A 114,371-nucleotide genomic window follows, 5' to 3' on the forward strand; every position below is an offset into this window, starting at 1 on the left:
GTGACCAGACGTGACCGCACCTGGAGACACCTCCGGACTGACTGCGGGCGAGTGACCAGATGTGACTGTACCTGGAGACACCTCCAGACTGACTGCGGGCGAGTGACCGGACGTGACCGCACCTGGAGACACCTCCGGACTGACTGCGGGCGAGTGACCAGATGTGACTGTACCTGGAGACACCTCCAGACTGACTGCGGGCGAGTGACCGGACGTGACCGCACCTGGAGACACCTCCGGACTGACTGCGGGCGAGTGACCAGATGTGACTGTACCTGGAGACACCTCCAGACTGACTGCGGGCGAGTGACCGGACGTGACCGCACCTGGAGACACCTCCGGACTGACTGCGGGCGAGTGACCGGACGTGACCACACCTGGAGACACCTCCAGACTGACTGCGGGCGAGTGACCGGACGTGACCGCACCTGGAGACACCTCCGGACTGACTGCGGGCGAGTGACCGGACGTGACCGGACTGACTGCGGGCGAGTGACCGGACGTGACCGCACCTGGAGACACCTCCGGACCAACTGCGGGCGAGTGACCGGACGTGACCGGACTGACTGCAGGCGAGTGACCGGACGTGACCGCACCTGGAGACACCTCCGGACTGACTGCGGGCGAGTGACCAGATGTGACTGTACCTGGAGACACCTCCAGACTGACTGCGGGCGAGTGACCGGACGTGACCGCACCTGGAGACACCTCCGGACTGACTGCGGGCGAGTGACCGGACGTGACCGCACCTGGAGACACCTCCGGACCAACTGCGGGCGAGTGACCGGACGTGACCGGACTGACTGCAGGCGAGTGACCGGACGTGACCGCACCTGGAGACACCTCCGGACCGCTCACACAGACACAGCTACCGCCACGCTCACCCTCTGACCTTAACAGCCTCGTTCAGGCGGAGATATCTGATGAGACACAGGGAGAGTTTCATCTGGAAAGCAAGTCCCTCTGTTTTCCGAATCACCGTGACGTTCTCGAAATGTCTGGCCCGAGCGAGGGTGCTTCAGGAGAAGACGGCGGCTGCGATCCGTGGCTAATGGATGCGCTGACATCGCAGGACGACACTCCAGCCACGCTGTCCTGAGCCACGGCGCAATTGCTTCTCTCTTTGATCCTGATGGCTCATGACTGCCGAGCCATTCCTAGGATCACGGAAGAGGAGCAGACTCATTCCTGTGCTCATTAACCACAGTTTTGTTCCTCAAGGCCTCTCCATCTTCTCTCTGAAATGCACTTTACTAGACCCCGCCTGCTGCCTCAGAGGCACGACAAGGCTATTTTTAGCTACTAGTTTGCCCTCGGTTTTGTGAGCAGGGATGCAGAACATTCCCAGTGTCTTATCTTCCTAGCGTTTACCCACAGTAATCAGAAGAGCTGCTTTCTCCGTGAAGTGGGGACATGAAGTGGGGACGGGCTGAAAGAGGCGCGGAGTGGAGAGGCCTGCGGCTGTGTCACGTGGTCGTGTTTGACATGCCCAGCGGCGCCTCAGTGTCCCACGAAGGAGAATCGCAAACTGTGCTCTTGGATGATGTGTATTCAGCGAAAGTGCAGACAGACATGCAGTGGGTCTGCAGGTGACTCAGTCGAGTTTTTGCAGGCTCTGTGTGTATTTGTATGCATGTGTGTGCAGTGTTGCCCTTCTCTGCTGCTGCCTCTGATGGGTTTGCATTGGCAGGGCACTGTTGCTGGTCAGGTAGTGCGTTGGCGCTGAGGAGAGTCAAGAAAAGTGCTGTCGCTCGTCAGGACTGTTGACTTTCTGCTCGGTCACAGGACGGAGGTGACCCTGGGGAAGAGGGGGCGGCACTGCCAGGCTTCGGGGGGGCTGGCTGAAGAGCTGCTTGACTCTGGAGCTGGCACGAGTGGCAGATTCGGGGCGCTGGTCTTGTTAACGGGGAATTCCTTTCCAGGGTGCTGACAGTCTGGGCCTCTAATCTCTCGCTGGCGCCCGCGGATGAGCAGCCGCGAATTCCTGGAACACAGAGAGAGGAGGAGGGGCAGAGGATACCCGCTCTCGGTGTCTTTCCACACATGGCGCCTGGGTGCCCGGCTGCAGCACTATTCTTCCTCCTTTCTTCTAGGCCCTGGGGACCGTGCCAGTGGCTGCACTGTCCCCACATGGTCCCTACATGCTCCCCATGCTCAGGCCCCATATGGCTGTAGGTCCTTATGGGTTTTACTACAACTCAGGCTGCTCAAGTAACTTGAGTAATCTAACTATCTTGTAACGGACGGATGTATAATTCCAAGGTCATGTGACTTTTCAAAGATCACACTTGATTCGAGGTACGGTAGCTATAAATCATCTCATCAGGCGGAGGTAGGAATGCCAACCCATTGAGTGGGGGCATAATATAAACCGGGAGACCCTGCTGCTCCACGATCCCATCATGCATGTGAGGCGTCTGCAGGGCTGCTGTGTGTCTGAGATTGTTGCTCACTTCCAGCTCAGCATTGGGTTACACAAACAGACAGGTGGCAGGATAGGAGGGCTGGGCGTGGGGGCCAGACAGGGTTCTGTCTGCAGTGGAGTCACGGAGAGGTATGTGGCAAGGTGTGGGGGGGTGCTTTTGTGATCTAAATTGCAGAGTAGGAGTGATGTGAACTGTGGAGAAGTGTGTGTTCTTCTGTTTCCTGCTTAAACAGCCTGCGTATTCTGCACTACTGTACTTCCTGATTAGAGGCCACGGTGAATGGGGATCAAATGGCCTGGACTGACATGAACACAGACTAAAGCCTTGTTAACCACATACACCCTCCCCTTTCTTTAGCCTTGTTCTGGCTGAATGGCCCAGTGTTTAGAGCTGTGAACACGTACAGCACTTTGCGTGTTTTGTTTTTTCGATAGTGGCCCTAATGAAAGCTGGAGTCTTCCTGTGGTTTTTCCTCCAGTGCACACGACACAAAGAGGGCGATTGTTGATTGTGACGTAAGACTTAAACCTCTGTTGTGACTGAAGTCTGTCAATGGCAAGCAGTGGGGTTTGATTGATGGCGTTTCTTTGTTGCGTTTTATTTATTCCACCAAGTGGGGTGAGCAAACAGATGTTCCTGATGGAAAACCAACACACAGCACCAAGAGCCCAGCGCAGCGGAGGAGGATGTGGGGATTTTGGCGGTCCTGCACAGCCAAGGGAGAAGCTTGTCCGTGGCTGTGTTAGAATAGGCTTTGCTGTCTTTGAAAGAACAAGGGAGAGGTAGAGGAGGAATGGGCTCTGATCGTCGAGTCCCCCTCGCTCGTCCGGCTGTTGGAAGCTCAGTGGCTCCTGAGCGCCTTCCCTGGTGACTCAGCATTCTCGGCATGACTCAGTGTAACTCAGAGGGACATAACAGTAATCAGGTTTCAAAGAGAAAGAGGAGAGAAGGGAAGAAACGAGAGAAGAATGTGATCTCGTAGCAGAACAAAGATGGGCTCTGTGGCTGCATTCCAGCATGTCTCTCTTCTGCACCACTGATAGCACAGTTTTTAAAACAGGGATAAACTTAGGAATTTCAGTTAACTTATTTCTCCATTGGAATGTCATTTCCAGGATTTTCACAGATTCATCTGATAGTTCCCAGTACCTACACTCCTATTTTTGGTTCTTACATCTGGCCAGGTTATAATGAAACATTATGAACTGCTGTGCTCCTGTCTTGATCTGTGTCTTGGGCTGCGAGCAGGGCTCTTGTGTGCTCTGTGTGTACTGATCTCTTCCTCTTCCTCCGTGAGCAGTGCTCCTGTAGCTCTGTCTGTGTGTACTGACCTCTTCTTCTTCCTCTCCCTCTGTGTGCAGACGGGGTCCACAGTGTGACGGCCCAGTGCTCCCTGCAGGTCACCATCATCACTGACGAGATGCTGTCCAACAGCATCACGCTGCGCCTGGCCAACATGTCGCAGGAGCGCTTCCTGTCGCCGCTGCTGGGGCTCTTCCTGGAAGGCGTGGCCACAGTGCTGTCGGCCGCCAAGGAGGACATCGTCATCTTCAACATCCAGAACGACACGGACGTCAGCGCCAGCATCCTGAACGTCAGCCTGTCGGTGCTGGAGCCCGGGCGCGGCCAGTACGTCAGCTCGGAGGAGCTGCAGGAGCGGCTGTACCTCAACCGCAGCCTGCTGGCCCAGATCTCCTCCCAGCGCGTGCTGCCCTTCGACGACAACATCTGCCTGCGCGAGCCCTGCGAGAACTACATGAAGTGCGTCTCCGTGCTGAAGTTCGACAGCCTGGCGCCCTTCGTCTCCTCCGACACCATCCTCTTCCGGCCCATCCACCCCATCAACGGGCTGCGCTGCCGCTGCCCCGCGGGCTTCACCGGCGACTACTGCGAGACGGAGATCGACCTCTGCTACACCAAGCCCTGTGGCAACCACGGGGTGTGCCGCAGCCGAGAGGGGGGCTACACCTGTGAGTGCTTCGAGGACTTCACCGGTGAGTCGCCACCCCGCCCGGCCCCGGGTTCAATGGCTGGGAGGAAGCTCCCACAATGCCTGTGCCGTACGGTCAATATGTGTGCAATATCATCGCCTTCCATCCTCCCCAGACCCCAGCCTTTCCCCCAGACAAGCCTCTCTTGAGTGGATTATTGCACATCTGCTATCTGGGCCCTCAAACAGATTCGGTTTTTGTTCTTGCTCTTCTTTATTGGAAGAGCCTTCTCCAGGTTCAGAGGGCATTTGCCCACGCTGCTCTGCTAGGGTTCAGGGTTCAGTGTCACGGGGGGCCCAGCCGCAGACGGACACGGACGGCTGGAATGTCGGGCTGGTGACAGTGTGCCATGCTGGGATGGGATTGGATGTCAGAGAGCGTGTCTCTGCGCGCGGGGCAGCAGCAGGGTGACGGGACCTGTAGGGTCACGTGTGCTCGTTACTGACACAGGCGCCTCTTTCTCCTCTGATGCCATGAGGCAGTCCCCACTTGCAGACGGAGACAAGGAGGTGCACTGTGCTCGTTGCCTAACTGCATTCTAATCTAATTTGGGTCTGATGTCCAGCATTTGAAGCCTTTTTTAGTCGTCGGCATAATGGGAGGGATTCGAATATTGTGTTACAGACTGAACAGAAGGAAGGGACAGCTGCGGTGTTAGAGCTGCAATGCGTCGTGGGTAGCAGGTAGACGCAGGGCGGCACCGACGCAGAGCGACAGTTCTAGCAGTTTTATACTCGGGTGGCACACCCTTCCAGTCAGGAGTTAGCTGTGGTGTGTTGTGGTGTGTTTTTATAAAGGAGCGACAGCAGTGACTCTGCAAAGCCACACAGGATGAAGCTACTGGAACTTGGGCTGGGTTTTCCTGTGCGGCCTAGGCTGCATAAGCATCAGTGTTTCCCCTTCTCCCCTGACGAGTCGCAGCTCGTTTCACCACTGCCTCTGAGCTTGTGCGCTGACATGCAGTCCCTGTGATTCACTGAGCCCGGCTGTGGGCACTGCTACCCCCTGAGTGCAACAAGACCAAACTCAAGTCAATCCTTTCTACTCCATTTGACTTCAAAACCAGCGATAGTTTGTTTTGGCTGTTACCTAGCAGCAAAAACAAAATAGACATCTGTGAAGGTTGTCTTAAGAGCAGAGAGTGTCAAGCTCACGCTCTGCTCTAAAGCGCTTTCTGACTAAGACATCTTTGATCATGCAAAGCCCTGGACTGCTGGGAGATGAACGGCCTGCAGAGCTGAGGCTAATGTCACCCACAACACAGGTGTCGCTGTCTGAGCCCGGCTGGGTGGCCACGGTGTCACCCGAGCGGGCAGAGTTTCCTCTTGGCGGTCCCCTGGGTCCTGCACTGTCCTGAGAGCAGACTGTGTGGGTGCATAGCACCCTCTGCACTGCGAGGGGGGTTGTGTTGTGAGTTGAGATTAGAGAGCATCTGTTCCAGGAATCAGCACATAAAAAAATAAGTCTGCAAAATAAAGGGGCGCCAGCTGTTTTAGTGCTGAACCGGCGGGGTATCTGACTGACTTGAGGTGTGGCTGAGAAGATGCAGTTACACCGGTGGGCTCTGAGCCAGCTCTCAGGCAAAAAGTAATCTGGCAAAGACAGAATGTTTGAAGTATTGATGTTTCGCTCGACAGCTTCAGTAGCCGAAACATGTGCAGGTCCTGCAGGAATTAGAGGAAACTGTCATGGCACCCAGTACTCTCCCGTCGGTTCATCTCACTTTCCCTCCTTAGGAAAGAAACATCACTGAAAACGTCACTGTTTGCCTCATGCCTGTCTTTTCTTAATTTGACTGTGGCCTTTCTTTGTTTTTAATGATGTTGAAATTGGACTGAATTTTAGCCCCAGATATATCTAGTTTTCCTAACACACAGGTTGTAAACAGATGAATTCGATGAGAGTCATGTGAGCGGTAAGGCCTGGACTGGCCTGGACTGGGACCCTGGGTTTCTCCTGTGGCTGGTGGACGGGCTTGAGTCTCTCTGAGTTACGCTGATACTTGAGGCCTTTACAGAACTTTTCAGAACATGTAGAAAAGACCCCAAAATGCTTCACACAAATGAGACTGATCACAAGGGCAGCGTCAGTGGTGCCTCCTGGCCCACAATTTATTGCAAACACATGGCTCCCTCGACCTTTATTAAGGGCTCTTTTGAAGCAGGGGTTCCTGGCAGGTGATTAGTGCCCGCAAACGCAAAACACTGGAGTGGCACCCTCGCCAGGCCGCACCCCGAAAGAGCACCACAAGTCTCGACTCGCTTTCCTGATCGATCTCTGCTGAAACCTTCGCCTCTGCCTTCTCACGAATCGGCAACAAAGCAGCCGCCTGGGAATGGGGGTATCATTCTGACAGCCCCAGTGATTCATGCCGATAGCGAACAAAGGCAGAGGAGGGTTTGTGGAGGCTGCAGACAAAGCAGAGGAAGTTGGGATCGTGTGGTGTGTGTGGGCGCCTGCATGAGAGCCTTCCAGACACACCCACTCGCTGCAGCTCTGCTCCCTCCCGCCCCCGTACCTGGGGCCCCTCCCTTAGGAGACAAGCGCAGAGAGCCGTACATGGTGCCGGCTTTTCACTGCGTGACTGGTGTTGCTGCGTGTCCTTCCTGTAGCCGAGCTAGTTCGGACACGGTGACGTCATCGCATAGCAGGGACCTCAGCCGCCATGGCTGAGGGAGGTCTCCTTTAGCTCACTCGGCTGGTTCCCTGTTGCGTTACGCCGGAGACCCGGGTCCGCGCCCAGGTGTTGCAGGACGAACCAGTGGGGTGGAGCAGCGAGGGCATGAGCCCGCGCGGAACCGCAACAGTCACACAGGCATGAGGCTGGCACCTCTCGGCTCACATTCCTAGACTCTGCGGCCAGCGACGCCTTCTCCCCACACGCAGGGCAGGGTGCAGAGTGACACCAGCCAGAAAACTCCTGCAAGTTTCCTGCAGAGTTTCACTGGGACGACAGAGCGTGACGCGGGAAATCAGTTGGAAATGCAGAACCCACCTCAGTGCACAGAGGTGCAAAGTCAGGTGGGAGTGTGATTGGGGGTGCTGTCCCAGGGCGGGCCGAGTCACAGGGTTGGGTGGCTTGTGCTGGTGTCAGGGCCCCTGCGTCTTTGAGGGAGTGTCCGGGGAGATGAGGCAAATGAAATGCCTGGTTCCCTGACGAGGTTAATTAGGCGGGACGAGCTGCTGGGCAGACAGTACGGGTTGCCTGGTCTGAGTGTGTTCGCAGGGCTCGTCCAGCCCTCTAGTTCTCATCTCGGCGTCCCCCCTGAGCCAGCGCCTCCTGCTCTGCAGACACACGCTACGCTGGAGACGAGACCACTCAGTCTGGGCCACACAGACAGCAGCTGGAAACACGTTCAGGCATTTTTCCTTTTTTTTTGGTAACAAGTGATCTTCTGGCTTCGGAGCCAGTTCTGCGAGTAATTACCCAACCCGAGCGTGTGCTCCTGGCTGGCCTGCAAGCCACACGCTCCCTAGGATCACAGGAGGAGGGAGGAGGGAGCCAGGGGGCACGTTTTATCACACTCTTTGATTGTTTTGCTTTTGTGGTTTTTGGAAAGTGAGCTAAACAATTCAGCTCTAAGGAGAAGCTGATTCTTGTTGGAGCAGGGCTCGTTGGGAGAGGGGGATGCTGGGATTGTTTTGTAGCGTCTCATGTAGTGGACAGCACCGGGTAATCGGTACTGGAGCCTCAGCTGGCTGTCTGAATGACCCCAGAGGCCGGCGAACTCCCCAGGTCAGTGCTGTGCTTGCAGAGCACAGTGTTTTATCACACACACACTCACACACTGCTGTCATGTAAACATGACCCCCCAGACTTCACCTGTCTGACTTGAGGGATCACTATCTCTCAGTTCAGACCTCCCACAGCCTCTCTGCTCAGAAGGAGAAAGACGCCACAAATTCTGAGCCATTCCAGTGGATTCTCCTTTATATCACATTACCAGGCTCTGTATTTGTATATCTGGCACTTGTGCTGTGATGAAGGGTCTTTGAGGATGAGGAGGAGGAAGTGGGCAGAGCTCCTGCTCTGCGAGAGGTGGCGTGGAAAGCCAAGCTCTTAACTCTCGGAGGAAGGAGGAGGCGCTGTGGAAATCTGGATTTGATTTTTCATTCTGTGCAAGTTTCTGTTTGCTTTTCTTTTGTTCTTTGTGCAGTGTGAAGGTTATTTGTGCTCTGGGCATTTGCAGACTGCGGTCCACTGAGTGAAATTCAGGGGTTGTATGACATTGATGGCCACTGTCTGCCTGTGTCTGGGGGCTCTGGGGTGTTCCTATGACTCAGGGATATCCCTGTTTCTCGAGTTCCAAATGTTTACTGCAGTAAATTTGCACTTTGTTGTCTACAGTCACACTGTGTACACTTATCTCATGCACCTTGCTCTGTTGTCGACTCCCACAGTGTGTTCTGGGCTGTGCCGGTGCCCTGTTTGCCCCGTTATACTGTTAATTCTGTAGCCAGTATACCACTGCCAGATCTCGTCATCAAAGAAAATCAAACTGGAACCTGAAGGGCCCATCTGCAGACTGTGGGTCAGAACACAGGGCAGGACAGGTCTCTGCTCCTCCTGGCTGGGCCCATGAGTGGGGCTCCTCAGCTGGGCTGTGGGTGATCTGAGAGCAGGCTGATTGCTCTGATCCCCACCTCAGGGCTGTCTCTGCTCCTGGCCATCCTCTTTAACGTAACCATTAACATTAACATTATTAGCCATCGTAAACCACTGCTAACTCCTTCATGAATGCCTTGATCCAAGCTCATGTCCTCAAGCTTACCCCCCAGGGGGCTTACAAGGCCCAGCGTTTGTCTCCTTTCGCTACAGTATCAGATAAAATCCCAGGACTGAGATGCATCAGCCCCCCACTGTAATTAGAGGTTAAGTCTCTTGTTAGCTGAGACTTTGCTGTGCACTTCTCAGTTTAAAGCCTACCCTGTCGACAGAGAACATCACTGTTAAATCAGGCTGTTTCCTCATGTTGTTCTTGATTTAAGAGAAGATTACTCAGCTTTGTTTTTTAAACACATGTATGGCCGAATATCAGCATTACTTTCTTTATATCTTCATCCAGTTGGACCAGCAAAATAGATCTCACTCTATCCCGGGCTGAAAAAAACACTCAACAAGGCTTTTGCCTTCTAGAATTCCTCTGGTTGCACAAGAGGCTTTACAGGGTGTCTGTAATTATAGGGCTGAGTGTTTTTGTCCTAATCCCATGGAGGCTGGGTCTTGTTTCTGGGACTCCGGCTCTTCCCTTTGCCAACCAGCTGAACTCCAAAGTCCCTGGTTCTGCCCATCTGCAGCTGTGTGTGTGCTGCAGAACTGCACCTACGGGTGAGAAGCAAAACTCAGGTGACGTAGTATCTGCATGCAATAACAATTAATTAACTATTAAAAATATACAGTAGACAGTAACCAGATTTAAAACCATCATTATAAGTTTCTGTAAATCACAATTAACAAGGTCACAAGAGAAATATTTGCTGCCATTCCTAAGGAACAGTGCTTATCTGGAGGTTTGCATCCCACACATTCTCCGTGTTACTACACCAGCATGGCGTGTCTCCGTGGCAACCGCATCCGGTCACTAGGTGACGGGAGCAGGGAGCAAGCAAGGATAGTAATCCCCAAGCCTGGGCTCTCCCGGGAAGCATTCTCTCAGCCCTGGGCTCCGTTACCACGGTGAGCGAGATCGATGCTGAAAGACGCTTGCTTGCACTTTGCTGAATAAAACATGCTTTCTAAAAGAGGGTCAATGGAGACTAATAATCGAGCTGGTATGACTACTGCTGCTGCCAGACATGTTATTTAGACATGGATCTGTGCACATTGAGATTACACAGGATAACAGACATTAGCATCTTTTTTTCTTACATGATCATTAAGTGTCACAGGCGCTGATGCCTAATTAAAGATCACTGGAAGGGGACAGCTGTACCCCTCCTGCTGCACCACCGCTGGTGTTTGAGGAGTCTGATGTGGTCATGCTGTCAGCTGGGTTCTGTTTTTGGGGTCTTATGCATGTGGGGGTGGAAAGACGGGCAGCAGGTTACTTGTTGTTCACACACTGTTTGGTTTCGGTGTTCATTTGTGGAAAGTGTAATAAAACGTGAGCCCCCGACTCAGCACCCCGGGGTGCTGACGATGTTCTGGGGGTCCAGCCCAGGCCCCAGGCTGTCGTCTCACTCTCTCTCTCTCTTCTGCCCAGGGGAGCAGTGCCAGATGTCGTCCCGCTCGGGCCGCTGCGCCCCGGGGGTGTGCAAGAACGGGGGCACCTGCGTCAACCTCCTGGTGGGGGGCTTCAAGTGTGACTGCCCCCCTGGGGGCTACGAGAAGCCCTTCTGCGAGATGACGACGCGCGGGTTCCCCCCCCAGTCCTTCGTCACCTTCAAGGGCCTGCGGCAGCGTTTCCACTTCACCCTCTCCCTCACGTGAGTGTCGCCCCTGTCAGCGCGGGTGGCCAAATCGGGGGGTCCTGTGGCTCGGAGAGGGGACCCCTCTATTCCTGTGCTGTTCCTGTCTGTGGCAGCGTCTAGCGTGCAGAAGCTCGGCGTTCTTGACATGTTGTCCTGCCCTGTCCCTCCTACAGCGCCCTGGATTTAGGGGGCACAGAAGGCAAGGGGCTGGACCTTGGGGGTCTTGCAGAGGTCAGTTTGGCAGGACTCCCTTGCACAGTGTCAGGGAACACGGGTGTCATGGGAACAGGAATTCTGCTGACCAGCCCCAGTGCTGACCCTACAGCAATGATTAACTAGGCAGGGGGCCTCTCGGACTGTGAGGCCAGTCAGTTCACACACACCACCACTGATCTCTCCTCTCTTCCAGGGACACTAGATAATGATCAACCCTCTTTTCGTGCTGAAGCTGTAAAATTGTGCGCAGAAAAGTTGGACCTGTTTTTATACCTGTGTTTTTTAAATCTCCACTCCCAGAACCAGCAGCCCCTAAAGACAGCAGCCAGTTAATTTTTGTGAACTTTAAGAATACAGGCGCTCCTGGGGTTAAGATATTTGCAAGCACAATTAAAATGTAACGTTAGTTAAATTCACCGGGACCAGCCGGTCGGATCAGATGTCCGCGAACAAGAGGCAGTAAGGGGGGATATCGGCAACTGGGCCCTGACAGGGCGCTGGCCTGTGCTCCCAGTGAGCCCTCTGGTGCCCCCAGGCCTGTGTGTGTCTCCCAAGTCCTCTGGCCATGCTGCTGGCGAGCACTGGGTGTCCCCTGTGCGCTCTTGCCTTGATCCCGCGGAGCAGCTCTCCGCACGTGAAGCTGCAGGTGTTGAGTTTCTGTAACGTGAGAGCAGTGGAATCCTGGAGCCGCTGTGAGCGGCTGCTCTGTTGTTCCCTCAGCGCAGGATTACTGGGCAGCGCTGTCCCGGGAACACCCCTGTCTACAGGCCCGGGACAGGAGCCAGCTCAGTGTTGGCTGCTCTGTGTGTCTGCTTGCAGTGCGTCTGCGTCTGCCCGCTCAGCGCAGCCGGTTCACTGAAGGGCCAGGGCTGCAGACGGGTTGGGGTTCAAGCAGTGTGCCTCACAGGTCGTCTGTGTCTGTATCCGGGCCCAGGGTGAGAGGTGCCACCATTGCTCAGTCTTAATCAGGCAGGAAAATAGCTGTCCTGTGTAGTGTATAGAACAAACATCAAAATACCTTTTAGAAAGCCCAAGTTCCTGAAACTTGAGCTCGGTGGGGTGATCAGGTTTCTCTTTTGTTTTGCTCCTGAGCTTTTTAATGCCTGGGAAACGCGAGACCTTCCAACCCCCCCAGATTCAGTCACCCCTCCAATCTGCAGCTGCTGTGATATCGGGCCGCTCCCCTAAATATCCCACAGCCACCGGCAAGTCTCGGCAAAATAGACGAGCAAAAGCGCTTGTAGGAGCCGCACAGGTGATAGACTGGTACTTTCCCTGGTGAGGTAGTTTGTTGTTTCTCTGATCTCGCCTCTCTCCTGCGCTCTGCGTGCATGTGCACAGAAAGACGAGGAAGACGAGGAATGGCCAAAGGCAGTGTGTCACACTGGTAGGAGCGGGGTCACACACTTGCAGCCGTGCAGTAACGTCAGGAAGAGACGCGCTGCTCCTCCGGTCACCCATGATGCACTGTGGAACTGGCCACATGTCGGAGGGCAGTTGGCTCTCGCAGGCTGGCAGGAATGTCCACCAGTCCTGCTGGTGTCCCCGATAGCGAGCAGTGCTGCCTGTGACTCAGAGTGAGTGGGCAGGCAGAGAGCAGCGTGGATTCAGGCACGGAGAGGCCAGCGAGGTGGCAGAGGGGGAGAGCATGCCCAGCAGGGAAAGGGAAAATGAAGGAAGGAGAGAGGGAGGTGGGTGGGCTGGAGCAGCACGCAGCTCCAGGTTAGTGGGCAGTGACAGCTGGAGACGGCAGACAGGCTGATCTGACTGCCCCCCAGGCAGAGTGAAGGTGAAAGCTCAGGGACAGGTTAATGTCAGTGTGGCAGTGACAGATGGATTCTCTCCAGGCACTGCAGCCTCATGTTTTGTGTGTTTTGTCTTCTTGTTATAATGTATAACAAGCCGCTAGCGAACGAGGATCACAGAGATTTCATCTATTCATTCAAATCCTGTTTTTATTTTTGCTGGACTTACATGTCAGGTAGCGTAGCTTGTCTGTCTCCCCTCTTAGGGCAGAACCCAGCAATGTCTGAAACCTGAGTCAGTTGACAGGAAGTAATTGATACTTGCACTCAAATTCGAGACAGGCTCATCGGGCCTGCGAGAGCCATGCTGAGCGGGGAGTCAAAGCCCAGCAGATAATGCTGCAGAACTGAAGGACACGGGATTTGTCCCCCGGCGCCATTGTCTCAGCAGTGTCCCTCTGTCCTCTGTCGCGCAGGTTTGCCACCAAGGAGCGGAACGGCCTGCTGCTGTACAATGGGCGCTTCAACGAGAGGCACGATTTCATCGCCCTGGAGATCGTTAACGAGCAGATCCAGCTCACCTTCTCTGCAGGTGCTCTTGAGTTTGGCGGGAAGGGCTCTAAATGGCATCACATGCGAACACGCGAACTGGCAGTTTCTCCCGGTCGCGGGGCCCCTGAATCTCCATGGCGGCACACGAGCTGTTGGCGTGTGAGGGCCACAGCTGGAGGGGATGCTGGGTAGAGGTCACTCAGGGGTCAGGGCTGTGGGCACTGACAGGAGGGGTGTTCCCCCCCCCCCCACCCCCCTAGAAACCTTTTGTTATTGTAACTCCTGTCATTCCCTTTGGAGAACAGCGTCAGCCAAAACATAAAACAGTCAGTGCATCAATACATTGGATGAAGCTGCAGTGAGGAGGCCACTTGTTTTGTTATAAGCTTTGCCAAGACCAAAAGATCTTGAGAAAAATGAAGAAATCCAGGCGAGGTTACAGGGCCTATGGGAGAGGCTGGAGTCTCAGATGAAGGTCAGCACTGTGTCTTCTCAGGCAGCTCTGCCTCGTTCCTCGAAGCCAGTTTAAACTCGCCCTCCCGGCCTGAACGCCCTCTGCAGCTGTAGATAGTTTAACCGGTTCAGTGTGGTGAGTTTCAACAGCCTGTGTAGCTCCTGCATTGCGAGGGGGTGCTAGTGGAGAGGTCGGCTGATTGTCCTTTCTCTGCCAGGAGAGACGAAGACGCTGGTGTCGCCCTTCATCCCGGGCGGCGTGAGCGACGGCCAGTGGCATGTGGTCCAGCTGCAGTACTACAACAAGGTCAGTGGGGCGGCGCTCTGCATGGGGCTGGAGGACAGCTGGACACGGTGATTTCTGCATTCAGATAAACTGATACCACGGGAAGAAAAGCATATGTTTTCAGTTTCTGATTGAAAAAAAACAATATAAAAAAACAGTTTTCCAGCTCTTCTTCTGTGTTAGTGTCGTGAGTTGACCAGTGTTAAATCAGTCCCACTCTGGACCCAGGCTTAGAGGAGACAAGTGTAGCAATGAATCTGGCTCTTTTCCCAAGCAGAGCTCAGCTTAATCCCAGGAGTCCTGGGGCAAGAGGCAGGAGCTGGGAGTCTGGGGGTGTGCCAGGCAGAGACTCACGCAGGCTCTGCCTCTGCTGCAGGTGTCTGGACACGGGAACGAGAGCGGGTTACTCAGCCCGTCGAGCGCTTTGCTAACGGACCCCAGGGTCTCATGCAGAGAAGATAGGGAATCAGCTTCCACAGCAGGCCATGATCTCAGGCTGCTTGTTAAGAGATCACTTCATTGGCCATATACTATTTTTTGTATTGGGAATTAGTCTTTTCACATACCCCAACTTGCTCTCCATGAGACACACAGACAGGGAGAGAAGCTTGGGGTCAGAGCGCAGGGTCAGCCAATTGTTTGGCGCCCCTGGAGCAGTTGGGGTTAAGGGCCTTGCTCAGGGGCCCAACGGAGTAGGATTCCTGTGCCGGCCGCGGGATACGAACCGGCAACCTTCCAGGCACAGGCACAGATCCTTAGCCACAGAGCCACCACACCGCCTGAAGTTCTGAAGTCCGGCACGTCCCGGCAGTCCGACTCGCTCAGTCAAGGACAGGAATAAACCCGGTTTGGCCGCACTGGAGATGTTCTTTTATCACTGCTCCCTTTTCTGTCCGGTCAGTGTTTAGGATTCAGTCTGAAAACACCTTTTGTTACTGTTGCTTATTGAGCCTTTTGTTTCACTTTTCCATTCAAACGGGAAAAAGAAATGGGGAGCAGGCTGTGCCCCTCTCGCTCCACCCCGCCCCCCCCAGCTCCGCTGACTTGTAAACAGGATGTGACATTTCAGCCGATCGCCGTTTCCTAGCAGCTGCACCGGGGGGGGGGGCAAGATGGACATTTTTTATTGGTCAGGCGTGATCCCTGAATTCTGTCCCCCGAGTCAGTGTTGGGGTACTAATGAGCAGAGCCCAGGCTGGAGCGATGGTCTGGGCGGGCTAGCCTGTGGGGCTGGACTGAATGGGAGAAGGGGGCACAAAGGGAGTCTCAGGGGTCTCTCTGTGGCTTTGAGAGGGTGGGGGCCAGGGTTTGACTGGAGGGGGAGGTGTGAGCAGAACTGCAGCATTGTAATGAGTCTGTCCCAGTGGCACCCCTCTCTCTGGGCACCAGCGCCAGGCCGGGATGAGAAAACTGGGAAAACTGGTTTCCATGGTTTTCGGTCCATAAATAAAAATCTTTTTTTTTTCTTTAGTTCTTTTTCTTCTCTGATCACGACGGTGACAGTCAAGCTTTTTTATTAAAGCACTCCGCTGTTTGCCAGCTCTCTCTTTAGAAATAAACTGCCTCACTAAGGGAGCCTTTTCATTTAATCCTGAGCAAATATGTAATCTTCAGTCAGCCCTGACAGGCCTGCAGCCCAGCCCCCCCGAAGGAAGGCAGAAGGACAAGACTGATGTTTGAGTTGGAAAGCTGCTGAAAGAGCTTGAAGAGACTGGCTCTCAGAAAGGCACAGACGGCGGCTTCCTCCTCGCCTGTGGCTGCTGGCTGGGCGCCTGGCGCAGCGGTCCGGTGTGTGTGCACACCGGTCATTAGCAATTCTGTTTAAACAATCCCTGCTGCTGGATCAAACGTTCACACTTCCCCAGATTCCTCAGAGCCGAGGAGCAGTGCTCCGAGGGAGGGGGTCAGGGATGGGGGCGTCGGCGGGTCTCGGCCGCAGTCAGGCTGCGTTTGAGCCCTGAAGGGTTAGAATCCTGATCCGAACCCGGGAGCCGAGAGGCGCTCGCAGTGACTTGGGCTGTCTGTGCTGAGGGTGCTGCTTGTTGGTGAAAAGGATGGGCTTGATCAGGAGCAGTGAATGTCCTTCCTCCTGCCCCCAGACAATAACGGCTTCTCCTTTGTTGTGCAGCAGCCCTGACTCCCTGCTGGGAGGGGGGCCGGCCAGTGAGCTGATGATGTAGCACAGAAAGGAATTCCTTTGTGTGTGCGGGGAGTGAGGGTTTGTCTTTCTGGGGGTCTGTCCCAGAGCAGGAGAGTGCCGCTATGCCCCTGAGAGTCCTTTTGAAAAGTGAAAAGCTCGAGTCCTCGCGAGCAGGCTTGAGTGTTTTCCAGCGCGTGTTAGGTTGGCTTCTCTTCAGCAGCCCCTCTGTGCTTCTCCAGCTCTGCCGTGATTTCAGTGTAGTGTGCTCCAGGCTGGGACAAGCGGGGTTGTAGGTAATTGGCAAAGCACAGAGTGCACTGTCCAAACACCTCCTGTGTGCAAGTCAGTCTCTGAGAGTGCCTGACGGGAAATACTCAGGGAAATATATCTGCAGGTCTCGTTGCTGAGGCTCGGCAGGGTGTTAAAACCCCAATGCAGGACGGTGCCGAATTGCACGGGTCCTGCAGCAAACAGCGCCACCATCTGGTACTGCAAGTCTCCTGCAGTTTCAGTGTTTAATGCCCATCGGCCTGTGTCCGCAGGGAGCCGAGATCCACCTGCAATCTGTAGAGAAGGAGCAGCAGGTCAGGAGAGTGGGATAATTATCAGAGAAAGGTGTGGGGGCTCTGGGCTCATGTCTCCTAGGGTGTGGGCTCAGATCTCCAGTGGGACTGATCCAGAACAGTCCACAATGGGTGATACATAAGTCTCTTTCTACAAAAGTGTCAGCTGCATAAATTAATCACATATCAGGAGGCCGCAGTCATGGATGGGTGACAGCTTTCGTTCTCTTCCCTCTTGTTCCTTCCGCCTTGGTCCCTCGATGGAGATGCTCTGTCTGCGTCCTGAGAGGCCCTTCCCTCACCTGGCTGCCTCCCTCCCTTTGTGAGATCGCCATGACATCATGCCTTGTCTTTCTCTGCCCCCCTAGCCAGTCCTGGGCAAATCTGGGATCCCCCAGGGCCCCTCCGACCAGAAGGTTGCCGTGGTGACAGTGGACGACTGCGACACCTCCGTGGCCCTGAGATTCGGTCATGTGATTGGAAACTACACCTGCTCTGCGCAGGGCAGTCAGTCGGGATCCAAGAAGTAAGAAGGCTGTGGTATGGGGGGGTGCACTCTGGGCAGGCTGGGTGATGGAGGAGCAGAAACACGGCATAGAGCTACTTACTGCGGGGGGCTGAGCTCCCATTGTGTGTTAATAGTTCTCAGTTTCATTTGCCTCAAATGCTGACATCACACAGTTGCACCACGCGGGATCAGGGCGTCATGGCCAGAGCGCCCGTGCTTTGGCATGTGTGCTCACGTGGCTCCTCGTCTCCTGTCAGGTCCCTGGACCTCACGGGCCCCCTGCTCCTCGGGGGGGTGCCCAACCTGCCGGAGGACTTCCCGGTGCAGAACCGCGAGTTCATTGGCTGCATGAAGAACCTGCAGATCGACAGCCGGCACGTGGACATGGCCGACTTCATCGCCAACAACGGCACTATGCCAGGTACCGCCCCCCTGCCCACACGGGCATCGCAGTACTTTGGGATGCACTTACAGGGGTGCTGTGTTGCTCTGCTGTTAACGGGCACCCCCTCCTGTGTTGTTCTCTCTCTCCCCCCCTCCTCCTCCTCCAGGCTGCTCCGCCAAGCGCCACTTCTGCAGCACCAACCCCTGCCTGAACGGGGGCACCTGTGTCAACCGCTGGGGCTCCTTCAGCTGCGACTGCCCGCTGGGCTTCGGGGGCAGGAACTGCGAGGAGGGTAGGTGCCTGAGACCGAGGGGAGAGGCGGGGGGGACACTTGATGCATGACCCTCCTTTCCAAAGAGCTGCCCAGCTCACCCCTCTTCCAGAGATGCAGGGCGCAGGAGAGAACAGTGCTCTTGTAATTACCTCAGGGCGTGCCAGTCTCATAGAGCCACAGCTGCAGTGAAATGAGACTGCTGCTGCGGGTCTAGGGTGCAGCCCACGGGGCCAGACTAGAGACTTGTACCATGTCCCTGGCATCGGGGCAGCATGGCACCTCTGGATGCTCTGGTGCCCCCTCTCCCTGTCTCCCTGTTGGATCTGCGACGTGGGCGGCGAGTCCTGGCGGTCAGCCCTGAGAAGCTCAGAAAGCCGGTCGGCGCAGGGGCAGCGAGGCAGCAGTGAGAGATAAGCACATTTCCTGCAGAAGCGCGCTGGGCGGCTGGTTCCCGGTGTAGAGAGGCGCTGTTATTGGCAGGACCTGCGTCTGTTCCTCCACGCGCTCCTTGGCGAGTTCCGCACAGCAGCCCTTATGGCTTCCTGACTTTGTTGCAGTGAAGGAATTGTTTTTCAGAACAGATGCGGCAGGTGGAATGTTTTTAAGCCTGTTTGCTCAGTAAAAGGCTGAGGCGGCTGTTTCAAGCCTCCCCTCCTCTCACCCTAAGCCTGAAACAAAGCGGTGTCCAGCCTGACGGCTCCAGTGGAACGGGCTGGGCTCGCTGGGACGGTGAGCATCGTTCAGGCGAGGGCGCAGGGAGAGCGAGAGGGGGGCTGGCGCAGCTGTTCGCCCGCTGATGTATGGATCAGAACAGCTGTGGAGGGGGGCCTGCGCAGGGAGTGAAGGAGCAGCCCTGGGGAGGAGAGACAAGGGTTCTGTGCCGATGTCTGGGCGTCTTATTTACGTAGCCCTGCTACGTTTCGCACGGTGTTTCCATTTGATGTGAATGTCCGCCCTTCTGCGTCAGGCCCTGCGGGATTCTGTGTGCTCGTGCTGAGCACTGTGTCATGTGCCTGTCTCGTTTTGCAGAAGCGCACAGGAGTTATTTTTAAGACAAAAGAAACAGAAATAGCAGGGGGACAGGGGGCAAACCCGAGCCTCTCAGACTGTCAGCTTTGAAGATTTCGCTCCAGCAGCCTCGGCTCCCATTCCAGTTTTAATTAGCGGTTAACGAGCAGCTCTGATCAGCCCAGACAACACAGGCGCTTTGTTATGTAACGTCCTCCTGCTCCTCTCAGAAAGATGCTCCCTCATCTTGCCAGCACTCTCTGCTCCCGTGTCTGAAGCCCCGTGGATAATTAGAGTCTCGCATTAATGACGGCAAGCTGACAAACATATGTGGCTGCTGGAGAGGAGAGAGAATAGTGGGCATTGATGGCAGTTGTCAGGGGCACAGTGTGTGTGCCAGCACTAGGGCCTGGCACTCTGTCACCCCCTCCCAGTTACCAGCCTGGTGTCCTGGCAACCTCCCCGGACACCGGCCTGTCACCCTGTACACTATTAGTGTTAATATTGGCATGTTAGTGTGTATTATAGTAGTACTGCGCTGTTGCAGACTGAGCTGCCTATGTTGTCTCCCGCAGTGATGGCCAGCCCCCAGCGCTTCCTGGGAGACAGCCTGGTGTTGTGGAATAACCTGGCCTCCTCCATCACGTTGCCCTGGTTCGTCGGTGTGATGTTCCGAACGCGCCAGGCCAGCGCCGTGCTTCTGAAAGCCACCGCCGGGCAGCACGCCACCCTCAGCCTGCAGGTCAGACTCCCGGCCGGGCTGCGGCCCACGTCACACCGCCCGCTGTCCCGGCTTGACGCAAGCAGGTCTTCGGCAGCGTGAAATCGCCCTTTTCTGAAATGATGCGTCACAATTGTTCCTGCTGGGATTTGATCTCAAAGATGCAGCCACCAGCTGTTCGGCAGTTATTAGAGTTATTTAAAGATGACTGATGGGGAAATTGTCAGGTTGCGCTTGTCAGCGCTCACATTGTGACAGCTTGGTTCATTAGAGAGAACAGCCGGCTTAAAAGGGCGAGGGCGCCACCTGCTGGGCAACAGGAGAACTCCCTGAATTCAGGACTTGCACAAGGTGCCAGCTTGCAGAGCTAAGAGCAGTAAAACTTAAGGGAAAAGAGCTGTCCCTATTAAAGAGTTTTAATTCCATGTCATGGTCCTTTGAAGTGTAAGGTTCAGTTGGGGAGTTTCCCCTGTGACAGAATGATCAGTGAAGTGCTCAGCCCTGATGCTGGCGTCTAGCTGCAGGTCTCAGTGGAGCTGCACTGGGATGGCTGCGCTCTGCACTCCTCTAGGGTCTGGTTCTTAAACCCAGGCATGTCCAGCAAGCCCAGCTATAGAAACTGGCACTAGGGTTGGCATGCTGTCATCAGGCAGGTAGATTCATGAATTAATCAAGCCCATTAGCTATCACCGTGAGCTCTGTTGAAAGGAAGCCCTGGGTTTGATGAACTCTTGTTCACCTCTGTCCGTCTGTCTGACCACCTGTGTCTGCAGCTGAGCGAGGGCAGTGTGCTCCTGTCCGTGCAGCGGGGGGGTGATGTGATCACTACTCTCCAGATGGACGAGGTGAAGGTCAACGATGGCGACTGGCACCACCTGCAGCTGGAGCTGAGAGGCGTGCAGGGGGGCGAGGAGCTGCAGCACCACGCCATCCTGTCCTTTGACTACGGCCTGCACATGGTGAGTGCCAGGGGCGTTCAGTGGGCAGCAGCAACCTCCCACAGGTCTGGGCGAATGTGCACTGTGGCTTCTTCATCTCTGGACCTGAATACATCTTCTGTGTCTCCCTGCGACCCCGTGTCGGCACTGGCAGGCCAGTGTGAAACTGGACCAGGAGCTGCAGGGACTGAAGCTGAAGACCATGAGCATGGGAGGTGTCTCAGGTGGAGAGGGGGCCGTGCTGCAGGGATTCAGAGGCTGCATGCAGGTAAGACATAGTACTGGATACAGTCAAACACAGGTAAACACACTGGACACTGGTGGACACACTGGACACAGTCAAACCCTGATCAACACACTGGACACTGACAGACACACTGGACACAGTCAAATCCTGATGAACATACTGGACACTGATGGACACGGACAGACTCACTGTACACAGTCAAACGCAGACAGACACGCCGGACACAGTCAAACACAGATAAACACACTGAACACTGACAGACACAGACAGACACACTAGATGCAGACAGACACACCGGACACAGTCAAACACAGATAAAGACACTGAACACTGACAGACACAGACAGACACACTGGACAGACATGTGAGCACTGGTCATAGTGTAAAGGTACACCTGAGCACTGACAGGTATTTACGTACCCATCTGCAAGCCCATGACTTGCGCTGTCTGTCCTCTGTGCGTGTGGTTCGGCAGGGCGTGCGGATTGGGGAGACGTCGGCGAGTGCAGTGGCCCTGAACCTCATCCAGGCGGAGCGCGTGAACGTGGAGCGGGGCTGCAGCGTGCCAGACCCCTGCGACTCCAGCCCCTGCCCCGGCAACAGCTACTGCAGCGACGACTGGGACAGCTTCTCCTGTAGCTGCGACCCCGGTATGGGCCGGACAGGCCAGCCTGCTGTTCTGTCCCATTCTCTAGACTCAACCCAACCCTAAAAAACTCTAACCCATTCTCTAGACCCAACCCAACTCTATCCCATTCTCTGAAACCCAACCCAACCCTAAACAACTCTAACCCATTCTCTGAGACCTAACCAACTCTTACCCATTCTCTGAGACCCAACCCAACCCTAACACATTTTCTTAGATCTAACCCATTCTCTTAGACCCAACCTAACCATAAGCCATTTTCTAAGATGACCTTACCAACATTTACACTGAGGAAAGAAAACATTAAAATAGCTTTGAAAAATGTGTGGGAATTTGTTTGGAACTGTAAACATGGATGTCCACTATTCAAACAAATGTAAAATTGTTCACAGGTTTTTTTCATTCAGTTTGCTTTTTGAACTGTTGTCTTGGTGAAGCTCCGGTTGGGGCGCTGTGTGGTGTTCCTGTGTGTTCTCTGGCTAAGCCTTGTCCTGCGCTCTTCTCTCTCAGGGTACTACGGTGAGGGCTGTACTGATGTGTGCTCTCTGAACCCCTGTGAGCACCAATCAGCTTGCACGAGAAAGCCAAGCTCCTCCCATGGCTACACCTGCGAGTGTTCAAGCAGCCACTTTGGCCAATACTGTGAGAACAGGTGAGACACGCCCTCCTGGCCCTGCCTCCTAACCCAAGCGCTGATGTTGATAGACAAGGCGTAGAATCACACAGACTGATGCGCTCAAACATGTCTTTAGTGTTTTGCCTTTTTTATGGTATCAAAATAATTTCATTGCAATATATGAAGTGATTGGAGCTCAAACTGATGTTATCAAGAGTTATCATTGATCTGAGAATACCGGAGTTTACAGAAGGAACAGTGAGATTATAATGATCACAGCAGTAATAATAAAAGCGATTGCAATAATACAATGCAGCCAGGGGCGGTGCAGTTTCTGTGTCAGTGGCCTCCATAGCGGAGCAGCCTGGAAGGTGTGTGGGTCCCAGTGTCCAGCTGACTGGTGTCCTCTCCCCCAGGATTGACCAGCCCTGTCCCAAAGGCTGGTGGGGGCACCCGATGTGTGGCCCCTGCGACTGCGAGACTGCCAAGGGCTTCGACCCGGACTGCAACAAGACCAGCGGGCAGTGCCGCTGCAAGGTAAGCCACCTTCCAGCACATTTACCCTGTTTTTACCACAGTGGACTGGCCAGGTGACCTCCCACCCCTCTCTCCTCAGGACAATCACTATCGACCCCCCGGCAGCGACACCTGCTTCCCCTGCGACTGCTACCCCACCGGCTCCTTCTCGCGGGCCTGTGACCCGGAGTCGGGCCAGTGCCAGTGCAAGGCGGGCGTGATCGGGCAGCACTGCGATCGCTGCGACAACCCCTTCGCCGAGGTCTCCGCCAGTGGCTGCGAAGGTGGGCTGCCACGTGCGTCTCTGTCCGCCACCAGTTTGGTAGAAACTGTACAGTCTGCGCCAAGAAAGCAGTAACTCAGCTGTTCTGATTATATGTGTGTTATACACCCAGAGGCCGTGACCTCTGTCTCCCTCTCTCTCCTGATGTCTTTATCTTCTTCTCTCTTTCCCTCCTCTTCCTCTCCATGCAGTGATCTACGACAGCTGTCCCCGGGCCATGGAGGCTGATATCTGGTGGCCCAGGACCAAGTTCGGTCTCCCTGCTGCAGTTCCCTGCCCAAAAGGATCCATCGGTAATGCCTCAGATTTTCCATTTTGTGTCCTTGCACGTTATCCCTGTCTCCCAGGGGATCAGGAATGGGGATTGTTTAGGCAGTGGCCATGGGTTTAGGAAGCTCTTGAGCTGGTTGGTGATCAGAAGTTTCCAAACAGAGAATTCCTGCTAGTTGTAGTCTGATGTGGCGGAAGTCTGGGCCAGAGCAGATCCAGCCCATGACCTGCGAGTCTGTCTGTCTGTCCACAGGCACGGCGTTCCGGCACTGCGATGAGCACAAGGGCTGGCTCCCTCCCAACCTCTTCAACTGCACCTCCGTCACCTTCTCGCAGCTCAAGACCTTCGTGAGTAATCCTTCTCCCTCTGCGCCTCCTTCCAGCTGTCTCTGGTTAGCATGGCGCCATCCTGTGGGTTCCCATGTCTCTCTCCCTCCTTCCGCAGTCTGAGGAGCTGGCGCGCAATGCATCCCTGCTGGACTCTGGGAGGTCACGGCAGGTGGCAGGCACGCTGCAGAATGCCAGCCAGCACACACAGGCCTACTTCGGCAGCGACGTCAAGGTGGCCTATCGGCTGACCCAGAAGATCCTGGAGTACGAGAGCAGCCAGCAGGGCTTCAGCCTGGCCGCTACGCAGGACGTGCACTTCACCGAGGTCAGCAGGCAGGATCACATACAAGTAGACACAGGCTGACCGAAAACCATGACCAGTTACAGAGCCACACAGAATATCAGTCCTGTAGATAGGCAGTGCACAACTGAAAAAATCTTTTAAAATTTTCAAATGAAGGATGTCCATTACGGACTATGTATGTCCTCTTCCAGAACTTGTTCAAGGTGGGCAGTGCCATCCTTGCACCAAGCACCAAGCCACACTGGGAGCTGATCCAGAAGACAGAGGGTGGCACAGCGCTGCTGCTGCGGCACTATGAGGAATATGCCAACACGCTGGCACAGAACATGAGGAAGACCTACCTGAGCCCCTTCACCATCGTCACGCCGAACATCGGTGAGGCACACTCCCCTGCCCGGCACTGGGCTTGGAGCTGGGGAGGGGGTTCCAGCGCGGTCTGGGGGTCAGGACTGGGGCTTGTGTGGGGACTCAGATCATTCAGGAGCTGCGGAGATCCAGTGCCGAGTCCCTGCCCAGAGCTCCAGTCTTGATCTGAGTGATCTCTCTTCCCAGTGATCTCGGTGGACCGCCTGGACAAGATGAACTTCGCTGGCGCCAAGCTGCCGCGGTACGAGGCACTGCGAGGAGATCGCCCTTCTGACCTGGAGACCTCCGTCACTCTGCCCGACTCCGTGTTCATGCCCACCGAGAACAAAGGCAAGAGCGGAGACACTGCTGCCCAGTTACAGCAGCCCTGGGCACCTTCACTCACCCCGATCCCACCAGCCACACCTCCAGTTACAGTAGCCCTGGGCACCTTCACTCACCCCGATCCCACCAGCCACACCTCCAGTTACACCAGGCCTGGGCACCTTCACTCACCCCGATCCCACCAGCCACACCTCCAGTTACACCAGGCCTGGGCACCTTCTCTCACCTCAATCCCAGCATCTCAAACTGATGCTTCCCTGTGTTGTAACCCTCAGCTCTCTTTGTTTCTTGCTGTTCAGGGTCAAGGGTCCAAGACTCCTACGCCGAAGATAGAAACCAGACCTCCCACAGGAAGAGACGGCACCCAGACTTGAGTGAACAGGAAGCCATCGCCAGCGTCATCATCTACCACAGTCTGGCGCCCCTGCTGCCTGAGCACTACGACCCAGATAAGAGGAGCCTGAGGTACAGACACGCAGAGCAGAGGCCACTCTCACTCAGGGAGAAGCAGCAATCGGAGGTGCTGCCACCAAGAACCCCCTCAGCCAGCTGGTCCTGAAACTCACTGACACCAGCCAGTCCAAGGACAGCATAGCTACAGCACAGTCAGACCAAACACAGCTCGACTCTGGCTACATCACACTCTGGCACACACACAGGGCCCTGCTGAGCCCAGAGGACAGCACAGAGAGAACAGGCTCGGTGACCACAGCCTGGGCATAGAAACTGGACATAGAACTGACTGCCCAGAGCGGACAGGCTGCACTCCCACTGCCATCAGGGAGAAGCAGAGACAGATTGAGTATGTTATCACAGCCTGAGGAACAGAGGGTGAGCCTCTCAAGTAATAAGAATAAGAGTACCGGGTTCTTTTCTGAAATTCCCATCAGCGTTGTGGTAGTTGTTGTGCCAGTAGAGGTCTTGAACTGGGAGTGGACAGCAGCAGCTGTAGCCCAGGAGCTGACTGGCCCGGTTGTGTTTCACCAGGGTGCCCAAGAGGCCGGTCATCAACACGCCTGTGGTCAGCATCACTGTCCACGACAACGAGGAGCTGCTGCAGCGGCCGCTGGACAAGCCCATCACGGTGCAGTTCCGCCTGGTCCACACCGAGGAGCGCTCCAAGCCCATCTGCGTCTTCTGGAACCACTCCATCCCGTGAGTGCAGCCCGCAGGCGTGAGCCGGTACTGTCCGGGGGGCAGCGCTGTGCGGCTCCGAGCCTCTCTCGTCCGTGCCTGCCGGGGGGTTGTAAGGTGACCGACTCTTCCCTGACGACTTGCTCACGCCTCCCTCCTCTCTGTCCCGCCCAGGGTTGGTGGGACGGGCGGCTGGTCAGCCAAGGGCTGCGAGGTCGTGTTCCGAAACCACACGCACATCAGCTGCCAGTGCAGTCACATGACCAGCTTCGCCGTGCTCATGGACATCTCCCGCAGGGAGGTAGGTGCCCCCGAAGCTATGGTCGTATATAAAGACAGAAACTGTAGGCTAATTATCTGAAGTCCCCCGCCGGGACTCGAACCCAGGATCTGTGCTCTGGTGGCAATCCCATAATCCCCTCTCTCCCTGTGGCAGAATGGGGAGATCCTGCCTCTGAAAGTGGTGACGATGAGCACTGTGGGGGTGACGCTGGGCGGGCTCTTCCTCACCGTGCTGGTCCTGCTGCTGCTGCGCTCACTGCACTCCAACCACACCAGCATCGTCAACAACGCAGCCAGCGCGCTCTTCCTCTCCGAGCTCATCTTCATCCTCGGCATAAACCAGGCCGACAACCCGGTAGGCGGCTCGCGTGCTCCGTTTCGGCTGCGTGTCCTGCCCTGGCCGGCCCTTTCTCCCTGCCCTGACCCTCGCTCTCGCCGCAGTTCCTGTGCACCGTGATCGCCATCCTGCTGCACTTCTTCTATATGTGCTCCTTCGCCTGGCTCTTCCTGGAGGGGCTGCACATGTACCGCATGATGACTGAGGTGCGCGACATCAACTACGGCCCCATGCGTTTCTACTACATGATCGGCTGGGGCGTGCCCGCCTTCATCACAGGTCAGTCCCTTCTGCGTCCCGGCCCTGCTGTTTGCAGCGCAACCTCAGGGCCCAGTGGCTCTCCACGTCTTCGGGATTTATATTTATGGCAGGATGGCTGCTCCCAGTGCATGCCTCCTCTGTTCTTGTTTGAAATGTTCAGCTTCAGTCCCTCTTGTGCTTAGGAGGCGTGGTGTAAATCTGAGCATATGATTGGTGGACTGAAGTGGCCTGTGGGTTTGGGGTGGGTGGTAGAGGGGCATTGATGGGGCTGACCAGGGCTGATCTGTCTGTGTCCCTGGCAGGGCTGGCTGTGGGTCTGGACCCTGAGGGTTATGGCAACCCTGATTTCTGCTGGCTGTCCATGTATGACAACCTGATCTGGAGCTTCGCCGGCCCCATCGCCTTGGCTGTGTCTGTGAGTGTGGCCACCTCTGTACCCAGCAACAGCATGTTCTGTTTTAGCACCTTTTGGCACAAGTGGAGAACACTGGCTGGATATAATTACCATTGCCTTCTTGCTGTTTTCTTATTATTCCTCTGCTTACAGTTTCTCCTTTTTTCTCTTGTATTTTTTCATGATTATTAGAATTTTAATTGTTTTTACCATAGCAAGTCTAATAATGCACTGCTGTATTTTCTCTACCTTAGATGAACGTCTTCATGTGCATCTTGGCTGCTCGGGCTTCCTGCTCCCCACGTCACCACGGCTTCGAGAAGAAAGGAGGGCCAGTGTGAGTACAGAACCACACTTCCTCACCTCCTCGTGTTATAATACAGAACTCGCCTCCTGCATTATAATTCAGAACCCCAGTTCCATACCTCCCTGCATTATATCACAGAACTGTACTTATCACCTGTGTTATGAATTAGAACCGCATTTCCATACCTCCCTGCATTATAGTACACAACCACTATAACCTTCCTGTGTAATAGTAGAGAACTGCACAGCATAATTTCCGTGCTTCATAGCACAAGCCCACATTAGTTTACTTTCCTGCCTTAAGGTATAGAACCACACCAAGTTTAATACCAAGATTGATGGTTTTAAGATTGGATAATCATTCTACATGTATGGTATATACAGTACATAATATACATAAGGTTATCCCACTTGTTTGGTACATACAAATGAGTAAAGCTAAGTGAATAAAGAAATTCAAATTTTCTGTTCTAAGTGAGTCCCCTTTAAGTTTCTGACTGTGGTCCTGTGCCCTTGTTTCGCTACTGATGATGATTATTATCAGTCTGTACTGGACTGAGGAAATAAGAAACTGTCTCCCTCTCTGTAGCTCTGGCCTGCGAGTGGCCTGTGGGGTCCTTCTCCTGGTCAGCGTCACCTGGCTCCTAGCACTCTTTTCCGTCAACAGTGACACAGTCATCTTCCACTACCTGTTTGCCGGTTTCAACTGTGTGCAGGTAACGCTCCCAGCAGCCCTGCGGACAAGACAGTCCAGTGAGGTTTAGGCCCCACGTACCGCATTCATAAAACATTGACCAGCTCGTTAGGTTTATGACTGTTTATGTACTAATGACCAACAGCATGGGGATGTAATAATGCTCAAATGAATATTTCTGGGTGCAGATTCTATTTTAAACAGAAACAGAACATGATGACATGAAAGGTTAGATGTCACTTTTAAAAACATGACACGTGCGATAACAAATGACAGATGACTGATCTCACCTCTTACATTTCAAATTATCCCTGCAGGGTCCATTCATCTTCCTCTTCCGCATCGTCTTCAACAAGGAGGTGCGGAAAGCCATCCGGTACTCCTGTAGCCGCAAGCACGCTGACGACATCATCGCCACAAAGTCCATGGCATCAGTAAGTGCCCTGTGTGGCCGTGCTGCTCTTGCCTAATCACAACAGGGTTGTGACCATGACAGCCTTGCCCTCGCCCAATCACAGCAAGCCTGCAGCCACAGTGGTCTTGCTCTCGCCCAATCACAGCAGGCCTGCAGCCACAGTGGCCTTGCCCTCGCCCAATCACAGCAAGCCTGCAGCCACAGTGGTTTTGCTCTCGCCCAATCACAGCAGGCCTGCAGCCACAGTGGCCTTGCCCTCGCCCAATCACAGCAAGCCTGCAGCCACGGTGGCCTTGCTCTCGCCCAATCACAGCAAGCCTGCAGCCACGGTGGCCTTGCTCTCGCCAAATCACAGCAAGCCTGCAGCCACTGTGGCCTTGCCCTCGCCCAATCACAGTGGCCTGCAGCCACGGTGGCCTTGCCCTCGCCCAATCACAGTGGCCTGCAGCCACGGTGGCCATGCTCTCGCCCAATCTCAGCAGGCCTGCAGCCACGGTGGCCTTGCTCTCGCCCAGTCTCAGCAAGCCTGCAGCCACGGTGGCCTTGCTCTCGCCCAATCACAGCAGGCCTGCAGCCACGGTGGCCTTGCCCTCGCCCAATCACAGCAGGCCTGCAGCCACGGTGGCCTTGCCCTCGCCCAATCTCAGCAAGCCTGCAGCCACGGTGGCCTTGCCCTCGCCCAATCTCAGCAAGCCTGCCGCCACGGTGGCCTTGCTCTCGCCCAATCACAGCAAGCCTGCAGCCATGGTGGCCTTGCTCTCGCCCAATCACAGCAGGCCTGCAGCCACGGTGGCCTTGCTCTCACCCAATCACAGCAAGCCTGCAGCCACAGTGGCCTTGCTCTCAACCAATATCAGCAAGCCCACAGCCACAGTGGCCTTGCTCTCACCCAATCACAGTGGACCTATGTCTACAGTAGCCTTTCTGAGCTGTGGTGCTGCCCTGGTGAGCCAATTTAATGCTTGTGTGACACAAAAGAATCATGATCTTGAATGAGATCCTCTTGTAGTGTCTGCAGCTGCTGTCATCAGAGTACAGTTTCCGATTTGCATCAAAATTAAAATGTATGTTTCCTAGATGGAACCACATCACTCAACATCTGATTCTGTCAGTAAATATAGGGAATGATTAAATACATCTGAATTTGTTGTTCTCTCAGCAATGCCTTCTCAACAGCACCAGCTGGCACCCCTGCCAAGACTGAAGCCATGTCTGTTCACACTGTGCCCTGTTTCTCTCCTCTCCCAGTCTTACAACTGTAACAACACCTACGTTGACAGCCGGCTGTATCGCCCCCCATTTGGAGATTCCACCGGCTCACTGAACAGCACTGCGAGGTCTGGCAAGAGCCATCACAGTTACATCCCTTTCGTGCTCAGGTAACCCTAACCCAGCTCACCACTGCTGCCCCCACACTCCAGTCACAAACCCCCTAAATCAGTGACGGGCTCCCTGCCAGCCTGGTCCCAGTGACCCCAGAGTCTGCTGGAATTCATTCCAGCCACATTTTTCATTGTACAATTCAACTAGTTCTTTGTATCATTTTTCAGGTCAATTAAAATTCTGTGTACTCCTTAGAATGGACTGTGTATTACTCTGTAGCTGTTTTTGCTTTAATGCTCCCAATAATGTCTAAAGTCCGTAAAGTAAAATTAAATCAGCTGTCTGAGCCGCAGCAGTCTTTATGCTGGAGTGTTGATCACAGAGCTAGCAAGCAGACGCTCTGTGTGTGAAGGATGGTGGAGGACAGGGCTGCAGGCGTGAGTGTGTGTCTCAGTATCTGAAGGATGGTGGAGATCAGGGCTGCAGGCGTGAGTGTGTGTCTCAGTATCTGAAGGATGGTGGAGATCAGGGCTGCAGGGGTGAGTGTGTGTCTCAGTATCTGAAGGATGAAGGTCAGGGCTGCAGGGGTGAGTGTGTGTCTCAGTATCTGAAGGATGAAGGTCAGGGCTGCAGGGGTGAGTGTGGGTCTCAGTATCTGAAGGATGGTGGAGATCAGGGCTGCAGGGGTGAGTGTGTGTCTCAGTATCTGAAGGATGGTGGAGATCAGGGCTGCAGGGGTGAGTGTGTGTCTCAGTATCTGAAGGATGAAGGTCAGGGCTGCAGGGGTGAGTGTGTGTCTCAGTATCTGAAGGATGAAGGTCAGGGCTGCAGGGGTGAGTGTGGGTCTCAGTATCTGAAGGATGGTGGAGATCAGGGCTGCAGGGGTGAGTGTGTGTCTCAGTATCTGAAGGATGGTGGAGATCAGGGCTACAGGGGTGAGTGTGTGTCTCAGTATCTGAAGGATGAAGGTCAGGGCTGCAGGGGTGAGTGTGTGTCTCAGTATCTGAAGGATGGTGGAGGTCAGGGCTGCAGGGGTGAGTGTGTGTCTCAGTATCTGAAGGATGGTGGAGGTCAGGGCTGCAGGGGTGAGTGTGGGTCTTAGTATCTGAAGGATGGTGGAGGTCAGGGCTGCAGGGGTGAGTGTGTGTCTCAGTATCTGAAGGATGGTGGAGGTCAGGGCTGCAGGCGTGAGTGTGTGTCTCAGTATCTGAAGGATAGTGGAGGTCAGGGCTGAAAGGATGAGTGTACATCTCTGTGTGTTGCAGGGAGGATTCTGGATTGAACAACAGCCAGGCTCATATTACACTCAACGACCACAACTCTGCACTCTTCCAGGACGGCAAGGAGCATGCAGACGGTACGACACGCATTGACACTGCCGCATCGAACACTCATGAGTCTCCTGCTACATTTAACCTGCTCCTTATTCACGTGTACAATCTGTGAGTGGGATATCCAGCCCTGGGCCAGTAATCACGAGGCGACCACAATAAATTGACTAATTTCTTAATTTGTAAAGCTGACCATGTGCTTCAGATAACTAGTGATTGTTCCAAACAATAATGGGGTTAGTTAGTTAACCTTGCAGTCTGCTGCAGTGCTTTAACACAACTTTGACCTTTATTGCTGCATTTTGGATTCCCATTGAACCTGTGAAGCTCAAGCTGGCTATAGTAAGAGTGATGTCTGCAGTGGAGTTTTACTGGGAGGAATTGCTTACTGAAATGCTCTACTTAGAGACTCTACAGGTCCAGGGATGTCAATGCTGTGCTGTCAGTTACATACGATGGGTCTCAATCTGTGTGTCTGTACCCCGTCCGCAGACCGCGACTCAGACTCGGACAGTGACCTGTCGCTGGAGGATGATCAGAGTGGCTCGTATGCCTCCACGCACTCCTCTGACAGCGAAGATGAGGAGTCATACCCCCCCGACCACTGCTGGGAGAGCCTTGCCACACACAACAGCTCCCACAGCACGTTGAAAGGTATGTCAGCACTCCCCACTGTGCCCAAGAGGAGACAATACAAATGTCAGAATAGGCCACCCTGTGACACCGGTCAATCCATTCCACCCCCCCTGCACTGGAGCTGGATCAAAGGGAACGGGTAAGGGTTCTCAGTACAGCTCCGTTTTAACTCCTTCCTGTTCACTAAGGGTTTGAGCATGACTTTCGTCTTCAGACTGAAAATAAACAGTTGCCGGAGGAGTGTCAGAAGCATCAGGAGGAGGATGCCTCCAGCCCAGATTAAACACAGTGGTGTTTGTGGGGATCATAATCTAGGGGCACAAGCTACACAGAGTCATCCTGATCTCTGCCCCCATCCTACCCCCCCACAGTGGACAACCTGATGAAGCCGTACTGGCCAGGCGAGTTTGTGACGACGGCGAGCGAGAGCGAGGGCCAGGGCGCACCGGAGAAGCTGAAGGTGGAGACGCTGGCCGGCTCGGAGCGATCCCGGGACAAGAGCAACCTGCTGGAGGAGCGGCCCAGGGAGAACGGCGATGGCATCATGTACAAGGACAAGAGCCTGACCTGCCCGCCTCACCCCGTACCCCAGCCACAGAAAGGTGAGAGCAGACAAGCAGAGACATCGTCAGGTCTACGGCTCATGGTTTACAGTGTAGTGTGGTAAAGCCCAGAGGAATCATGGCTGATCCAGCATCAGTACAGGCTGCGAGACTGCAAGGTAAAGATTACTCATAACTGGCCATTCAGCAGTAAGACTAGACCAGGCATTAAGCAAGGTGAGGCGGTAAGGCCCTGTGCCTCTTGTTGGGTGAGAAACAGACACTCATGCAAAAGGCTCATGTGTGTCCCTGAGCCAGGTCTTTGTGCCGTATGAGCTGCTGAATTATTGTGGGAGCTCATTTTAAGATAAAATGCCCCTCTTGTTAATGGAGTTGTTTCAGATCACATCTTGGATGCTTACACCTTCGAGCATACCCCCAGATCATTTCTGTTTCCCAGTGGCTTGCACACACGTCTGCCCTCATCTCTGGCTGGTACCTGAGGGCCAATCACTCTTTCCCCCTGCAGGCATCCTGAAGAAGAAGCCGCTGCCTCCCATCGCAGAGAAGAACAACATCAACCGCATCCACAACGAGCTGTCCGGCCCCAGGTCCGGCCCGGGCTCCTCCTCCAGCGAGGGCGGCTGGGCATCGCGGCCCAAGCCCAGCCTGCAGGAGCAGCTCAACGGCGTTGCACCCATTGCCATGAGTATCAAGGCCGGCACGGTGGACGAGGACTCGTCTGGCTCCGAGTGAGTAACGGCCCACCTGGCTCAAACTGCCCAGCCTTGCCCAGCTTGCAGCCCTGCTGCCTTGGGGCCCCAGGAGAAGAAACGCTTTGTTTTAAAAACATAAAGGCGATATCTGTACTTTTGCAGTCTTTTTTACTATATATTTTTTTGGCTGGATTGGCTTTGTGTTTTTTCAAGGCCGCTGACTTATTGAGCTCCGCCCTGTTGCAGCTGTTCCAGATGTTCTCATTTTTTACAAGGCCGCCCTCTGCCCCAACCCTACCCTACCTTCCCTTAATGTCTTGTCCTGTTGTTTCCAGTACCACCCCACCAATTCCCTTCCCTGCGCGTCTACTGCCTGGCTGGTGCAGTGTCTGAACAATGTGTGGATTTAACATGCTAACTCTGTCGCCCTCCAGTGGTCAGGGGTGGTTACAGCAGCTTTTTGTTGTAGCCTGCTGACATCTGCTCTCCAGGTTTAAGCATACAGGTGTTAAGCATGAGTGTTGCGGCAGCTAATTTGAAATAACAGCCTAGTAATCTTATCGTAGATAAGAGCCATTCATTGCTTGCATGCCAGTAGTTGCCTCTTCAGCCTCCAGCAGCCTTTCAGTGTAAACACTGTTTTTTAACCTATTTCTTTAATAAATAGGTTTAAATGCTCGCCTTCCTCTGAAAATATGATCTGGCTACTGTTTCTGTCTCAGATCCTGAACTAACTTGCCTTTTCCCTTCCCCTTCTGTCTTCTCTCCAAAATTCACAGATTCTTATTCTTTAATTTTCTCCATTAATGCATTTTGATGCACATCCCAAAAACTACTCAGATAATTTGAAAAAGCCTCACTCTCCAACCAGCAAGGCATTACGCATCCTCGCGCTTTTGCTTTCTGTCGTAAAGCCCAGATTTCTGAAGCGCACATCTTCTTCTCTCTCATCTCGCAGAGTCAGCATTTGAATCATGACCATGCATTGTTTTCTGTTGTTTTTTTCCTTGTTTCGTTTGTTTCGCCTCCCCAACCCTCCTGTCCTCCGAGCAGCAGTGACGAGACCTCAATCTGACCCGGGATAAAAAGACTGGGATTGGGGCAGCACAAGAAGAGCTGGATAGTCACGTTCAGGTCCCAGCTTCCCTGCTAGGGAGTGTGTCACTGGCAGACTCAGCCTAGAGACGTTCCAAACAGCTTCCCTGTCCCTGATATTCCTCCTGACTACAACTGCTCCTCTTCTGCTCCAGTTTCATGAATCAAATCGGTGCCAAATCACCCCCAGCTTGGGTTTACACTGGACTGTACAATTGTGCCCAGAGGATGCTTTCTCGATGTGTCTGTATAAATACTTGAATGGATGCACTTTTTTGCTGTTTATTCTAATTGGCTTGGACATGCCCAGTGCGCTGTACATTTTTGGTATCTTTTTATTTTTAAAAAGACTTTAAGAATAAGACTTTTTCAAACCACTTGCCAGGTCTTTTGACTTCAAGATTATAAGCCTTCAGGGATTTTTTGTTTTTGTGCTGTACTACTGTGCATGTTAAGAGGCTGTTTTTTTTCTTTTAAAGGAGAGCACAAATGTGTTTTTATTTCATTCTTGCAAGACTGTAAGATCCAGGTCAGCAGAGCAGCTGGCAGCTTGCTCGGCTGTGCCAGTGTGTTTCATCCTCCAGGACTCTGGCTTTCCTGAGCGCCAGATCTTAGTTTTCAGCCCAGCACCCAGCCAGCCCTCTGCTCCTAATGCATGAAACAGCCTCAATTCAGCAACCCCGCCTCCTGGAGGAAGGGAGGTATCTATGCACAAGCATATGACGTCACTGGAACCTTGTCACTGTTCCTGAAAAACAGTGCTCTTCTGCAGAACTGAGTAAGTCTTAAGGAAACAGTCGGGAAGGGAAACAAGGGAAGAAGTTGCTTTGTTTTATTTTTAAATATTAAGGAATATTTCCTTAGCCTCAATTGGCAGAGCAACAAGCGAAAGCAATACAGGTAGAGGCAAATGGTTTCGGAGTCACTGTGCTGAAGCAGTGACTCGAGAACTTCGAGCCAGAAGCACGCGCAGGCTGGCCCAGTGCACAGCGCTCCACTCATCCCTCCCTGCTGTGGGATTACCTGGCAGAGCGTACTGGCCTCTGCTAAATCCCTTGACGCAGCTCCGCCGGACAAGAGCTGTGCTCCCTCATCCACATTGAGCACATGTGGGAAAAGCTGCCTTCAACCACTTAGCCTTCGTTTTGTATTTTTCACTGGAAGAATAATGTAAAAAAGCGTGGCCTCTGCTGCACCGTGTCTAAGAGGTCGTGTGGCCTTTGCTGCGTCACGGAGGTCGTGTGACCTCTAGTGCGCCGTCGAGCACTAGAGGTCGCCTGTCCTCTCCTGGATGCCTGATTACAACACTGATTTTCTACATTTTTGTTGTTTAGAGGTAATTTTATAATTGTTGTTACAGACTTTGGGAAGAAAAGTTAAATGAACTAAGACCTAAGTCCATATTTTGCTCAAAGGATGACTTTTTTATTTAAACAGGGGATATACTCTGCTGGCTAAGATTTTGTGAAAGGACCTGTTCATATTGTATAGCTTTGAGATTTCCTTGTGTAAAAATGTATGCTGTATGAATTTAAAACATGCTGTAAACTCCCCTGCATTCCACAGCAGTCTGCTCCTTACAGACTGGCCCCTACTGGGAAACACACACAAAAGCCATAACCGGGTGAAGCCACTGGCAGCTAGCTTGGAATACATCAAGTACATTTTCCCCCAGAAGACCTGTTTTGCAGTTTATCAGAAAAAGGAGTAAGGTGGTGATGAACTATTTTTAAATATTTAGAAAGCCAAGCCAAGGTACCAGTCCAGAGCTAAGTGCAGCAAGCGCACTGTGAATTCAATTAAATATGTCGTTCCTTAGCTTGACATTTACATTTGTATCCTTATATACAATGGGACATTATCCTGGAGCAGTGAGAATGGTGCCATGCCAACAGAATCGCATAGTGCATTACAGCCTAAAGTCTCTCTTCTTTTATTATCGGAATAGTCTGATACATCTATTTCCATGTATACGTCCCAGGCTGGCGGGTCTGTAACAGACAGGGGACACTGCTGTGTTCAGCAGAGAGTGTCTGATTTAGATGAAAAGGCCATTAAAAATGCTGGACTTCCTGACTGATTTACTAACTGTGAAGCTGTACATAATTGTTTTCTTATGTACATATTGTAGTTTTCTGATTTAACTGTAGTTTACCTAGGTAACAGCCTGACCCACACCAATGAGGGCACACTGGTCTCCCAGGTTTTCTTTAATGCTGTTTTTCAGATGGGTCCATAAGAGAGAGAAAGCACAATTACCAAAGCAGGAAAAGTTAGGTCTGCAAATATGTGTGCACATATACACACATTATACATTTTTATAAGTCTTTACTCATTTAAAATTCAACCTGCAGAACTGGTTGCTGAAAATTACATTCTCATGACTTCCCTAATAAACTGAGTTGTCTGTAGTAAGAGTTCACATTCCTGTTTAAGAAAACTGGAAAAAAGGTTTGTTTTTACTAACCCCGACAATGAAGCATCAGTCTGTTCTCCTAAGCACCCATTTCAAAGCAACTGCAGTACGTAGCAGCAGTGCTGTCCTGTGGACAGGGAGCTCTATCATACACCTCATACACCTCCTGTATGAAACTGTGAACAGCTGTTTCTGGCCCACAGAAATCTACACCAGTCCATGGGCCCGGCTTCACAAGGGATTAATGATGGTTTACCAAAGACTAGTCACACCAGGCCTCATTTCACCCTGACATTTTGCTTTGGCGATTGCAGTACCATAGATCAGTGTATCTGGCTGTATTTTTTTTTTTACACTTCTCTCTTGTCCAAAATGCTTCTAATATGTACATTTGGAGACAGCGTTAGATACATTTGTCTATATATTTTGAATTAGATTGTTATACAAATGTGTTTAGCCACCATTGCTTTCTGACAGAGCTGTTACCCTAGTTTGACAGAACAGAATGTAGGTATCCAATGTTTGCTTTTAAGCAGGTCATCTTTATTTATTATTGGGCACAGGAGTTCTTACCCACAGATGCTTTTTAGGAAAATAAACATCAGGAGTTTGGAGCCCAAGCTGTAGCCAGGTGTTATTATTTTCCACAACGACTACCATTCCTCCTGCAGCAATCCAAGATACAGATCCTGCTTTAGATGCACAGAAGACCCACATGGAAACCCTAGCAAAATCTTTTAAAGGGACAGTCAAACATGCAGTATAGACTCCCACTCTCACACATCACTGTAAGACAGTAAACAATTACTTACAATCTCTAAATTCTACGTTTTTAGCAGTAATAAGTTTTCTTTTTATGGCCTGAAATGAGGTTGCAGTACTGTTATAGGGCTTGCCTCCTTATTGAGGTGCAAATGATCCTCTAAAATCAGCTCCCTGTGTGCCACACCTTCTTGCTTTCTTGATGCAGGGGACAGAGGAAAGAAAGTGCAGTAAAGCACAAAAGATGGAAATCTTAATGTAAACATGGTAGAAGCATGGTAAACAGCACAAACGAGTCCGCGTTTCGTTTCTGGGAACATCATGGGACTGCAACAGTAAAACTCTGAAACCCCCTGTAGTGTTATTGCAAAATATTTACACACATTTACATAGAAAAGAAAACTAAAATGTACATTTTTATATCAGCTCAAACACTTTGGATAAATTAAGCAGCAGGGTATAAAACAATAGGTAAGTGACAAAAATATTACAAAATATTTACAAAGTAAAACTAAATATTGTTCAAAAAGCACGTTTTAAAGAAAAGGCTGACCTTTTCTTTTGACTGTGCCTCAAAATAAAAGCAAAATGTTGCACACATGTTTCTAATGTTGGCTCTGGAAAGCCCCTACGAATTACTTCCCCTCTGTTCTGAATTACTGCTTTAAGGATAAAAATGGTGTCTTTTTTTTCCCCCAACCTTCAAGTGTCTGAAACTTCCAGTTTAGGACCCACTTTCTCTGCAATCATTACTGCTGCATCCCCAGACATCCGAGAGGCCAGGGACCTAAACAAGAATCGTACCCACAGATATGAGTCCAGCCTGCAGGCTGTCATTACAGACCAGCTCCACCAAGGCTTGAGATGAGGAGAAGGCAGCTCAGCAAAACACAGGAAAGTCAGCTGAAAAACAAAAATTGCAGTAAATAAAAAGGCAACATTAAATTTTAACAATAATTGGAAAAACTCTTTGCAGTGTTTGAATGGAATGCGACTGCCAAAATATTACATTTAAGTTAAACACATGATGAACCTTTTCCCTGTTTAGTATTGTGTGACCAATAAAATCTACTATATTTAACTTATTATACTATATCTACTTATTAAAGACTGGGCAGACGCTTTTACATGCAATGCCCACTTATACAGATCTGAGAGATGTGCCCTGCTTAAAGGAGATGAACCCACACCAGTCCAGAGCCTTAACCACTCCTCCACATGGCTCAACTCCCCCAGTTCACAGTGGCCTCCTCTACAGTGTGATATCGAACTGTTCTGTAAAACACAGTTTAGGATCTTCACAACCAACCTTGTGGTCTCTCCTCAGTGCAGAACTACCAGTGACCTCTGACTCAGCGAGACACACTCTAAGCTCTTGCTTCTCTGTACTACACTGATACTTCCTCCCTGCTTGCACTGGAGTAACAGTCCTCTACAAGTACTGGAAAATAAAGGGCAAAGCCACAGCAGTGTCAGTGGTGGGAGACAAACGAGTCTGGTTCCTCCTCTTCTACTCTGTGAGTCTCAGTCCAGGATGAACTGAAAAGGTAGTCTACTACCACTACTATGAATATACTGTTTTTTGAGCCCAGTCCTCTCTGACACTTGACCGTCTGACCCCTGAACCCAGGCTCACCTGTTGCTGTGGCCCCTGACACTCTTCTGCGAGATTAGGCGGCTCCGGCTGACATAGGCTGGGAGCTGGGATGGCCGGGAAGAAAGGCCTGAAACACAGGGCACACATGAGAAGCACCGTCTTCCTGCAGGGGGCAGCACTTACACCCAGGGAACAGAATACACTGCAGGGTTCCTGCAAGCTGTGCGATTAACATGCAGGATGTCAAGGTTGGGAGTCCATCATGCAGCATGACGGGTTACTCCCCCTGCTCAGACTCACCTTTCTGTTCAGCAGTCTGCAGGGACTGGTACCCCATTCGCGGGGGCGCCCCTACACGAGGGCCACCACGGCTGGGAGACGGCAATGGTTTGCACCCTCCCAGTGTGGCCGCCCTGCTGGTGGGTTTGGGTATGGCAGATTGGGATGCCAGTCTGGCTGTGGGTGCAGGAATACCCGTTCCTCTCTGGCCCGGCTTCTGACAAGAGCCTCGGGCGTCCTGGGACTCTCTAGAGCAAGAGGGGAGGTCAGAGCGGGTCGACTCCGATTTGTGGCATCTCCCTGTACAGGGGTACACAGTGAAAAGTGAGACACATCATTGAGACAGCTGCAAGCTCAGCATCTCCACCACTGTGCCTTCGATCTAAGATCTTATTCTCCCTGTACACACTAATACTTCAGTCGAACTGGCAAGAGCAACATTCGCAAAACATTCAAAGTGAAGAAAAGGCTGACTTTGCAAATCTAAAATATCAGCTGATCTCAGAGTCCCTGCATGCCAGCACGCTCCAGCTCTGGTGCTGCGGAGCTCGTGCAGTAAGACCTAGTGATTCTGCAGTATTTGAAACTGTGTGGTTTGTAACATATGGAACTTTTTCATTTTTAAAAAAAGAAAAGGTGGTGTGCTTCCTCCACTAAACAGCTGTGTCCTTGAAACACAAGACTGCAAGCAATGAAAGGGTTAGATGTTACTACCTGAGGGTGTGATTCTCTCTGTGCCGACAGCCACTCCAGGCACCAAAGGGGCCTTCTGGGAAGGGGAGCCTCCACCCTTTGCATCTGCCACTGAGCGTTTCAGTCTTTCCTGCAGTAAATGGGGGAAAAGGCTTAAAACATGCTATGAAGTGTTATTTTCACTTTGCTATGGCTTACACAAAATTTAATTCTGTATCTCTATAATAAGATAAAAAAACTACCAATGATATGATAATCAAATTATCAGTCTGTTTAGCAGTCTGAGTGTTACTGGTGTGCAGGGAAGCCCGAGGCACGTGCAGGACCATACCTGGCGAGCTGGCGGCGGGTGGCCAGGGTGAGGCAGGGAGTGGGAGGGCGTGCTGGACTTTGTTTTTCTCCCAGGTGAAGGTTTGGCAGATGCTGGGCAGCTCACACTAGACTTGCTCAGGGAGTTCTTACTGTCCTGGGCCAAGGGCGAGGGCACCGTCTGCCTGGCAGTCTCGCTATCTGCAGCTTTGCCCGTCCTCGAGGGCGTGCCGGACCGAGGAAGCGGTTTGTCCCCCGCAGGGAGCCTGATGAATGTGGGTGAGCGGGCGCTGTGCCTTTTTGCCTGCTGTGTTGGGGACGGGACGCTGGGACTGGTGGGCTGCAGGCTGCAGGTGGATGAAGGGACGCTCATGGCAGGAGACCTCCCCTCACAGCGTGGCAGGACCCTGGGCCCTGGGGAGGCCACAGTCTGAGCTGGCACTGTTCTGGCTGCTCTGCCGGGAGTCCGCCTACTCCTCCGCTTCGCAGCTGGGCTCTTCCCTTCAGCATCTGGGCGCGGTGATGGACACCCACTCTCGGGCACGACGGAGGGAAGGAGGGACTTCACTGGGCTGTCCTTCACGATATAGGTCTCCCTGCGCGGGCTCCGGCAGGGTTCCTGCCTGTCTCTCAGCGCCCGCACGCGTGGCGACTCCTGGCACCCGTCCCCGGCGTTCTCCTTCAGCACGGTTCTCTCCAGCTGGCTGGCCAGGCGGTTGGCCTCGCGGGAGATCTCCTCCAGCTTCTCCGCACTCAGAGGGCTCCAGTTCAGCAGCCCCCCATCACCTCCCGCCTTGCTGCCCCAGCCCCCCGCTCTCTGGCTCTCCATTGCCCCCTGAACGTTGAGATCAATGCTCTTGGCAACACATCTCTCAACGTGCCGTACAGGGCCCACAAAAACCTCCTCTTCCTCGGCCATGCTGGCGTCGCAGAGCTCCCGACTGCAAGGGCACACAGACACAGCACGTGAGCACAGTCCCACAGAACAACTGCTCCAACAAAGACCATCAAACTGCACTGCCAAAATATAACTACTACTTCTTAATAGTGCAGACACCCTCCTCAAGTTTGCACAAAGAAGCACTAGACTTCACAAGTGAGTGTAATTAATGTGCAGTAAGCAGAGTGCAGATGATGGAGATATATACTCACCTACTGAAAAAGGAAATATAGTACAGACTGTATACAGCCAACATGGTGGACATGTCTCTTTCAGTCAACATGTGCAGACTGACATGCAGCTATGCTACTAAATATGTAGTTACTGTATTTGGCCCTCTCCACAGCCTTAGTGCCTGGAAAAGCTGAGGTGGAGCAGACTTCTGTGCACTCTGAGGTAGACTACATCATCCCAGCACATACAGCAAGTGCCTGGTCCAGCTCTCTCGGGAGGTCAAGCCAGGTCACCTGGCTCACCAGAGCTCAAACACGCAGCCGTCTGCGAGCACGTAAGAGCTTGGCTTCTTTAATAATAATAATAACATAATAATAATAACATCACTTTATTAACCCTTTACAATTTCTTGCATTAGGAATGATCTTTTCGCATACCCCAGCTTGCTCTCCATGAGACGCACAGACAGGGAGAGAAGCCTGGGGTCAGAGCGCAGGGTCTGCCTCTGTACAGCACCCCTGGAGCAGTTGGGGTTAAGGGCCTTGGTCAGGGGCCCAATGGAGTAGGATTCATCTGCCGGCTGCGGGATTTGAACCGACAACCTTCCAGCCACAGGCGCACATCCTTAGCCACAGAGCCACCGCTCCGCCCCATTTAGAAACGTGTGAAGAAGTTTCAAAACCAGGACAACCTGTACCTGTCTGAAGGCGAGTCTATGCCGAAGTCGAACGTCTCTTCCGTTATAAAACAAACATCTGAAAGACAAGCAACATCGTCCATTTTACGACCAATTTAATAATTTGGGTTTTACATGTTTTAACATTTGTGATTAGTTTCAAAGCAATAGAAAGTCACCTTACAGTTAATAATTGTAATAATTAACAATATTATTATACGTAGTTTCGTTAATGTTTCTATATATGAAGGTTTGCATTTATATGTAATCAGTGTTTTATTTAATAGGTTATCGAGTCATAAATTAAGTAATTTAGTCAAACGTATGAATTATCCAGACTTTCATGAAATGTTCGTGTTTAAAGTGAAATATGCTTGTAAAAAGAAAGCTTTAGAAAAGACAGTTCCATAAAAATATGCTTAATACGATGATACCTTCACCTGTATGATCCATCCTACCGAGCAATTAATCGGTATGTGAACCTATAAAAACAAAACAATACAATTCGGTTAACTTCATTAACTACCTTATTAATTTCCACATAACCAAAGCTAAAGACAATCCGATCGAAATGAACTTCATCGAAACGAAAACACTTCGGTATTTAATATGGAATTATTATTACCTACGTGCTGATATTTGATAATTTGCCCCTCTGTTGTGACCCTTCTTCGTCTACTAATGTCCAGTCTGTCACCAGCACCACACAATTAATAAACAAAGTCGGCCACAATGACATGTACAACACAGCTACACCTGCTTTAACATCAGATAAAACGAATAAGTAATCCAACAGCCGTAATAAACTATTTAGCAAACGCGCACATTTTAAAATAAGATTATTTTTTTAAAGGTAAAGCAAGTTAAAATATAACAGTCCGTTCTAGCTCGTGCTGTCCTTTTGTTTTTCTTGACGTTTGAATTTTGTGACTCTGTTTCCTGATTGGACGAGGGCAGTAGTGACGCCACACTCCTAACGGCTGGCAGCTCCCGTAGCTGCCAAGCGGTATTGCTGAAAATCAATAAAGAAATGCCAATCAGAAATGCAATATGTCTGCCAATACACAACGTATCGATACAATCTATAAAAAAACGTTGTCTTTTGGGGCTTATACACTGTTTTCGGCTTGTATCAGAAACTACCGGAACCTGTTGGCTGCGATTTGTGTAGTTTCCACTCGGACAGGGTTTCAGTCGGACCTCCGAGACAGGAAGTGTGGGAAGTTTGTGTTCGAATGAGTTTGTCTTTACTCTTGTGTTCTTCTACAACGCTCTCCTGAAAGAAGGATGTCAGGTATTCCGCCAGATTCTTGGCAGCCCCCGACAGTCTGCCTGGAGACAACGTAGGTGTTGCAGGAGATAGAATAATTCTAATCCTATTGTCGCTGAAATTTAAATGGCTTCTATCATGGACTACTACATGCCTGATTTGGTTAAAAAGTGGCACTGTCTGTTTGCGCTATATGAACGGGCTACCAGTAATCTATAACTGTCAGTTTATAGTCTCTTATTAAAATAGGATGACCCTCCATGCTAAAATGCATATTTTCTTATTATCATTTAATATTGCAGTATTAATAAAAAAAAACATACTGGTGGAGACTTAAAGGCATAGGCTCGCATGATTGAGCGATTTTGGTATCGGAAAGGCGCAGTGTAGGTTTGCTGTAGTCCGTATCACGTTGTTTTCCTGCAGAATGGGGACGATCGTGGTGGAGCTGTACTGGAAACACGCCCCCAAAACCTGTAAGAACTTCGCTGAGCTGGCTCGGAGGGGCTACTACAACGGTACCAAGTTTCACCGGATCATCAAAGACTTTATGATCCAGGGCGGAGACCCGACTGGTACAGGCGAGTGTGTACGGACTCCCCGATACGGTCTGCAGAGAGGCGCTGGGAGAGATTGTGTGGGGTCTGGACCAGTGCTCTTTACGGACACCCGCAGCCCAGCTGGGAACTTCCACTTCTAAAGAGCTAAGGCTCTGAGACTAGTTGCCATAAACATCGTTAAATTTCTCCATAGTTTCCCCTGACGTGTTTCTTGAGTTTAAGTATGTTGAACAGAGCGACAAAACACGTATAGTATTCTCTGTGTGGCCAGGATTAACATGACTGGGAGGTTTTACAGATGCCAACTATCTTAGTTAACTTTAAGAAGTGCAAGATAGTGATCATTAGAAAGGTGTCCTGTGAGATCACTTGCATGGTATCACTTGAAATCATGTGATACCATGCAAGAAAGCAATTGATCAAACAAAGTCATGAAAAGCTCAGGCTGAATAGAAGCAAGTCTCCAGTAAGTGTGAGTTTTGAGGGTAAGTTTCCCGGCTCTACTGTTTCTCAGTGTAAAGGGTAATCTGAGATCCAGTAAAGCAGGAGACTCTTCCTAATAGGTTTGCAGTAATAGTGTAAGAATATTGTTTTGAAAACTGTTTAGTTGCGGTAGTACCGGTTATTTCTGTATCGATTTTTTGTTAAGTAAAAAGACATAAAAATTGTCATCTTTTTATAAGGTAAAAGTTAAAACTACAGTATAGCACCTTCCAAAAACATGGAACAAATCTGAATAAGTAGCCAGATGGAAAATTATTTACATAAAAATAAGATACTAAAGTCCCCCAAATTTATTCTGAACCTGAATAAGCTGTTCTAAAGGCTTATTGTACAAACATAGTGTTGTCTCATCAAATGCCCAGTGAGAGTCCTGTCAGGGTTTATAGCTCTGAGCAGCATACCACTGGGGCTGTAGCTCTGACACGGCTCTTTTCTCATGATAACTGTGTATTACCCATTACAGGGCGAGGAGGAGCCTCCATTTATGGCAAACAGTTTGAAGATGAACTGCATCCTGAATTGAAATTCACAGGTAATTTAATTCCTCTGTCAAATTATTTCATTTGTCTTGTATTGACCAACTGAAATTTGATTGTAATGTACATGAAGGCATTATCATCAGTCTAATTCCAAAAAACATGTGGGTTGAGAAGCACATTTATCTTGCTACTACATGCTTTTAATTTTTCAAAAGGAAGTGTATATTGGTATCTTTCCCAGATGTTTTGGGCAGAGGAAGCTGTGTTTTTCTCGGTATCACACTGAATCTGAAAAGATGACATAATGGCAATCCGACAGAAATTCCTTGATTTTGTATGGATTTAGGAGCTGGGATTTTGGCGATGGCAAACGCCGGGCCGGACACCAATGGGAGCCAGTTCTTCCTGACGCTGGCACCGACACAGTGGCTGGATGGAAAGCACAGCATCTTCGGGCGCGTGTGCCAGGGCATCGCCGTTGTCAGCCGAGTCGGCATGGTGGAGACCAACACGCAGGACAGACCGGTGGACGACATCAAAATCTTAAAGACCTCCCTGCCAAGCTGAGACGCTCACACTCTGCACGGCTGATAGTCGTGCAATGGCTGGAGTGCCTGTTATTCAGAAGAGCTGCTTCTTCAAGGTGCCATCAGCAGGGAGGGGTTCCCAGTACTCCTTCAAAGTCTCAGCGTTCCTACTGAGTGTGGAGTCATGTGCCGTCTAGTGGAATATGACTTTTCTGAATCTTGAATTATTTTGAATCTCAGTCACAAATTGAAATAAATGTTTTGCAGTTTTTTTAAAACATTGTGTGATTGTTTTTTTCTTACTCTGTACAGAGTGCAAAAACCCAATAGCATGAAAGAAATTAACTTGTTTGTTTAGGCTCCTAGAAACTCTGGAATGCCTCAGTGAATGCAGCAAGCCTGCATTGCCACCTGGGGAAGGGAGATGCCTACTCCCCTGTCCTGGGAAATACTCTTGAGAGCTGAGTCAGTGTTTGTAAAAACAGGAAAAGCCAAAAACTATTCCGACAGCTGGCAATCCTGGCAAAGCAATTCCATCACCCCAGTTCCTGAGTCCCTGCTACAACCATGTCATCAACATAGTGAGCACAAGACTCAGGTGGACAGGTTAGATGGTCAGTCACCTGAATGCAGTGAAAAGGGATTCTTGCACTCTTATCTCTAAAGGCAAATTTGTAACTGGGCTGTGATCTAGCCTTGCTTGATTCACAGTTACAGCAGTTTGGGTGTTTCGATCCTCGGAGACAAGTGCAGCTGCCAATCCTGCTGAAGAGTTAAACTGCACCAGGAGACGGTAATGACTGGGCTTTACTGCACTGACGACACCAGCCGGTATCGAGGAAATGTCTCGACTTCATGGTCGTCTGTGAGGCTACCAGAACAGGCAATGGAAGCACCTCAGTGGTTTCAGCTTTCCTTTTTATCACTGCATATTTCCATAGCAAGCCAGTACTTCTGTTAATATATTGAGAATGGTATTGAAATTCAGCGCCTGATATTTTTTTAAGTGTAGCTCGCAATACTTGTATCAGTTTTTCCTTTACCCCTGGCTTTGAATGCACTGATTTAAAGCAGGGTCACTGCTTTGTGGTGCACTGCCCTTACCCTGTGAACCAGCCCTCTGGCACAGCTCTGCAGGGTACAGACTCAAATCCGGCTAGAGTTTTGCCAGGCTCAGTCGGAGACTGTAATCTCTAACATTATTATAAAATTACTATAAATCACATGCATGGAACAAATGACTGCTGTCCTACAGATTTTCACCAAATGCCTTAGTTTCTGGCTTCTGTAGGTCACAGTTCACCTGGAGCAAAAGGCTCCGATTGGGAATTGGTGAGAGGCGGAGCGAGTGGAGTTCTGTGTGTGTTCCTCCCAGACTCCAGCGGACAGCTCACTTGCTTCATTGTATGAGCTGCTCTGGCTGCGGTTGGCATGGCCGGGGATCTTCAGACAGGAGCCCAGCGTGAGCCCCCAGTCCAGGGGAGCAGGCTGGAGCAGAAGGGGCAGAAGATCCAGGAGAGGGGCCAGTGGGCAAACAAGTGGGAGTTCATCTTGGCTGTTGCTGGATCCATTGTTGGGCTGGCAAACATGTGGAGGTTCCCCTACCTGTGCTACAAAAATGGAGGAGGTGAGTTATACTGTCTTATTTCTTAGCTATCCATGTGAATATGTACATTTTTAAATTAGATTATGTCGGGCATCCTGTTTTTTAAATCTGCTGTAGTTTTATTTTCCAAACACTCATTCCCCTTCATTGCCATGGAAAACTGGCCTGTATTTTGCAGCAGAACTGCATATGCAGAGAATCTGTCCAAAGTAACAACCGGAGCAGTATGACAGGGGTATTAATGTGTAAACTGCTGCACTATCTGCTTGGCATGGCTGTGTTTGTCTGTATGATAAACATTTGAACTCTGAGAGCATTTTGGATCTGGGGACACAGAGGTGAAGGTATCTCCCTCAGAGAATTAGGAAACTAGCTCCTTTACCACTTGTTGGAAAGTCTAGTTTTCATATTACTCAAACAAAACATACAAATAATATGTAACAATAAAAAAATGTCTTGACATTTTTAATTGCATTTCATTTGTCATATATGACATTATTTCTTTCTTCCACTAGTGCTTAACTGTTGTGATTCATTGATAAAGTTAATCATTCATTACATAATTAACTTCTAGCTAGAGCACATTTCAAACATGAGGGAGGTACAGCTCTGGGGTCATGGGTTCAGTTCCAGACCTGAGGTGCTACTGGAGTGGCATTTGTATGTTCTCCCCATGCTCACATGGGTTTCCTCTGGATACTCCAGTCTCCTCCCACAGTCCAAAAACATACTGGTAGGATACTGGTTTTTGGGAAAATTGGCTCTGGTGTAAGTGTGTTTGTGTCTGTGTGCACCATGCAATGGACTGGCGTTCCATCCAGGGTGTATCCTGCCTCGTGTCCGTTTCTTGCTGGGATAGGCTCCGGTATGCTCTGTGAGTCTGGACTGGATGCAGCCGCTACAAAATTAATGGATGGGTGTTTTGAATAATATGAAGTTCTTTAAATAGGTGAAAAGGGGCAATTAAAGTCATATCAAAACTAGAATCATTTATTTTCACTTTCCTTCGCACAGGCGCTTTCTTCATCCCCTACGTACTGTTCCTGTTTACCTGTGGGATCCCCCTGTTCCTGCTGGAGACGGCTATGGGGCAGTACACCAGCCAGGGAATCATTACTTGCTGGAGGAAGACCTGCCCCTTGTTTGAAGGTAAATAAACCCCACAACCCAGGAGACAGGTAACTGCAGGGCTATTGGAGTACTGCAGTCCTTAATTGGTTCCCACATGTTGCTCTTGTTCGGAGCACTAGAACTATGAAACAAGACATTTACACAACATAAAAGTACTGCAGGAAGACTCAGGAGTTTTTCCTGTTTTGCAGGGTTGCCTAGCTCTAGATACTGGACAATGGCCATGTTAGCCGTGTCCTTTTGTTATTTCTTCATAAAACCGCTAAGGCTCACTGTTCCTTGTCTTTCTGCAGGTGTAGGCTATGCCAGTCAAGTGATTATAACTTATGCCACCATCTATTACATCATCATCCTGGCCTGGGCCTTCTTCTACCTCTTCTCCTCCTTCAGCTCTGAGCTGCCCTGGGCCAGCTGCAGAAACACCTGGAACACAGGTATGGAGCTCACAGTGTTTCACAGCAGGAACAGAATACATAAAAGCACCAAAACCAGCCAACTTGTACATTTTACGGTACAACAGGTGCCAATAGCTGTGACTCCCTTGTGTTTCCTCCCACCCCTCTCTAACTCCTGCAGACTCCTGCCTGGAGCTGGAGGACAGAAGCAACTCCTCCAACACCTCTCTTCCTGGAAATGCTACCACTCCTGTGATGGAGTTCTGGGAGTAAGTTGCACCTGGTTTCAGTATCAGTCCCGAGCCGTTCTGAGAAATTCCAGATCCTAGTATCGCGCTGTGTCCCGGTGCCTGCAGGAGGAGGGTGCTGGCTATCTCCGGTGGGATTGATGAGGTGGGCAGCCTGAGATGGGAGCTGGCCCTGTGTCTCCTGCTGTCCTGGGTCATCTGCTATTTCTGTGTGTGGAAGGGAGTGAAATCCACTGGGAAGGTGAGGGGGTGCATGTATTAACAGGGCTGTGGTTGGAGCAGATGTTTAAGTTGGTACAGCAGGGTGAGCAGTGGAGCTGAAAAAGTTCAGATGTTTCTGATCGAGGCTGTTTTACGATTGAGCCCTGCTCCCTCAGGTGGTGTACTTCACAGCCACTTTCCCCTATGTGATGCTGGTGGTGCTGCTGGCCCGAGGACTCACCCTGCCTGGAGCCATTGGAGGCATCATCTTCTACCTCTACCCTGACCCAGCCCGGCTCGCCGACCCACAGGTAACTTCCTGGCACAGACCAAGCAGCAAACTGAAGTGACACATGGCATGATTTTCACGTGATCAATCACACGCAGCTGTAACACAGTAACTGAGTTTGATTTAATCACTTGGCGCAGCACATGATGATGCTACAGAGTGTCTGTAATACCACAGTGTGTGCCTCCAACTGCTTGATTCATGGGCTAAAAATATCATTTATCTGTTAGGTGTGGATGGACGCAGGCACACAGATCTTCTTCTCCTATGGCATTTCACTGGGCATTCTAAAGACCCTCAGCAGCTATAACAGATACAACAATGACTGCTACAGGTGAGTGGCACAGGTCGCCTAGGTCATCGTCCTGTGGGCTGTGGTAGCAGTCTGACATGTTACAAATAAAAGCTGCTCTCTTCTCACAGGGACACTTTCTGGTTGTGCCTCCTGAATAGTGGCACCAGTTTTGTCTTCGGGTTTGCCATCTTCTCGGTGCTGGGCTTCATGGCCCAGGAGCAGGGGGTGGACATCTCGGAGGTGGCTGAGTCTGGTGAGGATCCTTTGTCCAAGCTCTCCACAGCCAAAACTGCAAGCCCTTGTGTGTCACTAAGACTGGGACTTCATATTTGAGAACGGGAGGTTAGAGAAGAGGGGAGGCTGTTTAACCCATCTGGCCACTTTATTAATGTGGATTCTATATAATGTCAGTAAATAGTCTTCCACAATTTGGTTAGTTTGCCCTTAACAGCAGAAGCTCTGTAAAAAGTGACCCCAATGTCCCGTCCTCACTCCAGTCTGTGCCCCTTGTCCTAGTTTACAATGTTAATCTCGATGTGTTTGCTTGTTAATTCCTATAACAGAGCAGAGAGTCAAAACTGGGTTAGGCCACCAGAGTGCAGCAAAATGACACTCTAGAAACATGGAGAAAAATGGATCACCCAACCATCCATAACCAAGGTTATCAGGGGAACCAGCTTCCAAATAGGTGAAAGCCTAACCCAGTTTTGATGCTTCTTGTCTGACTGCCCTTACAGTTCCCTAATTCAGATTCTTCAATCACAGTGTTCCTCTGTAACATGGAGAGAGGGCTGCCTCTAGTTAAGGGCGTTACACTCATTTTCCAGTCCCACAATTATCCTGGATGCTGTTTCCTAAATTCTTTGTAGAGCAGCAATATTTTGTCTTGTAGTCCAGTCTGTGCAGTTCAGTACCCAAATCCAAGTGCAGTACTGGGATCCTGATGTTATAATTTTGTAACACTTTCTGCTCAAGCAGTCTGGTTCCTTTTGTTGAACAAGCCCATCTGGTGTCCCGCTTGCCTGCACAGGGCCCGGCCTGGCCTTCATCGTGTACCCGCGAGCGCTGGCGCTGATGCCCCTCCCACAGCTGTGGAGCGTCTGCTTCTTCCTGACGGTCATCGTGCTGGGCGTGGGCAGTCAGGTCAGACAGCAGTCATCCAGTGGTCTGCAGGGAAGAGGGCCCCCTGCTGCGGCACCAACACCCCTTCTCGTCCTCTGTTAGGCCCTAAAACCCTCTTAACTGCCGAACTGAGCTAATTGTCTTCAGCATTGGAACCTCATCCAATTTATCAGTAACATAAAGAGGCTTCAACAAGCTGCTACTGCATATAGTGCTTCTCCAGCACTAAAACTGCACATCCTGACACGAGGGGCAGGGCCTGCTGTTTCAGTACAAGAGTGAACCCGGGTGTGCCTCCCTGCCGCCCAGGGACTGCTGAACTCCAGTTACAGTTCAATATACCTTTGAGAGAAGAATCTTTACAAAAATGCTCCTCAGTGGACTTTTTCTTCCAGAGAATAGATTAAATATGCTGAAATTCAGTGAACTCTGTGAAATTCACGTATTAGCTCCACAGAAAACACTAGCTTTAAAAACTGATTCCTGTGACTCCTGCCCCTCGTGAGCCTGACCTCCCTGATGATTCCTGCAGTTTGTGCACCTGGAAACGATGGCAGCGGGGCTCATGGACCTGTTCCCCGGGGTGCTGCGGAGAGGGCACGGGCGCCAGCTGCTCCTGCTGCTGCTCTGCGGGGCCTGCTTCCTGCTGGGCCTGCTCATGGTCACTGAGGTCAGAGGGCGCCGCAGCACGTTCTTGCTACCTGCACAAGTGTGACATTAAAAAAACTATTAATTGTTGACACCCGAAAAAGGCTCCACAGCCAAAACTTTGTGTTTTCTTTCTTCTCTTTTCAGCATGAAATAAACCTATTACTTGTTCCTTTGCAGCCTACGCATGCTGACGCAGCTACCCACCTGAACTACTATTAAAAAGAAAATGACAACTATTTAGTGTTTTTGCATCACACAATTCCAAATCTTAAAAACCCAACTTCACACTCTTGGAATTCTGTCACAGAGGTGCTTCCTCCATGCTGATACTCTTCTGCTCTCTCTCCACAGGGTGGCTTGTATCTCTTCCAGATCTTCGATTTTTACAGCTGCAGTGGCTTCGTCCTCCTCTTTATCTCTGTCTGTCAGTCTCTGGCTATTGGCTGGGTGTATGGTGCGTACCAAGTTTGTAATTTTAGGGGCCATGAGTTCTCTGCCACACTCCCCTAGATACATGACACAGGTTTCCATGACAGATTCGGCAGATCTCAGACAAAATTAGCCTGCAGGTTTCTGTACATTTGGAGAAGAGTATGTTCTGAAATCTCGCATCAGTGATCCTTGTGCTTTGCCACGCTCAGACCATCAGCTTCTGTCCTGTCCAAGTGACCCAGCCATGATGTCAGTGTATTTGTCTGCTGCAGGTGCTGACCGTCTCTATGACAACATTGAGGACATGATTGGCTATCGGCCCAGGCCTCTGATTAAGTACTGCTGGCTCTACATCACCCCGGTCGTCTGCACAGTGAGTGTCCCCAGTGGAGCGTAGAGCTGCACAGAACTCCTGTCTCTCACTTTTCCCCTCTGCACAGAGCTCCTGTCTCACACCTGTCCCCTCTGCACAGAGCTCCTGTCTCAAACCTGTACTCTCTGCACAGAACTCCTGTCTCAAACCTGTCCTCTCTGCATAGAGCTCCTGTCTCACACCTGTCCCCTCTGTACAGAGCTCCTATCTCACACCTGTCCACTGTGCACAGAGCTCCTGTCTCACAACTGTCTCTTGTGATTAGAGGTCCTGTCTCAGACCTGTCCTCTCTGCACAGAGCTCCTGTCTCACAACTGTCCCTTGTGATCAGTAGTCCTGTCTCACACCTGTCCCCTCTATACAGATCTCCTGTCTCACAACTATCGTCTCTGTCCCCAGGGTACCTTTATCTTCTCCCTGGTGAAGTACACGCCCCTGAAGTTCAACAACACCTATGTGTACCCAGACTGGGGGTACGCCCTGGGCTGGCTGCTGGCCCTCTCCTCCATGCTCAGCATCCCACTGTGGACGGTTTATAAACTCTGGCAAATTCCTGGGACACTGCACCAGGTCTGCCATCTGCCTGACCTTCTTGTTCATGTCACACTGCAAATGAAAACTAGGTTCATTCTTTAACTGCCTCGCCACTTTTTTAATGAGGACCACCCCAAAGTTAAGCAGGTGCTTTACATATCATCACTAGGCTGATACAGTAGATTGATAATTTCATGAGGATCTTGCATTTTCAGACCAAAATAAAATTGCTGACTACTTAGATTAAAAAAATATTTAAAACATTAAAAACGACAAACAGTTTACAAAAACCAAAAAAATCTAAGTTCTTTCAATGACCCAGTTTTCAATTTCCAGTTCTTGTTCAGCCCAGCATCGTGCTGTAACCTGGGTCTGGTAGAGTATTTCTCTGAGATCTGTCACTGCCTATCTCAGTTTTATAAGTCCAGACTGCAGCCTGAGGACACAGGAAAATGCTCTAACAATCTGTAACTCCTCTGGTATTGTCTTGCTCTCCCCTCCCCAGAGGCTTGTCTTGCTCTGCCGCCCAGCAGATGACCTTCCCAGGGAGCAGAAGCCACCGGACAGCTGCCCTTTGAACTCTGATCCCTGGCCTCTTACAGAAAAGGAGGAAACCGAGAATGTGTAGCAGCTGCGCCCACTGAGACTTGTGTCACTGCGGGGCGACACAGGCTGTTACCCCACTGTAAACACACCGCTGCAGGGCAGCATCATCGGCCTCAGCTCTGGGGAGTCACAGAGCTTCCTGGCTTCAACCCGCCCGGAACTTTCCTTTAAATAACCGATCTGGCCTTTGGACTGAAGAACACGAACGTGTCTCCCCAGGCAGAGAAAGAGCTCACGGCTACTGTGTTTTGAAACGCATCTGTCTATTAAAGTACATGTTTGACCTGGAAACCCGGCCTCTTGAAGCAGAGTCTGAACTCCTCTAATGTTCAGAATGAACTGGAACACATTCTGACCATTTTGATTGTAAAAGTCCGTCTGTGTTTGGTCATGTTAATAAAATGTACTCTGCAGTGTGGAGCAAAGCCTAGGTGTGTGCAGTATTTACTCTCCTCCAGCACATGTTGACATTTCAGTAAATTATTCACACACAGTGCGCTGGAGCCCTAATGCAAAGTAAGTTTGTTTAAGACACTGATATACCTGTTTGTCCTTCTAGTTCAGGGGTGTGCAGTCCTGGTCTTGGAGGGCCAGGGTGCAGGTTTCTTAGATGTCTGCAAACAGCAGCACCTGAATACTGGGAGAAGCTGATAAATTACTTCCATTAATCTGATGAGGAGCTGAAATTAAAAACCTCCACACACCAGCTCTCAGGATTCAGGACTGCCCAGCCCTGCTCTGGAATCTTTTTTCTGCTGGAAATGCAAGTGAGCAATAAACAAAAACTCACAAGCACTTCCAGCAGGTTTTCTTTGATTCGTTTCACCTGTCTCATACTTGTGAAGAAGGGTCACATTATCATTCTTAAGGCTACAAATCCTACTGGATTGTAGCTCTCAAACACCAGTGTTGGCGAGCTCACTATATTGAGACGTAGATGGAAAATGAACTAGTGCAATAACAGGAAAAACACGGGGACACAGAAATGACTCGTTCAAGAGTCCCTGGAAATTTACCCTCACTAAATTCCACCTGCTGTTCAGACCAGCAGAGCAATGCATCCCAGCTCTCTGGTAGTTAATGGTCAATAAACGTTCCTGTTGGCCAGAAGATGCCAAGAGGCCTGTGAATTTATTGCAGGTTTTCCACCCTCAGGTCTGCTGCCCATGAGAGACACCACACCCGGAGCACTTTATTGCTCCCAGCCCTGAGTGTCACAAGAGCTTGAAAATAGCACTGAAAGCTCACTGAGAGCTGCAGAGCTCAGAGTGGACACCTGGCTGTAGCTCAGCTCACAGCATGACTGAGAGAGGCCTCCTCTAAAAAGACAAATAAATAAAAACAGCTAGAAATCCCTTCCCTTCTAAAGCTGCCTGTATTCTAAAAGAGGCAGATACATTCAGTCACAATCAGAAGAACAATGGCAGCTCCCCCTCAACATGAAATGTCTCTGCACTGAAACAGCCAGGATTATTGTCAAAGAGACAATGAACAATGCATCTCTTGTTTTCTTGTTTTCCTTTTGGGCAGTGAAACAGCTGTGTGGAGACTGGCTTTGCCACAATTGTCTGTGCTTTTACTCAGTCTTGCCAATCTTTTTTAAGCACCAAAGACTACCCCTCCATGCCTTTTCAGTAGCAGCTGTGTCCCCAGAGGCTCACGGAGAGCCAGAGCCTAACCTGTCTGGCACAAGGTGGAAGGTGGGACCACAATCTGGACAGGACACTACTCCATCAGGGGCCATACATGCAGTACAGGGGACATTAATCTGGACAGCATGCCTTTGGACTCCATCTCTCTGATTGTTTGCCATTCATACTGACTGCATGCCTGCCTAACCAGTGGTTTAATACAGACTCAGCCCAGCTCCAGCTTCTAACTGGACCTTCCTGGAAACACAGGAAGCTACAGCTTAGCAACTGTAGGGTTTAAAACAGGACGAGGACGAAGATATCACACACGATTGAGGCAAATGCTTTCTTTATGGTCCTTCAGTCAAGTTCTTAGGCCATTAAATTGATTTCTCTTAGCAGAAGAACCAGCTGTTTCTATGGAGTTGGAAAACGGTTATCCTTGGACTCTTTCAAACAGGAAGTCTGAAAGCAACAAGTTATGTGAAGCTGGACACTATAAATATCTGAGATTCTCCTCGGCAGAGCACTGAGGACACCTCTCTGAGGAGGACAGCACACAGCACGTCGCACCAGGACACTGACAGCTCAGGTGAGAACATCGCCACACTCATGGGCATCCAGCTGTGTGCCAATCCAGCGAAGAAGGAACTGCTGCTCCACAGCTCTCAGGTCTCATCTGCACTTGAAACCTAACTCTTCATCACATTCAAGCTGAAAATGTTTCTTGATTTTTTTCTTGCTCAATCAAACGTCTCCTGTTTTTGTTCCTAAACTTGCCCAGAAGAATTTAACAGGAGAAGGGTTTGTATTTTATATGCAGCCATAAAATTGTTTCTTTAAATTTAGGAAAAAAGTTTCAGCCCCAGTTTTATCTTATGTGGAGACAGCATCTCTAAAAGCTTAAACTACAGGCACAGTGCAGCCGCTCCACTGTGCCCAGATTTAGGATGATGGGGTCATGTCTGTTATAAATAAATCAAGGCAGTTTAACATTCAAATAGGCCAGCAGACATCAAAGGTTTAGAAATGGGGTGACTGGTTTGGAGTTTTACTGTTGCAGGGTTAGCTAATTTGTTAGTGACTGGTACAAAAGCAGCTCTTATTATTATATCACTGCTGAAAAAGTAATTATATTCCTGCTTTAAAAGCTGTCCTCTGATCCATTTAAAACACAGTTATTGCTGACAGGTCTCTTGTGTGTCACACACTTTGACTTCAGTGCCTGTGTCTCTCGCACACTGCAGGGCACCAGAATGTTGCACAGCAAGGTGATTGGCTGCCTGCTGGGGGTGTGTGTTCTGGCCATGCTTGCTAAGCAGACGGAGGGCTTCCTCAGCTTCATCAGCCCTAGTGACATGAGGAGGATGATGGTAATGTCCGGAGTAGAGAGGGGGAGACAGACTGAGAGTCTCCCCTCTGTGCCATACAAGTTGGCACAACAAGTTGGTGTTGTACTATATACAGGAAGAACTTTGTGTATGGATGAGTGTTTGTGATGCATTTATCTTTATACGCATAGGCTGGATGTGTTGGAGGCTGTTAGGATAAACACAACAACGAATCTGTCTTAAAAGTATTTCGACATTTACTATGTTTTTACAAACTGGAGCTGAATCACACTTCGGTATGTCCATAAAATCTAAAATGGCTTTAAATGCTTTGGCAATACTTGTAATTTATTCCAGCCAAAAAAGGTCTTCTGAATTTAAGTCGGAACTCAAGAGAGAAAAGCTAGGAAAGAAAAAAATATGTAATTCACAAAAGAATGCTCAACCAGAAAACCACAGGAGATCAACTGTTTACCTTTTCTTCCATTCAGCTCCTGGGTCCCTCTAAGCTCATCTGCAGGTCTTTGTGGATATGTGTATCTTAGTGCGCCTGTGGAGCTTCACTAGAGTTTCAAGTCTGGGGTCTTGAGAGTCTTGGGGTCTGAGAGAGACGAACAGACAAACCAGAGCAGCCCAGTTCAGAAACACTGCTCTGCTTCCCAGTACAAGCAGGGTTCTCCCTAGCTGAATACAGCAGTCTTCCTCATCGAGGATCTGTTCCTGCAGAGCTTTTGTTAGCATGAGCCCCTGCTCAATCCAGTTACCATTAACACAACTCAAATCAAAACACTGAGATGCATGAAGGAGAATCTCTTGCTCACCTATTTTCCCCCTTTAATACCTGCTGTGTCACACGCCCTCCTCAACAGGAGCAGGAGAAAGTGAAGGCAGGCAAGAAATCCGTGGACTTAGAGCCGAGATCTGAGGAGAGGGAGTTTGGGAAGTTGGCCAGCACGGAGTGGAACGTCAAGGATGACGCAGTCCAGGTAGGATGAGCCCCAGTCTGGCCGTACCGGGGGTCAGGAAGCCTAGGATCATGCAGGCCATACTAATCAAGGGGGTTCTAACTCAATTAATTGATTGACACTAAGTTGTTTAATTGGCCTTTCTGCTGTAGAATGTTTACGTAATTAAAGTTTATTTGAAAAACATGACCCACAATGGAATGAAGGAGGTTGCTATGCCTACACCAGTTATATGCTGAGCAGAAAAACAGGCCATCACAGGTGAGGTAACACAGAGATGATAAGGTAACTCACTTGAAATGTGATAAAAGAGATCAGGTGCATTCCATGAAGTTCTCAGAAAAGAGATGGAGCTTGGGATTAAACGAGGTCTCTTTTTATGGAATTAACTATTCATATTAAGTCTCAGTACAGGAATCCATTCTAACACATGCACTCCTGCAGAACAGTACTGAGTCACATGGGCTGGATAGTCACAAGCCATTACTTTACCCAGTCCAGTGAAGCTTTAGTGGGGTAAAGTCTACTGCTCCTCTTTGTCCGCTTGCCCACACCTCTCCCTGCCTGCGCCTGCAGGAGCCCCTGGAGATCGGGGTGCGGCTGACCCACCAGCAGCTGAACAAGCTCGCTCCTGCCCTGGGGGAGATCCTGCAGGAAATGCTGGAGGTGGGAGAGCAAGGTGAGGCAAGGCAGGCTGGGATACACTGGTCTAACAGAGGTCTTTCCATATGCAGCCTGCCAACAGCACAGTCTATGAAAACAGCAGAAGAACTATTAACTGACATGCAATTACTATACTAAAAAATCTGTACAGTATATCCATAACACCTAAAAGTTATATAATCATAAAAACAACAATAATAAACAATGTTATTTTATACATTGCCTTTAAAAGTAGTATAGTACTTTACAGTAAGAAAAAATAACAAGAGGAGTTAACAGAATTAGCACAATTAAAAACAAGGGTTTAGAATGCAGTAGAAGATACAAGGGGTAGACACAGACACCAATTAAATAAAAGTATTTCATAATACTTTGCAAATACTTTTAAGGCAAATTTATAATATCACATTGCTCTACTCATCCGTCCGTGTTCTTCTGCTTTTTAGTGGCCGAGTGAGGAGAAGCCCAGCAGCTCTGATTTAAAGCAACTGGAAGTCGTTCTAATATTCCTAAAGCATGTCTACAGATACACTTTACCTCTTTACCATGCTTAATAAAACTGAATTGACCATTCCTTTCTCATGTTATTCTTTATTAAAGCAATACATAATTTCTGCACCAAAAAAGTGTGTGAAGGACCATCTATATGGTTCTGCATACATACCAAGAAATACATACCATTTAAGAAAATGGTGTGAGCTCAGTAACCAGGATCAGCAGTCTGGAAGAGTTTACATGTGAACTTAGAAAACTGATTACTGTGGTGAGACAGGGTATAAGCAGAGTAAAGTGTATAATGTAAAGTGTCTATGAACCTGGGGTTAAGGCTCAAATTAAATCATGACAGAGTTTTTTCAAGGTATACAAGGTTTACAAGAATTGTAAATAGGTAAACTAAAAAAAAACATTTAAATTCCAAATATAATTTTCTCAGACCCACCAGTACATCTGCTGAGCCTTGCAGGCTTTTATAGGTCTGTAAATCCCCACAAAGTACATCAGCATTGTACAAAGATTAGGAGAGTCATAGATAATAATAATAATAATTGCTTACACTTATATAGCGCTTTTCTGGACACTCCACTCAAAGCACTTTACAGGTAATGGGGTCTCCCCTCCACCACCAATGTGCAGCATCCACCTGGATGATGCGACGGCAGCCATAGTGCGCCAGAACGCTCACCACACACCAGCTATCAGGTGGGAGGAGAGCAGAGTAATGAAGCCAATTCATAGATGGGGATTATTAGGAGGCCATGATTGGTATGGGCCAATGGGAACTTTGGCCAGGACGATGAATGCTCCAAAGCTTCAAAAACACAGTGAAAATATTACATTGTAAATAAATAAGAAGAATAAACTTTATTCCCTTCCTGATTATTGTGACTTCTGTTTATGGCCCCGAGAGCAAAGGAAATACCTTCTGGGCTGTGAGGGTGTCTGTGGTCCATCCAGCGTCTTGATTTCCAACTGCCGTCTCAATAACAGGAGAAGCTGAGTGTTAGAGGCTGTAAAACTACTGGAATACTGACTGTATCTTCTTTCTCACAGAAATTGTAATAAGTACAAGTAATACATCCACATTCATAAAACTAGAATTTAAAAACAAGACATAAACCCTCAATGTGAAATCATTTTTTTTATATTATTAAAACTTTATTGATACATCAAGAATGTACATGGTTATGTTTAAAATAAAAAACACTGAAATGTAGTGACGAACCGAATTTACAAGAGAAATGTTTTTTTAATCAGCAACTGAACAGAGGCTCCATGCCTCTGCCACTCGTACACGGTTGTGTCCTTTCCAACATGGCGTCCCAGAACGCCCACCTCGGTGTGTTAAAACACACTTCCGCCCAGGACACTAAACATGGCCGCCTTCTCGGACGAGCTGCTCCGTAGGGAGCTGAAGTCCTTCGGTTATAGCCCGGGTCCCATATCCGATTACACAAGGAAACTGTACCAGAAAAAACTCCAGAAGCTACAGGCCACCGCTGACTACAACCGAGTGCATCTCCTCAGAGGCCAGTCTTACATCCACTCCCGACACCGGCACAGCAGCGGCAGCCCCCGGCACCGCCAGCGGACAGCCAGCTTCCACCAGGACAGCGAAGACTCGGACGACGACGACGACGATGAAGATGATGATGACTACGGGAGCAGGGTTCGCGATACTCGGGAGGACAGCCGGAACCGGCGGCTGTCCGACAGCACGAACTTTTCCTTCTTCAGAAGGGTGGACGCGCAGAGGCTGTATGACGGCTCCACCCGGCGAAATCGCTTCTGCGAGCGGCAGCTGTCGCGGGTCCTGCTGGCTTGCACCGTAATCCTCAGCCTGATTCTCATCTGGCTGGTTTATATGAAGACTATGAGTCTGGGCCAGCCCGAGAACGCCAACAGCAACAGTGAGCAAATTCGCTTTTCCTCTTTCGTTTAATGAGTTGCTCTGGATTGAGAAACCCGTCCTTCACATCCGCATGCCTTGTCCCTGTCAGAGCGCCAAGGCTTATTAGTAACCCAGCTGCCCGGACCCCCGACTGCCGCTGTCTCAGTAAATACCCGCTTCACCCGCTTTCTGAAGTTACTGCCCAGTTTGCTGTTGCTGTGGAAATTAACGCCTCTCTCCCCTTTTCCCAGTTCAAGGGCTGAGCGTGGACTGCGATGGGAAGACCGACACAGTAAGGCGAAAGTTGATTTTCAGTTTCACAAAGTGATTAAGTAGTGAACGCCCCGGTCACAACAAGAGTAACAAGAGGGCAGTGGAGATTAGAAACTGTTGGGGTGACAAGTTCCGAGGCAGGCTTTAACTGGAGGAAAGAGAGTAGCAGCCAGTGAGGCGGAGTCGATGCTTTTCTGTCAAGAGCTTTGTGGTTCTGAAGTATTTCCAGACTTTATTTCCAAACTCATGAGTTTGATGCGAGTACTGTTCTAGAGCTTGCTATGAAAAGGTGTTGTGCTTTGCTTGTGGAATGTCTTGCAGCTGGCTGCTGACAGTGAGCAAACTCCAGCACCGGGAGGGCAGACAGGTCTATCTCCAGGCGGGGTGAGGGGGGTGGGACAGCAGCAGGTTCCCACACTTGTGGCTCCGTCTCCCGGTACACGTCAACACTTGCTACAGAGACCCACCTCCTTCAAACAGTATAGAGGAAACTGCACCCACAGTTAAACACAGGGATAATGGTAGTAATGCAGTATTAAAAGCAGTTCTGATGGGTACTGGGTCTTTAAGTGGAGGTCAAGCACCATAGTTTGTGTAACACCTGTCTCTCTGTCTGCCCCTCTGTCCTCCTTTCCCAGTACTGCAGGGCTCAGGAGCAGAGGGTGCACCTGCAGTTGTTGTCAGAGCTGTACAGCTTCCTGGCGAAGGTGGCAGGTGAAGTGTCGGCCGGAGGGGAGGAGGGGGCGTGGGGTGAGCGTGTCGTGTGGAGTGAGCACACCCTGTGTGGGCACAAAGATGTTGAGCCTTTGTGTCAATATAGCCCTCCTATAATAACCTGCTCCTAACCATATGATGCAAACCAGTGGGTCGAATAAATTAGTGCGCCACACTGTTATTGTTAAATTTATTTTAAAAATACTCTTTACTGTCTCTGCATGGCATTCAGTTGTAAATACACCATTTATTCATAACTGGCCAGTATTGCTTGGCACTGTGCATTAGCGAAAGAGAAATCCAGCTCCAGGTAGTCTAAAAGATCTGCATACCACATTAACCCCTGTCTCTACTAATGTACACAGAATACACCTTGATACAGAATTTCAGAATGGCTTTCACAAAGGTCGTGGGTACTTCCTGTGATCACTGAGACAGCTGAATAAACACAGAGCTTTATAATGTGTCACAGTCTTGCAAAACTCTGGAAACATTAAATCATGCAAATATCACCGAATCACTAAGAGTTATGTGCTCAAACAAATAACAGAACAGCTAAATTAACGCAGTCCTAGTGTTAATTTATTGAGTCGTTTTTAAGTGAAATCACAGATTTGTTTTATTCATGAACAAAAGATCAAGCATTTCAAAACGTTTTACTAAAATGGGTCCTTCTCTTGCTAGCTGTAGTCTTGAAACCAGAAGAGATTCTTGCATGCAAAAATTGTATGAGCAATTGAGCAACATATTACTCTCTCTCTTCTTGTTTAGGTGACTTTGAATGTGGGAACCCATCCAAACTAACGAACGCATGTGTTCCCATCGAAGACGTGAGGAATTACTTGGCGGTGAGCCTTTCCTCCCTGTGATGCTGGTTACACACTCGTGCTGAACGTGGTGCCCTCGTGTCTGAGGAACTGGGCTCTGCAGCAGTGCGCCCACTGCCTCTCGCTGCAGCTCAGCTCTGTCTCTTTATTGACCCGATAACTTCATTCATTTGAATTCTTTGTTTTTTTCTACCTGCTAAGATCTTAAAAAATGGAAAGTTTAGCATGACAGTGTGAAACAAACTGAAAACGATGAACAGTTCTGAATTATGAAAACAGGTGAGGATTTCCATGCAGCAAGCTGAGGGGCTGCTGCAGAGTTTCCATGGGAGCTGCCTGTTTATCCCTCACACTCCACTCTGCCCCAGTTGATCTTAAAACATGTCACGACCAGCAAGGGTCTGTGCCCCCATCATTAATACTTTTGACAGTCTGCAGACTTAAGCTTAAATTTACCAAGCTATCACTTCTCAAACTGCTGAATCTAGGGAATTGAGACTTTTAAAAGGCAGTTGTATGACAGGATTGTCATAGGACAGGAGCTGTGTAGATCAGTTCAACACGCACTTAAAAGATCTGTGTTCACCTGCTCTGACTGTAGTGGACGTGTCCTGTCTTTATTTCTCTGTAATTAAGTTATCTGCCCATCCCAGGAACTGAACTGAAATCTCTTCAGCAGATTTTAAACAGAGACTATGCAAGCAAGCTGGAGGCAGCGCTGGAATGGATTCTCCAGAGTGAGACAGACCTGGGAATTCAGTAAGTGCTCAAAGTTAAGAACTCCAAGAAGGCTTGGTTAGGTATTATCAAACCTGCTCCAGTGAGAAATCAGAAGGTGGTAATTAGTCAAAGCTCTTGTTTGTTAATTAACGTGGAGATCAGCTGCCTCTCTCTCAAAGGAAGGGGAGCTATTAAAGTCTCTTGAATTAAAATAGTTCAAAACTTCCTAAAAAGTCAAAATCCCAGCATAAAATTAGGTTTCTAGTTCTCTGTGCTCATCTGTCTGTGCTGTGGTCCGGTGTCTGTCTGCTCACATCTGTTCATCTGCCTGTCTTTACTGTCAGCTTCCTGCACCCAGACATACAGAGTGGCATCCTCTCGCCCCTTACCTTTCCAGTGTGCTTCTGTCTGTCCCAGGCTGGTGGGAGAGGACCCCTCGGAGCCGGTGGTGTCCGTGCAGGCAGTCCAGTGCGTCCAGTCCTCCTGGCCCTTCCGGAGCCTCGAATGCCGGCTCAGCCTGGCCTTAGTCACTGCCCTCCAGCGGACTTTCATCTTCATTCTGGGTGCGCCCCTGCTCAGTTCCTGTACAGTGCAAGAGTCTGGGGAGTTTGAGTTTAGAAATGTTCTTCACATGTACTGTAGGTGCAAGATAAGACTGGAGAGCAAAACAGAACCTAAAATGTTGTACAACTCGTGTCACTTGTGAATTTCCCAACAGTTTAAACAAACTTTCAAAGTGAGCAATTAATTAGTGGAGTTAAGGGTTAAATGACGAGCTCAGGCAGCCCAAAATCCAGGAGACACTGGAGTCACGGGTATGGAGCTGGGCTGCACGTCTCCCTGCGGTTTGTGAGCCTCCGTGTGTGTCTCCACAGCGCTGGGTGTCATGTGGGGGGTGCTGGTGCTGCTGAGGTACCGCTGGCGTCGGCTGCAGGAGGAGGAGCAGGCCATGTACGAGCTGGTCCACAGGATCATCGGTATGCTGGGCAGCAGGGGGGCGCCGATGAGCAGGTGTTGGTGGGGGGGGGGCAGGGGACTGGTCGAAGACAGTAGTATAGCTGATGGCTTTGACTGGCCTGTGCACTTCCTGGGCAAGCTGTGTTCTATATGAACCCCAGGCCCCTGCAGGATTTTACACATCAGCAAGTTTTGTGTGTCCCTTGTCAGATAATCCACATTATTTAAACAGTAAAGGCCAAGTTGAGCTTCTGCCTTTGAATAAATAGCCATAAAACACATACAGACCCGACCTCAAATTCTCAGTACAATACAAGTGGTATAATATCCTGTAATTTGACTTTTAAACATTTTGGGTTTTAGATTTGTGTAATTTACTACAGCTTTTTAGAGACACTGGTTTACCTTTTTAAAAAGCCCTTCATAAAGCCTGTTCATGACCTGTGTCATATAGCGTCCTATGGGGCTCTGCACACCCTGTGGCCTGCCCAGGCCCCCACATCTCTGTCCTTCTTCACACAGGTGCTCAATTATTGTGTGTGAGTGGTGCTGGCTGGGCTGCACGTGGCTTTGTGTGTCATGGGCTGTGCTGTACTGTATGGTCATTGAGCACTAGGCTCTGCTGTTTTGCAGCTGCGGTCCGGGAACACTATAAGGACTGGGATCAGGGACTGGAGCCCCTTCCGTATGTTCCAATCCCCCACATCCGGGATTCCCTCATCCCTCCACAGAACAGGTCAGACTCTGTCCTGCCATGCGTCCAGCCCTCTGAGGAGGACGCCAGTCTTCCACATGCCACTTCTGTAACGGCACATTGCAAAATGAAAAGCCATTTTTCTTGGTTTTTTTTTTACTTAAACATTTGTGAGAACTGTTAATTTTGTTTTTATTTGTACGAATGTGTATGTGTGCTGGCTGATGATAAAGGATTGAACGCTACGTTCTGATATTTATGGAAAATGGGATTGGAAAGCACATGGGGATAAAAAGTACTCAGATTTAATGAGAGAAGAGGATGGGCAGACATTGATCTGCAACAGTTACCAGGGTTTGGGGGTCCTTTGTCACATCTTCCTGCTTTCTGTCTGTTCTTGCAGACGGCGAATGCGAAGAGTGTGGGACAAGGCGGTGGAGTTCCTGGCGTCCCACGAGTCGCGGATTCGCACAGAGAGCCACCGCGTGGGCGGAGAGGACTTCCTGGTGTGGCGCTGGACGCAGCCCTCAGAGATGTCTGACTCCAGCTAGGGGGTGTCGGGGAGCATGAACAACCCCCTCCACCTTAAGCCGAAACACAGCACACGCTCACAAGCTGTGCCTCAAGCAGCAGCCAGCCCAGGGTGGCGGTGGTGTCTCAGACTGGACTGATCTTTCAGGAAAGGGAATATTTTGTGTTTGGCTGGTTTTCGTTTTGGGCAGGAGGCCTGAATAACCTAAAGGCTCCACCTGGGATTCAGCAGTAAGTTGCCATCCTCAGGAACAGTAACCTAATGAACAAGCTAGACAGGGTTACACAACACTATAGTCTCATTCAGTTGCCTCTGCACTAGACTGATGGGATTAATTTATAAAAGGAGCTGTGACAAAGCTGGCTATTTGAAAAGATGGTCAATTCTTTCTATTGATAAAACTCGAAAGCCGTCTTCCTCATTGATAGTCATCCTGTGTAGTGGCTTTGTTGTCTCGACCAGACATGCTGCTTAAAAATAAGTCGTCCGGAAAAGAACGGGAAGATGAGAATCTTTGGTATCTTTATCTGTTAGTTTTATTTTTGAAGGTGTTGTAGATGGAGGGGACTCTTCAGTCTTTCCTGCAGATCCTGGTTTCTGGTTTTGTCCTTTCGGGAGCATCAGCCAGGCAGTTGGATGTCTTGCAGATATGCCTTCTGTGCTGGATTGAATCCTGGAGAGGGCGGACTTGGAGCCTCTGACTCCTGAGACATTTCTCGAATGTTTTCTGGAATATGGAGCTGGCAGGGCTGAACAGTTGTTGTTTTTTTTTCTTTGTAGACAAATATAAAAAAGTTAATTCTGAAACTGATTCTTCATGAGCTGATCATAAAAACTGCTGTTGGTTTTAGAGAACAGTGTGTTCTTCAAACAGAAGCCTTCTCCTCTCACCCTCTTGAGCCAAAGTCCCTTCCACTTTCCTTTCCCTTCCTCCCTGCCGACACACCAAGCGGGAATGCACAGATCCAAAAACACTCCAGTGAGAATCTGTGTTCAGGTATCCTAAGCAATGGTTTTTCAACACTTTAGTGCTAAATGTTCTCAGTCTTCTCCGTAGCCAATTAGAAGATTGGTTAAAAGGCCTGTTCCATATCAGAATGGTGCTGCTTCTTATTAAATTATTTGTTTAGTGATGCCCTTATCATGAGTGACCTACAGCTGTATACACTCAGTGCACTGAAGGGATAAACAAATGCTTAAACAAATAAAGCAAAGATGCAGAAGGTGACAAGACTCTCAATGTGTCAGTGTGGAGATGAGAGCCTAACCCAGCTGTGGGGTCTAGAGGATAAATCTACATCTGGCAGTGGAGTACAATGCTGAGATGTGTATTGCACAGGCACTGACTTTGGACTTGATGAACAGAGCACCCTGCCTGACTGGAGGCAGTGACTTTGTGACAGGGCTCCCTGCAAGCCAGGTGTGCGAGGTGAAGCTGGGGTGACCACCCTGAGGTTAGCGGCAGTTACTCACACTGACAGCCCGGCCTTCCTCCAGACGCAGCGATCTGTCCCCTGGAATCGGGCGTCTGTGCCAGCGATGCCACAGGAGGCTGACTCTGTGAAGGAGGAGGGGGTATTTTTCAGTCATTCTTGCATCATTTGCCATTAATAACCCATGTTATGTTTGAAATAAATTTTCATTATTTTCACAACATCGGTGTGTTGGGTTTGTGACTGAAGTCAAAAGAGTGCCAGGCAGGAGAGAATGGCCTCACAGCATTCACAGCACCAGTACTGAAGGCGCAGCAGCTGCAAATGTAGAGGCAAAAAAGGAAATCAAATGTTTTAGTAAAGTAGTTATAAAAGTGGAAGATATCTTGAGAGGGAGTAGGCCGGAGCTCAGCACTGCCAATGTAAATCAAAGGCAAAGTGGCAGCTATTAACATTTTTAAACCCTATCTTGTACATTTAAGCCAATAAAACATCTTAGTCATCACTAATTGATAAGAGCCATCAGGGATAAATCAGTGTAGTATAAGAAACTTTCCCTGAAGTGAATTGAGAATTCCCTTCCACTGCAACCAAATGTTAACACTACCACATGGCGTAGAAGCTAGGTTTCTGTTTCCCAATATTTTAAATGTATTTTAATTAATAAGAATTTAGGGTACTGCAATATTGCATTTAGTGTCAAAAGTGATGGACTATTCAGTTTCAAAAGGATCCATAAACCTCAGCTATGCAATGAAACCGGTGCCCATCTAAGCTGACACGGAACTATATTCAATTACATTTTTTAGGTTTCTTTGCGCTGCATGTCCTGGGCCCACCAGCAGAGGGCAGTGCTGCCCCTGGTCTGGACAGCATGCAGCTTTGCCCACTCTCCTTTTAAAGGCTGCATGAGTTAATAACCGGCTGTCACTCAGCCCCATAAATCACTTTATTTTTCATTTTTTATTTTTAACTGTAATGAATTACATTCTCTCCTGTCTCCCGCTGACCACAGATGCAAATTGATTCTGTAACCTGAAGCCTGACAAAACATGTAGGTCAACAAGCCGGAACAAATACATCTGTAGCAGAACCGACACAAACCATACTGATTTAACTGCAGGTCAGTCTACAAAACATCTTGTGTTGTGAGATACAAACACATATCACAAATGATTCTTCCAGAAAAAGGCAGGATTGGTGTAACCTGTCATTTTTCACCATTAAAAGCAAATTAATACAAATGCAATATCTGTCAAAATAAGATTTTTTTAAAAACATCTGCAAGCAGTTAATTCAGCAGCACCCTCATCGGACAATTAGGTTAAGATTTTAGTTAATCTCAGCAGATATGGAATGTTACTGAATTCTTTACAGAGTTTTTTTTTTTAACATGTAAAGATATTATAGAAGGCTTATGCTTATAGGGATAAATTTCCCTGCTATGTAAGGGTTGTGTTCAGGAGACATTTACCTACAACTCACAAGAGCTAGCAAATCTGTTTCCTGTTGAGAAAGGTACATCTGTGAAATGTGTCCACAACTACCCGAACTTGTCACAGTTCTATCCCAGATTTCCGTCTGTCCCGGGACAGGTCAGACTTCTGGCCCAGACCTTTGTCTCTCAAAAGTCAAACAAAAGCTGTAGTCTGTATTTACACTCACAGCAGGGCTTTGAGACTCTGAACTTGGTCATTCCTTTCCAAGCGATCAAGGGGTCCCTCCCTGACTTAATTAGTTTGACTGCTTGATTAACTGCATAAATGTAACATTCCCATGCAGGAATGAAAAGCTCAAGTACAAAAAAGATATGAGCTGCTGTATTTTGAATCACATCTGTTTGGTAAATTCTTAGCTTTAAAAGACCACAAAAATAAATCATGTCCATTTTAGCCAATAATACCCAAAACCATTCAGAAAATCAAGAAGTCTGATGTATAAAAAAAGTCGCTTTCCAGAAAGGAAATTTGATCCTGCCTTAGGACACAAACAGTCTCGACACATGGCCTCTAAGGTCACACGGTTGTGGCAAAATATTCCTGCGCGTGTGGGCACCTGTCAGGGAGGGAGGGAGTGCGTCAGCCGTGCTGTTGCGCCAGTATGTACTGTGTCGACCTTCCAGGCAGCCAGAGCTTCACACTCTTCTCTACACACAGGACTGGTATACAGAGACAGCTGAGAGAGATACACACACAGGGACTGAGACACAGCCGCTGTTCAGCAGAGCTAGACAAGCCCAGTGGTCAGCTGCCACAGCCGAGCCAGACAAGCCCAGTGGTCAGCTGTCACGGAGGAGCCGGACAAGCCCAGTGGTCAGCGGCCACAGCCAAGCCGGACCAGCACAGTGACAGGTGTCACGAAGGAGCCAGACATGCCCAGTGGCCAGCGGCCACAGCAGAACTGGACAAGAACATCGGTCAGTTGTAACAGCGGAGCCAGACAAGAACAGTGGTCAGCTGTCATTTTGTCTTCGCTACCTATACTCTGTTCTCTGTCTTCCTCAACAGGTAATTGCTTCTTTACTCTCCTTTATTCGTGTTTGAAATGCATTTTTAAAGCCTGTGATTTAAAGATGACAGGGTAATCCCAGTAAAGTGTGACTAGTTTTAATAGATGACATTCTATTATGTCATTCTGTTATTATATGAAATCCTTTGAAATGTGGAACAATTTCAAAGTCCAAACAATGATTCAAAATGCAGAGACCCCAAAAAGAGTCCTGTTAGCCACATGACTCAATGCAATTACATTTGTATTCACCCTGAAGAAAAGGAATAAAAAAATGTCTAAAGCCATATTTATAGAGTTCTCCCCTGCATGCCAATTTTATTGGTTGTGTTTTCTGTCAGATTAAGAATGCCCCTTCAAGTATATTAGGATTCATATTATATCACCTTAAACAGCCAAAATGTACCCTAGAAAATGACACTGTACTTGAATATGTAAAATAAACCAACATTTTATTCTGTAAATGCTCTTTCTTTACATATGTTGCTGAAAACAGATTAGAAAATGAAGACGATCTAAATCACAAGAAGAAGAAAGCACTTTGCACTTGACATTAAAACCGACATACAACATTGGTTTAGCTATATTACTGATCAGTTTCCAAAAACAAACAGAACAGCCTTTTTGGCTTTATTATTAGATTGTAAATTAGAAAACAGCCAATATTACCTGCACAGAGCAACAGAGTGAAAACGGTTCCTCCACCCAATCCAGGTCCATCCCCCTACAGAGTTAGCACACAGGAGGCTTCTCACTTCGTTGCTCAAGGGCTGTAGGCTGTAAAGGACCAAGAAAGATATCAGGTCAGTTATATTCCAAATCCCTCTCTTGCAGCAGTTCAGCTCCTGGAAGCCCAGCCCTCTCCCCTCTATAGAGAACCCCAGAAGTTTGGGGGCACCCCTTCCCCATCTCCCAGTGTCCTGAAGCCAGCTGCCCATCCCTGGGTGGTGGACAGCAGGCTGATCCCAGCCTCCCAGTGCCTGGCAGGCCCACATGCGGGCATGGTTCTCCTGAACGGGGTGGAAGATGGGGAGCTGCGGACTCGGGTTCGGCTGGAGCCCTTCACACACCAGGTTGGGGGGCACGCTGGAATGATGCGCTACAATGAGACGACCATCTGCAAGCCCCTCTTCTCCAATGAGCTGGGCTTCTACCAGTCCCTGCCCCCCGAGATGCAGGCCTTCACTCCTCGCTTCAAAGGTGAGCAAGAGCAACGGAGACAGGCAGCTGCCAGGGGTTTCTTCAAAATGAAAACTCACGAGTCAGTGGTGCCCAGCCTTCGTGCTGAAGAGCTGTAGTTGTCACCTCAGCTGAGCTCCAAATGACTTACCTAGGTCAATCTGCTGCTTAATTACAGGAAGTAAACAGGCTTTTCCAGATCCCTGCTGATTGACCATTTAAAGTTCCTTATAAAACTTGCAGAACTTCTGCTGTCAAGAACAAGGGCTGGACACCCCTGTGTTATGACATCTAGATCTTGTGCTCAAGAATGGGTGTTATTTTTAAGATCTAACATGTGCAAAATGGGCATGACCAAACTATCCTACAGGTTAAGTTAGAGGTAATAACCTAATATATATCCACTAGGCTTTTTGTACTAATTCCACCATTAGTTAAACTTGTGAAATTTACTATATTACAATATTTATTGAAAGTAAAAGCTAAATAGAAAAATGTCTTTAGTTTTGCGCTGGTGAATGTGAACAGCAGCTGTAGAACAGCTGTGTTGTTCCTCTGTCAGGCCTGTCTAAGCCCCATGCAGACCATGTGTGTACAGGTAGCCCAGGAAAACGATTACCCCCCAGAACATTGCCCCACCTGGCCCAGTTTACTCTGGCAGAAGGTAAACTGGGACTGCTGGATCCAAAGACCCAGATCTTTTGTGATGTTGCTCAGTTTCTTAAATTTAGTTCCAGGGCACCTGCATTCTCTATTGGCCTCTCAGGCTATTCTCAAGCAAAGGCAGCCCATCTTAGGCAGACAGGCACGAGAGCATCAGAGGAGTAACTGAAATCCCACACTACTTGAGTGGGCCGATAGGTCTATCTCTTTACACATGCCTGTGGAAAACGCTGAACCGACCAGACTGAGCAAATAACTACTTCTGCTGGTAATCTGAAGTCCAGTGAAGAATGAAGACCGAGGACATGATCTCTGCATCCTGGCTCTAAAGATCCAAGCCTCTGTGAATGGTGGAAAATTTCTCTACCCTTTTGCTTAAACTTTTCTACAGGTGAATGAACTACCAACATATTTTGAGCACTACGAGCACCTTAAAGTTCTTTGTTAATATTTTGTATTCTCAGTTTTAAAGGATCAAATTAGAATGGGCCAGTGGAAATTAGAACCCAGCCTCCATCCTTGTCTGGTAGAAAATGCAGATGTGTCTGCGAACAAGGCGGGGTCAGGCCTCCAGAGACCGAGTGGAGCACTCAGATTTCTCATTAGAAACTTGACTGACAGGTGTGGAGAGGAGGAAACTAGCTGTGACTGACAGCTGTGTGTTTCAGGGATTAAAGATTGTGACCAGCAGCACTGAATAGCCCAGGCATTAATTTGTCATTAATTAGATTAGTTACATGGTTCAGAAATGCCATGCACGAAGCCTAGGCTAAGATACAACTCCTCTGCTTATGCAAAAAGCTGGGCATGCTGGCAAGAGTGAGTCACGTCAAAAACAATAAAAACAGCGACTGAGGAGTTCTGATGTGGTCATGAAAAGTAGTTAGTGTATTAAAAAAAACTGAGAATGACCTGTGAACCGACACAGATCCTCTGCCTACTGTGGAGCTACGGCTGCAGCATCAAGGCATGTGGTGTCTCACTAGAGGTCTTGCTACTTCCGTGCAGTGAGTGATGTGGGAGCAAAGGCCACAAACTCTGCTGAGCTGCAACAGCAGAGTAAATCAGTTCCTATCCTTGGGCACCTCGTGGCTGATGAATTAATTAATTATGCACACGGCAGGAGGTCCAGCTGCCGCACATGATGGAATTAACAGAGAATCTGTGACCTGTCATCAGCAAAACGCTGACATGTGCCTCCAGGATAATGCATCACCCTGTAACCCTATTTGGAGCAATAACAGCCAGAGACCACTTCGGCCAATCCAGTACAGACTTCTTCATGGCATGGCATACAGGTAGAGGGTCCTGTAGCCTGAGGAACAGCAGCTCAAATCCAGGCTGTCACACCAGTAAACCTTGTCCCCCTGGTGCTGTGTGTGGGGGGTAGAAGAGAAAATGGTGAGGAGTGCTGTAAATCAGTTGCCTCTGACCTTGACTGGACATCCACAGACCTAAATGGTACAGCAGAGGCCTCGGCAGTTCTTCAGCAGACAGTAGCGCTGCGTGATGGTTCCCATGAGCCTTAGCCCGGGGATTTGCCGCTAGCTGACCATTCTAGATTGGGGCCCCAACATCAGAAAACCAAGTGCAGATCCTGCATTTTAAACAGAAAAAGAAAGGTGGACAGAAACCAGTCTGACAGGACTAAATCACTTCAATGGGACATTATCAAAGGAGACTGTTCATGGGACTGTGGCTGACCTAGTATGTACAGACTTTCTGAAGTGGAGCCAAATAAAAGGCTGACAAGCTGCAGCAAACATTAAGGCAGTGGTTTCACTTAAACTACCCAACCACATTATTCCACATTATTTTCTATTGAAATGATGAATTCAACCTGTGAAATGAATTCACTGATGCTGGAGAGCAGGCAGGATGCCTACAATGTCTGGGAACCAGGATAGATGGTCCAGAATTCTGCTTTTCAGATTGGATCCTCTCCTCTCAAGGACCAGAGCCTCCTTGGTAGTGTTTTACCCTACTTTCACTGCTGTCTACTACACTTTTACCATAGTAAAACTGTTAAAAAAACATGAAAACATTTGCCAGTGCAGGCTGTACTAGAAAGTCTGCTCTATAGCTGTCTGAACCTGGATCATAAGTCCCGCCCAGCACAGCACCCCAGCCAGCGACGCCCCTCTGAGCACGTATGAAAAATAGGGTCAGGGTTCAGGTTTCCCCAAAAATATTCATCAGGAATGCAGTCTGAGGCGTGAAGTGCTAGGTATTTTAGGGGCTGTTGAGGCTGAAGGGATCAGATAGTGGTTCAGAGCCCTGTTGAAACGCGGGCCAGTGCAAACTGCTCTTGCCTCAGGGCACAGGGAAGCTAAGGCTGCTGTTCCAGCACTAATACAAAATGGAGAAGTGCTAGGACAATCTAAGGATAAAACAATAGCAAAGTTTGTCTCTTGACATTATTAGAATTTGCATTTTAAACCTTATCTTACTTAAAGAAATATACACCGATATCAAAGAAAATTGCCCTTAAGCTCCAAGACCCAGTCCAGAAATATCAGTCACAGTCCCTCCTGTGGTCAACAGTGAGGACCACTGCACTCCCAGTTAAACTGTAGCAAAGAAAGAGAGCTGTAGGCCCCATTAATGTGCAGTGTTGGGCCCAGACCCCGAGTAATGCAAGCTGGGAGGTTCTCAACTCTGTGTCAGGTCAGAAGTCAGCCTGCCTTTCTGTAGTCACCTCCCACAGCTACAGCAACACCCTGGCACCCATTACAGGAATTGCAGAGACAGACTGTAGGCTGTAGCACAACACTACAGGAAACAGCCTATCAAACAGAACTCCAGTTTGAGCCACTTCAGATTTTAGGTCCTGTAGACTCTTGTGTACGTAATCACTGGCTGATAGATATTTTATTTTGCCAAGGATGATATGTAATAACTATACGGCCACACAAATAAGATACATGTACAATAGTTGGCTTGCTCTAACAATTATTATGAAAGGTCTGCACCACAGAGAAAAGCCTTGGGTACACACACAAAATTTACTGTGCATTTGAAAAAGAAAAGGGGAGTTTGCAGATGGTCCCTCAGAGCTAGCGTGACTGCTCTGTGAAAGGAGGATCTGATCTGGTGTCCAGTGTCTCCTGCATTCCGCTCTCATGAGGGGCTCCTTTCACATTTAACACCCTGTTGACTCCAGGATGGGGAGGGGGGTGGGGGGTGGGGTGGACGTAATAACTGACCCCACTGACTCATACCAGCTGGACAGATCACATCCTGTCCAGACTAGAGAACAGGCTGTACAACTTGGCCCTTTCTGTACGCAACTAAACAAACTAAACATCAAAATGTTTCAGAGGTGGTAATATCCTTGCAGGCCGACAACCCAGACAACTATTCTTTTGTTAGTATCTTATCACAGCAAAAGGAAAAGGTTTTTTTTTTATTCTAAAGTGTTCTAGGTCAACATGCACAGCTTGTATTGATAATATAATTAACACCTGCCAGAGGCTGAAGGCTGGTTCTGGCTAGGGGTTAAAAGTCATTAGCTGAGAAACATGAGGATGGTGGAATTTTGGAATCACCTCTGAGAAGAATCTGTCTGTAACCATTCACATGATCCCATCAAGTAAACTGGACAGACAGTTACAGAGATGCTGTCCTCCGATGTTGACTTTTTTAGCCACACTATATATTATAGATCAGTGCTATCACAGTCCATATGGGACAGCCTATACACTGCAGTACACTAGGAATGGACTGCAACAATCCTGTCTGCACCACAGCCCAAGTGTACTGTCTCGACACACAGTACACTTGGTCCCAAGAATAGCAAAGCAGCAAATTTCCCCAACACATGCAAAACGCAATAAAACAGATAAGATAAACCCTAACTCCATAGCCAGGAACTTCCATATTCATCCACTGAGCCTCTGCTGTCCCAGCAGTGGTGTTTTAAACATCTAGGGTTAACTGGAAATAACAGCATTCTGCGTGTTGAGAAGAGGCAGCACAGATGGGGTACCCCTGTACTGGTGAACACACACAGGATGCCTTCCATCATTGCTGTTTGTGTGTTTATTAGAGGTTGTGGTTGCTGAGGAGTTGCACAAGTGTGGGAGAACTTTGTACAGGTTACCCACCCTGAGAGAAATTCTATTCCCTGGGTTTCTGGGCTGCTGCCATTGGAGCCTGAATTAGAGGAATATTCGAACCATTTGATTCCTAACAGTGCGCTTCAACAGTTTCCAGCTAGTTGTCGCCCCATAAGTCACCCCAGCCCCACTGCACCTTGGTAAAGACAGGTAGAGAAAGCCAGCAGGGCAGCTGCATTTGGTTGGGCCAAATTTGTTGCATTATTATTATAACAGGCAAAAATCTGAGAAAAAAATATTTTAGAAAATATCTCCAGAGTCATGACCGTTCTTCCTAAAATCTCAACAAAGTCTCCTCTTCACCAAGATAAGGATGAACTGCCAGATTTAACTCTGTCTACTTAGATTTAACTCTTTCCTACAGTTTGACTGGGAGTGGAAGGAGACCGTGTGGTCTGCAGTAGGCTCTGGCCTTGGGCACAGTGCTGGTGCTTACCTACAGAGCTCCAGGCCATGGGGCAGACAGGGATGACAACCTGAACACCCAGCTGTAGAGACAAGAAATTTAGGGGGAGCACCTCAGCGGGGCTGTTTTAGCCTGGGAGAGCAAGTGAACACAGCAATAAAACCAAAATAACCTGTACAGGGAAAGACACCCCTGCCTCAGCAGAAACAGCAGTGCTGCTTCTAGGGTTCTGGGAGGGGGCCAGGCCAAAGGGTTACTGGGTACACAAGGTGAGGGGGCGGAGTGTGGGGGGCTGTCAAAATCAAGCAGTTGCAGAATCCTACTAAGAACAGTTTATGTAATGCACATTTTGACTTGCATGAATTTAACAGCCAAAGCAGCAGGATTAGGATTGATAATCCATTGATTCAAGAAATGACGTTACCTTGTATTTCCAGTCCTGTTATGCGATGTGTTTCTCCTTACCAGTGCCAGCACCCACAGACAGCGGCCACTGGGTCTGCCCCTATGATCCTCTCTCTCCAAGTCTCTTTGTGCTCAAGCTCCACTCATTTATTTGTTTTTTCTAGGTTACTTTCTTGGCTTCACGAGAGAAGATTCAAGCAGGCAGCACTACAAGGCTTTCACTAACTACTTCGTGCCAAGGATACAATCTAAAAACACAGGATTTATAAAAAATAAAAATTCCCTTTTACTGAATAAGAAGCCACTCTTAGCCTATAGGATATCGTGATATGATAATATGTGATAGTCTGATTTCTCAGAAATTTGACTTGCATTAAAACACACACTAGCCCTTCACTGGTGCACATTATAAGAGGAGTGACAGGGGTGCATTGGCATTAGTGCAGTATAGAGGCAATAAACCACAAAAATAGATTTTACAGGAGGAATATGAGTAACAGCAGAAGCTGCTCTGTTCACAGGATGCTTGGACTGTGGGGTGAGGGTGGTGGCACTTAGAGTTAAGCCATGTCAAACTCCCTGACCCTCCGCTCCCCATAGGGTTGATCTCAGTGAGCCTGGAGAGAGACAGCAGTGGGCAACTGGCACTGGTGGCCTCTCCCCATAAGGACAACCAGAGCCCAGCTCCGCCATCTCCCAGGGCCCACAGGCACAAGAAAACCAAGGCCAGCAGTCCTGATCACCAGGAAATCAGAGAGAGCCCCCTGCAGGACAGATCCCACCATGACAGGTGAGCTACAGAAGAGGAAAAGGACAGAGAAGTGCACAGCTAAGGTACAGTACACCAGCAGAGCTAACAGAACAGGATCTTATTCCGACTATGACACAAACTGAACATGACCAGATCAGAAGAGCTCAATCAACTGCTCTCACTCATTGTTTTCTTATGTGATAATCCAACACTAACAAAGTCACCGTGAAATACAACCCTGCACTGTTTTTTAGCACTCTGGTCCTTCATGTCTCACAAACACATCAGCACTCCAGTCCCATTAGGCCCAGTTCATAGAAGTAATGAGTAACTGCTTAAAAGAATGTAAACAGCTGAGTCAAATTTCCATAAAATTCTAGAGCACAAAAGATGTCCAGGAACCACTTAATTTAGTTCACAAGTAAATGATATCCAGGAACCACTGGGTGGGGTAAAGCTGGTGACTGTGCCCTTCTCTCCTCCCAGGACTCTGGGCTGCACTGGGAGGGGGCTCGGCTCGGACGTGCCTTTCCACATGGAGGACCCCAATGGGAATGAGAGCAAGCCCTCAGAGCAGAACAGCCACAACCCCTGGGGCCTGCACTGCCACCGTGCGCAGCTCTCCCGCATGTCCTCTCAGGGCGCCTCCAACGTGCTGCACTGTATCTTTTACGACTCTTGTGTTTTTGTTAAATCGTCTCCCTTTCACTTTCCCTATGCTTCGGTCTTGCAAGAACTGGATATCACTCAAAGGGAAACAGCAGCCCCTTGTGGTCATCAATCCCACAAGCCCCACTGCTTGGACTAGCTGTCAGACAATTTCAGCTCAGGAAGTCTATTCCTAGAGGTCTGTAAGCATCCAGGCCTCCTGCAGAATCATTCCGACATGTGTCCTGAGCAACATGGAGTATCGTGAGCAAGGACAAACTGCAAGAAACACAACACAGGGCACTGAACTGCCGCTCGCTCTGTCCACTGCTCATGGAGTGGAGTGTCCAGAAAAGCGCATCATAAGTGTAAGCAATTATTATTATTATTATTATTATTATTATTATGTCAAACCAGAACAAAGACCAAACACTGCTGCCTTTCAGGCTGACAGACTCGGAAACCAGCAGCAGTTTTAGACAGAAGGAACAAGAGCACAATAGGAAAGTCAGGTCTAACCATTCGTGGACAGGAGTATCCTGCCTCTCCACATCGCTTACCAGGAGCAGCCATGCAAGTCCGAGTCTGAGGCAGCAGAATCAGGAATTCTAGATGGAATCCAGGGCCCATAAAGCTTGGAGACAAATACTTCCTCTAGATTCATCTTCCTCAACCCCTGGTCCACAGATCGGCACCCGTCCCCGGAGCAATGCTGACCAGTTGAGAAACACTGCTTGATATTTCTTTAAAAGCATAATGAAAAGAAATCCCCTATAACCATAAGCACAGCTAGTGACCGTTTTTATGAAATTCCTGAAAGATGCACCAGCTGGCTCTTTAAATTTCTACCGTTTGGAGACTGCAATGCAGCACATTTTGGTACCCCACGCGTTCCCTCAGTAACCAGTACACACAGCAAATGCCAATCTGTCCAGAATTCCCTTGTGCAGAGAACTAGTTGATTTATACACAAGACACATCAATGGAACAACTGTAACAGTAGCAGCCAATCAGCAAAAATGAGTAACAAAAAAAGAAACAAACTACAACAGAATCCAGGTTCAGTGACACACAGAGGGTCTGTGGCAGATAATAAACACAAAGGGAAACTGGTTGTGAAAATAAGCACAACAGCACAAGGTCAGCAGTGAGTCATTAAATTCAGAGATCCACCCTGATCGCAACCTCCCAGGCCTGCAGGCATTCTCTCCTTGACGCTGTGCTCAGGGTTCGTGCTGCTGGAGAACGTGGTGTGGCCATTCATGCGTCCCTGTGTGCTGGACCTGAAGATGGGCACACGGCAGCACGGCGACGACGCACCCGAGGAGAAGAAGAGGAGACACATGAAGAAGTGTGAGCAGAGCACCTCCTCCTCGCTCGGCCTGCGGCTGGGGGGCATGCAAGTAAGGCACAGCAGCCTGCCCTGCCCTTCTGTCTGTCTGTCTGCTCCCGCCTCTCCAGCCCTTTTGGTTCTCCTCTGTCCCACCCCTCCCTCCTCTCCCCTCTCCCCTCTCCCCTCTCCCCTGCCACGTTCCTCCTCTCTCTGCTCCAGTCCACGACTCTGCTGACCCTCCGCAGCTCTTCCCCACAGGTGTTCCAGGTGACCTCTGACCACTTCCTGTGCCGGAACAAGTACTACGGTCGGACGCTGTCGGGGGCGGGTCTGCGGCAGGCGCTGTGCCAGTTCCTGCACAACGGGCGCTGGGTGCGTCGCGAGCTGATCGGCCCGATTCTGCAGCGGCTCGGCCAGCTGCGCGCTGTCCTCCAGCGCCAGGGCTCCTACCGCTTCTACTCCAGCTCCCTGCTGCTCATCTACGAGGGTGTGGAGAGCCCCTCCGCCTCCCCCAGCGTGGACGTCCGCATGATCGATTTCGCCCACACCACCTTCCGCGGCGCCCACCACTCCCACACCCCTGCCTACGACGGCCCAGACCAGGGCTACATCTTCGGCCTGGACAACCTCATTGGTATCCTGAAGGAGATCCGCGACGGAGAATGACGACTCCCACTGGCGGGCAGCTTTCTGAAGAGTGACCTCGCCAGGGCTGGATGATGTATAAAGACTGTAGACAAAGACTCTGACTGGCTCATGCACTCCAGTTGGAGGAACTTGTTGGTCTGTTGTTCATTTACTGCAAGTTAAAAAGATCAGAGAGAGAAGGGGGGCACAGGGAGATGCCAAAAGGTCAAAAATAGAGTAAACCGACATCAGTCCTGGAGCTGAAGCTTTCAAGATACCTGATCGCTGTATCATGCACGACTTGAGTGATCTGTACACAGGTGCCTTAAAAACCAGCAACTCACACTGCAGAGAGATGGGTCCCCAATTCTTACTCATACTAATGGCTGTGAGTTATAAGATATTCACACACACATTGTGAATTTAGAGGAACAAATTAACCAGCCAGCATGGCTTTGAAGGGTGGAAGGAAACTGGAGCACCCTGAGAAAGGCCACGTGGACACAGGGAAACATGCAAACTCCACACAATCTTTCCCAGTCCTGAATCAAACTCGGGACCCAACAGTCATGAGGCAGCATCTCCAACCATTACTGAGACACCGGCATCATTGAAGTATAAACCAAAACTTAGCTTCTTAGTTAGGCTTTTACTTTTCAATTTGTATTGCTGTATGTGAAGACTCTGTAACGTGTCTATAACCAAAGTGTAATACGTTTCCATTGTTATAATTGTCAGCACAGTGAGTATTAAAGTGTGTGTGGGGGGGTGTTCTGCTCTCCTGTGTAGGTGCGTGTTTTGTGCCACCGGAGAGTCAGGGTCTTTCCTCCTGCCAGGGGTCCAGGGTTCAAAAAACAGGACAGACCAGATCAAGTGGTGCTGGAAACCAGTGCAGGTACCAAAACACCATTCGAGGACTTAATGGGAACCAGTGTGCCCTCTGTCTGATCGCAGATCCAAGACCCTGTCTCCTCACTCCTCATTAGCTCTGGCAATACTGGGCACAAAGCCCCACTCAGAACCTGAGGCAGACAGATCAAGGTACGATACAGGTCAGAGGAGAGTGGACAGAGAGTGACCCTCAAAGAAAATACTGAACTTCAGCCTGTACTCCAACAGTACTATACCAGATTGACATCAGCAGTTTCTCATCTTTGGCATTCCGTTGAATATTTTTGATAGGCTAACATCTTTTTGATGATGGCGGTTTATCTCACCCAACTACTGAACACACACTGTTAAGTAGTTGGCGCTGTTCACATACGGAACACTCGTTCACCGGTAAATAAGGTTTCCTAGTAAAACCGCCAATGATTCGAGCCCTTGAAGACCAGGGGTCTCTAGAAAGCTAGACGTCTGTGTAAAACAATGTTTTTATTTTTGTATTTCAAGAATAACGTGAAATTAGCATCCACGCTTAAATTCCCCCCCGCGGTCCACAACTCTCTCGACGCGTAAAGAGCCAGTGTTTCATAAGCTCGCTGTTACCACACAGCTCCCTCCCCCAGCCGCGCGTGTCCGTGACAGTCAACATGTCTGCTACTCGGTACGGCCGCTTCCTCCGGCTGTGTGAAGAGTGGCCGAGAGACGAGACCAAGAAGGGCCGGGATCTGGGCACCTTTCTGCGGCAGAAGGTGGCCCTGGCCTTCCGGGAGGGGGAAAGCACTCAGGTGAGCGGCCAGGGGAAGTGACCGAGGCTCCAGCGGCGTCATGCGAACAGTGAAGCGGGGGAGAGGAGGGTGTCAATCGTGCCGTTAAAGCGTTTCAGCGAGAGGGTGTTTCTGCTTGCTTTGATATTGTAGGAATATTACGTGGTGAAGGGTGTCAGAACCTTTGTAAACAGACCTAAACAACAAGACCACATATGGCGGCAGTCTCCATTTCACCACGGTTTTAGTGTTTACGAGCTGTACCGCGACTTTAAAGGATTTAAAGTTAATCCTAACTTTAAACGCATGCTATTCGTTTATACAGGTTAAACTGTTAAAAGTGTGAGACTTCTTAGTCTGTGAAGATTATATATACTGAAAACTGTAAATGATTTGCCGGGTTTTTGTTAAAGCATTTGGAGGCTTTGGTGTGAAGTGCACTTGAAACGGAATTCAAATGAGATTCACTGGTCGACCTTTACAAACACAAACCTACAAATCAGTTGTGTATCTCATTTCTCTCCGCAGCAGATTCGTCATCTCGCAACTAGTTTCTCGTTCATATCTGCAGATTCGTTAGCGTTCGTGGACTCGTTCAATTAAATTTACATCAAGTAAATGTATAAGATGAGTATTAATCATGGTCTGTGACATTACTGACGTTCAAAAAGATGAAACAATAATATCCGACAGTTTAAATTTATGTTTTTGTTATAGATTTTAAATCTCACAGTAATTGAATTAACTATGCTGTATTTCTTACTTTCAGATCGCAGATGCAGAGAAGTGTGATCAGATGTACGAGAGTTTAGCTCGTATCAATACTAATTTTTATAAACAGAAGGTAAGTAGCTTATAGTTTCCTGAACGTTGTTTAGAGAATTTAAACATTTTTTAAGTATCAATAAAATGACAAATATTGAACCTATTCTCTACTTCAGTACTCGATAAATTATAGAAAAGTAAAACCTCACCTTTAAAAAAAAAACTTTGATGTCTTACACGTCTTTTATATCTCCTGGTCGCGCAGTTCCCTCGAGCGCAGGACACGAGCTTCACGGGCGTGACGGTGGAGGAGTGCAGGATGGTTCTGGCAACAGGTACGCGCGCCCTCGAGGCCCTCTGGTCTAGCCTGCGGCACTGATCAACTGAGTCTCAGCGCTTGTATAGTACAGGCCCTACGTTGAACACTAAACACTTTTTTAGTTTTTTGGGAGAATTGTGGTTGGTTACAATTGTTTCTTTACAGACGTACTACTACTACTGTTGTTTGTAGTACAGACGTACTACACGCATCAGTGTTTTATTTACATTTTAGAACAAAAAGCACTGAAGCTCAGCAGGTGTGAGCCTGGTCAGTACCTGGATGGGAGACCTCCTGGGAAAAACTAAGGTTACTGCTGTAAGAGGTGTTAGTGGGGCCAGCAGGTGGCGCTCACCCTGTGGTCCATGTGGGTCCTAACTCCCCAGTATAGTGACGGGGACTCTATACTGTAAACAGGCGCCGTCCTTCAGATGAGACGTAAAACCGAGGTCCTGACTCTCTGTGGTCATTAAAAATCCCAGGGCGTTTCTCGAAAAGAGTAGGGGTGTAACCCCGGCGTCCTGGCCAAATTTCCCATTGGCCCTTACCAATCATGGCCTCTTAATAATCCCCATCTATGAATTGGCTTCATCACTCTGCTCTCCTCCCCACTGATAGCTGGTGTGTGGTGAGCGTTCTGGCGCACTATGGCTGCCGTCGCATCATCCAGGTGGATACTGCACATTGGTGGTGGTGCAGGGGAGTCCACATTACCTGTAAAGCGCTTTGAGTGGAGTGTCCAGAAAAGCGCTATATAAGTGTAAGCAATTATTATCATCTTGTAAAAGGTGACTTACTCAGACCCCTTTTAAAAAAACATGGGAAAGATTAGTCACAGAGCCTCCAGTCAGAGAGCGCCGTCCTCGCGTCCTCAGTTCGTCTGAAGTGTGAAGGAATCTTGATATGGGGCTGACAAGTCTGTCCTCTCTCTGCAGACAGTTTGCAGCAAATGGAAGACGCAAAGAAAGGGATGTGGAAGAAATTAATGGCGCGCTTTTCCTCCAAGTCGCCAGAAGAGGGTGCAAAGGAGTAACCCCGAGTTCACACAGCTCCTGTACATACTGTAGCATGCGGATAAGTGTATACTGTAATGCCATTTTTTTTTAAATTAAACCCCACATTTAAATAAAGTATCACTATTTTCTTTGCCCTACACTTAAGAATCAGTGTTTGATGTGTGTACTTGCAGCATGTTAGCAGAATGCCTTTGTCCTTGGATGGAGTTTGGATTAAATTTGTCCTGTGAATTAGACCAGGTATTTTAAACTAAATTGGACGCTCTGTGGTCCTGCTGGAGCCTGACACCCTTAACTTATCACATGTCTAGACCCCTGCTGGGAGCTCCAGCACTGCCTGATAAGGAGCAGTAAATAGCAACAGCCCCTCCCTCTCTGAGGAAGGCTGATAAGAGCCCAGACTGCACCCTGCCCTTCCTCCGAGAGCCAACAGGCACAGCCAGGCACCCCACTTACCCTCTGCGCAGTCGCACGCTCGCCCACAGTGTCGACACGCCTGTCACTCGTGAGCTCATGCAGGAGGCTGGGTCAACATGGCTCAGTCAGGTCCTGACCTCTCTGGCTTTTCGAGCGTGAAGTCACCCCCAGATTAAAGCCTGCAAACAGAGCTTCATGTCTTCCACTGGGTCACGATGGAGGAACTGGAAAGCTGGAATAAAGCTCACAGGACTTTCCAGGACCAGGGCTGCAGGTGTGATTGACTCTCGATGACCTCACGGACCCTGCTGTGGGTCAGCTGGGGCAAAGACGTGCGCTGGAGCAAGGTGGAAGAGACCAGATCAACTGCCCCCACTCAAGAGCACTGGGTCTCGGCTCTGGGCCGGCCTCTGTCCAGACTTTCTTTCGAGCCACTATCAGTCTTGCCACACGCCCTGCCGTGTCACATGCCACACGCATCTGGTAAACCCGGCTGGAATGAAAGCCTGGACTGGAGCTTGGGGAAACGCTCCCAGGAGGCAACTCCCTCTGCCTCTGCGGCCGTTCGGCTAAAGACCACCACCGCTGAGCGATGTAGGCGAGAGGTTTAAACCATCGTATACCTGTCAGAGGTCACGGTTCCTGACAAAAGCTCAGACACAGTTAAAACAACACATCAAGGACAGAAATACTCACTGACAAGACATACATTAATCTCAAACTATTTTATTAACTCCAAAAGTACATACAAAATGAGAGAGGGAGAAGACGGCCCTCTGTTGCCACTGTGCAGCCCTGGCACAGGTGAGGCAGGCACTTCCCAGAAGCCTCCTCCATTGCGCAGGGAGGGGCTCGGACACCCCTTCTTCAGTCCTGCTTGTCGGGGTTGTCCCTCCAGATGCAGTAGCTGAGGCCGGTGGCCAGGCAGAGCCACATGAGGTAGGGCACCATGAGCAGCGCCGCCGTCTTGTTGACGGGGTACCAGGACAGCGCGGTGGCACCCGCCGTGCCCGTCAGCAGCACGACCTCGATCAGGGCCTGCAGGGGAGACACATGGCACAGCGGCCGCTGACACAGCGCCCCTCTTCTCGGCCGCTCAGAGCACGAGCGCAGCGGAGAAGAGGCAGGGTTCGGAAACATCGGCATTATCGCGGAACTAACCCTGCCTGAGACAGGGGGATCGGCAAACTGCTCATAATAGTTTTTAAAAAATACAAATAAACTAACATACTAACAGTATGCAAAAAAAAGCTGTGGAAAAAGGAGGTAAAATAAATACTATATAGGTTTCAAATTCAGGAACATCAATGGTGCCCTTTAGGGGTTGACGATTAACCTACAAAGGGTGTTGTTTGTGTTTCATATGCTTTAGTGAATTTTATAAAGAATATTGACAAAATATTCATTTTCATGAAATAATGAGCTTGTATCTTTATGAGAAAAAAGGCATAAGAATAACTGTCCATGACTGTGTTGATGCAATGCTAAATAATAAATCAATAGATCTTGACAGTATATCCAGTATACAGTATAAATATATTTTTTTAACTTCTAAATTGTGTGTTCTGGGGCTGAAAAAAAACGTCATTCCTCATTTAATGGACATTCTGCAATAACGGATTCCCTTTTCCCCACTGGTTAATTTAACCGAAGGCTGACAGTACAGGAAGCAGACAGACAAAAAGAGGAAGTGATAGAGGAGGAGATCTGGGGAAGATTAAGACAGAGAAGAACACGATTGGTGCTTGCCTTCTTCATAGAATCACACACGCTGATTCAGCACAACCTGCAGTTTTCAGTATTTTTTATGTAATGCAGAAAACACACTCAAGACGAGCGAGGCACAAGAGTGACGGTATGGAGCTGCACTGCTATGGTCACTGTTAGTGGAAGCCATACTGTACCAGCTTCAGTCTGTGTGCCCCGAAGAAGATGGGCGTCCAGGCCCAGTTCAGTGCGAGCTGTGCCCCATACAGGCCGAGCGGAACCAGAGCATCTTCTGTGAAGCCGCCCAGGTCTCGCCACACCAGGTAAGAGCCGTACCTGGGAGAGGGAGGGGATTGGAGAGGAATACGGGGGGAAGACAGAAACAGATGCTGTTACATGAAGAGATCGATCTTGGTACCATCTTCTGAAAAAAAGAGTTGCTCTGAGTGGAAAGCCAGCTGTGGACTGATTCTGAACTCCTGCACCAGGCACCTCTCTGCTGAGGCACCCCCGCAGGACTCCACCCCCCACGCCCCTGTGCAAGAGTCCACACTGCAGTACTCACCCCACGCCCCTGTCCACACTGCAGTACTCTCCCCTCACCCCTGTGCAGGAGTCCACACTGCAGTACTCTCCCCTCACCCCTGTGCAGGAGTCCACACTGCAGTACTCACCCCACGCCCCTGTCCACACTGCAGTACTCTCCCCTCGCCCCTGTGCAGGAGTCCACACTGCAGTACTCTCCCCTCACCCCTGTGCAGGAGTCCACACTGCAGTACTCACCCCACGCCCCTGTCCACACTGCAGTACTCTCCCCTCGCCCCTGTGCAGGAGTCCACACTGCAGTACTCTCCCCTCGCCCCTGTCCACACTGCAGTACTCACCCTCGCCCCTGTCCACACTGCAGTACTCTCCCCTCGCCCCTGTCCACACTGCAGTACTCTCCCCACGCCCCTGTCCACACTGCAGTACTCTCCCCTCGCCCCTGTCCACACTGCAGTACTCACCCCATGCCCGTGTACAGCGCCGTCCACACCACAGGGAATGCCTTGTTTGGGGGGCGCCAGGACGGCTTCTTCAGAGTCTCATACCAGGTGGGGACCGCTCTCCGGGTGAAAATTGCGCCAACCAGACCCCCCAAATGGGGCAGGCTAGTGAATCCCACAGCATGTAACCACATGGCTGGGGGCAGTGACAGGGACAGAGAGGAGACCGGGTGTCATCACTCAGATAACAGTCCAGAACTGTGTGCTAACAAACTCATACATAAACTAAGCACATTCAGTCAAAAGATTTATGGGAACAGTGTCAAATTAGTGGAAACTGCACTTTCGAACTGGCTTCACTCCTGAAAATAAAACAATTCGTTTGTACTAGGAAAAATATGGAAAAATCCAGTTTTCAAAGAATAATGACCCTCAAAGGTTCACAGTTATGGAGTATCTTCAAATTCACCTGCTGTTGATTTCAAGGCGCCGGAAGCTAACGCCTGCGCTCATTCCCTTGGTTTGTTAAAAAAAGACAAAGGACAACTTCTGATGGTTTTAAGGTCATTATGCCTCATGGTGGCTTTGCTTAAGGAAAACTAAGATATTTGAACTCTGGCAGTCTGAACGCCCTCGCGAGACACAAACGGCACACGTACACGCCCCTCCGGGTGCCAGAGTCACGACCCCGGTGTTTGGCACTGACACCAGACCACTAAAAACCGCACGAATACAGTTACCGCACAGCCACCCTGTCAGAGCAGTTTTCAGATCGTATGTACGAAACCCAGGGGTCTTAGAGCGAGACGTCTGCCGAGATCAGTCTTACCTCCCGAGCAATGCAGCGCCGTACAGCTGACCACTGCCGCCTGTCCGTCTGTCCCAGCCTGCTCCGGGCTTGTGTAACAACATCCCGGGCTGGGAGGGACCACAGCGCCGTCATGCCGGGGGCGGGGAGTGTTGCAGGAGTTACGAAAGGAGACACGAGGAGAAAACGTTTATCTTTATCCCGAAGACGACGCGGTTCGAAGTCCACACCGAAGGCTCGAGACCACGCCGCACGGACTCGATTGAAGCTCGTTAATTGGTTACAGGAAGCAAGGCGGGTCGTGTCAGCACTAGCGTTCGAATATGTTTAAAAAACAGTCCAGCTGAAAGCTGTGTTTATTCTTGCATCTTTAGTTTTAATGTAATTGCATGTAATATAGTATAACTCAACGCAAATACGAGTGTTTTTTAAAACGTATCAATTTTATAGACTGGCTTCTGAGCACATGACCCACAGGAGCTCTGCAAACAGCACATTTAGCCACCAGAGGGCGCGCAATGCATTACCGGGGAGACGACCGTCTCCAATATCGTCTCTAATACTCTTCAAACCGGCGATTATTCTGAAGAGGTTTGTGGTTCTCGATATCGTCTAGTTTAGTTCAGGTGGGTAGCTGCGTCAGCATGCGTAGGCTGAAAAGGAACAAGTAATAGGTTTATTCCATGCTGAAAAAAAGAAAGAGAACAACGTTTCGGCCGTGGAGCCTTCTTCAGGTGTGAGCTTCTTCTAGTTCACCATGATTCAGTCCTTTATAATACAACATTGCTACCTTGTGGCCAGAGATGGTCATTGCCCATCTTAAAACTTGGCTGGTACTCGATACTCGAACGATTTCTCCTTCCTAAACGGCCTTGCAGTGCCGTGAATAAAAGAAAACGGCATTAAAAATTAACAACACTAAAGGAAAACAAATACATTTCCTGTAAAAATGCATTTGAAGAATCAAAATAAGCACTGGACTTTAGGAATGTTGTGGCGGGGCCCGGCCCGGGGGAGGGTTCTTGTGTGTAGTGGTGGCGGCAGGGAGCAGCGTTGAGGTGATAAAATAGCTACCTAACTGGTCTGTGCAGACAGACACAAAGAACCGAACACAACTACTAATCGTCGTTGTTGCTAATGCTATCGGTACCTTCAGGTGTCAGCATCCTTGTCCAGATCACCACCCGTGTCCGTTTCTTCTTCGCTCCTGGTTTTTACCACGAACCTTGCCAGAACCTTTCCAAAGACCCTTAAGTGACACATTTGCAGCCCCTCCCCCCTTCTGCTTCCTTGTTCTTTTCTCGCACCCACTGTAGTATTTTTTAAATCTGTCAGGCTAATGTTTTCCCCAAGCTAGTTTAGTTATGCCGCACTAATTTATCTTGCAACTGAGGGCCAATGACGTTGTTAGTGCGGGAGAGGCCTCCGGTTCTGAATAAAGCATCTGCTCTCCGACTAACTTTAGATTTCATCTCAAGTTACAATTAGAGTTTTGTGTGTCGCTTTATTAAAATATCTAAACATGTATGTATTTACATTTGTATGCGTGTGTGAAGCGGGACTGGGGATTGGGGGTCTGGCCGGCGCGGGGTTCGAGACGGCTCTAGGGTCAGCTCCCCAGCTGAAGACGGAGGCAGGAGCCTTGCACGGTGGGGAGTAAACCAGAGGGGGCAGTAAAAGACGGCTTCAGGCGTTAACAGGATTTTTACTGCTAGAACAGAATGTCACTCTTCCCACCCTGGGCGTAGTCACGGGTGGGCCCAGGCGCAGGCCCAATCTGATTGATCCTAGGCCTACCCAGTCAGCCCAAAGTAATTTAAGATTTTTTTCCCCTTGTTTGCGCTCCATGATTTGCTTTTCAATGCTACGTGTTTGATTGTTTTCATTGTATGTGATTTGCTTTTAGCTCGCCGTATCTTTTGTGACCAATAAAAAAATTATGTAAATACAGTGGGGCGGTGCATGCGTAGCTGTAGCCTAATTGGCTATTGCTGTCGTCAGACACTCGTCAGACTAGCGCTAGGTTTTTGGTTTATTAGCCAACATGGCAAAATAAATCCATATATCTAGTTTTTTTTAAAAAGCCGCCTGTAGATGACCAGACCAGTCCCGAAACAAATAAGACACATGAGATGCTACAGGCATCTTGGGTTTTAGGGAGTACAGCCTGGCTTCCCGAATACAAGTGTTTCTGGAACGCAAGAGCACGCGTTTGCTTGTAGCAGCTCGATACATGCTCGACCTGTAGGAGTTAAGCACGGAGAGGTTCTAAAATTTCTCCTGTACACAAATGACAAGTTTTGGAATGAATGACTAACATTAAGATAATATTGACGGATAGATGCGAGTGTGCGTTTTACAGATAACTATTCCGATCGCCTCTAAATACCCTGCAGTATTTATGAACGCCGTTTACAGAGCTAAACTACTTCCAAAGTATGTATCTTGTTTCTTGTACACATATAGTGTAGAAATTAACAACCCAGGACGACGATGTGCCCCTCGAACAAACTTAATTTTAACTCGTAACTCCGAACCCGTTAGCTCCTACATTCACCATAGCCTGTTACCCTGACAACCGTTATTCCCGCTCTGCCCTCCACCAATCAACATGCAGTTTCACTGCTGACGCACACAAATATTACAGTATGTATTTGACGCTTTAATCAGCAGATAATTATTGCAATTAAAAGTACGATGAATTGATTAGCACTGTATTGCGACTATAACAATTAAGTGTTAAGTCTTGTGGGGAGTCACGAATTTCCAAATTAGGTGTCTTTTGGCATCGAAAATAGAATACAACTTTCGTGTGTTTCATACAAGTTTAAAAGCATCACGAAGTATCAAACAAGATTTTCAGAACTTAATATTTTAATACCTTCGCAGTTTTTATGCTCAAGGCGCCTCACATGATATTACCCTTGGGGTGATGCATTTACTCCAGCCTCTGAAACCCGTACGTGCATGCTCAAGTTCGCTAAATATTTAAAGACAAGGTAAAAGCTCCGTGAAGTTGCCCCCCACAGACAGCAGAAACGATGAAACCCACCTCATTCGTTAGTGCTGCGTTTGTGCTGCTTTTGTTTCCGAGATATAGCGCCTTGTTTTTTTGGTTTTCGAGACGTCACTCAGCCCCCCTACAATGTCGTAGGGAAACCAAACCGGTCTCATTCGTTAGTGCTACGTTTGTGCTGCTTTCGTTACCGCGATACAGCGCCTTGTTTTTCCGGTGATTGCGTGACCATGCACGGTGACTTTGACCTCCAGTGACCTCGTCTGCCGAGTTCAAGCGCTCTGTTACAGTTTAGCTCGTACCCTTAACATTTTAAAGACAATCAATATCCATAAACATATGAGCCTCCTTAGATGTGAATAATAATAAGACGTGACGCATGCCAACAAGTAACCATCTATGACATAAACCTGTGGTTGTAATGTACGTAAAATCACCGTGATTGCAAGATCTACGGTTTTTATTCTGTAAGGCACATTTTCCTTTTCTTTTCCTACCATGACACACTGTTGCTGAACGCATAACTGTGGGATACCATCGCGACAAGACCTCCGCAGCACGTCACGACAGGGACTCCATGTATATCGCATGTATATCGCGGCAGTGTATATCACGACTGGCGCCTTGCTTCCATGCCACCCTGGCACCGCTGTCGCAACAAAGGTCTCATATCAGGACATGATATACCCAGATAAGACGTGTCGCGATATAGACATGGGGTCAGCAATCCTGTCAGGGTATGTCCTATCGCAACATATGGACTCCATGTCGCGACATGGGGGTGGTGCATTTTGTCGGGGTATGTCATATCGCGATATACGGGCTTCATGTCGCGACATGGGCATGGTAGGTTTTTTTACATATCGCGATATATGAACTCCATGTCGCGACATGGGGGCGGGGGCGTTTGTCATATCGCGATATAGGGCCTTTCATGTCGCGACATGGGGGCGGAGCATTTTTGCCGGGGTACGTCATATCGCGATATGCGGGCTTCATGTCGCGACATGGGGGCGGGGGTGTTTGTCATATCGCGATAAATGGGCTTCATGTCGCGACATGGGGGCGGAGTCGTTTTGTCGGGGTATGTCATATCGTGATATATGGACTTAATGTCGCGACAGTGGCACCATGACAGTGATGCGCCAGTCGCAATGGGTATCGGGATGTGACCGTGATGCACGCACTCCTATCGTGACATGCTATCGGAGTCGTGAACGCGCTGAGGATGCCATGACATTCTTTGTCTGCTATTCTGTTTTGACTTCAGTGCGACTTCTCTTGATTGATCAGTAATTGGAAACCAATGGATGTGCTACTGTATATCCAGCGTGCTCATACAGAACACACGATTAACCGGGACTACAGTATTTGGACCAAGAAGAACATCCATCACCTATGTATCTATTTATCTTGTTGTTCTTAAAGTTGCAGATTCAAGCGTTTTTGAACACGTGGCTCGACTGACGGGTTTATTCTTTACACGTCCCTTGGTGCGCGTGTTTATCTGAGAAATAGACAGTGAGAAACCGATCACTTCTTTAGGTTTTTAAAAAAGCACACCACTACGAAGTATTAAGAACATGTAATTGTTTGCTAGTGTTCACTTTTTGAGACTACACCCGCAACTCTGATTAGGGTATGTGATATTCGTGACAAATTTAATTTTCCTGCTCACACAAACGCACAGAAGAAACTGATATTAAATCCCGGCCTCCACCCGGGCAAACAGAGGAACACAATTGCAGAACTGTTATCTCGCACCGGTAACAGACGCTTGAACTCTGCAGACGGGGTCACTGGAGGTCAAAGGCACCGTGCACGGTCACGGGATCACCGGAAACCAAGGCGCTATATGTCGGGAATGAAAGCAGCACAAATGCTACTTTCAACGGCACAAATGCAGCACTAACGATTGAGACCGGTCCGGTTCCCCTACGACGTTGTAGGGGGGCTTAGTGACGTCACACCCCTAAAAAGAAGGCGCTATATCTCGGGAAAGAAAGAAGCCGGCAAGTTACTTTCAACTGCACAAACCGGCACAAACGCAGCACTAACGAATGAGGTGGGTTTAATCGTTTGTGGTGTCTTTAGGGGAGCCAACTTCACGGAGCTCAAGGAAAACCCTGCATGGTATTTTAAATACAATATTTCGGACGGATTTTGAATCTTGCGTTTTGCGTTGTGTTCATTGTTTTTTGCAATACAATATTAACTTCAGAGTAACTCGTAAAACTACTGAACAATCTAGAAGCAGGCATACGAAATATTTAGAACTGTTACAAGGAACAAATGAAAATGAGCTCTTGCAGCTTTTCTTTAGCTAAAGACAAAGTCCTCCTATGAGAGACCTTTGCAAACTAGCTGTCATTTGAACGGGAATTTGCCGACTCTCTAGACAGTAATTGTCGCTTAACCTGTGTGTGAGAGAGATAGAGATGGTATGTGTATATATAAGGTTCCGCTAATTCTGCTGTTTGATTATACCGCTCGAGGATTGCATTGTAAATTGGAGGGGTGCCCCTATGCTGGCAGGACGGACAGTTAGAGCCCAGGGCCACCCACGTTTGCACAGGCCCACCCAAAAATCAGTTCCTGGCTACGCCTCTGCTTCCCACTCCGCCAAAAATTAAAGAGATCCATTTTAAAATACTTAAAACGTGTCCTAGGGAACTCCTGAGAAGAGGTTTAACTTTCACTGTAACACTTGAAACAAACTAACATTTTGTTTCTCATGTTTATCATCACAGGGTGGAGCAGTGGCTCTGTGGCTAAGGATCTTCACCTGTAGCTGGTAGGTTGCTGGTTCAAATCCCACATCCGGCTGAGGAATCCTACTCCGTTGGGCCCCTGAGCAAGGCCCTTAACCCCAACTGCTACAGGGGTGCTAGCTGACCCCAAGCTTCTCTCTCCCCCCACCTGTGTGTGTCTCATGGAGAGCAAGCTGGGGTATGTGAAAAGAAATTCCTAATGCAAGAAATTGTATATGGTTAATGAAGTGATCTTATCTCTATACAGCAGCTTTCTGGCAGTCTGTCCTTGGTTAAATAATAGAATTTGTATTTAACTTTTAATGATATATTTTTTAGGAGTTCTGAATAAAAACCAAGAAGTTCATTTAAAATAAATATCATTCTAATGTTGGCTGAAGTTTACGTACATAAGGGTAGAGTGCATAAAAGTTCTTTGTGCTCCAAAAAAACTACAAAATTAAGTACATATGTTCTTTTAAAAAACTAAAAATACCCTCAGCAAACTGGTTTACAGAAACCTCTGGGCACACAAGTTGATTATTTAATGTGATCCCCTAATGTAATCTTTGTTAATAAGGTTCTGATAACTGATTTGTTGTTCTGCTTTGTTCACTTGATGTTGTCTTTGTATTTACATGTTGCAATGTCTACATGTATATGACCTTGGAAGTTGTATTTGTTGCATAATAATTTTTTTTTTAAAGTTTCCAGTTTTTCAGGAAGTGTCATCATGGAGGATGAGAAGTCAGAGTAGCAGAAGTCAAGGAGACAATGCACTGTGGTTATCCCTCAACCACTCAGTTGAGAAACTAAAAAATCCCACCCTCTATAAAAGATTGAGTTACAATACTGAGGAGGTCACCCATGTGCACACAACATTGGTACCTGTACAACCTCCAATCCAAGTAGGAGAAAAAAGCTAAAAAAGACTTCCTTAGTATCTGCGTCTGAATTTGATCACCATCGGACATTTGGATTCAGAAGTGACCACAATATTACATTTCAGTCTCATGGGTGTTCAAACAACTCCTAATCTGGGGGCAGGACTCATAAATATAACATTCGGTTTATAAAAAGTGACTTTAAACAAAACACCTCAGAAATAAAGGACTCTGATATCAAACATTCTCATTTTTAATTGGGATCAGGTTTTCTTTACAAAGTCTTAACAGACATGGCCTTTAACCTGCAGTGAGGAGACTAATCCCGAGTGAACCAGGCTAGAAAAGACAGAAGACTTCAGCCTCATGACAGACTCCAAGGTGTCTGGGATTATAAACACCACACTATCAACAACAGTATGGCAATTTTTGTTTTAATATTCAAGAAAAAAGTTACACATGCAGTTGCCCGAAAGCTCACAAAGGCATTCATTCAAGGTAAACAAAAAAAAATCAGTTTTAAACCGTTTTCAATCACATTTTGAAAAGGAAGACGCTGTCAGTGGCTTCTTGTGCTGGAAAGAATAAGGACAAGATATCCACCCTGTGTGGGAAATTCTGCACTGCTAGAGGTGCCAGGCATTGCTACATCACACAAATCTGTCCCTTTTGTGCTGTTCTTTCTTTCCACAGCGCATATTCACAGTTTCTCCCTTCTTTAACAAAAGGGATTATTGCCATTGCTGATGTGCGGTTTTACTTACTGGCATCATTAAGCCTCCAGGCGTGTAACGGGTAGCCCTGTTGGCCCAGCTGTGCTGGCGATGCACAGGGCTGCTGTCTGAATAGCTGCAGCAGCCAGGACTGATCTTTTCAGCCGCCCTGCATTAGCTCCAATGAAACTCAAAAAGACTCTCAACGACACTCAGCTCGATTTCACCAAACTTAAAAAAAAACAATATCCATGATATTCATTTAACAATATTAATATAAAATACTAGTCATTTCTTTACTCAACTGTGCAAAATTGTTTTAAAATCAGTGCTGTTAGAGCCCAGTCTCTCTGCCACTTCCTTCTCAGCGACAAGACTCCAAAGCCCTGATTCTCTTTAGCTTACAGTATCTAAACAGCTGGTGTGCAGAACTCTGTTCTCCTCCTCTCGGGACAGGAACCAGCCGCGACAGCTCTCTAACACTGCCTGCACCATGTCCGACATGCATGATTCACCTGAACCAAGACATGGAACTGAAATTCAACCCTTTACCGGGTGTAAAATACAATAAAAACAGCCTCCAGCACTCTCCGAAGACACACAAGATGAACGGAGGCACAAAGTGGGGAAATCCCTGATCCAGACTGGAGTGATTCCATCTTGAGGAAAAGGTCTAGAAGAAAAGTAAACAGGAACACGGCACCAGGCCCCGTGGGAGCAACTCTGGGCTGGAGATCTGGACCGAATGCAGAAGGAGAGGGCGAGCTGTTCAGGTCTTTGCTCTGTAGAAGAAACTCGAGAGGCAAGAGGCCAGAGAGAACAGCAGAGCACAGCGCCCCTCTCTGCACCGCATTCTTACTGCAGCACGGAAACCCAGAGGCCCTGAAACCTCCATCTGATATCTGTGTCCTTGTTACCACTGTATCCTGAATAACTCATTTAACACCACCGCAAAACAAAGTCTTGTTTTGTGTTGATGAAGTTTAAAAAAAATTCATCATCTCACATTTCATAATCGTTATTTTCGTGCATTTTACAGCACACTCAACAATGAAGTACTCAAAAATGAGTTCTGAAGTTCCTCTTCAGAACTCCTCAACAGGCAGACTCCACAGAAACGTTATAGGTTTAAAACTGGTAGTATTAACGGCATAAAGATGATAAATTCCGAAGTAAACAGACATTCCTGCATAAAAGCTTCCTTCCGGTCACACTGCTGCCCAGCCGCTAGGAGACGCGGTGAGTCAGGTGGCGAGCTGGCGACTCTGTCGAGGTGAAAGGAAGTGAAATGTACAGTGCAGAGGGACACAGGGGATTGGCAATGTGCCGGTTTAGTTTTAGAGTACCTGTGATTCCGTTCCACAGCAGTATTCCTGGGCAACCAGACCCCTCACTGTGTCCTGCAGAGGTTGTGGGGGCACGTCCATCCGGACTTGGGGTGCCCAGGGTTCGAGGGGACTGGCTGCAGGGATGGCCATGATGACCTCAAGGCCAGTGGGAGGCTGTCCGCAGCCGGGCAGCGGTCACATATAGCGGGGTCACAGAAGCAGTGAATCAGTTTGCAGATTCTCATGGCGGAAAGGGATAGGTGTTGTTCTCCGTGGAACAGGGAGATTCTGGAAGCGAGGCAAGCCGGTAGCATCAAGTATTCATGTGACGAATAGAAATAAAAATAGACCAAACGAATGTATCCTGACATTTATCCCTGATTTGTTTTAAAATCCCCTGAAACAAATGCACTGGTTCTTGGCATGCAAGAGTGGAGAGAGGGATTGAAGGAGAGAGGGTAGGGGTAGTGAATGCAGCTGTTACGGTTTCATTTTCTACATTTATATAAAAGGTCCCTTGCTCCCTGATCTCTTATGAGAACAGAACTGTTTCTATAATGCCAAGTAAATAGTGTTTTTTCCCCCCACAGTTTATCCCTCCATCTGACTTTACCTCTACCCTCTCTCTCCTGCTTATCCCCCTCTCTCTGGATCCCTCAATCTCTCCCTCTACAGAAGTGTCAGTCCCTGCGCACAGCGGCAGTCCCTAGCCTGGTTCCAGGGTTCAGAGGTCAAAGGTCTGGGCGTCACGTGTGGCGAGAGTCCAGCTCCAACCTCCAACTCCCGTCAGGAGCTGAAGAATCGTCGGACGATGAACTGACCAAGAAGGATGACTGCCAGCAGAGCCAGCATGTACTTCACATAGACATTGTCCAGCTCCAGCGCAGCCACCTGGGGGAGGGCGTGAGAGATACCATCAGCGTGTCAGAGTCCCAGTGCGAGAGCATCAGAGAGCCACAGAGCCAGAGCAGTGACAGCATGTAGTGCATCAGAGTTCCAGCATCAGAGCATTAGAAAGTCACAGCAAGAGTGCGTTAGAGTCCTAGTGACAGCACATCAGTGTCACAGAGACAGCGTGTCCCAGTGTCAGTGTGTCAGAGTCACAGTGCATCACTGTCAGCGAGAGTGTGCTAGGGAGCCGCAGTGCCAGTTTGTATTGTCACTCCAGATCCCCACTCACCCAGCCTCCTTGCTGTGCGATCCACTGAGCGATCTGGTGCCGCAGCAGGAAGTCGCTGATGAAGCGGGCAATGCGGCTCAGGAAGCCCGTCATGCCCTGCTGGAAGACGTGCAGTGCCATGCGGTACCCGAAGCTCAGCAGGGCGATCACACGGCCCCAGTTTATTCCAGAGTCAAACAGGCTGTGGAGAGAGGCAGGGAGAACACAGTGACTCGAACCAGCTTTATCTGCTCACGCAGGTGGAATCTGTACAATTTACCTGGCAGCTATTCTCTCAATATAACACAGGCCAATGTAGTACAGCTGCTAGTGAAACCAGAGCTGCACGCTACCTACACAGCTAACAATGGGTGACACTTCATTCACAGTCCCCATAACTACACAGACCTGTGATCTTAACTGACAACAGCCAGACTGGCACTACGAAGGGAGGTGGTACTAACAGCTTCAATGACCTCCTGTAAGACTGGAGCCAGGCATACAGCTAGTCCAGGGAGCATGATGAAGCACACTGAAGGCTGTGAACATACAGGCACCATGAAGAAGAGACCAGGGAAAGGATCTAAATTCTGTTTTCTCAGCCCCTGCAGCACAGCTTGGGGCCCGACTCTGCCTGGAGATCAAGCAGCTATTCTGCTCCTGCACACCTGCACTGGAGGGGCTGGGACACCAGTCACTCTCCATACCTACAGGACACTCAACACTCACACGCGCTCTCTCACACAGCTCCAGAAACACGGACTTGTACATAGAGCCAGACGAGGTAATTACCTGGGATCTTATCCCTGCTACAGCAGTGAGGGGAAGACAAGAGACAGAGAGGAGAGAGGACACACATTAGACACCGAGAGAGAGAGAGAAGGGCCCGTCCTGTCAGCCCCCTGTCCAAATGTGACTGCCATGCCCCTCTGTAAGAGTGCCCCGTTAGTGCAGGAAAGCACACCAGCATGACAGGAAGAAGCAGGGAGGGGCACAGGAAAGCAAAGCATGGCAAAACCTCAGAGCCCAGGGATGAGCTGGGCACATGGCGAGAGCGCGGTAAAACCAGTGGGCGGAAGAGCGAAAATGCAGCACGGATACACTGAGGTCAAGGGTCACAAGGGCAGCTGGGGGGCACCCAACGACTCCGACACGTTTGTGACTGCAAGAGCTGAGCAGGTAAACAGGGCGACAGCCTGATGAAAGAGCATGTGAACAGCTCCATGCACAGCAGCTGTACTGCGCAGGCAACATGCGTACAACACTGCTACTGGCACTCTTTTCACAGATTTCTTACAAATTATTTTATCATGAATTCCTTTAATAAGACATCTGGCTGTGTCGCGAGAGAGCCCTCCCTTCCGCAAGGACTGGGGGCCTGACCCAGGATCAGAGCCCTGCTGTACAGTACAGAGCTCAACATGCGCTCGGGCAGGTGCCGTCGCCAGTCTTGCTCCTGGGAGGCCCTGCGGCTCTCCTGTACCCCTGGGGACAAAGGACACCAGCGCCAACCCCCAGCACATGACTCTAGACTCCCACAAGGCCGTGCAACATGAAGCCCCCGTCTTCAGAAAAACACAAGGAAGCTGCAGCACATTTCCAATCAAGCCATCTCATTCTGTAAGGCTTTTTAAACTGTAACAAGCGTAAAATTCTCAATGAGAGAGCCACTTGTTTTCATGGTACACAATTTCCCAATTTATCCTCAGACAAAACCTGAGGTATTACACTGATAACCCTCGTGACATGGAATTTGCTGCAACTGTGGGGATCTTTGCATAAAAGTCCACCCCAGTCCCACAGGAAATAGTCCACAATGAGCAGCTGACCAGCCCATCAAAACAGATGCACCCAGGCCACAAGCATGTGCAACAGCAGGTCCTGGCCAGCAGGGGGCAGACTGTACCTCTTGGCAATCTTGCAGAAGTAGTTGTAGGCATTCTCGGGCGTGAGGGCCAGCTGGGACAGCATGCTAGTGAAGCTGAGGTCATAGCGCCTGTTGATGTCATCGCCAATGATGGCCAGCTGCTGCCCAACTCGAGACATGGTGCTGTGAGGAGAAAGTTAGAGGGAGAAAAGGTCTTTCACCCGTTCAGGAAAGCATGCTTCTTCCATGAATTCAGCAGCCCAGGACACCTGACTGAGCCTCTTTCTCCCCACCAGCCTCATCCACCCCAATCTCTAACCATATCGCCTAGCCCAGTCGAACCCGGACGCGCTGCCTACCTGGTGCTGTTGAGGTGCAGCGCCATGATCTCAGGGTCCCTGGGCAGCTTGTCTCCATCCTGCTCCCGTTCCTGGTTGTACCGGTAGTAGACATAGCTGCAGAAGACCTCCTCCGTCTCCTGCGCCACGTTCTCCTCTGAGACGGAGAGGGAGACGCAATTTGCAAATGTGCCGGGGGATTCTCAAGCTCCAGAAACCCAGCCCTGTGCCCTCCTTTAAAACCCACTTAGGAGAACTGGACTGTTCTCACGGCCTCAGCTGCAGAGCCGCCTTCTTGTACGTAAAGAGAGGAGGCAGCAGTAACCAGAGGCAAGAGGGATTTAAACATTATCATCACAACGCCATTTCTTTAAAGTACAGAACTTCTGATACTGTCTGCTTCGGTACCGTGCTCTGAACGAAACGCTCTACACGTTTGCCTTTGTACAAATTGATCGGGGGGCAGTTTAGCATCCATCAGGCTATTGTCACTAAAACTTAAGGTTATTTTTGCTGAATCTGTTAAGAGGTGCCAGGAATGTGCCACCAGGCAACAATGAGGCCTGTCACTGCCCACTACCTCCCCACCTTTCCCAGCCAGAGGGGCAGCAGACGGAGCCCCCCAGCACACATCCCACTGCCCCCCCATCTCAGTGAATGTCTGGGCTGGGAATCCCATCATAGCTGAGCCCCCCCCAGAAACGCCATCCGCTCGAGTCGCCGCCGTGAGGAGGGGAAACAGCCCAAGAGTGCGTGCTGCAACCTGGACTCTGTGACGAACCCAGCCCTGCCATAAACCAGCACCGCGCAGATCGCTGGCAGCGAGGCCTGTGGATCAGATTCCCGTGACACTGCACAGCTACACAGGGCCCGGGGCTTAAATAATAGCACACGCACTCCCACAGCACGAACACGGACATCAGGCCCTGCACGGTGTGGGAAGACCAGGCCACCAGCCGTGTGTCTATAATGGTGCCCAAAACTGGCCTGAAGTAACAGCTGCTCAAGGGAAGAGTTCTTTCAGGGGAGCGCTCCGTGGATCTTTGAGCATGAAACTGTCGAGCCGCTGGAACACGGACAAACCACAAACCACCTCTCCCTGGTTTCAACACAGACTCACAGTTTCTCATAAAAATATCATCACAGAGGCCACCAGGGGTCAGCGGGAAACCAGTCCCACTCTCTCAAGTGGGCAGTCCGATAAAGGAAGATCTCTAAGCCTCACATCCAGAGAAGGCTTTCCAGTTCAGGCTGAGGCTGAGCTCAGTTCGCACTCCTACCCGCCCTCACTGTGACTCAGCACAGCACACACCTGCGCGAGTCTGTGCCCAGGAAACCACAGGGCTGGCGATCTGCTGACTCACTCCATGCAGCTTGTTTACTTCTTTCTCAGTGACTCATTCTCTGCGCCACACGGCCCTGGTGTCTGAAGTGCTGTCTCGAGTGCGCCGCCGGCCTGCCGGCATCACAAATCACAAACACCCGCTTCCCAGCCGCCAGCGTCGGGCTCTCTCCCCACAGGGCTCGTCTGAAGGCGGCCTGCGCTGCCAGCCCAGCTTCCAGGACTCAACCCCAGACTACTTTCACCGAACTGGCTTTAACTCGCCATTTTAAGTTTAAAAGGTGGGTTTCATTACTATGCAGCACAGATTTTTATAACCCTAAAACAGTGCCTTGAACTCGCCAGGCGGCAGTTTATGGGCTCTTATATAGCAGACAACAGTAGTGTTAGATAAAGTGTCACCAGCTCTGTCACGGCCTTGAGAAGCATGCAGGTCTGAGTTTTTTTCCCCCCACAAGAGACACAATGGTACTCACCTGTTTCTGGGGACGGGCTCTCATGGCTGTCTTCATTCTGACTGGGCTTCCAGGGGTCCTCTCCACCCCCTGTGGCCATGTCTCACCCAATCAGAAGTGACCGGAATCTCCTGCAGAGAGAGGGAGACCTCTGAGGACAGGACAGTCGCAATCACAGCTGCACACTGCTGTTTGACGGTGACTGATTTCCCAAAGGACCAAAACTCACGTCACTGGACTGTAGACAATCAAGAGGATCTCTTACAGCGTTTTAATGGCATAAGCGGATGCTAACAAGACTAGCGAGGCAAGTTAGCAATGTGGAATAACCAGTAATTCCCACGGACAGGGCATTGTGGCTACACCTGGGAGTCAGGCGAACTCTTCAGTGTGTCATGTCAAGGTCACACGCAGGTTCCTGGGGTCACCTTGTCCACTCTCCCTGATGACACTCACTCACAGGCATCAGCCAGGGCACTGGCCACACCCAGCTCTGCGGCTCACCTGGCTTTTCAGGCCAACAGATAGAGCTAGACCACAAGTACGCAAGAGCTAGATCGCCGCACATTTCCCAAACTCCAAAGCTCATTCCTCCTAGCAAGAAGCTGTTAATTAAGAGAGTCGTTACTAAATTTCTGCAGCTCTACAGAGTTTTAAAGAAAAGGCTATTCAGTTCAGGTTTCTAGGTCAGTAAAAGGCAGAATTGTAGAGTGGATGCCCCGAGTACCAGCCCTGGGCCTGGTCGAAGGTCACTCCCATACCAGCCGTTTCCAAAAACGTGAAGCAATTTCATTATCCTAACGTAAGCACCTGGTTCGTTCAGTCAAGGTCAGAGTCTTAAAATCAAGCTCCCCACACCCTCAACGACCTCGGCTCCTAACTGGGCTGACACAATTCACTAATAAAGCGAGCAGAGCTCCGGAGTCCAGGTCTTGACAAACTGCTGATTCCGGGTGACCCGAGACCTACGGGACCAGGCTGGCCGCCCGACGCGCTTGCATTTTCATCGGAACTGAACGACTACTTCCTCGAGCGGAATCGTTCGTCCTCACAGACACCGAGCCAGGCTTTTCCCCCAGCCAGCATTAAAACAGTGGACACGGCATAACATTAGAAATTTCCGTAGGTACTCACGTTCAGGGGCTGCTGCCCTAAAGTGATGACCATAGACAACGACCGTGGCAGCGGCGAGTTTGAACGCTAAATCGACAGTGACGCGTTTTCTGTAACTGCTGCCCGGATCTCTTCAGGGAGGCTGTTTTCCAGACTGTTTGGCGCACTTACTGTAAAGGTACTTCCTGGAAACGGCTCAGGTATAAATAAGGTGACACATTGGCGTGTGTCATCTATTATTAGAAACCAGCGTGTGTCGGGGCAGAGAGGGAGAGGTTAGAGCGTGAGACAACACCTGGGCAGGCCCTCCGTGCGCAGATACACCAACTAAGACCGGCAGCGCGGCAGCTCCAAGCACTCAAGTACTCGGGCGTCTTCATGCGGTTTCACCCTCAGCGGGAGTGTCAGTTACACGCGTGAATAAGACACACTCGGGGGACACAGAGAGTGGCGATGCAGCTCCCTGTTGCAAGCGGGCCACTCGAGGAATGCGGGCAACGGGCTATTCTTGGCGCTGAACCCCCCGATTTCACTCCCTGTCGGTATATTCATCTTGTGCTCCGACGAAGCGCAGTTCCCTCTACTTCTACCACTCGCTCGGGACAGATACGGGAGAAAGGATGAGTAGAGTGACGATCGGGAGAAAAGAGACCGAGAATCAGAGGATCGAACAGATACGGAGAGAGAGCAGAGAAAAAAAAAACTATCCGTAGTGATTGCTCGTCGTCCCAACCTCGGTTTCAGTCCCTTACACTTGTACCTTTAGCGGGGAGCCCCAGCCCTGCGCAGCGTACCCAAGGAGAAGCCCGAAGCCTCGCCTCAATGTTGCACAAACGTCGGTTTCTTTCGTCGGTCTCTGTGCAAACTCGCTCGCTGACCCAAACCCTCTCAATTCTCAGTTCGATCCTCTCTCTCTCTCTCTCTGACCCTCCTCACTACCCAAGCACTTCCTCATCCTGCTCCAAACGCTCGAGCCGTGCCAACGTCACTGTATCAACCATAACCCACCTATCACATAGCGTCAAACAGGAACAACGATATCCCACAACAGCCAGAGCGACTCCTGGTCCTCCGAGAAGCGTGTCAAAAACGCCATTATAGTACGGTCAAGCGTTCCATCTCTCCTGAAAAACTGAAATTGATCATAAACGGCACCGAGAATCCTAATTCTTCACCTAACTGCAGTGTATTTGAGTGGCTCTTTCAAAGCTTTGCCGAAAATTGCTTATTATTAATTGCTTATAAATTTCGTGGCGGATTTGAAAACACCGACTAAGTACTGTCAAACAAACAATACGGTTACCCGCCCACATACATAGAAACAAACAATTCCCAAATCAACATCGCAAGACGTGTAACAAGAAGGGCCGGTGGGGTATCAAAGCGCAGCTAAGAGGGTAGAAGAGCAGCTCTTTCAAGGCAAAAGTTCTGCAATTTACCCGTACCGTCACCTAGAGGTGATCAACACCAACTACATGTATTTAAAGTGCATGGATGAAACACGACCGCGTATCGCTCGGGCTGTGCGCTTACACTAGTCGCCCGTTTTTTTACTTGAAGTAAAGTTTTTTTTCATTCTTCTTTAGCATCCAATGAAAACAAAATCACGGGTGTCAAAATATATACTGTAATTAAAAATAAGAAAACACTGTACTACATATGATACTTGTGTACATAGAGGAGCGAGCAAAGGTTTTATTCCATGCTGAAAAGAGAAGAAAAGAAACAACGTTTCGGCTGTGGAGCCTTCTTCCGGTGTTCAGCTTACCTGTTTGTGTACATAGAGTACTACTTGTCTCTTCGGACATTTAAAGATAGTGTTTATCATAGCCCATCCACCCAAGTGGCTCTGCAGAGACTATAAAACTCTAATGTTCTTACACTAGCTTTGCACATGGCCTCACTGGCTCAAAGCCAGGTGGGAGTTTGGGATGCGCTATAAGCTGCTTAGAGGACTCTTGTGTAAAGCTCTGAAAACCAAGGCCCTAGTCACAGATAGGGGTTATGAGCTGTCATATAAAAAGAGGCTCAGCAGCCGCAGTGGCAGCAACATGAGCAAAGCAAAGGCAAAAGCCGCCTCCAGGCTCTGGCTTCAGTGCATCATCCTGGCTGATCTGTTGGGTGGGCTGCTCAGGGCCCAGTGAATGGAATTCAAACCAGACACTCAAGACAGCATTTTTGGGATACCCTACGCCTAGCCTCTAACTGGAACCCAACCCAGGACCCCTTGCCCTGCGCTGCATTGTATGATGGGAAATTGCAGCCTCTGGGGTGCTGCCAGACAACCTTAATCTTGGGGCCAGAGCAGGTGAGGAATCTGGGAGAAGACTCTTGTTCCCAGTCCCACCCCTGGGCCACGCTGCGTGGACAGGGCGCAGGGGCGAGTGTGTGGGGCTCCACCTGATTGTGCACTGTTTCAGCAGGCAGTGCCTCAGAGCCGACCCCCTCATCGGGCTGCGGACCTGCCAAGATCACGGCACCCATCCCACCACGAAGGAATCTGAAGGCTGCTGGGAACAAAAGCTCAGGGCTCAGAGCAGCTGCCCTGCTTTGCTGCTGAAGGCAGCTCCTGGGATTCCACACGCAAGAGCTGGATGAGTTTCAGTGGCCAATTAGCAAATGAGGAAACAAACAGGAAACAGGGGCCAAGTGGTCTCCTCTCATTTGTAACCTTTCATACATTCTTGTGCCTGTGTGCCTGTACCTTTTAAAAGTCTCTGTAACACCTTTCCTCCTGGAACTGTCCAGCTCATTTGTAAGCAGTCCATAAAGTAAAAGCTGCAAGTTTCAAGTGCAGGGCAGCACAGTGAAACACTGCATTTAGATAATGGATGGGTGGAACTCTCCACTGCCCCAGTAATGTCATACGTTGCACTTGAAATCCCCACCTGTGGCTTCACTGTGGTGGGTGGGCTGGCACTGGCTTACCTGCTGTGGAGTTAAGCTGCACAGGAACATCCTGTACATCAGGGCTTTGCTGCAGAGGTAACCCTGCTGTGCTGTGCCCTGCGGAGCTGATCTCAGAGCAGATCTACACTGCCCTGGCACAGCAACAAGGCCATCCTCACTCCTATGTCACCCACAGGGCACATCGCTGCCACCTCTGACATGCTGAAGGGCACCATCAGCATCACCTCCATCGCTTCTCTCCTGGTGGCAGTCCTTTGGCGTGTCTGCTATTCCTGCATCTCAGTCCTGTTTCCTTCTCTAGAACCGACCTCCCTTCAACTAATTTAAATGCACTGTTTAGCAGCAGGGTCAACTGCGAAGTTTAGAGCCAGTTAAGGTTACTGACAGGTTTCTCCAACCATGTGGGCCAAGGCTCCAAGCTGCCCTTCCCATGAAGCACCAGCAGTCTCCTCACCCTCGCCAGCCAGGAACCGGCGCTTGCCGACAGCATGGCCTGCTACTGGGGCAACTTCACTCACCATGGTGACCCCAATAGTAAGGGGGCCTCATGCGCCCCCCCTGCCAAGCCCAGGGGCGACCTCTGGCCCTCTAGCCTTTAGCCAATGGCACCACTATGGTCAGCCTTTTGACCGATGAAACGGTGATCCCACCTGCCTGCTTCCGAACACGCTTGCTGATGTGGCCACAGTATTATACCCCCAGCACACAAAGTAAACCGATACTGAGGCTGCAGGAGCCATCCTTGCGCCCTCTACTGGCAGAGGCCAGGCCCCGGCAATCAGCCAGACACCAGCCCGGCTCAGAGCAGAAAGACAGACGAAATCGGAGGAGATACAGCTCCCTTTATCAACTCATACTGGTTAATACTGGTTGTTCAGTACAAATGAATCACAGAATACTAACTTACAGGTCCTAACAGAAAAAAAAAAGATTGCAAAGTTGGTCACATGGCCCATGTCTTGTGCAGCTCTCAGTAAAGCTGGCAAGATGAGTATCGTTATGACTTTCTTTGAGAACACAGATGCAATGATCTAGGTCTCTTTAGACCTCCTTCACCCAATGAAGAAGGACGTTAGCGGCAGGACTTTTGTCAGGCAAAATGAACTCATGCCAGAGCCGCCAACTCTGCAGGACTGTGGTTGTGATGTCAAAGCGGATGCCATTCGTTTCAACAAACATCTAGATGAGATCCTCATTAGCTGCTAATTACGAAATCATGAAAGGGTGGATGGGCCAAATGGCCTCGTCTCATTTGTAACTTTTTTTTTTGATTGAAGCACTCAGGAGACAGAGGAGGTGGGAGGAGATGGAGATCACGAAGGTGAAATGATAATGAAAATGCAGAGAAGAGTGCAGCTACAGAAAACCGTGCATACTGAAAAATGGGAAGCATTTTAATTATTAACCACAGTTTCAAGCAAAAAAACGCATCTAAATATTTTGTACACTCACAGTAACTTCTAGTTAGTTTACATCCACAGCTCCATTTTAACCAGGTGAATCTCTGACACTAAACATCAGAATGCTACAAAGCTGTTTCTTCCATCTCTCCCTCTGCTTTGTACTGGCGTATCGGTGGCACTGCAGCACCAGGCCAGCAGGCCCCGAGCTGTGCACACTGAACTCCAGCCTGCTCTTGGAAAGCCCCAATCATTTAGGTTTTGCATGCATCTGAATTGACTCAGCCATTAAGCGATTCAGGTAAGCTGGATCCTGGATCAGGCCCTGGGCCTTCTCAACTATCCTGGTTTAACCCTTTCCAGGGCTTATGACTGCCCTACCTGTGACCTGCTGGTGATTTAGCCCAATAATTCAATACGATTATCAAGGGCTTTGGACACAACAGAACCCAGACCCTGGAGCTCTGTTGTGCCACAGCACTAGAACTGGAGTAAGGAAGTCCTCCCCCCAGTCCCACGTCCAGCTGGACCCTCTGTGCGTCCGAGCAGTCCAAGCATCAGTGTGGCGTAACGTCAGTGCTCGCCACGTCTTCCCAGCATCCCCACAGTCCATCAGCTCTCCATGGCGCAGTCCGGCTGTCGTCACACCTCAGCCAACGTGCCTCCTCTACTGACCAGCATGTGTTAATCTACTCTGCAGACCTGTGTAATGGGAAAAGTTAACAGCCTGTCTTTCCAGCTCCAACAATGCACAGTTTCCAACTGTACTGCAGATCTTAATGTAAGCGCTTCATGCCTCTTCCAGGCGTTGGAATGAAGTCTGCAGTCATCCAGGGAGGAGGTAGGCTGGGCTGACTGGACAGTGTGAGACAGTATCACACCATCACTCCACCCCTGAGGCAGTACAGGAGGGGATCCTGCAGGACAGGGCTAGTAACAGGCTGCTTTACAGACTGGGGGACCTACAACACAATTGAAGTGTTGAGCCATGGTCTAGTCGCCTGCTCTCAGAAACAACATATTCTAACTGAGGAAAAAGACATAACATCTAAGTTCCAAAGTTTCTGTGCATCACTGCCTGCCAGCACACACTCGGAGACAAAACCATCTAATTAAATCATTAACTATTTAATTATCTGGCTAACTGGGTAATTAATTAAAGGGTAGAGTTCCGTCTTGACTTTACTTGCTGCAAACTTCTTGGTGCAGTTGTTCAGTTTCTGTCCCATCATTCTCCTGATCAGAGTGTCCGTCATGTCTGGGAAGAAGTGCTTTGTGACGTCTGGCAACAATGAGAGAAAGACAAACAAGAATTAGGTTCCCAGTCTTATAAAGGCAAAATGGCATTAGACCTGTAGGGAAGTAAGAGGGTGTATTCTAATAGAATATATAGATTAGATTGCATATAATATTTAGACTTTCAATAGGGACTCCCGAAGGCCTAATCGTAATGGGGCAGTAAGGGTGTGTGCACCTGGGCTTGACTGCGGCAGCAGTGCCCGCTCACCCAGTATGGCCTGCACCTCCGCGCGGTCCATGGCCGGCTTGGTCTCGCGGTACTTGGAGGAGGAGGAGCGGGCGCCGGTCACGCTATGCGTGGCCATGAACTCCGTGGTATAGAGAGACTGCATCATGTCATTCACAAACTTCTGAGGGGTCGACTTGTTGAAGCGCTCGATCTGCCACTTTTCTATCTTGATCTGGAGAGAGACGGGGGTACGTCAAGACCAGCAGGACAGAAGAACAGGCGGGTAGCCCACCTCCCTCTCCTACACCGCAGTCAAAGAAAGACGTACCTGGGAGAACGGAGCAAGCTGCGCAGGGTTCCAGTCAGAAGTGTTTTCCTGGTCAAGAGAAGACGAGTTAGACAGGTCGCACCTGGAGTGAACAAGCATCACTGCAGTGCGTCTGGTGCCCGACATCGGCTCACCCATTTCCTGTTGTGCGCGGAGGGGCTGCCCGGAGTGCTGAGAGGTGAGCTGGAGGAACTAGCGCTGGCACTGGACAGGGAACTGGGGCTGGGGTACATCGGGGCGTCTCCCAGGGTGCTGGGGTCCCCAGAGGGCTGATCCAATCCCCCTGGCCCTGGGGCCTGCAGGAGGGACTCTGCCCTGTCAACGAGGCGAGTGAAGTTCCTCACTGCTTTCGGGAGAACTGCAGAGAGGGGAGAGGAAAACAGAGAGGGGACCCTGATCAGCCTCTGGATCTCGGCGATGTTCTGCGACCAGCGTGTTCCTTCTGGCTCAAACACTGACAGCTTGCCACAGGTCTGATTTTAATCCAAGGCAGCTTCTAAATTCCACAGAGCTGTGCTCACATGAAATCTTGCCTGGATCAAAGCTGTTTATTCTCAGGGAGCCCCTGTAAATAGTCCCACTGCCAACTTTTCCTTCTTTTACCACCTCTGTGTTAGCACACGGCAGCTAATCGGAGTTAATCCAAGTTCTGGCCTCTTTCTCCCTTCCCCCGATGACCGTGGACTCATTCAGCGGCCCAGCGAGGCGTGGGCGAGGCGCGGGCGAGGCGCGGGCGAGGCGCGGGCGAGGCGGGCAGTCACCTCGGAACACGGTCAGGCACTGCCGCAGGCGGCGGGTCTCGCAGGCAGACTGGGCCAGCTGGGCGCGCAGAGCCTTGATCTCGGCGATGAGGTCGTCCTTGGAGCGCTGGTGCAGAGCCTCGTCCTCCCCCCAGTCACTGTCGCCGCGCTCTGCACATGCCACCTTCCACAAACACAGAGCAGGACACAGGGGGGTCACTGCCGCGCCGACCCCCAATACAGATGGAGGAGAGGAAAAGCCTCCCACTTGTCTATTATTTTAAATTTAGCTCCAGCTTTCATACTGATGATACGCAAGATTCTTCTTGGGCTATATGCCCAGGTCACTCAAGAAAATGTGGTATCTAGTGGTCAGTTTGTTGTGAGTTCTAGTATCAGAACACAAAGCACGCAAAAACAACCACAAAAAATGTAAACTGCATCGAGCAGTCAAGCTTAATAATGAAGAGATTGAACTGAATATGAAGATTTGATCTGATCACTTATTTAGGTTGCAGACAACAGACACGCTAGAAAAAACAACTTCTCCCTGAGAGAGTTGATTATTTTCCTTCAAGTAAGTCGAACACTACTCGCCCTGTGGCCATTCCAGTCAAGCGAAGAACTGTGCAGTCACCAGCTCCTTGATTATTTAATGGAAGTCCATCCCTGATGTCCTGCAGTGGAGCGGACTGGAAAGGCTCCAGGCTGAGTACGTCATGAACAGAGGTTTGTGGGCACTCAGCAGGTACACACTCCTGCTGCCCTACAGGCCAGGCCAGAGGGTGGTCTTCATATGGCAAGGGGACGACAGGTACCCCTCCATTCTACTGGGGTGCAGAAGGGAGGGCAGAGTCACCTGGGGGTCCGTGTGCTCTGCCTGCTCCCGCTGCAGGGACAGCTCCAGCTGGGCGAGGATGTTGATGGAGGAAGGGGCCGGAGCCACCAGGTCAGGGGCCGGCTTCTTCCTCGTCGGCTCCTGGAGAACAAACAGAGGCCGTTCAGCAGTGTGAGAGCAGCAGAACGCTCCTGCAAAGGTGAAGAGAAAAGGGGAAAGCTCCACTTTCCAAGCATGTAGACGTTCACAGAAAACACTGCTCCCTGATTAGCAGGGCAGCTCCTATGACTTCCAGGTTACCGAATGTTCCAGCCTGTCTGACAGGCACACAGCCGCTATAAACAACAAACCCACTATCTGCAAATAGCCCATATGGCAGAAGCCCAGTATATAACGTTTCAGCCTCCTTTGCACAATTTGTACAAGTGCCTGAAATCTCTCAAAATGCTCTGTACCCAGACCTCATTTCCACCCATGGAACAGCTGCCTTAATAAAGTAGACGCCTGCGTAGCAAGCATCCTATTCTAGACCGTACGCTTTATATGGGAAACCAGCACAGAACGTTTTTAGGAATCACAACAACAGATCACAGCAGGTACCCTCTCGCGTGAAGTTGGGCTTCACAGCAGTAACGTGCAATCCTAGCCCTACAGTGCGTTTCACCCGTGAGATCCGGGAGCTACACTGAAGGGTTAGCACAGAAAATGCTCTACAGTTAAAACGAATGTCTGTGCCTCCCGTCCCTCTCAAACACCGGAGCCCTCAGATGCGAGCCCAGCCGGCCCACGCCTATCCCACCTGCTCGCTTTCGCTATCCGAGTCCGAGTAAGCGGTCGCGAAAGTCCTCCTCTGCCCAACAGCTGCTCCGGGCTCGGCGGGGCTGCCGGACGGGACCCTCGTCCCTTCGTCCTGCATCTTGCAGTTCAGACAAGAGCACAAAGAAAGAGCGAATTAGTGGGGCTGACAGCTCCTGCTCGCGTCACGATGCGCGAACATGATGACAGAGGAGCCGCTATGTGTACAAACAGCCGCCCTGTCCGACACAATGAGCGCCCTGTCCTCCCCGGCGCCGGTCCGCGCCAGCCCTCCGGCTAGATTCAACTGTGCAAATGAGCCAGCTACTGTTAAAGATGATGAAGGCTGAGGAAAAAAAAACAAAGAGCTGAGAAGCTCCAACACAAGACTTTCAGATCTGACACTATTTAGAAAAAACAAACACCGCCGTTTCCTAAAGCCCCAGTTACCTGAGCAATCTGACACAACGGGTAAACAGAGACGGACAAGTTTGCGTTACCATGCCCGCCCACTCAGTCCCCCTGGGCCAGCAGTGAGGCGGCGGTCGCCCGGCAGAGAGCCTCTCCCCTTTGTGCTCCGACTCTTGCTCCCGCAGCCGCCGCGACGGTCACATGACCTCGGGCCGCCTCTTAAAGGCGCAGAGCCCCCGCAGTTAGTCCTGCTAACTAATGTTTCCAAAATGAATGCGTTAATGCACGGGGCTTATCAGGGCTCAAGCCCGGGGCCGGCCAACTTGGGGTATAATTAGGACACGACTATAGATTACTGCAATTTATCCATGTATCGCTGAGTACCCGAACCGTTAATATCTCTGAATCAAATACTCCGTTGGGACATTTTCCGAGCTGTGTTGTACAGAGTTTTCTAAGAATCTTGTCTAAAGTAAACTTCATTCCCAAAAAACATATTTGTGAACAACAAAAACCCTTCTTTTGTACGACATTTTACGAGAGAGTGCATCGAACGGGGCTTTTTAAAACCACGAATCGTCATTAAAAACGTTAAATTAACCCAAATAAGGGAAAGGGGAGGAGAAGGAAGAAGGAACCAGATTCAGCTCAAACCTCCAGTTCCCGTCGTACCCTTTTCAGTGTTGCTCACCTCCTGCACGAGAGGCTTTCTCGGCGCAAACTTCCTGTGCTTTTGCTGGTGCCTGCCCGCTGCTCAGCTCTGGATATCGCGCTGAAAGAGAGCATGACGGGGAAGAAAGCTGCACCGAGCCCGTCCGGCGTGAAGGACTGGATCTGCAGTGCTTACAGCTTCGCCACCGACCGGAACGACTTCAGAAGGTAGGGGTATAATTCCCCTCTTCGTGTTAAACCAGAGCGTTACCTGACCGCCCCAAACACATAAGAACAGTGATGCAGTACCTTCCACCAAAACCCTGACGGCTTTTATTACGATCGCAGTATCTATGGAAAAATCTAATATAGTACTGTAACAATCTAGTACTGTACCGTAACTGTGTTCTATAACAATCTAGACTGCTGAAGCTGTACTATAACAGTCGAGTGCTTCATTGTGACTGTATACCCAACAGTCTGGTACAGTAGGATTTTTAATGACACTATTTGAATGTTCACAGCTCTTGTGTGGTTATCGGTGTAAACCTGGTACGGGAGTCTGCAGATGATTAGTGAGGAAGACTGAGGCTCGTCCACTGCTGACAATGTGGAAGCTGGTGTTCGCAGTGGGGAAGTGTAATCAATTCTTAGGTAGACCACGCCATGCAGTGGAAGAGGTATCTTAACTGATGTGTATACAGGCATTAACCAGCTCCACAGAAACACAAGCATCTGGGACCACAAGAGGAAGTGAAGTTTAGGGCCATTCAAGATGGAACAGGAGACCCTTCTGTACACAGAGGTCTTGTGGAGTCTGGAACCAACTCTCAGCAGTCATTCTATGGGATCAGTTACGTTATTAAGACCTAGATATTCTTGCATCATTAACCTGCAAAAACCCTTACAGGACAGATGGGCTGAATGGCCTCCTCTCATTTGCAATCCTTTTGTTCTGAACTGTTTAAGGCTGGTATCATCTTGACGTCGACCATTTGCAAACCACAACTCTGCAGTTCCTGACAGCCCTGTTTTTTTTTCCCTCAGGAATCTGTTGGTGAATTTGGGACTCTTTGCAGCCGGCGTTTGGGTGGCAAGGAATTTATCCGACTTTGACTTGATGTCTCCACAGCCGATTTCCTGAATACAAGTGCACCCAGAATAAGGTACAGTATTGGCTGTTACCCCAGAAGAAGAGTCCCCGTTCTAACGTTAAAGCACATCAGATTATGGTCTAGAATTTGAATCTAAAATATATAACTTAGCAGAATTTGCAGCTAGTCTGTTAATCTTAAAATGTCAAATTGAACCCACTCGTGAAGATATTTTATTGCCTCGATTTCATTCTAGCCTGGGGGTGAAAGATTTTCTGGGGAGGTTTGGGTACCCAGAAGCTTGACTGAGAGACACATCTCATGAATATGTATTAATGAACCTAACACCTGCACTGAAATGTTCAGTTTTAGTAAACAATTATGCATGTGACTTCAAGGAATAATTTAGCATTCTCAATTGGAATTTAAAAAATCAATTCAATGTTATAATTCGCAGGTGCTTATGACCAAAATGCTTCAAAAGGGACTGGATTTCTGAAGAGCACCAGTGGAGGTCTACTTTCCTTTTTTCGTTGTATTTAAGAAACAATAAAACTATGTTTGTGTAAAAACATTTCTCTGGGTCATGTAAAATACATTTTGCTAACACAAAGGATTATCATCTCACTAGGCTTTTCCATGGGAGAGCCTGTGGAGATTTTTTTAGGAAGTGAAAGACACTCAGGTCTAATCTTAGAAGTGCTGCTTTTCCTTAAACAAGAGTCTTCAAGAGTATTTTCTTGAAGACCCAACTTGTTCTCGGAAAGGTCTTAAAAATGTAGGATTAGCTTTAGAAGAGCCTCGGGTCAGGAGAAAGCATCACACACCGACCTTGTATTAAAAAAAAAGTTACTAAATAGTGAAACATGGAGCATGTGATTCCAGTGTAGAGCTTTTAAAACAAAGGAAACAACACATGAATCTAAAGAATGACTTTTACTCTGAGCCAGCAATCGCAAAGAGGTTTTCCATTTTAAAATTTCAAGGCAACAAAACAAACAAGAACGTTCTAGTTACAGTAGGCCAGAGCAACTCAGTTAGAAAAAAATATTGATTTCAGAAGTACACTGCCCTTACCATCCCTCTATTAAAAAAACCCAAGAATCTCAATATATTACAAAGTTCCAGATGCAGACTAGATCATACTGAGATTTAATATGCTGGTTAAGGACTGATTCTTTATACAGGTATGAAAAAATCAAAATACGTAAGGGTCACTTTGTTGTGACAAGACACAGGGGGACGTATTCATAAAATATATTCCAACACGCTATTTAAACCTTTTGTAAGCAAAAACCTCAAGAGTCCAGATCTAATTACTTTGGAATGAAGCAAACTGGATGGGGGATGATTAGGATCCTGATATTAGAAAAGAAACTATTAGCTGATATGAATTCTTACTCTGTATATTAAAAGATTATAGACTCACCCTTTAACACTGTTTTTTGATTGAAAGTGAAACAGATGTAAAATATAACGTGTTGGAAAATGTTTTTCCATGAATGCGACCCAGGTTGTTGTTAACTCGATTGGTTCGTTTGCATTACCGATTCTCCTCCAGGGCAGGGCAGCAGTGAGTCAGCAGTAAGAAAAGGCACCAAATAAGCGAGATCTCTCTTTTCCTGCTTGCCTGCCCTGCCTTTCAACAATCTAGAGATACGGCATATCAGGGGAGTGCTTTGGTCCTTAAGAGAATATGCTTTGATTTGTTTCAACAATGCTCAGATCACTTTTTTTGGGGTTGGTGGGAGATGTGACATTAAACATTCTTTCTGAAAGGGAATTAAATCACTTGAAGATTGATTTCATCCAAAAATGACAGAAGGTTTCACACAGAAATGAAATAACTGACTTGATACATCAACAGAAATGAAATTCACAGGTTTAAAAGCTGCACCCTTCTTCTGGCACATTGTTGTAAGAAGCCTTCTTTGTCATCAGTTCAATGTCAGTTAGAAAATGGGAGATGGGGGACTCCACTTCTGTACCAGCAAACAACACAGGAAGAGCGAGCCATTTCCTGTACATCTGCCAATCCAGAAACTGGGTCATGGGGGCAAACAGATAGGACCAAGGTAAAATATTTGAACCGTCAATAAGTTGTGCAGTCTGCATAGCAGCTGAGCTGATGTCACTGGGCTTCTGAAGGCACCCGTTAAGAGGTCCGGTTTGCGCACAGTATTCGGAAAGGAAGTTAAAACCTGTATAGGCTGGTCTGTGACACAGTAAACCACCCCCCATCTTGAAAAAATGGTGTAAATAAAACTTGGTAAGACGTGTGGA

The 114,371-nt window shown here is 49.3% G+C and overlaps 12 protein-coding genes across 16 annotated transcripts; 8 read left to right on the plus strand and 4 right to left on the minus strand.

Moving 5' to 3' along the window:
* The first annotated feature begins 2,402 nt into the window (after positions 1–2,402).
* Positions 2,403–38,246, plus strand: celsr2 (cadherin, EGF LAG seven-pass G-type receptor 2). Its single transcript, XM_088920004.1, has 37 exons — positions 2,403–2,554; positions 2,905–2,941; positions 3,197–3,293; positions 3,788–4,420; positions 10,621–10,843; positions 13,266–13,381; positions 14,013–14,101; positions 17,152–17,309; positions 17,549–17,712; positions 17,843–17,968; positions 19,534–19,700; positions 20,453–20,638; positions 20,772–20,885; positions 21,340–21,514; positions 22,021–22,162; positions 22,543–22,663; positions 22,743–22,926; positions 23,117–23,218; positions 23,449–23,543; positions 23,641–23,850; positions 24,021–24,204; positions 24,382–24,525; positions 24,819–24,984; positions 25,507–25,674; positions 25,828–25,954; positions 26,090–26,290; positions 26,377–26,551; positions 26,836–26,948; positions 27,182–27,264; positions 27,823–27,949; positions 28,245–28,361; positions 29,591–29,721; positions 30,931–31,022; positions 31,489–31,650; positions 32,004–32,234; positions 32,704–32,926; positions 33,944–38,246. Exons 1-37 carry the CDS (start codon positions 2,403–2,405, stop codon positions 33,963–33,965), a joined length of 5,757 nt encoding a protein of 1,918 aa, XP_088776130.1. The 3' UTR covers positions 33,966–38,246.
* A 240-nt stretch (positions 38,247–38,486) lies between these two features.
* LOC148831083 (uncharacterized) lies at positions 38,487–42,599 on the minus strand. Its single transcript, XM_088920005.1, has 8 exons — positions 42,588–42,599; positions 42,461–42,506; positions 41,853–41,910; positions 40,064–40,982; positions 39,754–39,862; positions 39,061–39,339; positions 38,800–38,887; positions 38,487–38,604 (listed from the first exon to the last, which is right to left on the minus strand). Exons 1-8 carry the CDS (start codon positions 42,597–42,599, stop codon positions 38,487–38,489), a joined length of 1,629 nt encoding a protein of 542 aa, XP_088776131.1.
* A 242-nt stretch (positions 42,600–42,841) lies between these two features.
* ppil1 (peptidylprolyl isomerase (cyclophilin)-like 1) lies at positions 42,842–45,449 on the plus strand. Of its 2 annotated transcripts, none has more exons than XM_088921466.1 (4): positions 42,842–43,174; positions 43,528–43,682; positions 44,629–44,697; positions 44,991–45,449. In XM_088921466.1, the coding sequence occupies exons 1-4, from the start codon at positions 43,119–43,121 to the stop codon at positions 45,209–45,211; spliced, it is 501 nt and encodes a 166-aa protein (XP_088777592.1). In that variant the 5' UTR covers positions 42,842–43,118; the 3' UTR covers positions 45,212–45,449. The 2 variants fall into 2 exon arrangements, with proteins under 2 accessions (XP_088777592.1, XP_088777593.1); XM_088921467.1 differs by having other exon boundaries at positions 43,021–43,125.
* Positions 45,450–46,566: 1,117 nt separating this feature from the next.
* Positions 46,567–53,469, plus strand: slc6a11a (solute carrier family 6 member 11a). Its single transcript, XM_088921465.1, has 14 exons — positions 46,567–46,798; positions 47,792–47,926; positions 48,202–48,342; positions 48,485–48,572; positions 48,660–48,792; positions 48,929–49,063; positions 49,272–49,375; positions 49,465–49,589; positions 50,367–50,479; positions 50,991–51,128; positions 51,461–51,563; positions 51,814–51,914; positions 52,314–52,484; positions 52,954–53,469. Exons 1-14 carry the CDS (start codon positions 46,603–46,605, stop codon positions 53,074–53,076), a joined length of 1,806 nt encoding a protein of 601 aa, XP_088777591.1. The 5' UTR covers positions 46,567–46,602; the 3' UTR covers positions 53,077–53,469.
* A 1,747-nt stretch (positions 53,470–55,216) lies between these two features.
* On the plus strand, positions 55,217–58,209 carry mlnl (motilin-like). The gene is made up of 5 exons (XM_088920222.1): positions 55,217–55,277; positions 55,933–56,058; positions 56,886–57,002; positions 57,558–57,660; positions 58,091–58,209. Exons 2-5 carry the CDS (start codon positions 55,942–55,944, stop codon positions 58,099–58,101), a joined length of 348 nt encoding a protein of 115 aa, XP_088776348.1. The 5' UTR covers positions 55,217–55,277; positions 55,933–55,941; the 3' UTR covers positions 58,102–58,209.
* Positions 58,210–59,328: 1,119 nt separating this feature from the next.
* LOC148831087 (LEM domain-containing protein 2-like) lies at positions 59,329–66,402 on the plus strand. The gene is made up of 9 exons (XM_088920221.1): positions 59,329–60,052; positions 60,285–60,325; positions 60,945–61,020; positions 61,792–61,868; positions 62,527–62,606; positions 62,985–63,130; positions 63,443–63,544; positions 64,158–64,260; positions 64,622–66,402. Exons 1-9 carry the CDS (start codon positions 59,518–59,520, stop codon positions 64,767–64,769), a joined length of 1,308 nt encoding a protein of 435 aa, XP_088776347.1. The 5' UTR covers positions 59,329–59,517; the 3' UTR covers positions 64,770–66,402.
* Positions 66,403–68,255: 1,853 nt separating this feature from the next.
* On the plus strand, positions 68,256–79,593 carry LOC148831088 (inositol hexakisphosphate kinase 3-like). Of its 2 annotated transcripts, none has more exons than XM_088920223.1 (6): positions 68,256–68,690; positions 69,526–69,891; positions 76,063–76,252; positions 76,700–76,875; positions 78,089–78,264; positions 78,453–79,593. In XM_088920223.1, the coding sequence occupies exons 1-6, from the start codon at positions 68,555–68,557 to the stop codon at positions 78,858–78,860; spliced, it is 1,452 nt and encodes a 483-aa protein (XP_088776349.1). In that variant the 5' UTR covers positions 68,256–68,554; the 3' UTR covers positions 78,861–79,593. The 2 variants fall into 2 exon arrangements, with proteins under 2 accessions (XP_088776349.1, XP_088776350.1); XM_088920224.1 differs by having other exon boundaries at positions 69,529–69,891.
* Positions 79,594–80,327: 734 nt separating this feature from the next.
* Positions 80,328–82,709, plus strand: uqcc2 (ubiquinol-cytochrome c reductase complex assembly factor 2). The gene is made up of 4 exons (XM_088920225.1): positions 80,328–80,491; positions 81,240–81,314; positions 81,501–81,570; positions 82,490–82,709. Exons 1-4 carry the CDS (start codon positions 80,354–80,356, stop codon positions 82,585–82,587), a joined length of 381 nt encoding a protein of 126 aa, XP_088776351.1. The 5' UTR covers positions 80,328–80,353; the 3' UTR covers positions 82,588–82,709.
* Positions 82,710–83,697: 988 nt separating this feature from the next.
* On the minus strand, positions 83,698–86,654 carry tspo (translocator protein). Its single transcript, XM_088920226.1, has 4 exons — positions 86,510–86,654; positions 85,702–85,876; positions 84,892–85,030; positions 83,698–84,025 (listed from the first exon to the last, which is right to left on the minus strand). The coding sequence occupies exons 2-4, from the start codon at positions 85,872–85,874 to the stop codon at positions 83,855–83,857; spliced, it is 483 nt and encodes a 160-aa protein (XP_088776352.1). The 5' UTR covers positions 85,875–85,876; positions 86,510–86,654; the 3' UTR covers positions 83,698–83,854.
* A 6,904-nt stretch (positions 86,655–93,558) lies between these two features.
* On the minus strand, positions 93,559–102,416 carry LOC148831091 (bcl-2 homologous antagonist/killer-like). Of its 3 annotated transcripts, none has more exons than XM_088922138.1 (6): positions 102,214–102,416; positions 100,362–100,471; positions 98,565–98,700; positions 98,245–98,388; positions 96,360–96,540; positions 93,559–96,070 (listed from the first exon to the last, which is right to left on the minus strand). In XM_088922138.1, exons 2-6 carry the CDS (start codon positions 100,438–100,440, stop codon positions 95,966–95,968), a joined length of 645 nt encoding a protein of 214 aa, XP_088778264.1. In that variant the 5' UTR covers positions 100,441–100,471; positions 102,214–102,416; the 3' UTR covers positions 93,559–95,965. The 3 variants fall into 3 exon arrangements, with proteins under 3 accessions (XP_088778264.1, XP_088778265.1, XP_088778266.1); XM_088922139.1 differs by having other exon boundaries at positions 102,248–102,387; XM_088922140.1 differs by lacking the exon at positions 102,214–102,416 and adding an exon at positions 101,475–102,206.
* Positions 102,417–105,736: 3,320 nt separating this feature from the next.
* LOC148831092 (BEN domain-containing protein 6-like) lies at positions 105,737–110,530 on the minus strand. Its single transcript, XM_088921017.1, has 9 exons — positions 110,433–110,530; positions 109,937–110,053; positions 109,159–109,278; positions 108,321–108,483; positions 107,694–107,917; positions 107,560–107,607; positions 107,271–107,463; positions 106,950–107,045; positions 105,737–106,465 (listed from the first exon to the last, which is right to left on the minus strand). The coding sequence occupies exons 1-9, from the start codon at positions 110,433–110,435 to the stop codon at positions 106,431–106,433; spliced, it is 999 nt and encodes a 332-aa protein (XP_088777143.1). The 5' UTR covers positions 110,436–110,530; the 3' UTR covers positions 105,737–106,430.
* Positions 110,531–111,039: 509 nt separating this feature from the next.
* tomm6 (translocase of outer mitochondrial membrane 6 homolog (yeast)) lies at positions 111,040–112,662 on the plus strand. The gene is made up of 3 exons (XM_088920710.1): positions 111,040–111,222; positions 112,042–112,160; positions 112,546–112,662. Exons 1-2 carry the CDS (start codon positions 111,128–111,130, stop codon positions 112,136–112,138), a joined length of 192 nt encoding a protein of 63 aa, XP_088776836.1. The 5' UTR covers positions 111,040–111,127; the 3' UTR covers positions 112,139–112,160; positions 112,546–112,662.
* Positions 112,663–114,371: the final 1,709 nt, after the last annotated feature.

This window comes from Atractosteus spatula, chromosome 7 (genome assembly GCF_055471065.1).
Source record: "Atractosteus spatula isolate fAtrSpa1 chromosome 7, fAtrSpa1.hap1, whole genome shotgun sequence".
NCBI lineage: Eukaryota > Metazoa > Chordata > Actinopteri > Semionotiformes > Lepisosteidae > Atractosteus > Atractosteus spatula.

What these genes read in the sequence shown, in the direction of transcription:
- celsr2 (XM_088920004.1), top strand. Translation starts at nt 2,403, where the DNA reads ATGCATGTGAGGCGTCTGCAGGGCTGCTGTGTGTCTGAGATTGTTGCT. An exon ending in CAACAACGGCACTATGCCAG is followed by an intron (nt 17,713 to 17,842) that starts GTACCGCCCCCC and finishes CTCCTCCTCCAG; the next exon opens with GCTGCTCCGCCAAGCGCCAC. An exon ending in GCGGGCAGTGCCGCTGCAAG is followed by an intron (nt 22,664 to 22,742) that starts GTAAGCCACCTT and finishes CTCTCTCCTCAG; the next exon opens with GACAATCACTATCGACCCCC.
- LOC148831083 (XM_088920005.1), bottom strand. An exon ending in ATAGACTCGCCTTCAGACAG is followed by an intron (nt 40,983 to 41,852) that starts GTACAGGTTGTC and finishes GTGCCCTTGCAG; the next exon opens with TCGGGAGCTCTGCGACGCCA. An exon ending in GTCAGGGGCCACAGCAACAG is followed by an intron (nt 38,605 to 38,799) that starts GTGAGCCTGGGT and finishes TTTATTTTCCAG; the next exon opens with TACTTGTAGAGGACTGTTAC.
- ppil1 (XM_088921466.1), top strand. Translation starts at nt 43,119, where the DNA reads ATGTCAGGTATTCCGCCAGATTCTTGGCAGCCCCCGACAGTCTGCCTG. An exon ending in ACAGTCTGCCTGGAGACAAC is followed by an intron (nt 43,175 to 43,527) that starts GTAGGTGTTGCA and finishes GTTTTCCTGCAG; the next exon opens with AATGGGGACGATCGTGGTGG. An exon ending in TCCTGAATTGAAATTCACAG is followed by an intron (nt 44,698 to 44,990) that starts GTAATTTAATTC and finishes GTATGGATTTAG; the next exon opens with GAGCTGGGATTTTGGCGATG.
- slc6a11a (XM_088921465.1), top strand. Translation starts at nt 46,603, where the DNA reads ATGGCCGGGGATCTTCAGACAGGAGCCCAGCGTGAGCCCCCAGTCCAG. An exon ending in CAGAAACACCTGGAACACAG is followed by an intron (nt 48,343 to 48,484) that starts GTATGGAGCTCA and finishes TAACTCCTGCAG; the next exon opens with ACTCCTGCCTGGAGCTGGAG. An exon ending in CTCGGAGGTGGCTGAGTCTG is followed by an intron (nt 49,590 to 50,366) that starts GTGAGGATCCTT and finishes TTGCCTGCACAG; the next exon opens with GGCCCGGCCTGGCCTTCATC.
- mlnl (XM_088920222.1), top strand. Translation starts at nt 55,942, where the DNA reads ATGTTGCACAGCAAGGTGATTGGCTGCCTGCTGGGGGTGTGTGTTCTG. An exon ending in GTGACATGAGGAGGATGATG is followed by an intron (nt 56,059 to 56,885) that starts GTAATGTCCGGA and finishes CCTCCTCAACAG; the next exon opens with GAGCAGGAGAAAGTGAAGGC. An exon ending in TCAAGGATGACGCAGTCCAG is followed by an intron (nt 57,003 to 57,557) that starts GTAGGATGAGCC and finishes CTGCGCCTGCAG; the next exon opens with GAGCCCCTGGAGATCGGGGT.
- LOC148831087 (XM_088920221.1), top strand. Translation starts at nt 59,518, where the DNA reads ATGGCCGCCTTCTCGGACGAGCTGCTCCGTAGGGAGCTGAAGTCCTTC. An exon ending in ACGTGAGGAATTACTTGGCG is followed by an intron (nt 61,869 to 62,526) that starts GTGAGCCTTTCC and finishes TCTCTTCAGCAG; the next exon opens with ATTTTAAACAGAGACTATGC. An exon ending in GCTGGTCCACAGGATCATCG is followed by an intron (nt 63,545 to 64,157) that starts GTATGCTGGGCA and finishes GCTGTTTTGCAG; the next exon opens with CTGCGGTCCGGGAACACTAT.
- LOC148831088 (XM_088920223.1), top strand. Translation starts at nt 68,555, where the DNA reads ATGCCCAGTGGCCAGCGGCCACAGCAGAACTGGACAAGAACATCGGTC. An exon ending in TTCTCTGTCTTCCTCAACAG is followed by an intron (nt 68,691 to 69,525) that starts GTAATTGCTTCT and finishes CCTCTCTTGCAG; the next exon opens with CAGTTCAGCTCCTGGAAGCC. An exon ending in GACAGATCCCACCATGACAG is followed by an intron (nt 76,253 to 76,699) that starts GTGAGCTACAGA and finishes CTCTCCTCCCAG; the next exon opens with GACTCTGGGCTGCACTGGGA.
- uqcc2 (XM_088920225.1), top strand. Translation starts at nt 80,354, where the DNA reads ATGTCTGCTACTCGGTACGGCCGCTTCCTCCGGCTGTGTGAAGAGTGG. An exon ending in GGGAGGGGGAAAGCACTCAG is followed by an intron (nt 80,492 to 81,239) that starts GTGAGCGGCCAG and finishes TCTTACTTTCAG; the next exon opens with ATCGCAGATGCAGAGAAGTG. An exon ending in CAGGATGGTTCTGGCAACAG is followed by an intron (nt 81,571 to 82,489) that starts GTACGCGCGCCC and finishes CTCTCTCTGCAG; the next exon opens with ACAGTTTGCAGCAAATGGAA.
- tspo (XM_088920226.1), bottom strand. Translation starts at nt 85,874, where the DNA reads ATGTGGTTACATGCTGTGGGATTCACTAGCCTGCCCCATTTGGGGGGT. An exon ending in GCGCTGTACACGGGCATGGG is followed by an intron (nt 85,031 to 85,701) that starts GTGAGTACTGCA and finishes TCCCTCTCCCAG; the next exon opens with GTACGGCTCTTACCTGGTGT. An exon ending in GGGCACACAGACTGAAGCTG is followed by an intron (nt 84,026 to 84,891) that starts GTACAGTATGGC and finishes TCTCCCCTGCAG; the next exon opens with GCCCTGATCGAGGTCGTGCT.
- LOC148831091 (XM_088922138.1), bottom strand. Translation starts at nt 100,440, where the DNA reads ATGGCCACAGGGGGTGGAGAGGACCCCTGGAAGCCCAGTCAGAATGAA. An exon ending in GAGCCCGTCCCCAGAAACAG is followed by an intron (nt 98,701 to 100,361) that starts GTGAGTACCATT and finishes TCTCCGTCTCAG; the next exon opens with AGGAGAACGTGGCGCAGGAG. An exon ending in CTGCACCTCAACAGCACCAG is followed by an intron (nt 98,389 to 98,564) that starts GTAGGCAGCGCG and finishes TTCTCCTCACAG; the next exon opens with CACCATGTCTCGAGTTGGGC.
- LOC148831092 (XM_088921017.1), bottom strand. An exon ending in CAGAGCACACGGACCCCCAG is followed by an intron (nt 108,484 to 109,158) that starts GTGACTCTGCCC and finishes TGTTTGTGGAAG; the next exon opens with GTGGCATGTGCAGAGCGCGG. An exon ending in GGAGGTGCAGGCCATACTGG is followed by an intron (nt 107,046 to 107,270) that starts GTGAGCGGGCAC and finishes CATTGTTGCCAG; the next exon opens with ACGTCACAAAGCACTTCTTC.
- tomm6 (XM_088920710.1), top strand. Translation starts at nt 111,128, where the DNA reads ATGACGGGGAAGAAAGCTGCACCGAGCCCGTCCGGCGTGAAGGACTGG. An exon ending in GACCGGAACGACTTCAGAAG is followed by an intron (nt 111,223 to 112,041) that starts GTAGGGGTATAA and finishes TTTTTCCCTCAG; the next exon opens with GAATCTGTTGGTGAATTTGG.